Source organism: Coregonus lavaretus (genome assembly GCF_964263955.1).
Source record: "Coregonus lavaretus genome assembly, chromosome: 8".
Classification (NCBI taxonomy): Eukaryota; Metazoa; Chordata; class Actinopteri; order Salmoniformes; family Salmonidae; genus Coregonus; species Coregonus lavaretus.
Genome location: NC_139995.1, coordinates 11,936,456 through 12,080,634, shown reverse-complemented (window position 1 = coordinate 12,080,634; position 144,179 = coordinate 11,936,456). Strand labels below are relative to the sequence as shown.

At 43.4% G+C, this 144,179-nt stretch overlaps 2 protein-coding genes across 3 annotated transcripts; both read right to left on the bottom strand.

Moving 5' to 3' along the window:
* Positions 1-32,729: 32,729 nt before the first annotated feature.
* Positions 32,730-50,551, bottom strand: LOC311133826 (uncharacterized protein). 2 transcript variants are annotated; one of them, XM_084167419.1, is made up of 21 exons: positions 50,510-50,551; positions 49,627-49,702; positions 47,028-48,693; positions 46,774-46,863; positions 46,574-46,643; positions 45,316-45,389; positions 40,975-41,049; positions 40,407-40,722; positions 40,091-40,248; positions 39,836-39,936; positions 39,666-39,735; positions 39,508-39,574; positions 39,238-39,320; positions 38,661-38,781; positions 38,431-38,528; positions 37,956-38,330; positions 37,691-37,846; positions 35,848-35,910; positions 35,377-35,676; positions 34,022-34,162; positions 32,730-33,726 (listed from the first exon to the last, which is right to left on the bottom strand). In XM_084167419.1, exons 2-21 carry the CDS (start codon positions 49,671-49,673, stop codon positions 33,634-33,636), a joined length of 4,164 nt encoding a protein of 1,387 aa, XP_084023545.1. In that variant the 5' UTR covers positions 49,674-49,702; positions 50,510-50,551; the 3' UTR covers positions 32,730-33,633. The 2 variants fall into 2 exon arrangements, with proteins under 2 accessions (XP_084023545.1, XP_084023546.1); XM_084167420.1 differs by having other exon boundaries at positions 35,377-35,673.
* A 20,946-nt stretch (positions 50,552-71,497) lies between these two features.
* LOC311133829 (caM kinase-like vesicle-associated protein) lies at positions 71,498-119,465 on the bottom strand. The gene is made up of 11 exons (XM_084167423.1): positions 119,279-119,465; positions 84,261-84,396; positions 83,977-84,108; positions 76,824-76,898; positions 76,355-76,493; positions 75,992-76,112; positions 75,748-75,823; positions 73,898-74,034; positions 73,647-73,725; positions 73,456-73,543; positions 71,498-73,109 (listed from the first exon to the last, which is right to left on the bottom strand). The coding sequence occupies exons 2-11, from the start codon at positions 84,353-84,355 to the stop codon at positions 72,762-72,764; spliced, it is 1,290 nt and encodes a 429-aa protein (XP_084023549.1). The 5' UTR covers positions 84,356-84,396; positions 119,279-119,465; the 3' UTR covers positions 71,498-72,761.
* Positions 119,466-144,179: the final 24,714 nt, after the last annotated feature.

The window sequence follows — 144,179 nt, the reverse complement described above, 5'->3', positions numbered from 1 at the left end:
CAGCTAGAACGTTTTGACTACGCAACTATCAAGGCACATCTAATAATGAAAGTTTTCATTTCATTTAGCAAAGATGTGTCATGATTACAAGTGATTCATATGGCACAAAGTCACTAAAATGTAGTATGATATCGAACTGACGGTTTCCCAGACCCAGATCAAACCTATCCCTGAACTAAAAAACACGTTCATTGAAGAATCTCCATTGAGCATGCTTTTTGGTCCAAGAGTATACTCCTATAGGCTTTTCTGGGTCTGGGAAACTGTCCCCCAGACCATCAACATATGGTGGATGAACTACCAAAGCATACTTTTACATATATTCTGACTATTATTAATGCGAAACAATGACTGAAGAGCGGATGGATCATGAAAATAGACCAGCAACTTTATGGGAACCAGAAGACAAATCACAAGATTGAATCATCACATGTAAGCTTGCCACAATTATGTTTTAAGCATGATGGTAGAGGCTGTCGGTGAACAGAGACTGCTCTGGATCCATGTTTCCATCCAGTCTCTGAACTGCATGACCTTCACCGGACTATGGGGTGACACACACAGCCCTCCTCAGCCCAGCAGGTGGGTTACTGTTGGACCAGCGCTCTGCGTCGTAGCCAATCTGTCAGCAAGAGGTCTGATGAACATCCCAGTCACCCCCCACTCCCGACCGCCCTCACACCTGGGACTAACAACCCTGTAAACGAGAAAGCAATTACAGCGCTGAGAGAGCTGTCCCTCCCCCCGTGCCCGGCATCGCTGCCAGGTCAGTCTGTCTGTTCACAGCCCCAAATCGTTTTTTGGGCCAGCTAGGGAAGATTAATTAATCTGAAGTGTCCCATGCTCTGTAATAGGATTCTGTTATCTGTTGGTATGGGTAGAAAGTTACCATGCTCCCACAGCACAGACCTTAAGCCTAATCAAGAGTACAGGTATTGTACTGTATCTGCAATGGTTTTCCCACAAGGTGCTATCTAGAACCTAAAATGGTTATTTTGCTGTCCCCATAGGAGAACCCTTTTAAGAACCCTTTTTGGTTCCAGGTAGAACTCTTTAAGGTTCCACGAAGAACCCTTTCCACAGAGGGCTCTACATGGAGCCCAAAAGGGTTCTACCTGCAACCAAAAAGTGTTATCCTATGGGGACTGCCGAAGAACCCTTTTTTAACCCTTTTTTGTTAGAGTGTACAGTATCAACTCTCCAGTGATGTTTAATTCTTGACATCTCTGTTATGGTAACATGAGTCAGCTTTCTAAACTGCTATTGCTCCAGGCGGGGGCCAGATAGACAGACTGATAGATGATAGACAGACGGCGAAGAGAGGAGATGGGGAAGGGGGGTGAAGAAGGAGAGTTGCTCAGACAAAGAATTTGTTTTTCTTATCATTATCTCAATTAATGGAGAATTTCCCTCCAGTGAGCGGGATGAGAGAGAAGTGAGAAGAGAGGTGTTTTCAGATGGAGGAGTCTCCATAGGGATGTTTTCTTTGGAGAGCTCTACTATGAATGTGTCTGTCATTCCTGTGTGCCATCAGCAACTTTCTGTTTCAGGCGTTGGCTTGTTCCAACTCATTTTAGATTCCATCTGCCGTCTGTCTGGTACATCTCACTGTAAAGATAAAGAGGCCAGAAAACCGCTTTTCTAATGATCCTCCAGGGGGAGCAAACAGGCATTGTAGAGATTGAGATGCACTGTAGTTGCAAAGAACGGCTAACCAACAGACTGTTTTTTTTAACAGAGATTATTTCACATGATATTAGTTTACGGTAGTGTATGTGACATGTTAAAGAACTCCATTCAGTTGTTGATGCATGTGTGAGTATGGACTGTGCGTGCCTCCTGTATCCACAGCCTAACATCAACTTAGTTGTAATTGTATGGGTTGGGCCAATGTGGTGTCTCTAGGTTGGCTCAACTTTGTTGTGGTTGGCACCGACTCCACAGTTCAACTGAAACATAGTCCTGAGCTATTCTTTTATTTGGCTTGAGGAACAGAAAATTACCTATTCCCTTCAGGGCGAAACTCCTTGGAAACAGGTCTACACCATTGTATTAACAGCCTGTAGGAGATCCATTTGAGGCAGTAATTCATTCAACAACGGCCACAACTACATCCATATGCCTTGTTAACGGTACCTCAAAGAGGGTCAAATGTCTCTGCATCTTTCACAGATTTTCAATGAGCCCCTTTCAATTCACATATCAGTGTACACTGTACATGTACCAGTCTCTACTGACATATCTGTCAGTATCTATATGAAGGACAAAATCTTTATTTGTGACAACGTTTGTTCATAAACTGAACTGGAAGAAAGTCCAGACAGGAGTTCTAAGCTAGGAGGATGGGGGAAAAAAGAGGCAACTCATGATAATGATAATAAATACCTGTCACGGGACACGGGGCGGCAGCAGGACGATGACAGTTGATACATGAATTGCTGTGAAGTGCATGCAGTGTAATTTCAGACAGTTGGCGGCAACCTCACATGCAAGAGCAGGTCCCCTCTTGTAGAGCCTGACAGATGAGATTCACATAGGAGCTGGGGCCAGGGAGATTAGACTTCCATTGTTGAACCCATCTTTATATGTCAAGGACAGAGAGCCTGGCTCAGAGCCTGTTGGTTGATTCTCCTCAGGATAGCCTGTAACCTCATGTAGCTGTCTCATTTCTGTGTCGGGGAGCCAGTGCAGAAAACGGATGGATGTGTTATTTAGTGACAGTGTCTCAACAGAAAGCTGTGAATCACAGAATAAAGCTTGCATCAGGTGGCTAAATGATTGTACTCCAGAAAGGCGACTGACTGTCTAATCTCAGACAGACTTAGGCCCATATAAATACTTTTGGACATGTCAAACAATAGCCATTGATGTTTTGACAGGAAGAGTATACGAGTGAAGACACTTTTAGTGAGAGAGGTTCCCCCCCCCCCCCCCCCCCCTCCCAAACCCAGGTAACATTTGATTGATAAGTGAATCTGTGTGTAACAAACTGTTTGTGTCAGACAAAGACTCCAAATTCATTACTGAGGGCATTCATGGGCACCAGGAGTAGAGTATGTGCACCATGCTCGCCTGATCGAGTTTCTGAGTGTGATTTATACTGGAGCAGCTGCAGTGGTAGTGTGCCCACCACAAACCGGAATGCATACACCACAAAGGTGGGCGAGCTGGGCTCTAACTGTGTAACACAATCCTGCCCTCCTGGACGACCCCAGTTATGATTCATGGAGGTGATTGAGCTCATATCAAGAGGAAGACATGCTGGGTCCTCACTGGAGATGGATCAAACCCAAGGATACTGTCTACGTGGCCTATTTGTTCACATTGTTGGCCAATAGCACAGCATGACTGATGGAATGTGCACTACCAGTCAAAAGTTTTAGAACATCTACTTTTTCAAGGGTTTTTCTTTATTTGTACTATTTTCTACATTGTAGAATAATAGTGAAGACATCAAAACTATGAAATAACACATATGGAATCATGTAGTAATCAAAAAAGTGTTCAACAAATCAGAATATATTTTATATTTGAGATTCTTAAAATAGCCACCCTTTGCCTTGATGACAGCTTTGCACGCTCTTGGCATTCTCTCAACCACCTTCACCTGGAAGGAGGTCCCACATATGCTGAGCACTTATTGGCTGCTTTTCCTCCACTCTGCGGTCCGACTCATCCCAAACCATCTCAATTTGGTTTAGGTTGGGGGATAGTGGAGGCCAGGTCATCTGATGCAGCACTCCATCACTCTCCTTCTTGGTAAAATAGTCCTTACACAGCCTGTAGGTGTGTTGGGTCATTGTCCTGTTGAAAAACAAATGATAGTCCCACTAAGCCCAAACCAGATTGGATGGCGTATCGCTGCAGAATGCTATGGTAGACATGCTGGTTAAGTGAATTCTAAATAAATCACAGACAGTGTCACCAGTAAAGCACCCCCACACCATCACACCTCCTCCTCCATGTTTTACGGTGGGAAATACACATGCGGAGATCATCCATTCACCCACACGCGTCTCACAAAGACACTGCGGTTGGAACCAAAAATCTCACATTTGGACTCCAGACCAAAGGACAGATTTCCACCGGTCTAATGTTGATTGCTCGTGTTTCTTTGCCCAAGCAAGTCTCTTCTTATTATTGGTGTCCTTTAGTAGTGGTTTCTTTGCAGCAATTCGACCATGAAGGCCTGATTCACACAGTCCCCTCTGAACAGTTGATGTTGAGATGTGTCTGTTACTTGAACTCTGTGAAGCATTTATTTGGGCTGCAATTTCTGAGGCTGGTAACCCAGAGTTATCCTCTGCAGCAGAGATAACTCTGGGTCTTCCATTCCTGTGGCGGTCCTCATGAGAGCAAGTTTCATCATAGCACTAGAAGAAACGTTCAAAGTTCTTGAAATGTTCCGTATTGACTGACCTTCAGGTCTTAAAGTAATGATGTACTGTCATTTCTCTTTTCTTATTTGAGCTGTTCTTGCCATAACATGGACTTGGTCTTTTACGAAATAGGGCTATCTTCTGTATACTACCTTGTCACAACACAACTGATTGGCTCAAACGCATTAAGAAGGAAAGAAATTCCACAAATTAACTTTTAAGAAGACACACCTGTTAATTGAAATGCATTCCAGGTGACTACCTCATGAATCTGGTTGAGAGAATGCCAAGAGTGTGCAAAGCTGTCATCAAGGCAAAGGGTGGCTATTTGAAGAATCTCAAATATAAAATATATTTGTTTAACACTTTTTTGGTTACTACATGATTCCATATGTGTTATTTCATAGTTTTGATGTCTTCACTATTATTTTACAATGTAGAAAATAGTAAAAATAAAGAAAAACCCTTGAATCAGTAGGTGTTCTAAAACTTTTGATCGGTAGTGTACATCAATGGCTTGATGGAAGTTTCATTTCCTTTCCATTTCCTATAAGCCATTTCTAGAGATTTCAAATTGAAAGCTTACCTAAAAACTCAGTCAGATATCCATTGCAGTGCAATACTAATCCATAAATCTCATCATGTGACTGGCACGTTCTCGGACACATAGTAATCACATATCACATATCTGGGGCCCACACTCAAACATGCATTCTTATCACGCATAAAACAATGTGATATGCCATGTAGGTCTATAAAGAGGTGGTCGATTAGCGGGAAATACTTGGGTCACAGCCACACGCACGGTCACTTTGAACCAAAACACAAGAGTTAAGACCATGACATGCCTGGTGCAAAGGGCACCATCTATCTATCCATTCGCCCCCTCTCCAGGTCTCCCTAGCCCCAAACACAGGGCAGCTTTCCTGCGCCTGGAAAACAAACAACTGCCAGACAACCAGAGACTGGTGACCCCCAACCCCAAGGGTCCACTTACTCTCACTGTTATCCCACAAAGCCCAGGTCTGGTTACACCACCCTGGGAGACCTCGGCCATGGCCAGGAAAAGTGGTGCCATTACTGTCCTCATTACCAACCCGACCCCGCCTGCCTCCATCACTCAGACCCTGCTGACAGCTCCCATTCACCAAGTAGGACCAGGGACCATGGATAGCAGCCATGCCTGCCCAGGCCCAGTGGACAGGAGAGGGTGGGTGTTGGCCCTGACAGGACCCCCCCATTGTGACCTCCATCAGCTCTGTGTGATTTACTGTTGCCTCGGTTGTGGGGAAACAGACACGTGGCCTCTGTTGTTTGTCTAGTAGATGTACTTTAGACAAGCCCTAGGGGATCACCCACACTGTGTGTTGAAGCTAGATGTATAGATATTTCGGAAAATACTCTCCTTTTGTGTTATTTCAAAGTAAAAAGAGTTACCTCTTTTTGACAGGGAGAGGAACAGAGAAAGAAGGTAAGAGAGGAAGACTTACTGTGTTGACACTAATTGCCAGGAGAAAACTGGAGCTGAAATAGACAGGATTGAAACAGTCTGGCATTTCAAAGGTAAACTTCACACTTCTGCCTTTAGAAATGGTGAAAAAAAGGTATTCACTGATGGACAGGAAGGGGAAACTTCAGTGACAGCACCCTTGAAAAAGGTTCTTATCTCAGCAGATTCCTCTTTGGTTTATTCTTTCTGCTTTTAAACATAAGAAGTGAAGGATCGCTTAATAACTTAAAAACAAGGGGAAAGCAGTTAGCACAGAGCTAACCAGAGCCTTTCAGTAACCAGGGAAAAACCACAATAAGGAAATCGATTTATTTGAACCAATATAAAGTATTGCAAAGATACGCAAGGACATACAGTACATCTATCACATTGAAGAGTTAATCAATCCAGTGAGTAGAAACCCAGAGCCCAACTTGAGCGGTAAACCTCAACACTCTCTAATAATATAGCATTCATTAAGGTTCTAATTACAGTAGAAGTCGGAAGTTTACATACACCTTAGCCAAATACATTTAAACTCAGTTTTTCACAATTCCTGACATTTAATACTAGTAAAAATTCCCTGTCTTAGGTCAGTTAGGATCATCACTTTATTTTAAGAATGTGAAATGTCAGAATAATAGTAGAGAGAATTATTGATTTCAGCTTTTATTTATTTCATCACATTCCCAGTGGGTCAGAAGTTTACATACACTCAATTAGTATTTGGTAGCATTGCCTTTCAATTGTTTAACTTGGGTCAAACGTTTCAGGTAGCCTGCCACAAGCTTCCCACAATAAGTTGGGTGAATTTTGGCCCATTCCTCCTGACAGAGCTGGTGTAACTGAGTCAGGTTTGTAGGCCTCCTTGCTCCCACACGCTCCTGCAGCAAAGCACCCCCACAGCATGATAATGCCACCCCCGTTCTTCACGGTTGGGATGGTGTTCTTCGGCTTGCGAGCATTCCCCTTTTTCCTACAAACATAACGATGGTCATTATGGCCAAACAGTTCTATTTTTGTTTCATCAGACCAGAGGACATTTCTCCAAATAGTAAGATCTTTGTCCCCATGTGCAGTTGCAAACCGTAGTCTGGCTTTTTTATGGTGGTTTTGGAGCAGTGGCTTCTTCTTGCTGAGCGGCCTTTCAGGTTATGTCGATATAGGACTCGTTTTACTGTGGGTATAGATACTTTTGTACCTGTTTCCTCCAGAATCTTCACAAGGTCCTTTGCTGTTGTTCTGGGATTGATTTGCACTTTTCGCACCAAAGTACGTCCATCTCTTGGAGACAGAACGCGTCTCCTTCCTGAGCGGTATGACGGCTGCGTGGTCCCATGGTGTTTATACTTGCATACTATTGTTTGCACAGATGAACGTGGTACCTTCAGGCGTTTGGAAATTGCTCCCAAGGATGAACCAGACTTGTGGAGGTCTACCATTTCTTTGGCTGATTTCTTTAGATTTTCGCATGATGTCAAGCAAAGAGGCACTGAGTTTGAAGGTAGGCCTTGAAATACATCCACAGGTACACCTCCAATTGACTCAAATGATGTCAATCAGCCTATCAGAAGCTTCTAAATCCATGACATCATTTTCTGGAATTGTCCAAGCTGTTTAAAGGCATGCCTTTGTGCAGGGGTCAGCTTGGGCAGCTACTGCAAGCCTCTGTAGTTCTTTACACCCCCCATGTTTATAGGACATATCTCTCTACACAAAATAAGACTCTCCCTGTCAGCACCATGGAAAAGTCTGGAATTTTCCCACACCAGTTTTCGACTTGGCCACAACTTACAGTTCAACTAAGTCCTGTAATGTTTTTTGTGGCGGATTTCTATCATCCTCGTGAGGTTCTTTTGGTGGGTAGGTCCTGACAGACATGATTGGGGTTACCACAGTGGTCGGTGCTGCTCAGGGAAGAGTGCGCTGGGAAAGAAGCAGCCACTGTAGAATATGGGACAGGTGTCGGAGCCAAGCCTCCAGCAGTTGGGGGATGATAACATATTTACAGCTCCCAGTGCTACTCACATGTAGTCAGTAAGACCAGTGGAGACATGGCTTGATGGACAGACATGCGCTGTGGGTGGCAGACTGGAAAATACAGTAGGATGGGTATGTGAGGGGGTCGTGTGAGGAAACCCTTGCTATACTTCCTCAATGATGAAAGTATCACTCAATTAAATTTGCTATATGTTTATGAAACTATTTGAGATCTTCGAGTATTAGAAAATGGAGCATACTGTCAATGCAGGATCTTATAAATGATCAACTTAAGGATTTATTTTCAGTATGTTGGACCTGTTCCAATGTTTTAATAAATCATGAAGTGAGATTATAGGCATGTCTGTCTGATGTATCCAACAGAAAACTAGGATTTGCCACACAGGAATGCTTTCACAGTTTGAAGTTCTTTTTGTGTGAGCAGGCAACAAAAGTGCCTAAATTCTTGTCCTGACAGTTTTGCTTTAGAACTAGTTCAAAATGTCAAACGTTATAAGACTAACTCTTAAGGGTGTTTGAACAACCAACCAACCATTCACAGCTGTCCAATAACAGTGGATATCTACGGTGTGAATGTTTTCTTTTTCAATTCAAAGTCTGGTATTAGATAAACATTTATTTGGATGTGTTGCAAATTTGGCCTGTATTACAAAAGAATCCCAGAAATCAGCTCAGCACAAAGGCTTTATTTGACAAGGCTTCATTTTATGGCTCTTTAATACAAGGGACTCTGCTTCATTTAGCGCAGAGAATAGGCTGATTGATTGACCTGACGTCATTTGTTTTGTTTCAGCACAGTTGATTTCACAATGATGATGTGTTTCGATTGCTGCATTTTTTCATTTTGGTTTGATTACAGACTTATAGGCCTAACATTTGCCCTAAATTCTCAATGTGTTTAGTGCCTTATCAAAACCCCAGTTGTGAGATATTCTTCAGTTTGTGTTTTAAAGAGTCATCTGCTAACTCACTTAAAATAAAACTATTTAGAAACCCATCAACCTGTATCCTGTTGCCTGTTGTGGGCGGGAAAGGACAATCGTTTCGACATATTGACCAATAGGTCAGGTCAGGCGTGACATGGTTTAGGAAGTGGTCAGTGTGAAGACCAGGGTGTATACGGGTCAATGAGTCTCCATCATCGCTGATGACCAGAGGAACCCATTGACCTAGGAGAGAGGAGTGCCACATTACTGGCCAGTCTGCCCTACCCCATAGGTTAGGGGCACATTCCCTAAGAGGACACACACACACACACGATGCAAGCGCAAGCACACATACCTCTCTTCATACCTCGGTGGATGCTAGATCCTTCAATTCCCTCAAATACTGTGATGGAAAACACGACTCCTACCACCTTGCACAGACCTGGGCTAACCTATTTCTATGACTGACAGCCATAATGCAGGTCAAATGTGCATCAGTTCTCCTCCACCTCCTAGTCTAGACATAAGTCCTATTAGCCCTGACAGAGCACAGGGCAGGTTAGGGCAGCCAGGTTTAAAAGTAATCATCCACTCTGATGAGCCGAGCAGACAGTGTTATTGAAACACTGAGCATAATATAGAGGTGATGAGACCATCATGTCAATGTCATCAGGTTCATCTGGCTTAATATTGACTCTGCTTTGAAAGGCATGAGAGCAAGTTGCCAGTATTATAATGTAATACTAATGCAAAAGTACTGTATGTTTCAAAAACAAAATTGGAAAATATTTGCCAAGAGTACCAGGATATAAAAACAGAGGTAACACCTATGGACATGCCTCTTAGCATTAGAATAGTTAACAGCCTAAGGCTCCCAAACAGTGTTATTCCTTTGTTGAAAGACAAGCTGAATATTTAAAGTGATACGATAGTTAATCTTGTCCTGGGGTGAAGGTGGGCCTAAAACACCTTTCAACTAGGTAATGGAAACCCAAGAATATGTCAGAGAAGATTTTCTCTGTGTATGAAAGATGGAGAGCTGAAAGAATAATGCATGCACGTACGCACGCACGCACATCACCATGTGCACACACAAATACAGACACAGGAACACATGGGCTGAAGAACACACATGTATTATGCCTCTGCCCTTCTCACACACACCGAGCACTCAAGGAGTGACTGTTCTTCTGATGACGGGCTGTCACCAACACTCTTATCCCCAGAGAGAGGAGTCTATCTCTGGTTAAGGATTACTCAGTAACATGAGTGTGGCATTGCTGTCTTTACAACGTTACAATTGTAAACCCGCTCAATCACTCAAACTTACGAGCTGACATCATTTGAAGCTCTGTGCTGCCGTGTGTAAACGTCTTCAATTGCTGTCTTTCTGCTGGTTTCCTATCTGTGTTTAGGTCTCTTTTAAGACAACCGATTTGAGTGATTTATGACCTCCATGTGTCACCCGTGGGGCATCTAGCCCTTCAACTGAAGACAAATGACACTAACTAGACACAGAGACCCCACTGTCTGGATCCCAAAGGCCAACATACAGCTATGGTTGTGGAAGACAAGGTGTTTTTATTGCAGGCGCTCCTATCTCCATCTAAGATGGCAATTGTGCCATTTTGCAACTGTCAAGTTAAGTTGCAAGCAATGGTTTTTCTTTACTAATGGAAGAGCAAAGGTGTAGCACTGAGGATATTATATTTGTCTCCTTCCACACACACAAAAAAAATCATTAAATCTGCCCTGGTTTTCCAACCCCATTACATAGATTATCATCGGTAGAAAAAAACTAAAAAACAATGCAATCTGTCATGACAGTCACTGACAATTAAGGAGAGTGGATGGGAATTGTAGTGTACAAGACAATAAGATGGCAACATTTGCATGTTTCATCCTGTTAGCATCCATTTTCATATGTGTAAATCAATCTACATAAAACATTGCTGTAATACTTCAGAGGGAATGACAAATGAAAGATGAAAGGGAAGTCTACATAAGATTTCCTACATTCAATGTTGAATGTTCATCATTCAAGAAGAGGAAACGGTTAATATCTCGATAATAATTATTTTTGTTCAACTGAGGAAGATTCGCTCAATGATTCTCAATCAGAGCTAATAGAACTTCCACTGTTGAAGACACAGCCCCCCAGACTCTGATCATCCAACCGTCTGTTTTGACCGATAACTTAACAGTTGTTTACAGCCTGTAAACATGGATGACACCCCTGGCAGGGAGAGAGACTACAGAGACAACTGGATGAGATATGGTTTGTTTGCCACGTGTAGGCCTACCATAATATAGATCAAATTCATACATTAACACTCCCATGCTATCTGTTTAACATAAGTCCTTCTCTACTTTCCCTCCCCACAACTTGTGGTCCTCTGTAGCTCAGCTGGTAGAGCACAGCGCTTGTAACGCCAAGGTAGTGGGTTCGATCCCCGGGACCACCCATACACAAAAATGTATGCACGCATGACTGTAAGTCGCTTTGGATAAAAGCGTCTGCTAAATGGCATATTATTATTATCTTCAGTGATACAATTACAGGGCATTCAGAAAGTATTCGGACCCCTTGACTTTTTCAACATTTTGTTACGTTACAGCCCTATTCTAAAATGGATTAAATAAATAAATGTCCTCATCAATCTACACACAATACCCCATAATGACAAAGCGAAAACAGGCTGTAGAAATGTTTCAAATGTTAAAAATATAAAATAAGTATTCAGACCCTTTGCTCTGAGACTCAAATCAAATCAAATTGTATTTGTCACATGCGCCAAGTCAATGTGCAGGGGCACTGGTTGGTCGAGGTAATTGAGGTAATATGTACATGTAGGTAGAGTTATTAAAGTGACTATGCATAGATAATAAACATTTACATTTTACATTTTAGTCATTTAGCAGATGCTCTTATCCAGAGCGACTTACAGTTAGTGAGTGCAGCTATTTAAAAGGTGTGTGGGGGGGGGGTAGACGCTGTTTAGAAGTCTTATGGCTTGGGGGTGGACGCTGTTTAGAAGCCTCTTGGACCTAGACTTGGCGCTCCGGTACCGCTTGCGTGCGGTAGCAGAGGGAACAGTCTATGACTAGGGTGGCTGGAGTCTTTGACAATTTTTAGGGCCTTCCTCTGACACTGCCTGGTATAGAGGTCCTGGATGAGAGGAAGCTTGGCCCCAGTGATGTACTGGGCCGTACGCACTACCCTCTGTAGTGCCTTGCGGTCGGAGGCCGAGCAGTTGCCATACCAGGCAGTGATGCAACCAGTCAGGATGCTCTCGATGGTGCAGCTGTAGAACCTTTTGAGGATCTGAGGACCAATGCCAAATCTTTTCAGTCTCCTTAGGGGAATAGGTTTTGTTGTGCCCTTTTCACGACTGTCTTGGTGTGCTTGGGCCATGTTAGTTTGTTGGTGATGTCGACACCAAGGAACTTGAAGCTCAACCTGCTCCACTACAGCCCTGTCGATGAGAATGGGGGCGTGCTCGGTCCTCTTCTTTTTCCTGTAGTCCACAATCATCTCCTTTGTCTTGATCACGTTGAGGGAGAGGTTGTTGTCCTGGCACCACACAGCCAGGCTGTCTCGTCGTTGTCGGTGATCAGGCCTACCACTGTTGTGTTATTGGCAAACTTAATCAATCAAATTGTATTTATAAAGCCCTTTACATCAGCAGATGTCACAAAGTGCAATACAGAAACCCAGCCTAAAACCCCAAACAGCAAGCAATGCAGATGTAGAAGCACGGTGGCCACGAACAACTCCCTAGAAAGGCAGAAATCTAGGAAGAAACATAGAGAGGAACTAGGCTGTGCTGGGTGGAGATTATAACAGTACATGGCCATTAAGGCCAGATTTTTCTCCAAGATGTTTAAATGTTCATAGATGACCAGCAGGGTCAAATAATAATCACAGTGGTTGTAGAGGTTGCAACAGGTCAGTACATCAGGAGTAAATGTGACTTGGCTATTCATAGCTGGGCATTTAGAGGTTGAAATAGCAGGTGCGGTAGAGAGAGAGAGTTGAAAGCAGCAGGTCTGGGACAAGGTAGCACGTCCGGTGAACAGGTCAGGATTCCATAGCCGCAGGCAGAAGAGTGGAAACTGGAGCAGCAGCACGACCAGGTGGACTGGGGACAGCAAGGAGTCATCAGGCCAGGTAGTCCTGAGGCATGGTCCTAGGGCTCAGGTCCTCTGGGATGGGAGAGAGAGAGGGAATTAGAATTAGGGAGAGAATACTTAAATTCACACAGGACACTATTGTAGCATAGATACTGGAGGCTGAGATGGAAAAAAACTGTCCTTGAAATATTATTGATATGTTCGTCAATGAGAGATCAGGGTCCAGAGTAAAGCTGAGGTCCCTCACAGCTGTTTATTTTTATTTTGGTGTTGGGGTCATGCCTGGCCATGCAGTCATGAGTGAACAGGAAGTACAGGAGGGGACTGAGCACGCACCCCTGAGGGGTCCCCGTGTTGAGGATAAGCGTGGCGGATGTGTTGTTACCTACCCTTACCACCTGGGGGCGGCCCGTCAGGAAGTCCAGGATCCAATTGCAGAGGGAGGTGTATAGTCCTTAGCTTAGTGATGAAATTGAGCTCAATTGAGCACAGGTGCATCCTGTTCCCATTGATCATCCTTGAGATGTTTCTACAACTTGGAGTCCACCTGTGGTAAATTCAATTGATTGGACATGATTTGGAAAGGCACACACCTGTCTACTTAAGGTCCCACAGTTGACAGTGCATGTCAGAGCAAAAACCAAGCCATGAGGTCGAAGGAATTGTCCGTAGAGCTCCGAGACAGGATTGTGTCGAGGCACAGATCTGGGGAAGGGTACCCAAAAATGTATGCAGCATTGAAGGTCCCCAAGAACACAGTGGCCTCCATCATTCTTAAATGGAAGAAGTTTGGAACCACCAAGACTCTTCATAGAGCTGGCCGCCCGGCCAAACTGAGCAATCAGGGGGAGAAGGGCCTTGGTCAGGGAGGTGACCAAGAACCCGATGGTCACTCTGACAGAGCTCCAGAGTTCCTCTGTGGAGATGGGAGAAACTTCCAGAAGGACAACCATCTCTGTAGTATCCACCAATCAGGCCTTTATGGTAGAGTGGCCAGACGGAAGCCACTCCTCAGTAAAAGGCACATGACAGTCTGCTTGGAGTTTGCCAAAGGGTACCTAAAGGACTTTCAGACCATGAGAAACAAGATTCTCTGGTCTGATGAAACCAAGATTAAACTCTTTGGCCTGAATACCAAGAGTCACGCCTGGAGGAAACCTGGCACCATCCCAATGGTGAAGCATGGTGGTGGCAGCAACATGCAGTGGGCATGTTTTTCAGTGGCAGAGACTGGGAGACTAGTCAGGATCGAGGGAAAGATGAACGGAGCAAAGTACAGAGAGATCCTTGATGATGTCGTAGAAATATTTGACTCAAAAGTAGTCAACTCAAAAATATCTCTCAAGAGACTGGAGCTTGTGAATCCAAAAATTAGACTTTATTATTTGCATAACAAAGCTGAGCTTGCTCCATGGAGCAACTGCTTGCCCTGAACCGGAGCTCTCCTTTTATATAGACACAAATGCATAGTCAACATACATAGTTACTCCTCTTTATGTGAATGAATAACATCTTTCAGTATCACATGTTGGCTAATCACAGGAGCTACTTGCGCTTCTCTAAATGGGGATTCTGTATCTTATTAGTGGCGTGACTCAAAAAATTATGTACATACAGTGGGGAGAACAAGTATTTGATACACTGCCGATTTTGCAGGTTTTCCTACTTACAAAGCATGTAGAGGTCTGTAATTTTTATCATATGTACACTTCAACTGTGAGAGACGGAATTTAAAACAAAAATCCAGAAAATCACATTGTATGATTTTTTAAGTAATTAATTTGCATTTTATTGCATGCAGAATCAGAAAAGCAGAACTTAATATTTGGTACAGAAACCTTTGTTTGCAATTACAGAGATCATATGTTTCCTGTAGGTCTTGACCAGGTTTGCACACACTGCAGCAGGGATTTTTGCCCACTCCTCCATACAGACCTTCTACAGATCCTTCAGGTTTCGGGGCTGTCGCTGGGCAATACGGACTTTCAGCTCCCTCCAAAGATTTTCTATTGGGTTCAGGTCTGGAGACTGGCTAGGCCACTCCAGGACCTTGAGATGCTTCTTACGGAGCCACTCCTTAGTTGCCCTGGCTGTGTGTTTCGGGTCGTTCTCATGCTGGAAGACCCAGACACGACCCATCTTCAATGCTCATACTGAGGGAAGGAGGTTGTTGGCCAAGATCTCGCGATACATGGCCCCATCCATCCTCCCCTCAATATGGTGCAGTCGTCCTGTCCCCTTTGCAGAAAAGCATAGCCAAAGAATGACGTTTCCACCTCCATGCTTCATGGTTGGGATGGTGTTCTTGGGGTTGTACTCATCCTTCTTCTTCCTCCAAACACGTCGAGTGGAGTTTAGACCAAAAAGCTATATTTTTGTCTCATCAGACCACATTACCTTCTCCCATTCCTCCTCTGGATCATCCAGATGGTCATTGGCAAACTTCAGATGGGCCTGGACATGCACTGGCTTGAGCAGGGGGGCCTTGTGTAGTGTGTTACTAATGGTTTTCTTTGAGACTGTGGTCCCAACTCTCTTCAGGTCATTGACCAGGTCCTGCCGTGTAGTTCTGGGCTGATCCATCACCTTCCTCATGATCATTGATGCCTCACGAGGTGAGATCTTGCATGGAGCCCCAGACCGAGAGTGATTGACCGTCATCTTGAACTTCTTCCATTTTCAAATAATTGCGCCAACAGTTGTTGCCTTCTCACCAAGCTGCTTGTCTATTGTCATGTAGCCCATCCCAGCCTTGTGCAGGTCTACAATTTTATCCCTGATGTCCTTACACAGCTCTCTGGTCTTGGCCATTGTGGACAGGTTGGAGTCTGTTTGATTGAGTGTGTGGACAGGTGTCTTTTATACAGGTAACGAGTTCAAACAGGTGCAGTTAATACAGGTAATGACTGGAGAACAGGAGGGCTTCTTAAAGAAAAACTAACAGGTCTGTGAGAGCCGGAATTCTTACTGGTTGGTAGGTGATCAAATACTTATGTCATGCAATAAAATGCTAATTAATTACTTAAAAATCATACAATGTGATTTTCTGGATTTTGGAAAACTCAGCAGTGTATCAAATACTTGTTCTCCCCACTGTACGTACGTTAAAGAACAATTACACTCTGTATTGACTATATTCACTATCCAGACATATCTGGAGTACAACGTATCAATCATGTTCATTCTGTTTTACCTTTATCATTTCATAGCACATTATAAAACATATCATTTAATACTTAAAGATGGTTTAAACATGTCATCCGTAACCCATTCTCAACCACATACATTTAAGCATTTATCATTTACCATCCTCCCTGGCCCTTGAGATTATGTGCATGTGGCTATGTGTCAGGTCATAAGCACAAACAAATGATAACACTAGTTCCATTGTTACTCCAATCTCCACACAGCCACCATGAGGAGTTGTATCTCCATCACGTCATTGACATACCCAGACCAGCTGCATGGAGTTTATGAAAAGCACAGAAATGTCTCTGCTCTGTCTCAACCCTTCAACTGGTTCTCAATCCATAAGCATTTAAGGTATATAGGTGTTTCATTCTACCATAATGAAAACCTGCTCCAGAGCGCTCAGGACCTCAGACTGGGGCAAAGGTTCACCTTCCAACAGGACAACGACCCTAAGCACACGGCCAAGACAACGCAGGAGTGGCTTCGGGACAAGTCTCTGAATGTCCTTGAGTGGCCAAGCCAGAGCCCGGACTTGAACGCGATCGAACATCTCTGGAGAGACCTGAAAATAGCTGTGCAGCGACGCTCCCCATCCAACCTGACAGAGCTTGAGAGGATCTGCAGAGAAGAATGGGAGAAACTCCCCAAAAACAGGTGTGCCAAGCTTGTAGCGTCATACCCAAGAAGACTCGAGGCTGTAATCGCTGCTAAATGTGCTTCAACAAAGTACTGAGTAAAGGGTCTGAATACTTATGTAAATTTGATATCAGTTTTTTATTATTATACATTTGCAAAACAATATATAAACCTGTTTTTGCTTTGTCATTATGGGGTATTGTGTGTATATTGATGATGGAAAAAAACGATTTAATCAATTTTAGAATAAGGCTGTAAAGTAACAAAATGTGGAAAAAGTCAAGGGGTCTGAATACTTTCCGAATGCACTGTAGGTGTCTATGCTGGTCATATATTTCTTTTCAAACGAGAGGTTAATCCTGCTGGCTGATTCAGGCCTTTGTTTTCAAGACTGGACACCTTTTACTATATATGCGATGGAAACAATCCATGCAGTGCTACAAAGCAGAGAGAATTTACATTTCTTAACCAAGGAAGATGACCAACAGAAAATGTTGTTTTCTTTTACATTTATGGAATGGCCCATTGAAGTCCCATAAAATATTATGAAGTTGCATGAAATGCTGACCTAATTGTGGTTAGTTTTATTGATTAGATGAGTCACATTCAAATGCCACTCCCAAATCATGAGGCTGGCTGTGTATGCTGTCACTTCTCCATGACAATGAATTCATAGCTTTTATGTGCTTATTTTCACACTCAGAGAAAATGCTGTAATTATGTGTAGTTAGGAACAACTGGCAGGACAATCCTAGGCCTGATATAGCTTCAAATAGACCTTACAAACACAGGAAGAAAAACATGGAATATCTGACTCTTTGCACATCAACCACTTGCTCGGTTTTACTGAATCCAGTGCCCCTGCTTGGTTCCATGACATATTTGCAGTCAGCAAATACTATTTATCACACTGTGTTAATTGTAAAGATAACAAGTAATATAAATAATTACAAAACCTATAGAAATATATACTGCTATGTTTCGGATGGAAACATTGTCAATAAAGAGGTGAATTGGGACCTTTAACAGTGTGCGGGCCTTCTTGTCCTACACTCATACTGCAACAGTACCAACTTTGCACAATCATTTCACAAAGCATGAGGTAGGGGACTGACATTGTCCCTAATAGGTCAACTAACAGATAATCAGTTCTCTTTAAATGGAAGGAGGGTAGGAGAGGGAAAATACAGTAAAAAAAAAAGCAACATCTCAACATCATCTGTTTCACAATGCTGTGTGATGATAGGTTTATCTGCTGAGGAAAACATGTACTGTAAACGGCTGATTGTGAAACCAACCATGTGTTCTATGGTGTCAGAGGCACGGAGGAGAGGCCTAGGAGCAGAGAGCAGAGCAGGACTGGGAGAAATAGCTAGTGTTGTAAGCACCTTTCAACACCCCCCTGATTCAGTGCACATTTAGAGGGCTCGCTACACAGGTACTGCCCTATGAGCAGCATGAGACGGGCCAAAGGCATAGCCATTATTCTATCATCACAGGTTTATAATGCGGTTTACCAGCTGTTACTGTACTGTAGAAAACGCTTTATCAAGATCTACCCTCCCGGGTTTGACCTCCCAAACTTTCTAACACACCAGACACTTAACATGGACTCCACTCAACACCAATGGCTATAAGTGCTTCTCAGGCAATGAGAAAATGATGTGTATGGATCCCAAGACCACAGATCCACTACATGGCCAAAATGTTGTGTTAGATATTACTGCACAGTTGGAGCTAGGAACACAAGCATTTCTCTATATGCACAATAACATTTGCTAAATATGTGTATGCAACCAATACAATTTGATTTGATCTGTCCGTCGAACATCGCATTCCAAAATCATGGGCATTGATTTTGTTTGTCGGGAGCGTCATGAAATGGGTTTCCATGGCCGAGCAGCCGCACACCAGCATAAGATCACCATGTGCAATGCCAAGCATGGCTGGAGTGGTCTAAAGCTTGCCACCATTGGACTCTGGAGCAGTGGAAACGCATTCTCTGGAGTGATGAATCACGCTTCACCATCTGACAGTCCGACAGACGAATCTGGGTTTGGCGGATGCCAGGAGAACGCTACCTGCCCCAATGCATAGTGCCAACTGTAAAGTTTGGTGGAGGAGGAATAATGTTCTGGGGCTGTATTTCATGGTTCAGACTAGGCCAATTAGTTCGAGTGAAGGGAAATCTTAATGCTACAGCATACAATGACATTCTAGACAATTCTGTGCTTCCAACATTATGGCAACAGTTTGGGGAAGGCCCTTTCCTGTTTCAGCCTGACAATGCCCCCGTGCACAAAGTGAGGTTAATACAGAAATGGTTTGTCGAAATCGGTGTGGAAGAACTTGACTGGCCTGCACAGAGCCCTGACCTCAACCCCATCGAACACCTTTGGGATGAATTGGAACGCCGACGATGAGCCAGGCCTAATTGCCCAACATCAGTGCCGTAGCTCACTAATGCTCGTGGCTGATTGGAAGCAAGTCCCTGCAGCAATGTTCCAACATCTAGTGGAAAGCCTTCCCAGAAGAGTGGAGACTGTTATAGCAGCAAAGGTGGGGACGAACTCCATATTAATGCCCATGATTTTGGAATGAGATGTTCGATGAGCAGGTGTCTACATACCTTTGAATGTAGTGTAGTGTATGTAAAATAAAGAGCATGAGTGGAGAGAGAGTACAACAGGCTGTATAACATTATTCCGGCATTGCTCTCTGTGCCCTCTTATCCACTCCCAAGGTGCATATGTTCCCACACAGAAACCTGGCAGCTGGACAAAACCAGGAAAGACCAGATACTACAGAGAAGGATCTGCCTCTGGGCCTGCCAGGCATAGATCATCCTTCCCTGAACATAGACTCATCCTCCACCCTACCTACCTGCTGCTGCCCCAGGGTCCGAGAGAGGGCTGACATAAATCTCCTGTGGTGAGAGATTACAGTATATTAGGAGAAGTCAAGTCAGGTTAACCAGAGGCCTGAACCTCAGGAGGATTTAGATGCTGCTGAGATAGAGTCTTCGGTCTTTGTGGACGCATGCAGCTTTATCTTCCAGGGTAGATCCTACATCTGACACATTGAACAGGCCTGGTGATGACCACAGATTGATATTCAATCCCCATCCTTTTTAACCTTCCACAGATTCTTAGACAAACACATAATTTCATCAGGTAATTTAGGAAAATATATTTTTATTTCTATAAATGTCCATCAAAGCATAATGCCATGGAAAATCCAGAATAGAGTATTACACCCAATAAATTAAGAGCTAAGAATGCAAGGCACGTTTAGGATCAACTAGTTCTAACGGGAGTCGGGCACCACCTTACAGACTGGGGATGGATAGAGAGCACACGGTAGGGGTTGGGTATTTCCTGATCTAATGGGGAGTCTGTGCACTGTGCTCAATAACGGCAAACCCTCACTAAGAATTAAAACACTCATGTGGAATTTGCCTATACAGTGAGGGAAAAAAGTATTTGATCCCCTGCGGATTTTGCACGTTTGCCCACTGACAAAGAAATTATCAGTCTATAATTTTAATGGTAGGTTTATTTGAACAGTGAGAGACAGAATAACAACAAAAATATCCAGAAAAATGCATGTCAAAAATGTTACCAAAGAGCTCTCCAAGGATGTCAGGGACAAGATTGTAGACCTACACAAGGCTGGAATGGGCTACAAGACCATCGCCAAGCAGCTTGGTGAGAAGGTGACAACAGTTGGTGCGATTATTCGCAGATGGAAGAAACACAAAATAAATGTCAATCTCCCTCGGCCTGGGTCTCCATGCAAGATCTCACCTTGTGGAGTTGCAATGATCATGAGAATGGTGAGGAATCAGCCCAGAACTACACGGGAGGATCTTGTCAATGATCTCAAGGCAGCTGGGACCATAGTCACCAAGAAAACAATTGGTAACACACTACGCCGTGAAGGACTGAAATCCTGCAGCGCCCGCAAGGTCCCCCTGCTCAAGAAAGCACATATACAGGCCCGTCTGAAGTTTGCCAATGAACATCTGAATGATTCAGAGGAGAACTGGGTGAAAGTGTTGTGGTCAGATGAGACCAAAATGGAGCTCTTTGGCATCAACTCACTCTCGCCGTGTTTGGAGGAGGAGGAATGCTGCCTATGACCCCAAGAACACCATCCCCACCATCAAACATGGAGGTGGAAACATTATGGTTTGGGGGTGTTTTTCTGCTAAGGGGACAGGACAACTTCACTGCATCAAAGGGACGATGGACGGGGCCATGTACCATCAAATCTTGGGTGAGAACCTCCTTCCCTCAGCCAGGGCATTGAAAATGGGTCGTGGATGGGTATTCCAGCACGACAATGACCAAAAACACACGGCCAAGGCAACAAAGGAGTGGCTCAAGAAGAAGCACATTAAGGTCCTGGAGTGGCCTAGCCAGTCTCCATACCTTAATCCCATAGAAAATCTGTGGAGGGAGCTGAAGGTTCGAGTTGCCAAACGTCAGCCTCGAAACCTTAATGACTTGGAGAAGATCTGCAAAGAGGAGTGGGACAAAATCCCTCCTGAGATGTGTGCAAACCTGGTAGCCAACTACAAGAAACATCTGACCTCTGTGATTGCCAACAAGGGTTTTGCTACCAAGTACTAAGTCATGTTTTGCAGAGGGGTCAAATACTTATTTTTTTTTCATTAAAATGCAAATCAATTCATAACATTCTTGACATGCGTTTTTCTGGATTTTTTTGTCGTTATTCTGTCTCTCACTGTTAAAAATAAACCTACCATTAAAATTATAGACTGATCATTTCTTTGTCAGTGGGCAAACGTACAAAATCAGCAGGGGATCAAATAATTTTTTCCCTCACTGTATGAAAAGAAAAGTGTGCAACAAAATCAGAGAAAAGGAGAGAGAGAAGTGAGGCTGTGGGTGATAGAGCGCACTATTATTTATTTTTTGAAAGAAATAAAAAGAGTGGAAGAATGGGAGGGAGGAAGACTGAAAGATATACAAATAACTAAGGACAAACTGGGATGGTTAGAATAAGAGAGAGGTGGAATAGTGGTCAGGTAGCCTAGCGGTTAAGCACGTTGGGCCAGTAACCGAAAGGTCGCTGGTTCGAATCCCAGAGCCGACTAAGTGAAAAATATGTTGTTGTGCCCTTAAGCAAGGCGCTTAATCGTAACTGCTCCTGCATGTCGCTCTGGATAAGAGCGTCAACTAAAATGTAAAAATGCCAGACCATGACTGAGGTGGAATCTATTCACTCACATGACCTGGTCATAACTCAGTATCAGTCAAGGCCAAATACAATTAGAGAGTGGAAACAAACATAAGAGTAATTATCTTATTACCTCAAGCTAATAGGTATGCTAATACAACATAGAAGCGCCCTGGTACACACGAACACAACAACCCTGTTGCATTCATCCCATCAAACCATAATTGCTGTGGTCTCTCTTCACAGTTGCCATGGAGGCACTTTGTTGTTGTCATGCTTCTCCCTCCCTTGATGATGGAGGGGAGCTGGTAAATAACACCATCAGATAAATAGTGGCTGTACAGTAGCCTAGCCTAGGTAGTCTAAACGCAGTGGCTATCCCATAGTTCCTGGCCTTTGTGAAACCTGCTCTCATGGCTAATATGTAAATTGTTCAGAAGATAATGATTTATGGAGCGTTAAAAAATGTCTAGCTTCATGACAGCTGACATTAATATTATAAATTACAAAAATATGAACTTTCTGGCGTCTGGATGCAGTATATGATAGGATCTGTAATGAAGCATAGGTTCAGGTGACGTTTCGTAAATCACCGATATGGAGCTTGAGGAGCCGTTTTGTACAGTATGTTTAGAGAGGCGTTGTGAAATGAGTGATGAATGTGAATGAGATCAGTGAACGGTCACTCATAACCTCCTCCCAGTGTCAGACACTCACCTCTGTGACGCTAAGAAAACACAGACAGAAGAGGCCAAGGCCAACACTTCACAGAACCACACTTCACCTCTCCTTGAGCTACAACCCCAACGTTCAGAGAACGGAGTGGTGGCTTGACAGCAAAATTATGATCCAAGCGACTTGCTTCAAAATAACTTTTAGAGAAGTTAAAATCCTTTTTTTGTCTCTCTATTTCTTTCTTGAAAGTTCTCTTCATCAACTATTTGAGAGTGTGCGCTGGAGAGCTCAATCAGCAAAGGAAATGGTTCCAAACTCCTGTTTTACATATTTGTTCAAGGCTGTCACTCCTGTCTTTTCTCATGTCTGAGCTGAGGCGAAGACCCATGACATCACCATCTCCAAGCATCCCCATCGTTTATAATGTTCTCAGTGACAGTCCAGACAACGGATCCAGTCCTGCTATACCAGCCACTGGCACTGTCTCTGGAATCAAAGCTGCCCTTTGAAGCCCGGTCCCTTTGACAACCAGGACATTTTTAAGATGTCATATGGATAAGATCAATGGTACACTCAATCATTTTTTTTACTTACACTTGAAAGGAAAAACACCAGGGAGATTATGTAGAGACAAGCATGGTCAGGCTTTTCTCTTTGTCCGGTTGCTAGACATTCAGTACTCTGTTTGCACGGACAGACTACAAAAAACACATGCTACTATTTAAGGGGAATCGTTTACATGAGGCGTACATGTGACCATCAGTCATAAAACAAAATAGATTGACATTTGTGGTTTAGTTACATACTTGAATTCCTGAAGTAAATCCAGTATGTCCTCTGGAATACTGTATAAATGGATTTTCGCTTGCATCAATTTTGCAGTGAGGAAATCTGAAACTCTGAAAGTGGACATGAAAAGTAGAATTTACCCTAGGCCGTTTGAGGCAAACTACTCTATACACTAATATTCCAATAATTATTTGGGAGTACTGAAGGGCAGAAAATGGCTAATGAAGACCACATTTACAGTGACTTCAGGCCTACTAAAAAACATATACTGTAGTTACACCCAGCACTATTCACAAGGAGCCACATAGCTGTTTGTCACATTAATAAAAACATGGAGTGCTCACATCATTTATACTTCTCATTGGACATTTTAATTTGTTTTGCACATAATGTGCTGCATGGTTGCCTATCTGGAACTGCTGCAGTTTCAAAACCTGAATTCATGGTGATCAAAAGAGTCTCTTCCCGCCTCTCGCTGCTTTGCAGACTGACAAAACATCTAAATATCCGAGGGTCCTGCTCCCTCTCCTCCCGCTCCACCCATCTGCTGTCCGACTGGGATAATTGGGCCCCCTGAGCAACATCCCTGCCACCCCTGATGCCTAAAAGCTCCCACAGCACGTGAATGGATTACAAAATGGTGACTCGCCACCCTTGGACCCCACCACCTCTATGTTTGGTCCCTCATCAAGTCGCTCTCGCATTCATTTTATATCAAATCAACTGTGACACTATGGCACTGGCCGTCGGTCAGTAATGATGACATCTGTCACACCGGGGGCTTGTGACAGACGGGAGATAAAGAGGAATGGAAATCAGACCATGAATCACAAAGGAAACCGTGAGATGCCCCTTTTCAAAGCCATCTAATGCAAGATAGTAAATTAATGGATTCTGACTGGGTTTAATTGAGAGATATCTGCATAATACAAACCCCTTAGACGAACAACAAGTTGATAAATAATATATGTCATGTTGTCAAATTGCAAACAATTATGACCTCTCATTGCAAGCCACAGCTCCAAATAACTATTTCCTTGGTATTATGCTTTTTTAATCTGTAAATGAAATAAGAGCTCATAAACTAAGGGCTCACAATCTAATGCCCCCTAGAAGGAGTCATACATAATATGCTATTATTTATTCATCAGCATAAGATGTCCCAAGAGCAGTGGCGGTCAGTGCCATTTAAGATGAGGGAGGATTATTCCTTTTTTTTATGAGCATGGCCTTATTTCTATCACAGAATATTGGATGACTGTCATTCATATTCCATTCACCCAGCTCAATCTAACATCGATAGGTTTAGGCTACTACATGATACTCAAAATGTCCCTGTACCCATCATGAGGTTTCTACAACCTAGCCTATGAATGAAAGTTTACAATGTAGAGAATTTTGAGTAATCAAGGTGACAGACAGTGACACAGTCAATACCGCATTGCACACTCTAGCCTGCATCTAGCTGATCTAGGGTGTAGTCATTCGTCCAACAGTCGCAAATGAGAGTTCTATTGGACAAATTCAGGTATATTTATCCCCTTTTCATTTTGTTTTCTTCTGTTTAAGAAACGTTTTAACAGAATCAGCAGAATTAATACACCCCTGATCACGCGCAAACACTTTCACTTTCATAGCAGCCACATAAAAACAGCATGATCACTTTGCTCGTTGTATATGTAATTCCTTCTTGCCGCTATCTACGCACTCTCCTCCTCTCACCTTATCCCTTCACTTGTGGACTTCAGTGCACATCACATCAGCTGTATGTGACCAAGCAAAAGAAAACGTTCCAAGCAAACCTTCATATCATGACCGCTAACTGCTACACACAGCCTACATCGTTGTCAACTCATAGTCAACATAGCTACTAGAACTAACGCGTTAGTAAACCCGCTACAATCATGCAGTACAGTGTACAGTCAGAAAGCAGTTCAGCAGTTACACCGGCGGGCCCCGGTGGCAATAAATTAATAAAACCAAAAATGTACCTTGACTTGGAAGAGTTCCAGTGTTGGATAGCCATAGCCAGCTAGCTAACATAGCATCCCTGCTCTGTTTGAGCCGGGTGTTTGAGTAGGCTAAACTAGCCAGCTGCATTTGCTAGCTATTTTTTTTTTTTAAATACAACGAAATTTAGCTAGCTCTTTCGCTCTCGCTTCTCCTTAATTTTGGAAGAAATTGATTTGTTCAAAACTGTTAAAACTATTGTCTTTCTTTGAGTCAACTACTCACATTTTATGCACTGCAGTGCTAGCTAGCTGTAGCTTATGCTTTCAGTACTAGATTCATTCTCTGATCCTTTGATTGGGTGGACAACATGTCAGTTAATGCTGCAAGAGCTCTGATAGGTTGGAAGACGTCCCCCAGAAGTTTCTGTAAAAGTCTATGGAAGGGGGTGAGAACCATGAGCCTCTTAGGTTTTGTATTGAAGTCAATGTACCCAGAACATGACAGAAGCTAGCTGTTCTCCCAGTACACCATGGTGCTAGGCTACTGTAGACCAACACTGCAAAACAGTGTGTTTTAATCAATTACTTGGTGATGTGAATATATTTATTATAGTTCTAAGGATAACTTTAATGTTTCACCATTTTTATGAAATTCACTGAGGATGGTCCTCCCCTTCCTCCTCTGAGGAGCTTCCACTGCCCAAGATGCATTTTCAACAGCAATGTATTTTAAAGGACAGTCTATTAGTATGCGCACCTTCTCGTCTTATAGCACTAACAACATTTGTGCTTTAGCTTAAAGCTTGCTGTATTGCCATTGTCCAACTATAACACCATTCATACACAGATCTTCCAGACAATTACACTTTCGTTCTAGACGTCTCTTTATTGATCCTTCAGTTCAGAGTCCAAGTCATACCTTATTCAAGAAAATGATCAATTCTCAATCTACATGCAAATAGAGATGAAAATAAATGAATACAAGTGTGGCATTGACAATATTCATTTGATCAGTGCCACTGGTTACATACATTTCTCAATGGAAATATGCCTATGTGCAGATTGATTCATGGGGGAATCTACAGGGATGAACAACATGGGTGAATCAAAGAACCTGCCCTTGAGAAGATCAAACCTTTGCAATAGAGAAATAACATCAGGACACCTCAGTATAATCCTTTCAATGTCCATCTGGAAACAAAGCTCGTATTAAAAGGAGGATGGGATCTACCCAAATAATTTGGGTTCCTGGACCCTTTCACAGCATTATAAGGCTGCGTTGAGACAATGACTTATCAATGACCCAAGCCCAGCTCATTTAATCCCTACCATTGTGTCGCTGAGATGTCATAATGCTTCAGCAAATGTACATTATCCCAGGGGCGTTGGAAGACACAATGTAAGTAACCTAATTTTCTAGTAACAGATGACATTCATATTCTGACTATCTCTGACTCACTTAGATGATACAGTGGTTGCAATACATGGTTATAACATAGACCTGAAAATAGCTGTGCAGCGACGCGCCCCATCCAACCTGACAGAGCTTGAGAGGATCTGCAGAGAAGAATGGGAGAAACTCCACAAATACAGGTGTGCCAAGCTTGTAGCGTCATACCCAAGAAGACTCAAGGCTGTAATCGCTGCCGAAGGTGCTTCAAGAAACTACTGAGTAAAAGGTATGAATACTTATGTAAATGTGATATCCGTTATTTGTAATACATTTGCAAAAAAATCTAAAAACCCGTTTTTGCTTTGTCATTATGGGGTATTGTGTGTAGATTGATGAGGAAAAAAACAATTTAATCAATTTTAGAATAAGGCTGTAACGTAACAAAATGTGGAAAAAGTCAAGGGGTCTGAATTCTTTCCGAATGCACTATATGTAGCCTAAGAAACAAGGTTCATGAAGTCAATAACTTGCTTGTAACAGATTACATTAATATTCTGACTATCTCTGAAACTCACCTTTGATGATACAGTGGTAGCAATACATGGTTATAACATCTCCCGAAAAGACATAAATGCCAACGGGGTGGTGTTGCGGTCTATATTCAGAACCATATTCCTGTAAAGCTTAGAGAGGATCTCATGTTAAATACCGTTGAAGTAATATGGCCTCAGGTTCATCTGCCTCACCTAAAGCCCATTTTGGTGGGAAGTTGCTATAGACCAAGTGCTAACAGTCAGTATCTGGATTACATGTGTGAAATGCTTGATAATGTATGTGATCAACAGAGGTATATTTTCTGGGTGATTTAAATATTGACTGGCTTTCATCAGGCAGCCCACTCAAGAAAAAGCTTCAAACTGTAACTAGTGCCTGCAACCTGGTTGAGGTTGGTCAACCTACCAGGGTAATTACAAACAGCAGAGGAATTAAATCATCAACATGTATTGATCACATCTTTATTAATGCTGCAGAAATTTGCTTTAAAGCAGTATCCAAATCCAGCGGATGTAGTGATCACAATATAGTAGCCATATCTAGGAAAACCAAAGTTCCAAAGGCTGGGCCGAATATAGTGTATAAGCGGTCATACAATACGTTTTGTAGTGATTCCTATGTTGTTGATGTAAAGAATATTTGTTGGTGTAATATTTGTGGTGTATAATTAAAAGCAACCAGATGCTGCACTTGACACATTTATGAAGTTGCTTATCCCAGTCACTAATAAGCATGGACCAATTAAGAAAATGACTGTAAAAACTGTTAAATCCCCGTGGATTGATGAGGAATTGAAAAATAGTATAGTTGAGAGGGATGAGGCTAAACAAATGGAAAATAAGTCTGGCTGCACAACCGATTGGCAAACGTACTGCAAATTGAGAAATCATGTGACTAAACTGAATAAAAAGGAAGAAACTACACAATGAAACAAAGATAAATGACAAAGAATGATTGTAAAATTCTTTAGAGCGCCTTAAATGAAATTTTCGGCAAAAAGGCAAACACAGCTCCATCATTCATCACAAAAATCCACTGATTCTACCAATTACTTTAATTATTTTTTCATTGGCAAGATTAGCAAACTTAGGCATGACATGCCAGCAACAAACGCTGGCACTACACATCCAAGTATATCTGACCAAATTATGAAAGACAAGCATTGTAATTTTGAATTCCGTAAAGTGAGTGTGGAAGAGGTGAAAAAATGGTTGTCTATCAACAATGACAAGCCACTGGGGTCTGACAACTTGGATGGAAAATTATTGAGGATAATAGCGGACGATATTGCCACTCCTATTTGCCATATCTTCAATTTAAGCCTACTAGAATGTGTGTGCTCTCAGGCCTGGAGGGAAGCAAAAGTCATTCCGCTACCTTAGAATAGTAAAGCCCCCTTTACTGGCTCACATAGCCGACCAATCAGCCTGTTACCAACCCTTAGTAAACTATTGAAAAAAAAATGGTGTTTGACCAGATACAATGCTATTTCACAGTAAACTAATTGACAACAAACTTTCAGCATGCTTATAGGAAAGGACATTCAACAAGCACAGCACTTACACAAATGACTGATGATTGGCTGAGAGAAATTGATGATCAAAAAATTGTGGGGGCTGTTTTGTTAGACTTCAGCGTGGCTTTGAGTAAAGCCAGTGTGTCTATGTATACGGATGCCTCAACAGTATACACGTCAGCTACTACAGCGATTGAAATGACTGCAACACTTAAAGAGCTACAGTTAGTTTCAGAATGGGTGGCAAGGAATAAGTTAGTCCTAAATATTTTTTTTTACTAAAAGCATTGTATTTGGGACAAATCATTCACTAAACCTCAACTAAATCTTGTAATGAATAATGTGGAATTTGAGCAAGTTGAGGTGACTAAACTGCTTGGAGTAACCCTGGATTGTAAACTGTCATGGTCAAAACATATTGATTCAACAGTAGCTAAGATGGGGAGAAGTCTGTCCATAATAAAGCGCCGCTCTGCCTTCTTAACAGCACTATCAACAAGGCAGGTCCTACAGGCCCTAGTTTTGTTGCACCTGGACTACTGTTCAGTCGTGGGGTCAGGTGCCACAAAGAGGGCCTTAGAAAATTGCACACAAAGAGGGACTTCGGAAAATTGCAATTGGCTCAGAACAGGGCAGCACAGCTGGTCCTATGATGTACACAGAGAGCTAACAATAATAATATGCATGTCAATCTCTCCTGGCTCAAAGTGGAGGAGAAATTGACTTCATCACTACTTGTATTTGTGAGAGGTATTGACATGTTGAATGCACCGAGCTGTCTGTTTGAACTACTGGCACATAGCTCGGAAACCCATGAGGAACCAGAGGTCTCTTCACAGTCCCCAAGTCCAGAACAGACTATGGGAGGCGCACAGGTGGAGCCATGACTACATGGAACTCTATTCCACAACAAGAAAATTATGGAAGCAGTAAAATAAGATTTTAAAAAGATAAAAATACACCTTATGGAACAGAGGGGACTGTGAAGCAACACAAACATAGGCACAGACACATGCATACACACGATAACTTACGCACTATACACACACGTACACATGGATATTGTGTTGTAGATATGTGGTAGTAGAGTAGGGGCTTGAGGACACACAATGTGTTGTGGAATCTGTTATGACTGTATTGTGATGTTTTTAAAATTGTATAACTGCCTTAATTTTGCTGGACCCCAGGAAGAGTAGCTGTTGCCTTGGCAGCAACTAATGGGGATCCATAATAAATACAAATACAAATGTGTTGAGTCAGTGGAGCTTTGGTGAGGGGATAAGCAGGAACATTAGTTAATTTACACTAAGGATACAAGCAGAGACATGCGCCATAGCGGTGTGCATGCATACTTTGATGAAGGAGCACACTAATGAATTGACTTTAATGAATTGACATAAAAATACATTGTGATTTGTTGTACTGTATAACTTACACCCCAAGGACTCAAAATCGCAACATAGCTTTTTAGATTTTACACTTAATTAAAAGTGTAGTGTAATGTGTCGACATCAGAGGGGAAATGTAAACGTTTGATGCTTTTCCCTTCCTCTGTACTGCTGCAAAGAGCTATACTTGACATAGCACAAATCTCGCTATTAGATCTACAGATAGACCAGACAGAAAAACTGCTGAAACGCTCGTCTCACATCGAATTAAAATGAGTTTCCACAACTCTTTTCAAGAGTCAGGGACGAAATAGTCAGCTCCAAAAAAATGAGACTTCATATTTATAGACAAGTTTGTCATGTAAGAAAGGTTGACTTGTTTGATTCTACAAAGTGTGAATGTTGAACTGCACTTGGTGTGTATGTGAGACAGTACTTGGAATAGCAGAGGTCAGTCTTGCAGACAAAGGGGGATGAGAGAGCCATGGCAGGCCAGAGGACAGTGATTTATGACCAGCCTATGGTGGGGCAATGCTGGGATCACTCTGCAGCTGTCAGCCTCCTGACAATGCCTACCATGGTGGGTTACCCATGGAGTGTCTGTTGATCCAGCTTGGCATGACCAATCATACCTTACCACCTCTACTTCTATCCGACCACACAGGAGCGATGAGGATGCTGTTCTGCCATCAGCTCTGACATAATCAAACACTTGGCTACGTCACCATGAACAAAATGATAGAGGGATAAGAGTTGCAATTGAAAATATGTAAATTACTCAACCATAGCACTTTCCAAAAACAAATGTTGGACAGCAAGTCGCGTGATTTCAAGTTCCATGGCTTTTTTTCCTTGCCATTATTGGTGGGGTTGTTTTGTTGTGTTTGTGGTCATGCACTCGCCTTGTTTCCCTGCCAAGCCACAGAGCAGGGTTTCTAGTGAGTTGTGCTGCCTCCCTGCCTGCCCTGTATGTCTGTCTCCAGACTTATAGACTCCTCACTGTCAATGCCTCTGGTTAGAAACTGCATTAACCACTCCTTGTTGGAGCAACCTAAGAGAAAAGGAGCAGGTTGGATGGCAGACAGTAAAGTTGAGTCAAAGGTAACCTGCTGAAATCACAAAACAATGGGTTTTCCCCTGAGTGGGGAGTCATGTAATGTACAGACTCAGATACAGTAAGATGGGGTTTGCACAGTATTAAACACAAATTAAATCTTCATGGCTTTTTTTAAACCTGGAAATTCCCTTAAAATGTCATCTTTCTAGTCACAAATTTGACCATACCCAGCAAAAATATTGTTGCAGCAATATTGTGTCTGATTTTGTTTATGCCACTGGACAGATGAGTCATTTTTTGCCATTCTCGGTGCTCATATAATGATTCAGTTTCTACTGTTTAAAAGGAAAAACCAAAAACCCGTAGACACTCGGCCCTCCATGGAACGAGTTTGATATCGCTGGTTTAAACCAAGAGGGAAAAAATCCAATGACAGAAAACTACGAAGTCGGACTACCATCAGTGGGATTAAGCAGCCCCTACGTTCAGTTGTGATCCTGCTGTTCTGCTCTGCATTGACTTCCTGTGGCCCCTGGGGCTCCACCATGGTCTGGTTCCTCTTGTGAGTACACTAAATCCAGGTCATCTCCAATTATGGCGCCAAACCCACATGGGGTGGAGCCCATATTCTGACAGCTGTAGAGCAGGAATGGGGCAAACAGGGAATTATAGAAAACATACCAAATATTAGCTTAATCACCCGATTCTACACTGACCCTCTGGACTCAAGACAGGACGGTTTAGTCATCCTAACCTAAACAAAACAGAAACAAATTAGACATCATTCAGGGAGGCTAAGAGAGTTTTTGTTCCTACCTTGTAGCACCATTGCTACCGGATGATATAGGTAATACCGATGTTTAACAAAATGAACATCCTCATGATGTTCTACCTCAGCCAAACGACATCCTTTTCACATTACCTTCAACAAATCACCTAGACCAATAAACATAGAGATCATTGCACCAATTCCCTAACAATCATGTTTTATTCAAACAATGAAACACATTCCAGTTCATTGTATTATCTTAAGGGTTAACCATATAACATCATGGGAAGGTACAACACTATTCAGGTTTAGTGACAGTACACATTTCTAAAGAACACTGCTACCACCCAATGGAGAGTTGCTGAATATCATTTCTGTCTGACAGATACTAGTCTCGTAAACCCGACCCTAGGCAACAGCAGTGACTGAATAGGGTCTGGTTTCAATGACGGACTCTTTTCGCTACTTCGATAAGGGGAAACAATTTGTTCCGGGGTGGGAGTGACGTAGTTCCTCTATGCCTAACTGACGTTTGATTACGTACAGATGTGTTAAGATCGAACATTTGAAAATTGTGGGGGGCAACCCGGATGTCTAGAGAGACAGAAAGTAAATCACTGCACACATTCCTAATCTAACAGTACACACATCCTTTCACATAAATAAACCAGGCTCAAATTCTAGTTGATTTATTTTTTACTTAAAAATGTGTACACATAATACAGAGTATAAACCAAACAGGGCAAGGAATAAGTCCATATAAAAACATCTGTTAAAATAAATGACAGTGTGTAGCTGGAACCAGCTGGTGGCATACAGGGATTCTACAATGGCAGATATGGCTGCTGAGTACACATCACAATAATACTACACATCAGCCATCCACAACACATTGCAAGACAAAAAGCTACATCCCTAAAAGGATTGATTAGGAGCCAGTCAAAGCCAGCTTGATGTTTGGGGTGAGTCTGTGAAGCAGCTTAGCCTCAACACCACTGGTTCTGCCTCGCTCCTGCAGTCAGTACAGCGGAGGGATAGGGATGGGTGAACGTCTGCAGAAATACTGCAGAAACGTGGAGGCCCTAGCGGTCTCCCTACAGCTCCATGGCCTCAACAGTTGAGCTTAGCGGGCGGGCTACGGCCTGATTTCATTGCTGGTGAGTCAAAGTCCTTGTTGTACAGTGAAGTGGGGCCACAGGTACAGTAAGAGGTGAGCTCAGTCCAAAAGCTCTCCTGAGGCATTGCAGGTCCATTATGTTGACCAACACTCCCCACAGACAAACACAGGGACACGGGCAGGAGTGTGTGATCTGGGGTGCGTTAAGTAGAACAGAGCGTGGTGCAACGTTTGATTCCACGGAAACGGTGCAGTTCTGAACGACCAGTTTGTTGTGTTATGGTGACACAGGAAGATTGTGTACGGTGTGTGCTGCATTAGTTTTGGGATTTTTCGAACGGTCACATCCATATTGATCAGGCCACAACCACCACCAGGAAACATACCTCAAAGACTGTTGAAGAACGGTGAGCACAAAACGTACTGAACTGAATGCACCCCTGGAGTTCACAGGAAGAGGTCAGTCTAGCTCTTTGAAGCGTGCGAACATGGACTTGCGCACAGCTTGTTTGTAGGTGGCATGGTTCCAGACAACAGACTCCTCCTTCTTCCTCTGTGAGACAAGAGGAGGAGAGAGGAAACAACACAAAGGGTTAGAATCACCAAGAAACCCATCTGGTGGACTAGACAGAAACATTAAAATGTTATAGTCCATGCCTCTCCAACTCTGTTCCTGGAGAGCTACCCTCCTGTAGGTTTACGCTCCAACCCCAGTTGTAACTAACCTGATTCAGCGTATCAACCAGCTAATTATTAGAATCAGGTGTGCTACATTAAGGGTTGGAGTGTGAACCTACAGGACGGTAGTTCTCCAGGAACAGGGTTGGAGAGCTGAGTTAGAGACGTACCTCAACAGGTTCGGAGCCTAAGCCAGGTCTCTCGCTGCCTTTATGTATGTCCCTGGAGCCACCAGCCCAGCTATTCTGGTATTGATGTTGGTGTTTCCTTCTCTTCTGTTCTGGGGAGCCGTTGGACTCTCCGGTACTCAGCTGTGGGACAGATTACAGACATGACTACATCACTCATAATGTAAAGATGGCGCCGGAGGGGATGGCTGCCGTTTTATGGACTCTTAACCAACCGTGCGTGCTATTTTGTTAGTTTTTTCGCATCGTGTGTAACTTATTTTGTACATAATGTTGCTGCTACTGTCTCTTATGACCGAAAAGAGCTTCTGGACCTCAGAACAGCGATGACTTCATACTATTTATATTGTTGTTTTTTTTGTATTCTTTCTTAAAACTGCATTATTGGTTAAGGGCTTGTAAGTAAGCATTTCACTGTAAGGTCTACACTTGCTGTATTCGGCGCATGTGACAAATAAAATTTGATTTGATTTAAAGAACACTTATTGAACATACTTGCATTTACTTTTTAGGATCCCCATAGTCTTCCTGGGGTCCGACACGTAACGAAAAAGACATTACAGACAAAGACTACAATTTACATACATTAAAAAAACATTAACAAGTAGATATTACAGACATTTAAAATACCTGAAAGTTAACATTTAACAAGCATATTCAGGGATCAGTATCTGTCCAGTCATATCTCATTAGATGTCTTTAATGTTTTCTTGAATGTGAATGTACTTTTCGCTTGGGAAATATGAGTTGGTAATAGAGCTGGGTTATTTGGACAAAAATCCATATCGCGATAAATTGACTGAATTATCACGATGAACCATAAATTGAACGATAAATTCATAACATTAATGTGCACCAGTTACTTTTTTTTTATATAACCCTTAAAACTACTACTACTTTGAACGTTGTAGCCATCATTTGTCCAGTTAGTAATAGCCCATTCAACTTAATTTCAAACTTCACATTCCTTTAGTAAAGGCTACTTATCGTTATTATCGATATCAGTGAAATTATTATCAATATCAATTAAATGTTCTTGATAAATGGTCGGTTTCACTCATTTTGGTTTGTCGTCACCAGCTCTAGTAGGTAAGGCGTTCCATTCAATGATGGGTCTGTATTTAACTGTTGATTTGTGGCGATTTCTCCTAAGTCTGGGGGGTATCAGATGACCCAAACTCCCGTCTGGTTTGGTGATTATGTCTAAGTGCCAGTATACACTAATTGGCAACTATAATTTAGCTATTCACGACTATTGAACTGCTTTACGACTACATATCAAATGTGTATGTACATCAGATGTGCAAAAGGTGATGAAAAATCAAGCCTCCACTGACCTCTTTCTCCTGGTTCTCCAAAGCCTCCAACTCCTTCTTTGACCTCTTGATCTTCATGTGGATCTCCATGTTTTGCTTGTGAAGGTCAGAGAGCTGCTGGTGGCGCACCAGGCCATCCTTATTGGGGAACTGTCTCCTACACAGCAGGCAGGCCATCTTCTTCCAGTCTGTTAGTTTGTCCTCCTCGTCCTGGGACTGGCTCCTAGAAGCCTGAGGAGCCTCGTGCTGCACCTCCTCCTCCTCGTCACTGCCTGTAGCTGCGTAGTCTGAAGCCAGCAGGCCCAGAGAGCCAATGGACTGCTGGGTAGGGTGGAGAGAGCAGGAAGTTCGGGAACAAGGTCACCAGGGAGTGAGGAAAACAGCCCAGACATCATGGATTGGAATCAAATTCATGCGTTCTTTCCCCAGCTCACACACCACAGAACATTGTAGGCATTTGGCGGTGACCTCTCACCAATTAACCAACCTCACCTTTGAGCCCTTCCCCTCTTTCTTGGGAGGAGCCATAGGCTTCTTGAAGAGGTCGTCTCCGCCCTGTATGGGGAAACAGCAGAATCAATCAAATCATTGTAAATAAATACATACATCTAGAAGTGACTTATCAGATGTATGCAATAATTTCCTGTGTTCTTAGGAATTCAGCCTTCTCTGTGTTGATCTTCCCAACCCCCATTGTTACACCTTTGAGACGCAGTTCTGTTGTGTAGGTCTGACATCTGATTGGAGGTTAACGGTACAGTAACACTATTGGTCAACTCAGATTTTGAATCCAAACAACGCAGATGCTTGTAAAAAGGGCCTTCGAGAGCTCTCCCTCTCTCCTAGAATGCCTGTTATTGCTTTGTAACTTAAGCTTTATGCCTTGTATGCGAATCCAATCATTTTACAAAGTAAGATTGTATTTAGAATTCCATTCAGACATTTCTTCATTGCCTATTACTGTAACTCAACTATGGTGTTCTTGCATATTGCTAAATAATCTTTATGGAGTCAGACAATTCATTAAAATGGGCTAAATGCATATTCTTATTACGAGGCGCATGTGAGGTATACTACATGACCAAGAGTATACGGCCATCTCATTCCAAAATACTGGGCATTAATATGGAGTTGTTCCCCCCTTTTGCTGCTATAACAGCCGCCACTCTTCTAGGAAGGCTTTCCACTAGATGTTGGAACATTGCTGCAGGGACTTGCTTCCATTCAGCCACAAGAGCATTAGTGAGGTCGGGCACTGATGTTGGGCAATTAGGCCTGGCTCGCAGTCTGCGTTCCAATTCATCCCAAAGGTGTTCGATGGGGTTGAGGTCAGGGCTCTGCGCAGGCCAGTCAAGTTCTTCCACATCGATCTCGACAAACCATTTCTGTATGGATCTCGCTTTGTGTACGGGGGCATTGTCATGCTGAAACAGAAAAGGGCCTTCCCCAAACTGTTGCCACAAAGTTGGAAGCACAGAATTGTCTAAAATGTCATTGCACGCTGTAGCGTTAAGATTTCCCTTCAGTGGAACTAAGGGGCCCAGTCTGAACCATGAAAACAGCCCCAAATCATTACTCTCCTGGCATCCGCCAAATCCCGATTCGTCCATCAGACCACCAGATGTTGAAGCATGATTCATCACTCCAGAGAACGCATTTCCACTGCTCCAGAGTCCAATGGCGGTGAGCTTTACACCACTCCAGCCGATGCTTGGCATTGCGCATGGTGATCTTAGGCTTGTGTGTGGCTGCTCGGCCATGGAAACCCATTTCATGAAGCTCCCGACAAACAGTTATTGTTCTGACGTTGCTTCCAGAGGCAGTTTGGAACTCGGTAGTGAGTGTTGCAACCGAGGACAGACGATTTTTACGTGCTGCACGCTTCAGCACTCGGTGGTTCCGTTCTGTGAGCTTGTGTGGCCTACCACTTCGCGGATGAGCCGTTGTTGCTCCTAGACGTTTCCACTTCACATTACAGCACTTGCCCAGTTGACCGGGGCAGCTCTAGCAGGGCAGAAATTTGACGAACTGACTTGTGGAAAGGTGACATCCTATGATGGTTCCACGTTGAAAGTCACTGAGCTCTTCAGTAAGGCCATTCTACTGCCAATGTTTGTCTATGGAGATTGCATGGCTGTGTGCTCGATTTTATACACCTGTCAGCAACGGGTATGACTGAAATAGCCGAATCCACTAATTTGAAGGGGTGTCCACACACTTTTGTATATATAGTGTATATATAAAATGCTGTATATACATGCCAAATATTACTGCCCACTACACATGTAGAGTGAAAATAAACAAAGCAAATGCATTTGCAAGTCTCTCCACCCACCTTCCTCTCGAAGATGGCAAAGGCTGCATCAGCTGCTTTGGAGGTCTTCCTGTCATCCAGCCCGCCCCCGGAGGTCTTCAGTACGGGGGACGGGGAACGGACGCTGTCCTTCTGACGGTTCTGGATCTTAGCCCAGCGCTCCATATCCTTCATGACCTGAGACAGACACATATGTATTAACCATCTATGAAGTGGTGTATTTGGGCAAGAGGGTTGTTCCTATAGCTTCATTGTACATGAGTGTAATGTGGTAATGTGGGTTTACCTTGGAGGCAGCTAGGCTCCTGGGTTTCTCCTCTTTCTCTCCTGGTTTGTCTTTGTCTTTCTTGTCAAGGCTGTGAGGGGCAGTGTCCTCCTCCTCTCTCTTCTCAGGGGAAGGGTTGGGCATGGGGTTCAAGGCAGGAGTAGGGTTTAGGACCCGGGGAGGGTCGACGTGAGGGGTTGGCTCTGGTTTCTTCATGTCCAGTGGAGCGTCTGCTACTGGATTGGCCAGAATGGCCTGTACGTCAGGTGCCATGGCAACACTAGACTGGGCCATGGGGGGCTGGGTGTCTGCAGAGTGTCCTCCGGGCACGGGGATGTACGTCTTAGACACACCGTCCCAGTAAAGGTACTGCTGGGACTGGGCATTGTAGAAATACTGCACAAACAGACACAGGACATGAAGCACAGATACACAAAGATAATGATTTCAAGAGCATGTATCAGATCATATATGAGCTGCTGTGTAGCACACTTACCCTAGAGGCAGGGTCATAGTACAAGGTAGTTTGGGGATCGTAGTAGAACCCAGAAGTGGCATCATACAGGTAGTTAGTCATGTCAGGAGATTCAGTAGCTAGAGAAATGAGAAGGTCAGTTATTGCAAGAGTATGACAAGATGAGACTGATAAAATGCCTGTCTATTCGCATTCTTTCCACTGCTGCATTTCCCCTGATGTCTGAGAGGGGCATTATTGCTTGGCCTTACCATAGCTGTAGCCATCAGTGGCATGGTCTCCTGTAGCTGCCATTACTCCTGCAGAGGAGACCTGGGGGTCCAGAGCCTGTTGGTAGGGATCAACTAGTGGAGGTTCACCATAGCCACCTCCCTGGGATGTGGGAGAGGGAAGCATTGGTTACCTGGGCATTTCACACTGACACTCACTCACGCATTTCCTCTGTTTAAACTGTCAATCATTATCAATGCTTCAAGTATGTACAGGATACACATGGTATACATCGTCCAACGAAATGCTTACTTGCAGGTTCCTTCTTGACAATGCAACAACAATAAGAAATAATACAAGATAAGAATACGAACATGAAGTAAATGGCTCAGTATAATAGAATAAACATATTAGCATAAGTATAATACAGGAAGGCAACAATTTATAGTCAAATATTGACACGTGTTTTCGGGAGTTATTATTGCTAAATACTGCACAATTTAAAGACGAAGAGTCTGGTAGCAGCAGTTGTGATGTGTGTGTAGCATGAATGGATGTGTGTGAGTGTCTTTCCTTTTGAATAAAGTGGTTTATAATAGTCTGATGGTGGTATCTCACCTGAGCCATGCTGGAATTCAAGTGAGAGACAGATGAATGGGAGTGAGGGATGTCTGAGCTCATCGATCCACCCATATGGTCTCCTAGGTAAAAAATGATAAAATGTATTCTTCCTCGTCATTTTTACCCAACATTACCTGATGATTGAAGCATGTTGAGCTGAAAGATACACAAAACCAGACCACGACAAAATGTGTCGTCTCTTCATGTACAAATCCTCAGGCAGAATAGTGTTTGAATGTGGATACTGACTGAGGAGAGAGGACTCACCTTGCATGTTAGGTGGGGGGGCTCCTGGTGGCTGCTTGTGGGGTTGGGATGAATAGTACTGCTGCGGCTGGAATTAAAGCACAAAACAACACGTTACGTTTTCTAACCAACACACTAACTAACTCAAAACCCAAAATGAGACCAAACCCCTAACTTACCTCCATCATACTGGCCTCAGGTGGGTAACCCAGGAGAGAAGTGTTGGATTTATCAAACTCTCTTCTGTAGCTAGCAGCAGAAAAGACCATCAAATCCTCAGTAGTGCAAAACATCACACGTTTCAGCGTAAGAACAGTGGTTACATGATATAACATGCTATAAGACTCACTTTTGATTCTTCAGAGGCTTGGCGACCTCAGCGTAAACCCGGACCCCGTCGATAGAGAGAGGCCTGGGCTTGGTGAGCAGGTCAACTAGACGGGTCACTTGCTAGGATGGAAAAAGGCCACGTCATGACATCCATTAAGCAGGGTACAACTCTCAGACATTCATCCATTTCAAATCCACATATCAGGTGGAAATGGGAGTGTGATAAACCATGAAAAAACAGCTTAATTGACATGTTATGGCAGCTATGTGATACCTCATGAGAGTCCATGTCAATGAAGCAGAAGCATTTGGTACCCGGGGGTTTGCCTCTAACCAAACGGACGTTCCTCTCGTCCAGGTAGGCAAAGGGGTCTAAGGCTTTTAGGATGGTCTCCACTGTCGTGGTGGGCTTCACATTCTTTATGATCATGGCTGTAGGGCAACAGAGGGGAGAACAAGCATACTGATCTATAAACTTGGAGCTATAATACCACATCAAAGTTTTAACAGTTATCCATAGAGACAAACACATGTATTATTATCCAGTCACACCTCAAACCAACTACTACAATATTGCCCAGCTCACTCACTCTTGCTCTCCTTAAAGATGGGGTCCATCTGATGAGGGCCGGGGCCTTGGCGAGGGGGGTTGCGGCTGGCCCAGGACTCTGCCTGCTGCTCAGCCTCTTGCCGTCTGAGCTGCTGGTCCACCTGCTGCTGCCAGGCCTCTGGGGTGAGGTCTGAGCTTCGCTGCCACGAACCCTGCTGGGACAGGGGGTCCACTGGGGACTTGGCCTGGGAGCCATTCTGGTCTTGGTGGTCGCTCTTGGCCTTGTTGACCAGGAGCTGGCCTGGGCTTGGCAGCAGGGGTTCCTGGGCCGGAGGGCCTGCCTTGTGGCCTGGTTCCTAACGCAGCGAGAGAAGGCACATCAATTACTTAGTGGTGGTTGTCTCAACAACCTATGGCTTTAAAAAAAATAAAGAATACAGGCAAAACATATCTCCCACGCATACAAATCTTGGGGTAAATAATACCAAGCATAAAAATACCTATGCTACTAGCATTCTAAAAACAAGACAAGGTCTATGGACCAAGGTAAAGGGAATAAATCACTACCATCCACAACAGGCCCTTCCTGTGTGACATACAACACTTACTTGAGCTTCCTTGACACTTCTGTCCGGCTGGACGTATCTCATTAGAGCCGTTTTAGTGCCAACCTTCAGCGATCCCTGAAAAACAGGAAGAGAGTGCACTAGATCCAAACTGAGGAATCTGCTTCCCTGCCAACCAAGTGACTCACAATTCTAAATGTTCCAAGAGAACAGACTCCCATCATGCACTGTGGCAGGTTTAGTCCTCCTCAGTGGAGAGGGTAATAGGACAAACATTATAGTTCTGACAGAAATACGGAAGCCATATCGACCAATATCTTCCAAAGAATTTCCTCCATGCAATTGCATTACTGTTTGCCAGGAGGAAACGCAACCTTTTCTTATGTGCAGTACTACCAAAAGCACTTTGGGGAGGAGATTATGAATTTCATATTACTGGTCTTCCTAGATACATTTACAAATCTATTATTCTTTGATTGTGTAGGAGTCAAATTTGTACATTTAAAATCTGTACTTCAAAAATGTGAAATTCAATAGACCATTGTGTTGGCAGTGCACTGTAAATGTGTGACACTTATTTGCCTCAAGGCATGACTGTGCTGGATCAGACATGCAAGCTGTTGGTTTATAGACAAAAAAATCTCAGGTTTAACTAGTCATGGTCAAAAGTTTTGAGAATGACACAGTATTGGTCTTCACAAAGTTTGCTGCTTCAGTGTTTTTAGATATTTTTGTCAGATGTTACTATGGTATACTGAAGTATAATTACAAGCATTCCATAAGTGTCAAAGGCTTTTATTGACAATTACATTAAGTTTATGCAAAGAGCCAATATTTGCAGTGTTGACCCTTCTTTTTCAAGACCTCTGCAATCCGCCATGGCATGCTGTCAATTAACTTCTGGGCCACATCCTGAGTGATGGCAGCCCATTCTTGCATAATCAATGCTTGGAGTTTGTCAGAATTTGTGGGTTTTTGTTTGTCCACCAGCCTCTTTATGATTGACCACAAGTACTCAATGGGATTAAGGTCTGGGGAGTTTCCTGGCCATGGACCCAAAATGTCGATGTTTTGTTCCCCGAGCCACTTAGTTATCACTTCTGCCTTATGGCAAGGTGCTCCATCATGCTGGAAAAGGCATTGTTCGTCACCAAACTGTTCTTGGATGATTGGGAGAAGTTGCTCTCGGAGGACGTGTTGGTACCATTCTTTATTCATGGCTGTGTTCTTAGGCAAAATTGTGAGTGAGCGCACTCCCTTTGCTGAGAAGCAACCCCACACATGAATGGTCTCAGGATGCTTTACTGTTGGCATGACACAGGACTGATGGTAGCGCTCACCTTGTCTTCTCCAGACAAGCTTTTTTCCGGATGCCCCAAACAAATCGGAAAGGGGATTCATCAGAGAAAATGACTTTACCACAGTCCTCGCTGCCCTTCTTGACAGCAGGCCATCCTCCAAAAGTCTTTGCCTCACTATGCGTGCAGATGCACTCACACCTGCCTGCTGCCATTCCTGAGCAAGCACTGCACTGGTGGTGCCCCGATCCCACAGCTGAATCAACTTTAGGAGACGGTCCTGGCGCTTGCTGGACTTTCTTGGGCGCCCTGAAGCCTTCTTCACAACAATTGAATCTCTTTCCTTGAAGTTCTTGATGATCCGATAAATGGTTGATTTAGGTGCAATCTTACTAGCAGCAATATCTTTGCCTGTGAAGCCCTTTTTGTGCAAAGCAATGATGACGGCACGTTTCCTTGCAGGTAACCATGGTTAACAGAGATTTAACAATGATTTCAAGCACCACCCTCCTTTTAGAGCTTCCAGTCTGTTATTCTAACTCAATCAGCATGACAGAGTGATCTCCAGCCTTGTCAACACTCTCACCTGTGTTAACGAGAGAATCACTGACATGATGTCAGCTGGTCCTTTTGTGGCAGGGCTGAAATGCAGTGGAAATGTTTTTGGGGGATCAAGTTCATTTTCATGGCAAAGAGGGACTTTGCAATTAATCTGATCACTCTTCATAACATTCTGGAATATATGCAAATTGCCATCATAAAAACTGAGGCAGCAGACTTTGTGAAAATGAATGTGTCATTCTCAACTTTTGACCACGACATTCGGAAAGTATTCAGACCCCTTGACTTTTTCCACATTGTTATGTTACAGCCTTATTCTAAAATTGATTACATTTACACACAACACCCCATAATGACAAAGCAAAAACAGGTTTTTAGAAACTGAAATTTCACATTTACATAAGTAAATCAGACCCTTTACTTAGTACTTTTTTGAAGCACCTTTGGCAGCGATTACAGCCTCAAGTCTTCGTGGATATGACGCTACAAGCTAGGCACACCTGTATTTGGGGAGTTTCTCCCATTCTTCTCTGCAGATCCTCTCAAGCTCTGTTTTCGCTTTGTCATTATGGGGTATTGTGTGTAGATTGATGTGGGAAAACATATTTAATCCATTTTAGAATAAGTCTGTAACATAACAAAATGTGGAAAAAGTCAAGGGGTCTGAATACTTTCCGAATGCACTGCAAGTACATCTAAAATGGTGAGTGGCAGTTATATCTACAATAACCCCCACTTGCCGAGACAAGTATACTTTAAACGTTTTCTGTTGTTGATGGGTAAAAAGATAAAGCCGAATGGATTACATTTTTTTATAGAGGGAACGCATGCCTTTAAAATCTCATGTAACCAAATGATTTTTACAAAATCCAAAACCATTCTACCAACCAGCTACCCAATTAGTAAATTAACATAGAGGACAGATCAAAGGAACATGTAACACCTGTTACTGATTCTGCATCGTTCCAGCCTTTATCAGAGCCAGATATAGCTCTGGCCTTGATGATCATCTGTTGCTTAACATTGTAGTGAGTCACAAATTCTTCAATATGGTGCGCCATGACTCCTTCAATATGGGTACCAGATTCGGCCAACATGGTTGGAAGAATATCAGTTATACTATACTGGTGGCGTGCACCACTGACATTGACCTGTGCTACCATGGCTAAAAACCAACCACTGCAGGCTTCTGATACTCTAAATGAACCTATACCAATGTGACCAAAAGGAAGGCCTCACAGCCACCAAAAGGAAAAAGTGAGCAAAGAACTGTGGTCAAGAGAAAAGACTCCTCAAGTGTCAAGTGAATGGGTGTCGAGCAGATTTATACTTGTATTTCGCAGGCAAGAGTGGATGTGATGTGGAGGACGCATTTAGGCATGGAGTCTATCCATTCAGCACTGCGAAATAATACCATGGTTGCTGCACAGCTCTCTATGTGTAGAGAAAGATGAATGGAATAGAACATTACTGTCCACTTGTTGAGAACAAGGAATGAGCAAAACCCCCAACAAACAGTCAGAGTATTCTAGAATGTAGTACCCCAGAGTAATTGGGGTAAAGTTGGGCTTGTAGATAGCCAAAGGTTAAGGCAAGATATTGCCAAAAAGGCATAAGTCAACGGGACACAGCAATCAGAAGCATAAAGAGATCAACTTTCCAATATTGCCACCAAAGGACTGATAAAAGGAAAATGGCTTTCACCAAAATTAAAAGCAACTCTCGTATGTTAAAGTTCTGTGCAAAGATGAGAAAGAACGGAACAAACCCTAAGATGGACTTGAATGCTATCTCAGAAATGGCTGCCTTACTCACCTTGACATTGCCATCTAACAATGAACAGAGATATCACTAAAGAAAACCAATCCAACTAAGGACTTCGATGGACAGAGGATCAAGAATGCAGGAACCAGACACATTATGTACTATGCCCATGGGCTTAGACATACACTGAGTGCGCAAAACATTAAGAACACCTTCCTAATATTGAGCGGCACCCTCCACCTTTGCCCTCAGAACAGCCTTATTTGTCTTGCCCATTCACCCTCAATGGCACACATACACAATCCATGTCTCAAGGCTTAAAAATCCTTCTTTAACCTGTCTCCTCCCCTTCATCTACACTGATTGAAGTGGATTTAAAAAGTGACATCAATAACGGTTCATAACTTTCACCTGGATTCACCTGGTCAGTCTGTCATGGAAAGAGCAGGTGTTCTTAATGTTTTGTACCCTCAGTGTACAATGCACCAGATGCACGCCTCCTCGACCTAGTATTATTAAAATATTATGCAAAGTCTAATTTTTGCCCAAAAGCTATTCTCAGCATCCCTGAACCTACACCAACAGGGTAAATTCACACACACCCACACGTAGGGAGTAACTACGACAAATTACCCAAACAATAACCAACCCTGCTCCCACCTCTCCCTCCCCTAAACCCCTTATAAAATGCCAGCCCCCCAGCCCAAGCCTTCTTCCTGCCCGAAGGCACAGTCGACGTAGAGAGACGAGGATGGGCCACCTGGTTGGATTCCATGAAGTGGACTGCATCCTCGAGGTTTAAAAACTCCACATAGGCCGTATCGTAGCTGTAACCTGGGGACAGCATTTGAAATACAGATGGGTTTGAGTTAGTCAATGCCAGTAAGGACAGCAGTTCAAGAGCACATCACGAAAGGAGATCACATTCAGCATATTTGTGGTGATGTTGTTGCATTTCGATGACTACATTGGGGGGGGAGAACATTGTCCTAATTATTCATGTTTTGACATGCATGTCAATGTCTCCACTGCCACTAATACAGCACCTTTGCAGAATATGCATTTTTGTAATTTATCTTGTATTTGAGTTGGCAATGTTGTCCTTATTTAATGCTAGTACCAACATATTTTCCTGATCCAACTATGGACTGAATGTTGTCTCTAAACAAGTATGCCAACTACAGCTTAATTTCCCTAAAAAAGGTAAGTTCCTACAAGCATAGCATAAAGGTATGACCTATGTGCTACTAAGGCATAGGCGTACGGTGTATGAAAGAAACTATTTCACATGAAATATAGGCTATGCCATTGATGGATTGTCTTGCTGACATATCAAAACTTTGTCACTGAGAAACATGGTATTGTAGCGTCTCAGGGATCTGAAATGTAACACTTTACATTGCATGAGCACAGCCCTTTTCAACTGAACACAGTTTAAACTAATCTTGCAGCATTTATGAATGTGATGTTCTTTGGTATGCATATGAATAAACAGTTGGGAGTAGATGGCTGAAGCTGTCTTACAATCAAACTGTCGGTCTAAGCTGAATGACGAGAAACGCAACACCAAGAACCTGAAGCCTCAGCAAAGCACTTAGAGTTGTCTGTAATACAGGCTTGCTGCCTATATTCGTATGTAATCAATGAGTTATTTGTTTAAAAAAAAAATAGGAACTTGTGTATAATGAAATAAATGGTGTGAACGCAAGAAATGCTTGTCACATGAACTGTGGTGACAGATAGTCACTGTCAAAGGCTGCTTCGTTGAGGATGAAAGCTTCTACAAAAATGTTTTGAAAGTGTTCCTACATCGTCAGGAATGAAAAACGCTAATGGATAAATACTAAGAAAACTTGGCTGTTGAACTGATGAGCGATTGCATCAAGATCGAGAACATCGGAGGCAACAAAGACACTTTGAAAATAATATGAGCGTATGATTCGAATAGCGAAACAATTCGTAGGAGATTCGAGATATAGTTCGATTTGAGAATGTCCACACAGGGACTTTTGTCTCACCTGGCACAACATTCTTTATCTTCATGCCCTGCATTGGGACACCATCACGGACTGCAAAGGCACCAAGAATCTGCAAGAGTGAAATATTGTTAGGGTTTAACCTTTAAAAAACACACCTATAGGTCTATAAACTGCCATCTTACTAGATGATTTTACGCAATCAGAAAAGTCAACAGCAAAATGTCTGTTTTGATTCCTACCTGCTCCATTGTGGCCGTCTTAGGAATTCCAGTGATGCAAATTGTATGAGTAACCTTGTCCTTCACAGTCGCACTCCTGTAATCCTGATCCTTTGGTTGACAGTTCAGATTTAAATAACAGGTTAAAGCAATTGAAAAATCACAAATGAAAAAGGGGAACACTCAACCAACAGATGTACAAGACAATTAGTATGGAATTTGATTTAGATTAATCAACAACAACAAAAAATGGTCTATACATTTGCTTAACTAACCTGGGAACCAGAGTCATTGAATTTGGGAGTCTGGACTGGTTTGGATTCCTTTGGAACTTCATCAGGTCCTTGCAGCGCCTCAGGTTTGTAGTGAAAGACTCTCCCTGGGCCTGTTCTGTAATCAATGTCCCTGTAGTCCTGGTCTTTGCCTTGGAAGTCTGGCCCTGGAACCAGCTTAACCCTCTCTGGGCCTTGTTCAAGCAATGCATCCTTCGGCCCTTTGAAACTAGTGTTATTGTTTGGCCCCTGGCCAAGTGGAGTTGGTAGAGTCTTCTCTAGGAGATATGGGGGCATGTCCATCTCTAATAGGTATGGGGGTCTGTCACCTCGATTTGGTGCATTTTGATTCTGCTTGGGATCTCTGTCTCCAGGCCAGCGCTGGCAGTTATTCTCTCTGTTCGGGGTGTTCGGCAGGAGCCCAGGACCCATGGGTGGAAAGGGAGGATACTGGGGACCTCTAAGGCCAAAGGGTGGCAAATCGTTGACAGGAAAATCTGTGGGGGGCTTTTTATCCCAGTTCTGGAAACCTGGAGCTTCTCTGTCGTTGCGAGGGAAGCCAAAGGGAGGCCCATCCTTTTTCCCTGGGAATTCTGTGGATGATCTGTCTCTTTCTTTAAAGATTGGCGGCTCTCCAAGAAGACCGCCCCCTCTGGACATTGGAGGGAATCGCTGTCCCTGCACATCTAAGGTGAAAGGAGGAAGACCTCTGATCATTGGAGAAGGAAGAGTGTCCTTCATTTTTCGGTTCTTCCACTCCTCTGCAAGTGACACCTCTTCCATTTCTGGGAATTCACTATCTCTAAGGGTGCCTTCTGAATCTTTACCCATAAACTTGGGTCTGTTTGGGCCACCAAGATCTGGAGGGCAACCAGGACTTCCCCTGACATCCATTGGTGCACCTTCACTGTCGCCAAATCTTACAGGAGATCTGTCCCTTCCTCTGAATTCAGCCGGGGGTCCAACACGGTTTCTGAAGTCCATTTCAGACTCAAATCTTCCCCTTGGATTCAACGGCGAAGCACCCCTCCTGTCGAAGTCCTTCATTCCCCTGTCCCGGTCCCGTGGAGGCATGTCCATATTAAACCCATCAATGTCATCCATGCCCATCGGGGGCCTGTCCATTGGAGGCCTGTCTCTATCACGCATGTCTCGGAACCCCTCATTTCTACCCATAGGCTCATTGGAAAATCCTCCTCGCCTTCCATCCATTTTGGGATTGTTGAAACCTGGCATATCCTTGCGGAACATCTCCCCGTCTCTCATATCCATAAATCTGTCATTTGGCTCTCGTAGATCTCGTGGTGGCATGCCTCTCCCTCCCATGCCTGGGCCTGGCCCCTTGAAACCACCACTAGCTGCTGCATTTAGCAGCTTGTCTCTGATTACCATTTCATACTGCCTTCGGAGGCCGAAGTCTGATTCCTCTCCAGGTCTCCCCAGGAAATCCCTGGGTGATTCTCCTCTCCCTCGTATGTCAAGTGGTTCCATATCATGGCCCCTCATATCAGACGGCCCCCTCATATCAGGTGGACAATCCATCCTCCTCATGTCCATAGGAGACCCCCGATCCTGTGGGCCCCTGGGACCCATGTTCATCCCATTTCTACCCCTGAAATCGGGCATAGCTCCACCTCGGTCCCCAAACATCTTTCCACGATTGCCAGCACTGGAATAAAAATCTGAATTAATTCATTGGTCTTTAACCACTAACCACGTGTCCATCCACAGTTTTTATGCGAGAAAAGTAATACCATATAAAAAATATCCCCACAGCTGTGATGGAAACAGAGAGTTTTGGTACAATTGTATAAATGCCGACAGATAATTTGCTTGCTTGGTAAAATGAATTATGCGAGAAATGGCCGTGATATAATAAGCATCATATCGAAGTAAACTTGGAGTCACGTGATGATATGGTGTGTGGTCCTCCCACTACGACTCAGGAAAACATGCAGTTTATTAGGCTACAGATGAAATAAGTTTTATGAACTTCACAGGGCGGTTAAAGTGCACGGTGATGAGCTTGATGCTCCATTCCATTAAATATAGAGGGTCTTATTCTGGTGACATGATGATCCATGCTTGACAAATAAATATTCTCACTGTTATCCATATTAATCTCGTGTAGACTAGCCTACCCGCACTGTATCTGGGAGCTGTTGGCTAGAGCGCACATGCCAAGACCAGAGTAGGCACATTTGTCGTTTTTTTGAGAAACTATCGGTAGAGTTGAAAATGAGATTAAAACACATTGAACTTTCGATTTTTATTCGGTACTTGAAAACTAAAAAAAAAACTAAAAAAAGTACATTGTGTGCACTAAATCCTCAAGCACTGATTTTTATCCGCAAGAAGTCAGTTTGGTGGAAACACACCACTGGTGGGAAAATACACATTTTCTTTATGCGGATTTTAGAATATTTGCATGAAAATCTGTCGCCAATTGGATGGAAACCTAGCTACTGACAAACATTTTGAATTGAGCACCTCTTTCAAATCAAGTAACCAATGAAAATAACTTTCAACTTTAGTGTTTATCATCTTGTATCAATATAAGAACATAGCTCTGTGGATACTGCCATTGCCACTGTCTGCTTACCGAAAGGGTGGTCCCCCTTGTGGTCCTCTCCTGGGTCCGTCCCACATATTTTTCCAAAATCCAATCACCAATTTATCTGACAGAGTAAAAAGTTGTCATGTTAAATTCCAAACAATAGCTTGAATCCAATGCAGTGTTTCCTTCAGTATACAAATAAACTACAGGGGCTTGATAAACATCTATAATTAGCTAATTTAAGGAAACAAATAACTACCAGTTTACCTTTTACAAAGGAAGATGGTATTGACACCATAGTCGGTATCAACAATGTTTAGCATCGCATGTTGTGCCAATGAATGGGTTAGCTAGCTAGCAATAGTTAGGACTAACAATTGTGAGTTAGCTAGCTAAATTAAGCTAGCTAGCTAGCTAGATAACGTTAGTTACTTACACTCAATATTTCATCCACAATGTGGTTCAGTAGAAGATAGCTAACTATCTAGCTGTCAGGTATTTTGATAAACAATCAAGGTACGCTCTGGCGTGCGTTGCAACGCCAGATAAGCTAATGACGACGTTTCAGTTAGCTAGCCGTGCTGGCGACCTTTTCTAACTAGCTAAAGTCAGAGATACTGTGTATAATGACCAGATAGTCTTGTCCCATAGGCGGGAATACAGGCCAGGCGGTCTGCTCAACGTGGACAGATTTTCACGGGAGTAAACCCTCTCCCTTCGCCTCTTCCTCTCTGCTAACGTTAGCTAGCTAGCTGCCTCCGGATTTGTTTTCAAGCCACTAACCTTAGCGAGCTAATATCCTGGCAGGTAAGCGTCTGTTTTCAAAGTGTACGCGAGATAATATTTTTATTTGATGCTAGAGGTTGATATGAATGGTACATAACCATATTTAATCAATTTCTAAGTATTTATAATAGGGGAGACTCACCTTAAATCTCTTCTTAGATCTTCAATAAATCGGGAAGAAAATTGAGACCGGAAGTTTTAAAGAACAGTGATATCCGGGGAGGGGTAAAGTTTTGGTGGGAATTGTAGTCCTCTGGCAATGTCAACTACAATCTCCACTGAGACAATAGGCTTGTTTGACATTGCAGCCTGACTGATCTAAAAATCAGCTTGCATCATAAATAAAGACTCATTATTATTTGTAGGTCAGTCAGTCACAATTTACCCATGATACAACACGGTTCTATATCGTGGAGCTCTGCTCCTATTGGTTTACCCACTGCCCTAAGGTAGCATCAGCCTGAGACAAAATTATGCACACACCTGCAGCCAATAGGAGTACAGGTGTCCCTATAAGAGGGGATGCCTCCCCTCAATCAGCCTCCCTTTATCTTCAGCGACTGGACTAGACTGAAGAAGCCAAGAAGAGACGAAGAGAAGACTCAGGACGAAGAAAACGCAGTCGATTTTCCAGATCATCGACGTCGTCCTACAATGAGCACACCAAGCTTATCCACAGGGTAAGTATTTAACAAAGCTATTTTCAGAGCTCAATGTCGCTGTTCCCCTTGGTGGCTGTCGACCCCCCCCACCCCCGACTTATGTTTTGTTGGTTGAGGGACACAGCACGCCAGGGACGGCCTCATTAATCCCCCACTATGCGCCAGCTGCGTCCTCCTTTTTTGAAGGAGAGGAAGCACCGTTGGGCATTTTTAGGGAGGATATTCCTCTTGAGGATGTGCTATCAGTGTTAGCCTCAGCTTCTGAGGCATCATCTGAAGGCGCTGACTCAGGAGATGACAGGGCTATTGTGGAAGAAATGAATATTCTATTGGAACAATTCATTACACTGACCCAGATTTTTAACACCCCTTTTCCCTCAGGAAAGTGTGAGGTCATTTACATCCCTGGATGATGACGCCACAACCTCTCTGTGCTCTGAATTTTCAGGTCTCATTGAGTGGGCTGCTAAACAGCGGGAGATTAAGCTGCCCTCCAACCCGGAAGTGGACATGATGGAGGGCGGCCGTTACTCTCGCTACAGCTTGGCGTCAGACGGCGGCCTCCAGCAGCAAGGGAGTGGGCCTCGCCCCCCCTCCTGCAGCGCCAGAGGTGCTGACCATTCCGCCGGCGAGAGAGGTCATTAAAGCGTCATCCTGGCATCACCCGAAGGGCGGCCAGAAGAGACGCCGTTTATGACATGGTGAGGGGGAGAGAACGGAAGACGGCGTAGCGCCTGGTGTGACTGAGCCCACTGTTCCCCCCCCACCCTACCGTTGAGTGTATGGAGGAGAATGTTTTTTGTTGATGTGTGTAATAAAGAGTTGGCTCTACCTGACTTTGTCAAAATAAGAGCCCCTTTTCCATAATACATCCGAGAGCGTTCGACCTTCCTCACTCTCGCTCTCTCTCTTACCACTCGAGTGCAGCTCAGCCCACCACGGTGCGTTGCTGAGCGCACACATAAGGTAGGTATAAAAAGGATATTAATTTTAAGAGTTACCTTATGAAGACCTCACTTTACAGACTCCTAGGAGTGCTGTAGTGAGTGTCTCACATAGCAGGCTGCAGTCTCAGCCGGATAATGGCATGATGACGCGACCACTATTCGGGACGGCGCTCTGTCTCAGACTAAGGTCTCAGTCAGTGCAGTTCAGACCCGTGCTGCGTTCACGGAGGGCCGGAATACTGTGGTTACGAGTTTAACCAACATATCGGCGGCCCCGTTTCTCTCAGAATGTGCTGATGCTCACCACACTGAGTGTAGCTCAGCCCACCAGGGGTGCAGAGCTGAGCACACACAGGAGGTGAATATAAATAAGGTATCAAGGCGCCGCCTTGTGTTACCTCATAGAAACCTCACATTACAGACTCCTAGGAGTGCTGTAGTGAGTGTCTCACATAGCAGGCTGCAGTCTCGGTCAGACACTGACATGATGACACAGCCGCTATTTGGGGATGGCGCACTATCGCAGACTAAGGTCTCTGTTAGTGCGATTCAGACCCATGCTGCGTTCACAGAGGGCCCAATTACCACGGTCACGAAAGTAACCAACGTATCGGCGCCCCCACCTCTCTTAGAACGTGCCAATGCTCACCACACTGAGTGTAATTCAGCCCACCAAAGGTGCAGAGCTGAGCACACACAGGAGGTGAAAGGGAAAAAGATACCAAGGCACCGTCTTAGGTTATCTCAAAGAGACCTCACATTACAGACTCCAAGGAGTACTGTAGTGAGTGCCTCTCATAGCAGACTGCAGTCTCAGTCAGGAGACATGATGACGCAGCCGCTATTTGGGGATGGCGCACTATCGCAGACTAAGGTCTCGGTTAGTGCGATTCAGACCCATGCTGCGTTCACGGAGGGCCCGATTACTAAGGTTATGGGAATAACCAACGTATCGGCGCCCCCACCTCTCACAGAACGCGCTAATACTCACCACACTGAGCGTGACTCAACCCACCAGAGGTGCAGAGTTGAACACACACAGAAGGTGAAGGTTAAGAAGGTATCAAGGCGCCGCCTTGTGTTACCTCATAGAGACCTCATATTACAGACTCCTAGGAGTATTGTAGTGAGGGGCTCTAATAGCGAATTGCAGTCATCTACGATGACGCAATCGCTTGCTGGGGATGGTGCCCTGTTGTAGGCTGTGGCCTCGGTCAGTGCAATTCAGACCCGCGCTGCGTTCACGGAGGGCAGGAATACGACGGTTATGGGTTTAACTGACGTCTCTGCCCCTCCTCCTGGTTCAGAACGCACTAATGTTTCCTCTCCCTTTCATGGGAGGCCCGCCTTGGGCTGTTCCACCACCTCAGTGTTGGGGAACAGCGGCGGCAAGGGCCATAGAGGAATACAGGTCCTTCCTACTGAATGTACCACAGCTTCGCGCTCGGCCGCTTTCTCTGTATTGCTGGCAGTGGCAGCGAAGCTGCACCCTCTCACGCTGGCTAGAACAGACGTTGCAGAAGGGTTATGCTCTCCAATTCCATCGGACCCCACCCCCATTCAGGGGAGTGGCAGTGACAGTGGTTCCCCAGGAGCAAAGGAACAAGGGGCTATATTCACCCTACTTCCTGGTGCCCAAAAAGACGGGGGGAATGAGGCCAATATTGGATTTACGCATTCTCAACGAGAGCGTAACCAAACGGCCCTTTCGAATGCTAACGACAAAACGTCTGCTGGAATGTGTCCAGAAAGGAGACTTTTGTACGAGCATAGACCTAAAGGACGCATGCTTTCATGTGCCGGTACAGCCGTGTCACAGGAAGTTTCTGCAATTCACCTTTCAAGGGGTGGCGTACGAATACACGAGGATGCCATTTGGGTATGCCCTGGCACCTCGCACATTTTCCAAGTGTGTGGAGGCGGCATTGGAACCGTTGCGTCGTCAGGGAATACGGCTGCTAGCCTACCTAGACGACCTACTGGTTCTCGCCCCGTCAGCAGAGCTGGCGATCACTCACACAACACAGACAGTGATTCATCTCACACGTCTGGGGTTCGCTGTGAATTGGAAAAAGAGCGCGCCCTGGCCCAGTCATCAGATTGTCTACCTGGGGATACAGCTAGACACTGTAATGATGAGGGCTCGAATTTCGGACCCCCGAAGGGTAGCCTTGTTGCTAGCCCTGAGGAAGTGTCGTCCGAATCACACAGTGACGGCGTTGTCGATCATGTCACTCTTGGGTCTCATGTCGTCAGCCCACTCTGTGGTTCCGCTGGGACTCCTGCACATGCGAGTCAGATGTTGATTGCGCCACCTTGGCCAATTCCACATCGACGGGACGCGTTGTCTCAGGCGGGGGGCACGATAGGGCAGTTGCCCATAATCGGCCAACCACTGAAGGCCTGGCTGCTGAGAGGGACAGGCTAGAGCGCCGTGGGTTATCTGATGCAGTAATCAGGACCATACAGGGTTCACGTGCCAGTTCCACTTCTAAGATGCCAGTAGATGGAACGTGTTTTCACATTGGTGTGTCACACAAGGTGTAGACCCCATGAGCTGTCAGGTTGAGAGTATTCTCTCTTTCCTACAGCTTATGTTTGACAAGCAGAGATCACCGATTTCAGCTTGTCACGAGGGGTTTGGCAGAGACAAATGTCTTTAGCCACCCTCTAGTGAAACGTTTCCTATTAGGAACGCGGCGGCTTAGGCCAACACCTAGAGCCACGCTTCCTCAGTGGGATTTGGTTTGGTACTCGAAGCGCTATGTAAGTCGCCGTTCGAGCCATTGAATCAAATACCCCTCAAGATGCTGTCTTTGAAGACAGCACTGTTGCTCGCTTTGACTACGGCAAAGCGTGTTAGTGATTTGTGTGCTCTTTCGACGAGACCCGACTGCCTGGCCATTAATGGCGATCTGAGCAGAGCGGTGTTACGTCCTAACCCGGCATTTGTGCCGAAGGTTATTAGGAGTTCATATAGATCACAGACCGTGGAGCTGTGGGCTTTTTCTCCTCCTCCTCATAGAGAGAGGAGTGAGGAAAGGCTCCATCGCCTGTGCCCACTACGCGCCTTGGCGTGTTACGTCGAGCGCACAGCAGCGATTAGGTCATCGCCTCAGCTGTTTGTGTGTCATGGTGCTGCTGCACTAGGTAGACCACTTTCGAAACAGCGTCTGTCTCATTGGCTCTGTGAGGGCATTGAGACAGCTTATGAGGCAGCGGGGCGACAATTGCCTCAGGGTATCAGAGCTCACTCCACTCGTGGAGTAGCAGCTTCTACTGCCCTTTTCAGAGGAACAGGGGTAGAGGATATATGTAGAGCGGCATCATGGTCAACACCGTCTCCATTTATCCGTTTCTATCTCTTGGATATGTCTTCTAACTCTTTGGCTCAGTCTGTACTCAGCGTGGCTGAAGGGAGACTTTGAGCTAGGAGGAGAGGAATGCAGGACTGTGGAGACAGGGTCTCTATCAGGTCCGCTTCTGATAGAAGGACATATTTTTTGCATGACTCCTGACTGACAGGTTCAGTACAGTAGAGGGCATGTATTGATCTGCCCACCAGTGATTCACTGGAGTGAGGCGGAATGATGGGGGATAATAGTAGTAACTTGGTTACGATACTATTAGACCGGTCATGACAATTTGACGGAATGTGACGTCATCTATCTGCTTGTTCAGATTAGTATGGGATCTGCCCACTAATCTCTGGGGTTCCATTGATTGAGTGAGGCGGCCTACCGTGTACACAATGTAGAGTGACACTTTGTGTCATTCCATTAGTGGTCGGTAGTATTGTAACAGGATATTGAGGTACCATCTATCTGCTAGTACAGATTAGTATGGCCGGTATTCTGGTGATCTGCCCACTAGTCATTGGTGTTGCCATTGGACTAGGTGGGGCGGGTTTTTAACCGATGACGCAGTATATTGTGACACTTGTAGGGTGACAGTGGTTACAGTACTGCGGGAATTGGTTGCAGCCATTGCTAGGCCTGACCTTTTCATTTTGATGGGAAGTGTTGGGCTCGGCAGGGAGTACATTTTGGAGCGCTACGCTCCGCCCTAAACCAATAGGAGCAGAGCTCCCTTATGGGGCGGAGCTCCACGATATAGAACGATTAGTTACCGGAGTGTAACTCCAGTTCTATGAGTGGAGCGGAGCCCCATAGGACTTAAGGCCCTGCCGACCCTCTCTAGTCTCGCTGAAGATAAATATATCGGGAGGCTGATTGAGGGGAGGCATCCCCTCTTATAGGGACACCTGTACTCCTATTGGCTGCAGGTGTGTGCATAATTTTGTCTCAGGCTGATGCTGCCTTAGGGCAGTGGGTAAACCAATAGGAGCAGAGCTCCCCTATGGGGCTCCGCTCCACTCATAGAACTGGAGTTACACTCCGGTAACTAATTGTTTTGATGGTCTGGAACACCGGCAGTGGGTGAGTTCCAGACCGACTAAGTAAGGCGCATGTGGCCTACACAGTTGGCCCTCCATCGCATGCTGCCTGCCTCTGCCTCTGCCTCCCCTGCACAACTTTAGAGATCCCTGTTTTTCTACAGTCAAAAGACTACAATAACCACAAGGCTGTTGACAACCATAGCAAACATAAGAGTATTTGCTAAATTACTAAACTGTAAATGTAGATCTGCGTGTGAACAACAGGCCATAGAGACTTATAAGAGGACTCGTCTTTGTATCTGTGACAGCATGGGTAGCGCCATTGAGGCAATCGCCATTTTAAAGTAGTCAGTTTTCTTCTTCTTCATTGGCTGATTGCTCCCAACTCATAGGAATCTAGTTTTAATGTCACATACACAAGTACAGTGAAATGCCTTTCTTGCAAACTCAAAACCCAACAATGCAATAATCAATAACAATGTATTACTAGAAAATAACACACAAGAAATAAGAATAGGAAAATAAAGTAAGTTAGTAAGCATAATATATACAGGAAATATTTAAAAAGTCAGTTCCAATACTATATATATAGACATACACTACCAGTGAAAAGTTTGGACACACCTACTCATTCAAAATAAAATATATTTTATATTTGAGATTCTTCAAATAGCCACCCTTTTCCTTGATGACAGCTTTGCACGCTATTGGCATTCTCTCAACCAGATTCATGAGGTAGTCACCTGGAATGCATTTCAATTAACAGGTGTGCCTTCTTAAAAGTTAATTGTGGAATTTATTTCCTTCTTAATGCGTTTGAGCCAATCAGTTGTGTTGTGACAAGTTAAGGGGGTATACAGAAGATAGCCCTATTTGGTTAAAGACCAAGTCCATATTATGGCAAGAACAGCTCAAATAAGCAAAGACAAACGACAGTCCATCATTACTTTAAGACGTGAAGGTCAGTCAATCGGGAAAATGTCAAGAACATTGAACGTTTCTTCAAGTGCAGTCGCAAAAAACATTAAGCCCTATGATGAAACGGGCTCTCATGAGGACCGCCACAGGAATGGAAGGCCCTGATTTACCTCTGCTGCAGAGAACAAGTTCATTAGAGTTACCAGCCTCAGAAATTGCAGCACAAATAAATGCTTCACAGAGTTCAAGTCAAAGACACATCTCAACATAAACTGTTCAGAGGGGACTGTGTGAATCAGGCCTTCATGGTCGAATTGTTGCAAATAAACCACTACTAAAGGACACCAATAAGAAGAAGTGACTTGCTTGGGCCAAGAAACACGAGCAATGGACATTAGACCGGTGGAAATCTGTCCTTTGGTCTGGAGTCCAAATTTGAGATTTTTGGTTCCAACCGCCATGTCTTTGTGAGACGCAGAGTAGGTGAATGGATGATCTCCGCATGTGTGGTTCCCACTGTGAAGCATGGAGGAGGAGGTGTGATGGTGTGGGGGTTCTTTGCTGGTGACACTGTCTGTGATTTATTTAGAATTCAAGGCACACTTAACCAGCATGGCTACCACAGCATTCTGCAGCGATACGCCATCCCATTTGGTTTGCGATAGTGGGACTATCATTTGTTTTTCAACAGGACAATGACCCAACACACCTCCAGAGTGCTGGAGTGCTGCATCAGATGACCTGGCCTCTACAATCACCCGACCTCAACCCAATTGAGATGGTTTGGACCGCAGAGTGAAGGAAAAGCAGCCAACAAGTGCTCAGCATATGTGGGAACTCCTTCAAGACTGTTGGAAAAGCATTCCAGGTGAAGCTGGTTGAGAGAATGCCAAGAGTGTGCAAAGCTGTCATCAAGGCAAAGGTTGGCTACTTTGAAGAATCTAAAATCTAAAATCTTTTGATTTGTTTGACACTTTTTGGGTTACTACATGATTCCATATGTGTTATTTCATAGTTTTGATGTCTTAACTATTATTCTACAATGTTGAAAATAGTCAAAATAAAGAAAAACCCTTGAATGAGTAGGTTTGTCCAAACTTTTGACTGTTACTGTATATACAGTGGGGAGAACAAGTATTTGATACACTGCCGATTTTGCAGGTTTTCCTTCTTACAAAGCATGTAGAGGTCTGTAATTTTTTATCATAGGTACACTTCAACTGTGAGAGACGGAATCTAAAACAAAAATCCAGAAAATCACATTGTATGATTTTTAAGTAATTCATTTGCATTTTATTGCATGACATAAGTATTTGATCACCTACCAACCAGTAAGAATTCCGTCTCTCACAGGCCTGTTAGTTTTTCTTTAGGAAGCCCTCCTGTTCTCCACTCATTACCTGTATTAACTGCACCTGTTTGAACTAGTTACCTGTATAAAAGACACCTGTCCACACACTCAATCAAACAGACTCCAACCTCTCCACAATGGCCAAGACCAGAGAGCTGTGTAAGGACATCAGGGATAAAATTGTAGACCTGCACAAGGCTGGGATGGGCTACAGGACAATAGGCAAGCAGCTTGGTGAGAAGGCAACAACTGTTGGCGCAATTATTAGAAAATAGAAGAAGTTCAAGATGACGGTCAATCACCCTCGGTCTGGGGCTCCATGCAAGATCTCACCTCGTGGGGCATCAATGATCATGAGGAAGGTGAGGGATCAGCCCAGAACTACACAGCAGGACCTGGTCAATGACCTGAAGAGAGCTGGGACCACAGTCTCAAAGAAAACCATTAGTAACACACTACGCCGTCATGGATTAAAATCCTGCAGCGCACGTAAGGTCCCCCTGCTCAAGCCAGCACATGTCCAGGCCCGTCTGAAGTTTGCCAATTACTATCTGGATGATCCAGAGGAGGAATGGGAGAAGGTCATGTGGTCTGATGAGACAAAAATAGAGCCTTTTGGTCTAAACTCCACTCGCCGAGTTTGGAGGAAGAAGAAGGATGAGTACAACCCCAAGAACACCATCCCAACCGTGAAGGATGGATGTGGAAACATCATTCTTTGGGGATGCTTTTCTGCAAAGGGGACAGGACGACTGCACCGTATAGAGGGGAGGATGGATGGGGCCATGTATCGCGAGATCTTGGCCAACAACCACCTTCCCTCAGTAAGAGCATTGAAGATGGGTCGTGGCTGGGTCTTCCAGCATGACAACGACCTGAAACACACAGCCAGGGCAACTAAGGAGTGGCTCCGTAAGAAGCATCTCAAGGTCCTGGAGTGGCCTAGCCAGTCTCCAGACCTGAACCCAATAGAACATCTTTGGAGGGAGTTGAAAGTCCGTATTGCCCAGCGACAGCCCCGAAACCTGAAGGATCTGGAGAAGGTCTGTATGGAGGAGTGGGCCAAAATCCCTGCTGCAGTGTGTGCAAACCTGGTCAAGACCTACAGGAAACTTATTATCTCTGTAATTGCAAACCAAGGTTTCTGTACCAAATATTAAGTTCTGCTTTTCTGATGTATCAAATACTTATGTCATGCAATAAAATGCAAATTAATTACTTAAATATCATACAATGTGATTTTCTGGATTTTTGTTTTAGATTCCGTCTCTCACAGTTGAAGTGTACCTATGATAAAAAGTACAGACCTCTACATGCTTTGTAAGTAGGAAAACCTGCAAAATCGGCAATGTATCAAATACTTGTTCTCCCCACTGTATATAAAGAATCCTGCGTATCTTAATTTCCATAATTAACAAATAATATTCTTAATAATCTAGGCAGTTAATGCAAATAATTGTTACCTCTAACCAGGATTGCCATTACAAAAATAAATGTTTTGGCAAGCAATTATTATTTTAGCAAACAATTATTGTGATTCATCCTATATTGTCCCTAACATCATTACTCCCTAGCAACAGATGTGGGATACACACACACACACTCACTCACTCACTCACTCACTCACTCACTCACTCACTCACTCACTCACTCACTCACTCACTCACTCACTCACTCACTCACTCACTCACTCACTCACTCACTCACTCACTCACTCACTCACTCACTCACTCACTCACTCACTCACTCACTCACTCACTCACTCACTCAATCACTCACTCACACACACACTCAACCCCTTTCCCCTACAAACAACCATTAATGCAGATGCTCAACAGTTGTTCCATCCCTGAGCTCAACTCAAGAAAGGACTTGATTTACGAATGCATATACAGTTGCAGCTGTTTGAGGAGGCATGCAGAATTGAGCAAAAACAGGCAAAAATTGGGAGATTTGATTAACCATTGTCAAGTCCTATGTGATGGAGATCAAATACACCCCCTTCCCCTTCAAATACCATATTTACATTTGCAGGGATATTGGAGTGATGGAGGTAGATATGTATATGGGTAAGGGGACTAGGCAACAGGATATATGATAAACAGAGTAGCAGCAGTTTGTATGTGAGTGGGTGTGCGGGTGTGTAGAGTCAGTATAAATCTATGTGTATATTATGTGTGAGCGGGCAAATTATGGAGTAAGTGTTTGTTTGTGTGTTGGAGTGACATTGTGTGTGAGTGTGTAGGGCCCTGTGAGTGTGCATAGAGACAGTGCAAGGATGGAAATAAAAGGTAAATAAAGAGGTAACTCAGGTAGTCCGTGTAGCTATTTTGTTAGCTATTTATCAGTCGTATTGCTTCGGGATAGAAGCTGTTCAAGAGCCTGTTGGTGTCAGACTTGATGCACCGGTACCTCTTGCCATGCGGAGGCAGAGAAAATAGTCTATGGGTGGTTGGAGTCTTTGATGATTTTCCGGGCCTTCTTTTCAGACCGCCTGATATAGAGGTCCTGGATGGCATGGAGCTCGGCCCAGTGATGTACTGGGCTGTCCACACAACCCTCTGTAGCACCATTCGATCGAAGGCGGTGCTATTGCCATACCAAGCAGTGATGCTGCCAGTCAATATGCTCTCAATGGTACAGCTGTAGAACCTTTTGAGGATTTGACATCTAGTAAGTGCATGTGATACCAAAAAGTCTACTAGACAGTCACCATTACATTGGTGTCAGAACTGGGATAGCTATACACCCAAGCCTGTGAAGCATCTGGTGAAGAAGACCGGGCAAGAAGAGGAAGAAATGAGCACTCTGCTACAGGAGCTGAGCCTCGGCGGGAAGTGGTCCAAGGAATGAGGTGCCCAGCCGGTCAGTGAAGGTTGCCTGCTATGGGGGAGTGGAGCCCTAGAAACCCTACCTAGCCCAGTTTCAGCTAGCCGCGTGGCAAAATGGATGGGCTGAAGAGGAAATGGCTGTGCAGCTTGCCTCTGGAGGGGACCTACTAGACCTCAGCTCTGACCAGTGGAGGGACTACACCTCCTAACTACCACCTTGAGGCAGAGGTTTGGCAGTAGAGACTCCAGCGAGAGCATGCGGGAGAAGCTAGCAAGTTACAAGATAAAGGGAGGTTAGAGCCTTGGCGCCCTGGCTGCAGATATGCGTTACTACGCCAGATGAGGGTACCCCCAGTTTGCCACAGCTGATAAAGATGAACTGGCCCTACATGCCTTCCTCCGGGCCCTGACAACAGAGAGGATCCAACAACATTTGTTGGTCGTTTGGGCCAGATGCAGGACCTCTACCTTCCATGCGGCAACAGCGGGGAGGCCTGGCAGGCGTTGATTGATAGATTCCACGATATCCCTTATTCAGCCTGGTGTTTTTCCAGACACCAGGCCTTCTGGGTTGGACCTCTACCTCGGTATGTCTTCGCACAGTGACAGGAGCTTGCGGACATGAAGGCCGGAGGTCCTTATCGGTGAGAGTCAGCAATGTCTCGTTAGAGCATGAGTTCTGGTTGGCCGATATCCAAGATGACTACATCCTAGGGTTGGATTTCCTCAGTCAAGCAGGGGCATGCCTAGATGTTGGAATGCGGAAACTCCAGATGAAAGACTCTGTGATGGAACTTCGAAGCAGTGGAATAATGCAACCACAACCGCAGGAATTGTGAACAGACAGCCCCACAAAGATCCTTCCTCCAGATGAGAAGGAGCAGCTGAAGCCCCCCGAACAGGTGAGTGTGCCCCAGCAGGCGATACATGGCCCCATCCATCCTCCCCTCAATACGGTGCAGTCGTCCTGTCCCCTTTGCAGAAAAGCATCCCCAAAGAATTATGTTTCCACCTCCATGCTTCACGGTTGGGATGGTGTTCTTGGGGTTGTACTCATCCTTCTTCTTCCTCCAAACACGGCGAGTGGAGTTTAGACCAAAAAGCTATATTTTTGTCTCATCAGACCACATGGCCTTCTCCCATTCCTCCTCTGGATCATCCAGATGGTCATTGGCAAACTTCAGACGGGCCTGGACATGCGCTGGCTTGAGCAGGGGGACCTTGCGTGCGCTACAGGATTTTAATCCATGACGGTGTAGTGTGTTACTAATGGTTTTCTTTGAGACTGTGGTCCGAACTATCTTCAGGTCATTGACCAGGTCCTGCCGTGTAGTTCTGGGCTGATCCCTCACCTTCCTCATGATCATTGATGCCTCACGAGGTGAGATCTTGCATGGAGCCCCAGACTGAGGGTGATTGACCGTCATCTTGAACTTCTTCCATTTTCTAATAATTGCGCCAACAGTTGTTGCCTTCTCACCAAGCTGCTTGCCTATTGTCCTGTAGCCCATCCCAGCCTTGTGCAGGTCTACCATTTTATCCCTGATGTCCTTACACAGCTCTCTGGTCTTGGCCATTGTGGAGAGGTTGGAGTCTGTTTGATTGAGTGTGTGGACAGGTGTCTTTTATACAGGTAATGAGTTCAAACAGGTGCAGTTAATACAGGTAATGAGTGGAGAACAGGAGGGCTTCTTAAAGAAAAACGAACAGGTCTGTGAGAGCCGGAATTCTTACTGGTTGGTAGGTGATCAAATACTTATGTCATGCAATAAAATGCAAATTAATTACTTATAAATCATACAATGTGATTTTCTGGATTTTTGTTTTAGATTCCATCTCTCACAGTTGAAGTGTACCTTTGATAAAAATTACAGACCTCTACATCCTTTGTAAGTAGGAAAACCTGCAAAATCGGCAGTGTATCAAATACTTGTTCTCCCCACTGTATATATATATGGGGAGTACAACCATCCCAGCTCTTCAGATTTTGCTGCGAAGAGACAGAATCATTAAATCATTTGTTTTGGTACTGTCCATATGTAGCTTGTTTTTGATCACAGGTTCAGGAATGGCTGAAGAATTGCAACATTTACATGGAGCTAACTCTGCAAATAGCACTGCTGGGTGATTTAAAAAGTCAAAATTGTTATCTTTAATTTACAATATGTAGAATCTATGAGAATAGAAAGATAACTTTTGTGAAACATTACAGCACAGTTGAAAAAGATATGGCAAATAGAAATCAAAACTGGATGGTGTTCAGAGATAGATGGGAGGGGTTGAGTGGAGCTGAAGGATGGGATTAAAAACAAACAAAAGATAACTATTGTAAAATATCCTGGGTCCATAAAATGTATATAGTATGTATAAGCTGGAAGTAGAAGCCTAAGTGTTGTTGTCCATTAGTTTACTCCAATTAGGGGAGGAGTGGTAGGGTTAGGGGAAAATAATCAAGGAAAATATTTATATTTGATATATTTACAAAAAAAATATATGGGGGATTGGAAATGATGCAGACAATTACATTGATGGAACAATCTGCAATATTAAAGCTGATCTACCTCCCCCATCCAAAAAAAAAGACTGCAAGCACTGCCCACATTTGGGGAAAAAAGGAGGGTCTCCTGCCCACAGTGGCAGCAATTCAGGCAGCAGACAGGAGCTCAGCACCCTTGGAAACCTGAAATGGCCAAGACCTGAAGAGGGATCAGGAAGGCGACCCAGTGTTGGCAACAGTTCGGGGCTGGTTCAGAGTCACACCCCTGTGCCCTGAAGCCAAGACCTACTACTACCGGTGGGACAAACTGGCCACTGCCAACAAGCTGGTTGAGGAGCTGTTCTGCCGGTTTGGAGCACCGGAAGAACTCCACAGAGATCAGGGAGAAATTTTGTAGAAACAGCAGTACCCCCATCCCCTTAAGCAGCACTTGGACACAGCCCATGACTTTGCATGATGTCGCTTGACAGAAGCAGGGGTCAAGCAGAAGAGGACATACAACACCCGCTGCCGAGGACAGCCTTTCCAACCTGGCCAAGAAGTGTGGGTGTACAGCCCCTGTCGCAAGTGTGGTCTGAGCCCAAAACTCATCAGTCACTGGGAAGGCCCATGCATGGTTCTGGAACTACTTTTTGACGTGGTGTACCGCATCCAGCTTCAGACTCGCGGACAAGTTGTGGTCCTACATCAAGATCGGCTGGTGCCTTACCAGCCTCTTACACCTTGTGAAGACAGAGAGGACAACGAGGTGGTTACTCCTCCACCCAGCCCTGGGCCATCGGACAAAGCAGTGGCTTCCTCACCTGAGGAGCAAGGTCATGATGGGACCCCCACGGCCACCCGGATGCTGTTGCCACAGGCCCTCGTCTCGAGATCAGGTTGGCACCCCCCCATGGCAACCAGGACGCCGCCGCCGAAGATCCCCATCTAGGACATTGTGTTGGATTTCAGGGAGGCAATGTAGTGGCGGTAGTGGGGGCAATGTAGTGGCGGCAGCCTATTAGAAGACTTGGAGGTGTGTCATTGTGGCCATGAGACTGATTGTCATGCCAGTTAATGTGTTATGTTTTGTTCAGTGATGAAAGGTTAAGCTTGTACACACTGCCAGATAGGTATACTACAAAACAGGATCACGGAGTTAGCCAGGAGTTTCCAAAGGCACCGTCCAACCCACCTCCCAAGATGTCCCAGAAACAATCCCCACCCCACAAGACGTCCCAGAAACGGCCTCCACCACCACCCAACATGCCCCAGAAACGACCCCCACCTCTGCCGGCCTCTCCACCAGCGCCCCCTTCCTGGCCACCTCCAATCCTCAAACCCCGGGCCAGAGGGGAGCCGGTCCCCAACCCCACCCCCCTAAACAAAGCCCCCCTCCACCTCTCACAATTCCTTTACACCTCTGACAGTCAAGAAGAAGAACCACAATGGCCAGAACACACAAAATCCAAATGAAAAACTAAGACAAAACAACACACCAGCAAGAGACCAGACAACAAAACAACCCCAGAACCAAAACCACAACCCCCAAGTCAGCACGCAGGCCCCCCGAAGTCCCCTACCCCCTCAGAAGAACAGTCTCCCCCTCCAAGACCTTTCCCCATACCACTCCCTACCCCCCACTCTTTTCCACCCCTGGTCCCTCCATCCTAGCCCCTACCCCTTGAACTTATTGACCTTACAGGCCCAGATCCCTCCTCCCTGTTCCTTACTGGCCCTGACACCAGAAGAGGTACAGAGGAGGGACCCAAGGTCTTACCTTCACCCGGAGCGAGCAGACCAAAGCGGAGATCCACCATTGACCTCCGGGTCTAGGGCTTCCTTGTGTGTCTACTTGCTCCTGAAGGTGTCCTTCCTGCCATCTACAGACCTAGACCCCAACCCAGCACCTGCACCAGCCCTGGTTCCCGGTTCCTGTTTCCCGGTCCCCAGTCCAGCACCAACTCATGGTTTACAGTCCTGGCCCCAGCACGGTATGAACCCAGGCTTTCCAGGTTCCAGCCCCAATCCCTCCTTCAACCCTGGACATCGCAGCGGCCACCACAACTGCCACCTCCACCCAGCCACTGCCAGCTCAGACCTTACCCCTTCCCCAACACAAGGACGCTACCCACCGTCAACCACTCCAACAGACCAAACAGGCAAGCAGAAACTACCAACTCAAACAATCAAGACCTACACCTCAATAGACACTGTGAAACGAAACATACAAACAAAAAACAGCAAAATCTTCCCGTTTTGTTTACTTTTGTTGCCTTCTTTTTTGCCTATTTTTGGTTTAATAACTGTTTGAGTAATTGCTTATTATTTATTGACTTAACATTTATTGATTTGATTGATTACCCCGCATTTGTACTTTTAACTTGATCAGAATTTGAATTATGTATTGACTTCAGTAAAAAACAAATAAATGACCTAACACACCCTAAATATTATGCTTAAAAAATATATATAAGCTTTAAATGGGCATGGTCTAATTGACTCAACAACCAAAAACACATATCAAAGTTAAGCTTTCTTAAAGGGGAATTTCACCCTGGTGGAATCTGGGCTTGTTTTCATCATGTCCAAGGCATTTCTAGGTCAGTGAGATGTGTTTCATACATAATTGCCCAGGAGGAAGGTAGGTCTGGGCATTGTGCGCTGAATGATACACCCTATGTTGGCTAACTTAGGTAGCTAGCTAGCTAAGTTAGCTAAACAACTACAGGTAGCCATATCTATGACTAAAAATAGAAGAGGTTTTACAATCAGAGATCTATTGTATCTTGAAAATAAATGTAGTCCTGCTTTGTGGCATTTCGCTAAAGCTCTATGTTATACTGATCACACTACACGTTTTTGTGCATGTAGATATGGTTGTCTTTGTTCGATAGATCCATTGGACGTTTATTGGCGGATTCATGGCTAAATATGCAAGCTAAATATACAAGCTGACACTGACCAGACCGCAATGGCTTCAAGTGATTCCTCTCATCAACACAAATTCGACAATGCAGCATTTTAAAAATGTTATATTAGCTACATGGTTATGTCGTGTATTGGGATTATGCCTTTGTTAAATGTTTTAAGTGGAACTGAAAGAATGTTGATTTTAGTATCAAGAGGGAATGTTTTAGTGTAACGCCACATACAACAGACAGGAAGTGTGTTGTAGACAGGGGAGACTGGTGATTGGCCAGAAGAGGGAGCATCTTTTTGCATTGTTTATAAGTAGGGGCTAAACGAAGAAGAAAGGCAGAGCGGCCATTCTGAGGCGTCGCTCTCCGGATGTCATGACATCTGTCACTTATGCTGTAACCGTGTGATATTAATAAAAGCCTCTAAAACACGGTGCAGCCTAAGCGGACTCTTTGTTGACAGCAATAATTGCCACCATTCACCCGATACGACAGTTACATTCAACCATACATGTTTCAACCAGAATATAGCGAAGAGGATTCGAAACAAAGAGTTGGATTTAGCTAGAAGCTAAGCTATAGCTCATGCCAGCACCAAGAGGGCAGATGACAAATACGGTGGGTAGATAAGTAAGCTATTGCAAGTCACCTAGCTAGCTAGCTAACTTTACTTTATCTACTGAAACCCATATTGTGTATTGTTAGCTAACATACTACTGTGTTAAAGTGAGTGGGAACATTCTAGCCAATGAGAGGGCAGATATGCATGGGAACAACAGACACAACTCTGATATACAATCGTTTTTCTCAAAGTTGCCAAGATGCCATGTGCGTCCACTTATATCAGTACATTTGTAGCAACCTAAACATGACGAAACTTCAATTTGATCAAATAAGCCTCACTTAGCAAGTTAGCAATCAAATGTTTTGTTGACCAAATCCGACACTCTCTCATAGACCTCCATACAAACAAGGCAACAGTAAATATGTCGTTCCCCACGAATGATGCAGAGAAATGACAGTCCATCATTACTTAAAGACATGAAGGTCAGTCAATCCGGAAAATGAGAAGAACTTTGAAAGTTTCTTCAAGTGCGGTCGCAAAAACCATCAAGCACTTTGATGAAACTGGCTCTCATGAGGACCGCCACAGGAAAGGAAGACCCAGAGTTACCTCTGCTGCAGAGGATAAGTTTATTGGAGTTACCAGCCTCAGAAATTGCAGCCCAAATAAGTGCTTCACAGAGTTCAAGTAACAGACACATCTCAACATCAACTGTTCAGAGGAGACTGTGTGAATCAGGCCTTTCATTGTCGAATTGCTGCAAAGAAACCACTACTAAAGAACACCAATAAGAAGAAGAGACTTGCTTGGGCCAAGAAACACGAGCAATGGACATTATAATAGTAAAAATAATAATATGCCATTTAGCAGACGCTTTTATCCAAAGCGACTTACAGTCATGTGTGCATACATTATTACGTATGGGTGGTCCCGGGGATCGAACCCACTACCCTGGCGTTACAAGCGCCATGCTCTACCAATTGAGCTACAGAGGACCACACTGGTGGAAATCTGTCCTTTGGTCTGGAGTCCAAATTTGAGATTTTTGGTTCCAACTGCTGTGTCTTTGTGAGACGCAGTGTAGGTGAACTGATGATCTGCGTATGTGTAGTTCCCACCGTGAAGCATGGAGGAGGAGGTGTGATGGTGTGGGGGTGCTTTGCTGGTTACAATGTCTGTGATTTATTTAGATTTCAAGGCACACTTAACCAGCATGGCTACCACAGCATTCTGCAGCTATATGCCATCCCATCTGGTTTGGGCTTAGTGGGACAATCATTTGTTTTTCAACAGGACAATGTTATTTTATTTTTTTTCAGTCATTTAGCAGACGCTCTTATCCAGAGCGACTTACAGTTAGTGCATACATTAATTATTATTATTTTTCATACCCCCCGTGGGAATTGAACCCACAACCCTGGCGTTACAAACGCCATGCTCTACGAACTGAGCTACATCCCCTGCCGGCCTTTCCCTCCCCTACCCTAGACGACGCTGGGCCAATTGTGCGCCGCCCCATGGGTCTCCAAGGCGCGGCCGGCTACGACAGAGCCTGGATTCGAACCAGGATCTCTAGTGGCACAGCTAGCACTGCGATGCAGTGCCTTAGACCACTGCACCACTCGGGAGACAATGACCCAACACACCTCCAGGCAGTGTAAGGGCTATTTTACCAAGAAGGAGAGTGATGGAGTGCTGCATCAGATGATCTGGCCTCCACAATCCCCCAACCTCAACCCAATTGAGATGGTTTGGGAAGAGTTGGACCGGAGTGTGAAGGAAAAGCAGCCAACAAGTGCTCAGCATATGTGGGGACTCCTTCAAGACTGTTGGAAAAGCATTCCAGGTGAAGCTGGTTGAGAGAATGCCAAGAGTGTGCAAAGCTGTCATCAAGTCAAAGGGTGGCTACTTTGAAGAATCTCAAATATAACATATCTTTTGATTTGTTTAACACTTTTTTGGTTACTACATGATTCCATATATGTTATTTCATAGTTCTGATATCTTCACTATTATTCTACAATGTAGAAAAAAAACTCAAATTTGCAGAAGATCTAATGGCCGGTTTGCTTACAAACTATTATGACTCCTCTATGGAAAGATGAGACTCACGAACACGTACAGTGCATTCGGAAAGTATTCAGACCCTTGACGTTTTCAACATTACAGCCTTATTCTAAAATGGATTAAATACAGAAATACCTTATTTATATAAGTAATTCAGACCCTTTGCTATGCGACTAAAAATTGAGCTCAGGTGCATCCTGTTTCCATTGATCATCCTTGAGATGTTTCTACAACTTGATTGGAGTCCACCTGTGGTAAATTCAATTGATTGGACATGATTTGGAAAAGCACACACCTGTCTATATAAGGTCCCACAGTTGACAGTGCATGTCAGAGCAAAAACCAAGCCATGAGGTTGAAGAAATTGTCCGTAGAGCTCAGAGACAGGATTGTGTCAAGGCACAGATCTGGGGAAGGGTACCAAAAAATGTCTGCAACATTGAAGGTCCCCAAGGACACAGTGGCCTCCATCATTCTTAAATGGGAGAAGTTTGGAACCACCAAGACTCATCCTAGAGCTGGCCGCCCGGTCAAACTGAGCAATCGGGGGAGAAGGGCCTTTGTCAGGGTGATGGCCAAGAAACCGATTGTCACTCTGACAGAACTCCAGAGTTCCTCTGTGGAGATGGGAGAACCTTCCAGAAGTACAACCATCTCTGCAGCCCTCCACCAATCAGGCCTTTTTGGAAGAGTGGCCTGGCGGAAGCCACTCGTCAGTAAAAGGCACGCTTGGAGTTTGCTGAAAGACACCTAAAGGACTCTCAGACCATGAGAAATAAGATTCTCTGGTCCGATGAAACCAAGATTGAACTCTTTGGCCTGAATGCCAAGCATCACGTCTGGAGGAAACCTGGCACCATCCCTACGGTGAAGCATGGTGGTGGCAGCATCATGCTGTGGGGATGTTTTTCAGCGGCAGGGACTGGGAGACTAGTCAGGATTGAGGGAAAGATGAACGGAGCAAAGTACAGAGAGATCCTTGATGAAAACCTGCTTCAGAGCACTCAGGACCTCAGACTGGGGCAAAGGTTCACCTTCCAACAGGACAACGACCATAAGCACACAGCCAAAACAACGCAGGGGATGCTTCGGGACAAGTCTCTGAATATCCTTGAGTGACCCAGCCAGAGCCCGGACTTCAACCTGATCTAACATCTCTGGAGACCTGAAAATAGCTGTGCTTCGACGCTCCCCATTCAACCTGACAGAGCTTGAGAGGATCTGCAGAGTAGAATGGGAGAAACTCCCCAAATACAGGTGTGCCAAGCTTGTAGCGTCATACCCAAGAAGACTCGAGGCTGTAAGGTGCTTCAACAAAGTACTTAGTAAAGGGTCTGAATACTTATGTAAATGTGATATTTTTATTTTTTTGCCAACATTTCTAAAAACCTGTTTTTGCTTTGTCATCACGGGATATTGTGTGTAGATTGATGAGGGAAAAAAACTATTTAATACATTTTAGAATAAGGCTGTAACGTAACAAAATGTGGAAAAAGTCAAGGGGTCTGAATACTTTCCGAATGCACTGTACATGTTGGTTGTTTTGACGCCCACAGGCCTCACAAGACTCTTCTGAAGGTCCCCAGGTACCAGTTAAAATAATTAATTGAACTATATATGGAGACTGTTCAGTGCCAAAAATAAGGGGTTAAATACATATTTCTTATGTTTCTCAGATATAGGACACACTTCAGAACAAATTTCCTTTAGATTTTTTTGTGGGGACTATCTGTTGTTCCATTTAGTGAATCTGTAATGCAATGTGTTTGTATGGGATAATATCAGTAAGGCCTAATAAAAATGTTCATGAAATAATTGTTTTATATATATTTTTTGTTACTTCAAGGGGTCTTAAAATTCAAAATCAAATAGCAAAATGATGAGGGTGTAATGGGTTAACATGCTAACTGCTCTGGACCATAAACCTACACAGTCTTGCAACTCACCTTTTGGGCATCGATGCAGCACCTATACATTGTGCATCAAAATGATAACTTGTGAATCCCAATACATTTTATTTTAGATTACAGTCAAGAAATACAGACTACATATGGGACATGACTCAAAATACAAGAAAATGTACAAGTAGATTAGCTAAATAAATACATAATAAAAGCATACTGTTAAATAATTAATTCATACATTAACCATATAGCATTCTTTTAAATGTGTGAGGATTGATTCAATCATTGCTTTGATTTGTCACACTTTGTTTTGTGGTGGCTCCCATGATATGAATCAGACAAAGTGAATTAAGAAAATATTTTTCAGCTTTACAGGTATTCATGGGCAAAAATGAAATGGCAAAAACAATAATGTGAAAAGGGTATGATCTGTTTAAAATATTTTCTACCGTCCCATACCTACATAGGAACACATTTTAGGATCAATGACGAATGTGTCATTTGAAAAGCAATCAGGTGGAATTGGCTGGTCATGGCATATGAACATGTAAATCATACTGATCAGTCACAATTAAAAACAATTCTGAAAAGTGTCACAGTTTTATACAGCAATACAAATATTGCTCAGTTCATAGATTTACATAATACTTTGGCAGCACTTCAGCTCAGCTAAAAGATGCTTAAAACATAAATAACACACTCTTTAACTGGCTTGACACTATCTTAAACTTACATACAACATGAGCTACTATTTGCAAAATGTTCATAAAGGCCTATACACTATTTTATTTGGACCAATAATCAAGCATACAGCTTTTCTCACCAGATTTCCTTCTTCTTTCCAAAAAAGAGTATACAGAGAGAATATAAGCAGTTATCAGACCATTTCTCACTAACATTGGGTACGGTACAGTAGAAAACAGATTTTGAGATTGCTCTCTAAGTTGCCCTCTAACCAAGGTGGCAGGCCATTACAAACATGTAGATTCAAATAGATAAATTGATAGAATTTAGATTTCTATCAAATGAAAAGTAATTCAGTGAAGAGAAAGTGTGAGACCTGCTCAAAACAAATATTAGATGTATGTCTTCCTTGCACTTCATGAAACATTTTCAAAAGGATGAGTATCAACACAACTAGAGGGGAAAAGAGTGAGCGATAACAATGCAAAAGATAGACAGACCATTCAAACAATCACAGGGTGCAGAGCAAAGGCAAAAAAAAAAAAAACTGACTGAGATTATGCTGCACTAATGCTGCAAGAGGGTGGGTGGGGCTAGGCATAAAGCAGATTATGGATCATCATGCCAGCGCCTTATTTACAGGGTAGGGTGACACTGGTCCTGCTCTGTCTAGCCATTCTGATCCTCCTGTGTTTGTGGGGGTGTTTGGAGTGGTGCTGCTGAGTCCCCGTTACACCGTTCCAGGGGCTCTGCCTCTGGCTCCTCAGGAGCTGGGCTGGGCTGGGGCTGGGAATCAGGAGTGATGATGGTGGGTGCATTCTGTGAATCAGGAACCTGAAGGTTGACTGAGGCCTCTGTGCTGGCAGGGGTGCCCTCAGAAGCATCAGCTGGGGGTACTGGAGTGTTGCTAGGGGTGACAGGGCCAGCGGAGGCCCCTGGAACTGGGCTGGAGGCACCGGAGTCACTCTGTTCTGGAGCTCGAAGCCTCTTCATCAGGGTTGTGACCCTTACAGCTTTCTGTGGAAGACCAAGACCATAGAAGGATATTTTTAGAAGACATTTACATTTTTAGTCATTTAGCAGACACTCTTATCCAGAGCGACTTACAGTTAGTGAGTGAATACATGTTTTTTTTGTTTTCTTCATACTGGCCCCCGTGGGAATCGAACCCACAACCCTGGCGTTGCAAGCGCCATGCTCTACCAACTGAGTTGCGCGGGGCTAATCTAACTGAACAAACTGTCCAGTAAATGAATAGAACTTCACATGCACAACATTCATGCAATATGCATACTACGGTGTAGCCCAGTTCAGATATGGTTGTAAACATTTTGTTTAAAAGTTTGACAGAAAGGAAGCGTACCTTCCACTTGGCTTTGGCAAAGTTCTTTTCAATTTGCCCACACACTCCATCCCTGATGTTCTTATTGGAGGCTGCATTCCCAGAAATCCTGAAACAAGGGCCAGGTAAACAGAAAACCCACCAAAACACATACACATACTGTACACTTGAGAAGACAGAAATTGGTATGTATTTCAATCTTGGATCCATACCATTCATGGTTGATGGCCTCCTGTGCAGTCAGTCTTTGATCCTGCTCCACTTCCATCAGACATGACACCAGGCTTTTTGCTGTGGAAGAAATCAACAAGAACAATACAGTACACATCTGCTCTTTCTCTCTTCTGGTGCAACAAAAGTGGACATCCCTAAAAACCTTACTTTTCCCATCTACCTGTTTACTGGTTCCTAAATGTGATACGTAGTACTTTTTTAAAATTTGATATTACATTATGCTTTATACCTGAGTCAGAGATATCATCCCAGTACGGTGAGTCAAACTCATAGTCTCCTGACAGAATCTTGCGGAAAAGGTTTTTGTCATGATTATCATAGTCTTCATCTTCCGTTTCGTCGTAGAAAGGGGGGTTTCCTGACAGGCTAGAGAAAGGGAAAACAAGACTGTTGATAGTCACCTGAGAAGGACGATGACATTAGTACTGTATGTGCAAGACACTGTAAACTTAAGTGAACTTACCGTTGAAGTCAGAAGTTTACATACACTTAGGATGGAGTCATTAAAACTCGTTTTTCAACCACTCCACAAATGTCTTGTTAACAAATATAGTTTTGGCAAGTCGGTTAGGACATCTACTTTGTGCATGACACAAGTAATTTTTCCAACAATTGTTTATAGACAGATTATTTCACTTATAATTCACTGTATCACAATTCCAGTGGGTCAGAAGTTTACATACACTAAGTTGACTGTGCCTTTTAACAGCTTGGAAAATTCCAGAAAATGATGTCATGGCTTTAGAAGCTTCTGATAGGCTAATTGACATCATTTGAGTCAATTGGAGGTGTACCTGTGGATGTATTTCAAGGCCTACCTTCAAACTCAGTGCCTCTTTGCTTGACATCATGGGAAAATCAAAAGAAATCAGCCAAGACCTCAGAAAAGAAATTGTAGACCTCCACAAGTCTGGTTCATCCTTTGGAGCAATTTCCAAACGCCTGAAGGTACCACGTTCATCTGTACAAACAATAGTACGCAAGTATAAACACCATGGGACCAGGCAGCCGTCATACCGCTTAGGAAGGAGACGCGTTCTATCTCCTAGAGATGAACGTACTTTGGTGCAAAAAGCGCAAATAAATCCCAGAACAACAGCAAAGGACCTTGTGAAGATGCTGGAGGAAACAGGTACAAAAGTATCTATATCCACAGTAAAACGAGTCCTAAATCGACATAACCTGAAAGACCGCTCAGCAAGGAAGAAGCCACTACTCCAAAACCGCCATAAAAAAACCAGACTACGGTTTGCAACTGCACATGGGGACAAAGATCGTACTTTTTGGAGAAATGTCCTCTGGTCTGATGAAACAAAAATAGAACTGTTTGGCCATAATGACCATCGTTATGTTTGGAGGAATAAGGGGGTTGCTTGCAAGCAGAAGAAAACCATCCAAACCGTGAAGCACGGGGGTGGCAGCATCATGCTGTGGGGGTGCTTTGCTGCAGGAGGGTCTGGTGCACTTCACAAAATAGATGGCATCATGAGGAAGGGAAATTATGTGGATATATTGAAGCAACATCTCAAGACATCAGTCAGGAAGTTAAAGCTTGGTCGCAAATGGGTCTTCCTAATGGACAATGACCCCAAGCATACTTCCAAAGTTGTGGCAAAATGGTTTAAGGACAACAAAGTCAAGGTACTGGAGTGGCCATCACAAAGCCCTGACCTCAATCCTATAGAATATTTGTGGGCAGAACTGAAAAAGCATGTGCGAGCAAGGAGGCCAACAAACCTTACCCAACTTATTGTGGGAAGCTTGTGGAAGACTACCCGAAACGTTTGACCCAAGTTAAACAATTTAAAGGCAATGCTACCAAATACTAATTGAGTGTATATAAACTTCTGACCCACTGGGAATGTGGTGAAAGAAATAAAAGCTGAAATAAATCATTCTCTCTACTATTATTCTGACATTTCACATTCTTAAAATAAAGTGGTGATCCTAACTGACCTAAGACAAGGAATTTTTTACCATGATTAAATGTCAGGAATTGTGAAAAACTGAGTTTAAATGTATTTGGCTAAGGTGTATGTAAACTTCCGACTTCAACTGTAGGTGATAAAGAACACTCACAGAATATACACGATGACCCCGATGGCCCAGCAGTCCACTGGCCTTCCATACCTCTGACGTCCCACCACCTCAGGAGCTGCAGGAAGACACACAGTATCCAATATTTTATGAATAGAAAAATGGAATGCCCAGAGGTAGCAAGATGGTGTACAGCTCTAAAGTTGGCCAAAGACTTGTACCACTCTCATGCCAAATCCATATGCCCCCATAAGTCTATGATCTGCCCTCTTCCCTACCCACTCACCAAGGTACTCTGGGGTTCCACAGGGGTCCTTGATGAGTCCGTTCTCCAGCTTGGCCAGGTGGAAGTCACTGATCACTATTTTAGAGTGCTTCAGGCGGTTGAAGTACACCAAGTTCTCCAGCTGTGTGAGACAAAACAAAGTGTACATTTGAATACATCATAATTAATTTTTGTAGAAAGCATTACAAAAATATACATAATTGTCAGGTTAAACAATTACTCAGGGTGCCATTGAATTGAATAAAAATCAAGGCAGAGGGCAAAGTAGCTTCATTTCTAATGCTGGCACCCAACTGAATGGCCTGTGGTGTAATAGCCTCTATACAACACCAGATGGGAGCAGTGTCCTGTGTGTAAGTATACCTTGAGGTTCCTGTGGACAATTCTCTGGGAGTGCAGATAGGCCACGGCTTCCAACACCTGTCTGACAACGTTGCTGGTGTCCTTCTCTGAGTAGTAGCCTTGGTCTAAGATCCAGTCAAAGACCTCTCTGCCTGTAGCTCTGCAGAGAAGAACATCCAGAGAAAACCACTGTCATATGTCGTATCATTCAAATGTACTGTAGCTCTCTTGCAACACTCAAGAAATCAAATCAACTCTCAGATGAGATGACTAAAATGAGATTCTCCTGCAGAATATGGAAAATAGACATTTCACACAGGGGTTCAGAAAGGGAAGCATGCATTGGAAAGTCTGCAGGACGTAGGCTATCTTTTTGTACTCTCCGTAAAATGGTGTAATCATTGGGACGGCACCACAATGACTTCAAGGGAATGAGTACAACAAAACAACAACTAACCAACGTCATTCAATAATTTCCAATAACACTCACAGCTCCAGGAAGAGGAAGTACTCCTTTCTAGTTTCAAAGACATCAACCAGCTGGAGGATGTTATGATGTTTTACCCTGTTAAAAAGGAAAACAGAGAAAGACATAAACAATATTATTTATCAAGCAATTATAAGCCAAGATTAACTAGCAATCATCAAAATACATTACATTTGATCATTTGTATGTGGTTTAATGATTTACTAATAATTAGAGAATTGGACCATTTCCAATTTAAGTGAAATTCAGATTATGAAATGCCTACTCATGCACAAAATAAAATCAGTAGGGGAGAGTGGGGTAAGTTGAGCCAAAGGGGTAAGTTTCTAGGAAACCATACTTAAAATTTATAATTTGACCAAATATTTAAGAAGAGGTCATCATTTCATGGAGTCTGCGAAGGAAGAAACCACATGGAAGAAGTGGTAAGCAAGTTAGGTCCAAAAAATGAATAACTAACTAGACCCGTTTTGTATAGACCTGGTCGGATCCAGACCCGATCCGAGTGAGAGAAGCAGCAGAAAAGTCACGTTTTTAAGCTACTTTATTAACCGGAGCTGATAAAGCGCGAGGTAGAGGAGGGCGAGAGAGATGCTGCTCTAGCAGGCGGGGAAGGGGGCGTGCTACTGTGAGCGAGTGACATGGGGAGCAGGGAGAAGGGAGGGAGAGATGAGAGACAGCAACCAACCAAGCCGACTCTATGGTAGACTAATACCTGCCATAGTTAGGTTATTTATCATCCAATATGATTACGTAGTACCAGTCTTGAATACATCAAACCAAGAAGATACACTGAACAAAAATATAAACGCAACATGTAACAATTTCAAAGATTTTACAGTTCATATAAGGAAATGTGTCAAAGAAAATTAATTTGTTAGGCCCTAATCTATGGATTTCACATTACTGGGAATACAGATATGCATCTGTTGGTCACAGATACTTTTAATAAAAAGGTATGGGCGTGGATCAGAAAATTAGTCAGTATCTGGTGTGACCACCATTTGCCTCATGCAGCGCGACACATCTCCTTCGCATAGAGTTGATCAGGCTGTTGATTGTGGCCTGTGGAATGTTGTCCCACTCCTCTTCAAATGGCTGTGCGATGTTGTTTGATATTGGCGGGAACTGGAACACGCTGTCGTACAAGTCGATCCCGAGCATCCCAAATATGTTCAATGGGTGACATGTCTGGTGAGTATGCAGGCCATGGAAGAACTCAGACATTTGTAGCTTCCAGGAATTGTGTACAGATCCTTGTGACATTGGGCCGTGCATTTTCATGCTCAAACATGAGGTGATGGTGATGAGTAAACAAATGTGTGCAAAACATTTGAGAGAAATAAGCTTTTTGTGCTTATGGAAAATGTCTGGTATCTTTTATTTCAGCTCATGAAACATGGGACCAACACTTTACATGTTGCTTTTATATTTTTGTTCACTGTAGATAAACTAGCTAGCGAGCTAGGCTAATTGAGGCTGCAGTGCATGCACTTTCTCTTCCTACAGTTACAAATAACAACAACTCAATTCAGAATATTAAGTAGCTGTTGGCTCTTGGTCGTTGTAGCCTATCCTTCTCCTTTAACTTTTAATTCCGTAATTTTAATTCCATCTTCCATTGATTAGATACATTATATATACAAAAGTATGTGGACACCCCTTTAAATTACTGGATTCTGCTATTTCAGCCACACCTGTTGCTGACAGATGTATAAAATCGAGCACACAGCCATGCAATCTCCATAGACAAACATTGGCAGTAGAATGGTCTTACTGAAGAGCTCAGTGACTTTCAACGTCGCACCGTCATAGGATGGCACTTTTTTAAAATTTCTGCCCCGCTAGAGTTGCCCTGGTCAACTGTAAGTGCTGTTAATGTGAAGTGGAAACCTATAGGAGCAACAACGGCTCAGCCACGAAGTGGTAGGCCACAAAAGGTCACAAAACGGGACCGCCGAGTGCTGAAGTGCGTAGTGCGTAAAAATCGTCTGTCCTCATTTGCAACACTCACTACCAAGTTCCAAACTGCCTCTGGAAGCAACATCAGCACAAGAACTGTTCTTCGGGAGCTTCATGAAATGGGTTTCCATGGTCGACCAGCCGCACACAAGCCTAAGATCACCATGCGCAATGCCAAGCGTCGGCTGGAGTGGTGTAAACCTCTCCGCCATTAGACATTAGACGGAGCAGTGGAAACACGTTCTCTGGAGTGATGAATCACGCTTCACCATCTGGCAGTCCGACGGACGAATCTGGGTTTGGCGGATGCTACCTGCCCAAATGCATAGTGCCAACTGTAAAGTTTGGTGGAGGAGGAATAATGGTCTGGGGCTGTTTTTTATGGTTTGAGCTAGCCCCCTTAGTTCCATTGAAGGCAAATCTTTACGCTACAAGCATACAATAACATTCTAGACGATTCTGTGCTTCCAACTTTGTGGCAACAGTTTGGGGTAGGCCCTTTCCTGTTTCAGAATGCGAGGTCCATACAGAAATGGTTTGTCGAGATCGGTGTGGATCGGCCAGGCCTAATTGCCCAACATCAGTGCCCATCCTCACTAATGCTCTTGTGGCTGAATGGAAGGAAGTCCCTGAAGCAATGTTCTAACATCTAGTGTAAAGCCTTCTCAGAGTGGAGGCTTTTATAGCAGCAAAGGGGGGACCAACCACATACAGTTGAAGTCGGAAGTTTATATACACCTTAGCCAAATACATTTAAACTCAGTTTTTCACAATTCCTGACATTTAATCCTAGTAAAAATTCACTGTCTTAGGTCAGTTAGGATCACCACTTTATTTTAAGAATGTGAAATGTCAGAATAATAGTAGAGAGAATAATTTCTTTCAGCTTTTATTTCTTTCATCACATTCCTAGTGGGTCAGACGTTTACATACACTCAATTAGTATTTGGTAGCCTTGCCTTTAAAATGTTTAACTTGGGTCAAATATTTCGGGTAGCCTTCCACAAGCTTCCCACAATAAGTTGGGTGAATTTTGGCCCATTCCTCCTGACAGAGCTGGTGTAACTGAGTCAGGTTTGTAGGCCTCCTTCCTCGCACACGCTTTTTCAGTTCTGCCCACACATTTTCTAAAGGATTGAGGTCAGGGGTTTGTGATGGCCACTCCAGTACCTTGACTTTGTTGTCCTTAAGCCATTTTGCCACAACTTTGGAAGTATGCTTGGGGTCATTGTCCATTAGGAAGACCCATTTGCGACCAAGCTTTAACTTCCTGACTGATGTCTTGAGATGTTGCTTCAATATATCCACATAATTTCCCTTCCTCATGATGCCATCTATTTTGTGAAGTGCACCAGACCCTCCTGCAGCAAAGCACCCCCACAGCATGATGCTGCCACCCCCGTGTTTCACGGTTGGGATTGTGTTCTTCGGCTTGCAAGCCACCCCCTTTTTCCTCCAAACATAAAGATGGTCATTATGGCCAAACAGTTCTATTTTTGTTTCATCAGAAAGAGGACATTTCTCCAAAAAGTAAGATCTTTGTCCCCATGTGCAGTTGCAAACCGTAGTCTGGCTTTTTTTATGGCGGTTTTGGAGCAGTGGCTTCTTCCTTGCTGTGGATATAGATACTTTTGTACCTGTTTCCTCCAGCATCTTCACAAGGTCCTTTGCTGTTGTTCTGGGATTGATTTGCACTTTTCGCACCAAAGTACGTTCATCTCTAGGAGACAGAACGCGTCTCCTTCCTGAGTGGTATAACGGCTGCGTGTCCCATGGTGTTTATACTTGCGTACTATTGTTTGTACAGATGAACGTGGTACCTTCAGGCATTTGGAAATTGCTCCAAAGGATGAACCAGACTTGTGGAGGTCTACAATTTTCTTTCTGAGGTCTTGGCTGATTTCTTTTCATTTTCCCATGATGTCAAGCAAAGAGGCACTGAGTTTGAAGGTAGGCCTTGAAATACATCCACAGGTACACCTCCAATTGACTCAAATGATGTCAATTAGCCTACTAGAAGCTTCTAAAGCCACAACATAATTTTCTGGAATTGTCCAAGCTGTTTAAAGGCACAGCCATCTTAGTGTATGTAAACTTCTGGCCCACTGGAATTGTGATACAGTGAATTATAAGTGAAATAATCTGTCTGTAAACAATTGTTGGAAAAATAACTTGTGTCATGCCCAAAGTAGATGTCCTAACAGACTTTGTTAACAATACATTTGTGGAGTGGTTGAAAAACTATTTTTAATGACTCCAACCTAAGTGTATGTAAACTTCCGACTTCAACTGTATTAATGCCCATGATTTGGAATGAGATGTTTGACGAGGAGGTGTCAAAATAATTTTGGTCATGTAATCTATCTCCTAACTTTTGCTACATAAGGAGGCTATATGACACTTTGATGACTTATGATTGGCCAACAACAAGCTACATGTGCTACTCTCGTGAAAATGTCAGCAGAATAAATTATACCATTTCTCTCTCTCTCTCTCTCTCTCTCTACTGCAGCATTCGGGTTCAGATATGTAAAATTACACATACCTGAGACCTGTGACAATTATATCAGATCTGACCCAGACCTGTGACATTATTTAGAATTCTGGATCTGGACCTGCTCGAGTCCCGGATCGGATATGAAATAGCATATGGAATTATGTAGTACCCAAAAAAGTGTTAAACAAATCAAAATATATTTTATATTTGAGATTCTTCAAATAGCCACCTTTGCCTTGATGACAGCTTTGCACACTCTTGGCATTCTCTCAACCTGCTTCACCTGGAATGCTTTTCCAACAGTCTTGAAGGAGTTCCCACATATGCTGAGCACTTGTTGGCTGCTTTTCCTTCACTCTGCGGTCCGACTCATCCCAAACCATCTCAATTGGGTTGAGGTTGGGGGATTGAGGAGGCCAGGTCATCTGATGCAGCACTCCATCACTCTCCTTCTTGGCTCTTACACAGCCTGGAGGTGTGTTGGGTCATTGTCTTGTTGAAAAACAAATGATAGTGCCACTAAGCGCAAACCAAATGGGATGGCGTATCGCTGCAGAATGCTGTGTTAGCCATGCTGGTTAAGTGTGCCCTGAATTCTAAATAAATCACAAACAGTCTCACCAGCAACGCGCCCCCACACCATAACACCTCCTCCTCCATGCTTTACGGGTGGAAATACGCATGCGGAGATCATCCGTTCACCCACACCGCGTCTCACAAAGCCACAGCGGTTGGAACCAAAAATCTCAAATTTGGACTCCAGACCAAAGGACAAAGTTCCACTGGTCTAATGTCCATTGCTCGTGTTTCTTGGCCCAAGCAAGTCTCTTCTTCTTATTGGTGTCCTTTAGTAGTGGTTTCTTTGCAGCAATTAGACCATGAAGGCCTGATTCACACAGTCTCCTCTGAACAGTTGATGTTTCTGTTTCTTGAACTCTGTGAAGCATTTATTTGGGCTGCAATTTCTGAGGTTGGTAACTCTAATGAACTTATCCTCTGCAGCAGAGTTAACTCTGGGTCTTCCATTCCTGTGGCGGTCCTCATGAGAGTCAGTTTCATCATAGCGCTTGATGGTTTTTGCGACTGCACTTGAAGAAACTTTCAAAGTTCTTGACATTTTCCGTATTGACTGACCTTCATGTCTTAAAGTAATGATGGACAGTCGTTTCTCTTTGCTTATTTGAGCTGTTCTTGCCATAATATGGACTTTTACCAAATAGGGCTATCTTCTGTATACCCCCTACCATGTCACAAAACAACTGATTGGCTCAAACGCATTAAGAAGGAAAACAAATTCACAAATTAACTTTTAAGAAGGCACACCTGTTAATTGAAATGCATTCCAGGTGACTACCTCATGAAGCTGGTTGAGAGAATGCCAAGAGTATAATATATAAATATAAAATATATTCTGATTTGTTGAACACTTTTTTGGTTACTAAATGATTCCATATGGGTTATTTCATAGTTTTGATGTCTTCACTATTATTCCACAATGTAAAAAAAATTAAAAAATTAAGAAAAACCCTTAAATGAGTAGTAGGTGTTTCCAAACTTTTTACTGGTAGGGTAAGTGTTTTCTTCCAAGGCATAATGAAAGGCATTACCACTGGGAAATGAGGTAACAACAGGGCCTGGCCTATGTCAAAAGTGTTTCAAAAAAGTACAAACTGTTAGGTGTTAAGCCTGTGTTAAAAGATGCTTAAAATGATTTAAAGACAAAAAAGCAATTGTTATTGGGGAATAAAGATAGACATGGTTTTAAAAAGATAGTGGTAATATTTCATTCAGTACATACATTTGAAGGCGGCTTAACTTACACCATAGCCGGGGTAAATTGTGTCAGAGACCACTTTTTTGGGACAAGCTATGTTTTCAAAACTGTGATGTTTATATGAATTCTGGGGGAATACACAACATCCTGAAATATACTGTATGTACATATCTTTGTTAGAAATAATACAATATTTCCCTTGACTGAGTGCTGCTGAATGTAAAAAATGGCTCAACTTACCCCACTCTCCCCATAGACAAACATTTACAAATAGGCATTAAAAACGGACATTACTTGTGATATTGTAGGAGTGGCTTAATGATTATATTTCAATATGTATGGAGAGTGGACCATTTCCAATTCCAGTGAAATTCTGATTAATGAATTCAAAATAGAGATTGGTCTCACTACAGAAGTAATCCACTGACATCCTAATAATACATTTAATTAGGCCTTTCAAGGAATCTTGATTGGCATATTTTATTCACAGTTTTAAGTTAATTATTGTTTTAATTAATGTAATCCCAATTGTTTTAATTACATTTTAATATCATTTTTTTTCAATAACTGATGGCTCTGTGGCTCTTTCATTACAGATCCTACTTCAAATTCAATACTGGACTGCTCAAGAGATATTGCGTTATTGTAACTATTTGTTAAAGGCTAATGGATAATTCAAGCTGAACAGGAGTGGTGTTATGGGAATGTTATGGTGATGTTATGGAAACATTATGGGGATGTTATAGAAACAATAATGTCAGTAATTAGTAACCATTATTAACTCATTTCTGTTAACTATCTCTATGGTGTTGTAAAACGATAGATCATTATAACACACAATGATTCATGATTTCCTGTGGCATTTCAGATGCCAAGGATAAAGCTCTGCATTAATGCATAAGCTAAAACTGAATTTCACTCACATATTCAAGATCAGGATCTCATTCTTGGCAGCTTTCCTCACTTTCCTCCCATCCTTTTTCAGAAACTTTTTACAGGTGAACATTTTGAGTGTGTTCTTGTCCTTAGCTCTGAAGATCTCACAGAACTCCTCCCTTAATAAGGACCACACACAATAACAAACTAAATAAACATTTTAAAACTGTAAAATCTATACTGAATGGAAAAAGCATATGTTTTACTATTTAGTCACAGTCCCAGAATACAGAATGTAACAGTCGTTTAAGCATTGTGAAGGAATACTCACGATTTGACAATTTGTCCAAGGTCATATTTATCGGTCACCTCTGAGGGATTGTTATAATCCTTATTCTCCCCGAGTGTCAAACAGCCAAATGGCATGGCAGCTCCTGCCCTTCACAGGGATATCACACCAACACCACCTGTTAACAAGACAGAGCATATTGTTGCTACAATACACATTAAAGCAATTGTAAATGAGAGGGCATGCTAAACAACTTTTTTTTTTTTTGCATGGCTGTGCTGCGGTCATAGGTATGAGTTCCATCTCACTACTAAACAACTGAAAAAGAGCACCATGACATACGCTGCTGCTACTGTTTATTATCTATCCCGTTGCCTAGTCACTTTATCCCTACCTACAGTGGGGAAAAAAAGTATTTAGTCAGCCACCAATTGTGCAAGTTCTCCCACTTAAAAAGATGAGAGAGGCCTGTAATTTTCATCATAGGTACACGTCAACTATGACAGACAAAATGAGGAAAAGAAATCCAGAAAATCACATTGTAGGATTTTTAATGAATTTATTTGCAAATTATGGTGGAAAATAAGTATTTGGTCAATAACAAAAGTTTCTCAATACTTTGTTATATACCCTTTGTTGGCAATGACACAGGTCAAACGTTTTCTGTAAGTCTTCACAAGGTTTTCACACACTGTTGCTGGTATTTTGGCCCATTCCTCCATGCAGATCTCCTCTAGAACAGTGATGTTTTGGGGCTGTCGCTGAGCAACACAGACTTTCAACTCCCTCCAAAGATTTTCTATGGGGTTGAGATCTGGAGACTGGCTAGGCCACTCCAGGACCTTGAAATGCTTCTTACGAAGCCACTCCTTCGTTGCCCGGGCGGTGTGTTTGGGATCATTGTCATGCTGAAAGACCCAGCCACGTTTCATCTTCAATGCCCTTGCTGATGGAAGGAGGTTTTCACTCAAAATCTCACGATACATGGCCCCATTCATTCTTTCCTTTACACGGATCAGTCGTCCTGGTCCCTTTGCAGAAAAACTGCCCCAAAACATGATGTTTCCACCCCCATGCTTCACAGTAGGTATGGTGATCTTTGGATGCAACTCAGCATTCTTTGTCCTCCAAACACGACGAGTTGAGTTTTTACCAAAAAGTTATATTTTGGTTTCATCTGACCATATGACATTCTCCCAATCCTCTTCTGGTTCATCCAAATGCACTCTAGCAAACTTCAGACGGGCCTGGACATGTACTGGCTTAAGCAAGGGGACACGTCTGGCACTGCAGGATTTAAGTCCCTGGCGGCGTAGTGTGTTACTGATGGTAGGCTTTGTTACTTTGGTCCCAGCTCTCTACAGGTCATTCACTAGGTTCCCCCTTGTGGTTCTGGGATTTTTGGTCACCGTTCTTGTGATAATTTTGACCCCACGGGATGAGATCTTGCGTGGAGCCCCAGATCGAGGGAGATTATCAGTGGTCTTGTATGTCTTCCATTTCCTAATAATTGCTCCCACAGTTGATTTCTTCAAACCAAGCTGCTTACCTATTGCAGATTCAGTCTTTCCAGCCTGGTGCAGGTCTACAATTTTGTTTCTGGTGTCCTTTGACAGCTCTTTGGTCTTGGCCATAGTGGAGTTTGGAGTGTGACTGTTTGAGGTTGTGGACAGGTGTCTTTTTTACTGATAACAAGTTCAAACAGGTGCCATTAATACAGGTAACGAGTGGAGGACAGAGGAGCCTCTTAAAGAAGAAGTTACAGGTCTGTGAGAGCCAGAAATCTTGCTTGTTTGTAGGTGACCAAATACTTATTTTCCACCATAATTTGCAAATAAATTCATAAAAAATCCTACAATGTGATTTTCTGGATTTTTTTTCCTCATTTTGTCTGTCATAGTTGATGTGTACCTATGATGAAAATTACAGGCTTCTCTCATCTTCTTAAGTGGGAGAACTTGCACAATTGGTGGCTGACTAAATACTTTTTTCCCCCACTGTATATATACACGTCTACCTCAATTACCTCATACACCTGCACATCGACTCGGTACTTACCCCGTATATATAGCCAAGTTATCGTTACTCATTGTGTATTTATTCCTCGTGCTATTATTTTTCTATTATTTCTAAATTTTCCTCTCTGCATTGTTGTGAAGGGCACTTAAGTAAGCATTTCACTGTTAGCTCTAAATGGCACAATTGTAATAGGCTCCTGCTGGATGTTAAAGCCCTCACCTACCTACTGTAGCAGTCCACTTGCTGAACATAAGTGTAACAATACTCTGAGTGAGGTTACATAAGACCAGGCCTGACATTGTGTTAGAGGTATCTAGTCTAGAAGTAGCCTGTCATTGCTAACAATTAAGGTGCAGACCAAAAAATATATTGTTTCAATCAATGCACACATTAGGCAGCATGCACTTATCATTTTCAAAATGTGTTTCGAGTATGCCGGTCATTGTCTTCATAATGCACTTTGGACTCAATATTATAATGACTTTGATTAAAAGCTTTAGAGAACATTGTATTCCATGGGACCTTGAAAATAACCGGATTAATTCATATTCACCCATCACATAACTCTACTGTACAAAGACTTAAGGCGTGTTTCTTTTTTACTCAACAGTGAGTCAGCCAGCCCTGTACTGGCATTGCGGCTGCAACCTTTGTCTGCTCTCTGTATCTCTGTGAGAATACTATGACAGGATGTACAGCAGTGGGGAATGCAGGGGGGAATAGATGCATGTAACAAAAGACAAGCTGGCAAATGTTTTCTTTTTTAGTCATTTAGCAGACGCTCTTATCCAGAGCGACTTACAGGAGCAATTAGGGTTAAGTGCCTTGCTCAAGGGCACATCAACAGATTTTTCACCTAGTCGGCTCAGGGATCAGAACCAGCGACCTTTCGGTTACTGGCACAACGCTCTTAACCACTAAGCTACCTGCCGCCCCATCTATGTAATACATAGATGTAATCTCCGGCACATCGCTCATATTTTCATGAATTCAGGATAGCATTCTTTGTTCTGTTCTAACTAATTTACTTATTAGCCAGTGTGATCCTCAGATGCAAAGTGAATTGATTGTCTTTGATTGAGAAACAAAGCGAAATCACCATTTACAAAGTGACTTTATAGAACTGAATAGGTTTCCATAAATCTGGTCCACAGCAGCTACACATACTCAGTATTCAGCCTTAGGACTATTAATACCACCAGGAGCAGCAGTAGCTATTGTTCTTTCTGAACAGAGCACACAGTTCCCTGAATACATGCAATACGAATATGATCCTCTCTGGATGGGTTTCTGGCTGCTGAACAATCCCGTTGATTTGGCAGCAGGAAGCAGAGTGAAATATAGTGGGAGGAGGAGGAGGAGAGTGAATTTGACTGAGGTGCCATCTCAGTGGAGCCATCAATCATGTCCCTATTATGAGAAGAAAAATGGATTGCTCATCTTTGGTGGAAAATCAATGCGAGGTTTCACTCTGTGGTAGAGGAAAATAACACGGCCTTATGAAAGGATCATGAATATATGAGGAAACAATGGAAAAATAAATGATACAGGGAATAAGGCACTTGGCCTTTGTAAATGAGCCATTACCAGGGCTGCAGTAATAGCCATTGTAGATGCACATGATTTCAAAACAGTTCTAATCTTGTAGTAGTATTAGGAGTAACAAATAGTTAGGTACAACTACAGTTTATGTAAGAAATGCAAAGCTCTAGGTGAGTACATTTATTGGTAAACAATTTTGTTGTACACTACAGTTCACAAATAAACACCTGAAACTAACTGTCCCATATGACGAGAAACTGTCGGGGTCGGTTCTCTTCTGCACTGTTCAACCAATCCAGCAAATGTGGAGGAGGGGTTAAGACAGAGTGTCGCCTTGTTAATATTCCTGACAGAAACAACTTCAGAGCGCAAGCTAGCAAATGTGCCGTTGCTAGCTGCTAGCCAGATACTAGCTTGCGTTATCTAGCAATAATGGAATCTCTGACAAACTTGACACCAAAAAATTGGTATGTGGTGTCTGTCGACTTTGTGGCAAGAAGCTATCCTGTGAATATTGGAAGTTTTAGTTAGTGCTTCCTCAAATACTTGCTCAGAAAGCTACATGTTTTCCAGTCGTACGCTCATCTGCTACGCTTCACCGACAGGGTTCAATACTTCGACCAAAACAGTCGCATTTGCGACTGTTTCACTTCGCAGTGAGACACATTCTTAACTGGTCGCAAGGGTGCCAGTGAAAAAAATGGACCTGGTCACGTTAGTTTTTGGTTCAAAATGAGCATTTTCTTATCCTCATGATCTTTTCAAACAGTAATGTGCAATTGACCAAAAATAAACCAACTTTCTGAAGAGGCAACAACGACACAGGAATGCCCCTGTCTGTGTGTGTCAGGGCTCCACATACAGGGAAGGTTTTGGAAACCCTCCGGGCCAGTCGATCATCCCGGTCAGTGGCCCGCTTGGGCCGGTTATTTTTGTTGTTGTAATAATGCAATTTTTTATCTAGGGGAAAGTATTCATACCACTTGACTTATTCTACATTTTGTTGTGTTACAGCCTGAATTCCAAATTGATTAAATAGATTATTTTTTTCATACCCATCTACACAAAATACTTAATAATTACAAAGTGAAAACATGTTTTTACAAATTTTTGCATATGTATTTAAAATGAAAAACAGAAATATCTCATTTACATAAGTATTCACACCCCTGACTTAATACTGTGTAAAAGCACCTTTGGCAGAGATTACAGCTGTGAGTCTTTCTAGGTAAGTCGCTAAGAGTTTTCCATACATGGATTGTGCAACATTTGCCCATTATTCTTTTCAAAATTCTTCAAGCTCTGTCAAATTGGTTGTTGATCATTGCTAGACAACCATTTCCGGTCTTCCCATGTTGTTATGATGAGTTTCTGGTATTGAGAAGTTCAAGATGCAAGAATTTACTTAGACATTCTGTGGAGATTTTACCAAGTATTTATTTGATCACGAGCCTGTGGGTTCATCTAACAAACGGATATAGCTCTGCCCTTTGTCAATTGAACTGCCAACACACACAAATCTCACCTCCTTTATACTCTTGGTTATCCTTCCTTTCACATACATCTGGCAACCATCATAGGCACTCCCCTCCTCTGTTGTTATTACCCTTTGCCCCAGGTCATTATATCCTGTCCATCAATCATACTGCCATAAACATCAGTAATCTCCTTTGACATAAGGAATGTAGACTCAGTGGAACCAAACCAATTATCTCATAACTCTACCTCGGTCCTCACAATACTATGACATGACATCATTACACATATATACCGAACAAAAATATAAACGTAAAATGTAAAGTGTTGGTCCCATGTTTCATGAGCTAAAATAAAAGATCCCATAAATGTTCCATACGCACTAAAATGTTATTGCTCTAAAATGTTGTGCACAAATTAGTTTACATCCCTTTTGTGAGCATTTCTCCTTTGCCAAGATAATCCATCCACCTGACAAGTGTGGCATACAAAGAAGCTGATTAAACAGCATGATCCTTACACAGGTGCACCTTGTGCTGGGGACAATAAAAGGCCACTCTAAAATGTTACAGATGCCACAGATGTCTCAACACAATGCCACAGATGTCTCAAGTTTTGACGGAGCATGCAATTGGCATGCTGAATGCAGGAATGTCCACCAGAGCTGTTGCCAGAGAATTGACTGTTAATTTCTCTACCATAAGCCACCTCTAACGTTGTTTTAGAGAATTTGGCAGTACGTCCAACCAGCCTCAAAACTGCAGATCATGTGTAACCACGACAACCCAGGACCTCCACATCCGGCTTCTTCACCTGCGGGATCGTCTGAGACCAGCCACTCGGACAGCTGATAAAACTCTGGGTTTGCACAACCGAAGAATTTCTGCACAAACTGTCAGAAACCGTCTCAGGGAAGCTCATCTGCGTGCTCGTCGTCCTCACCAGGGTCTTGACCTGACTGCAGTTCGGCATCGTAACCGACTTCAGTGGGCAAATGGTAACTTTCTATGGCCACTAGCATGCTGGAGAAGTGTGCTCTTTACGGATGAATCCCAGTTTGAACTGTACTGGGCAGGGCGAGCGGTTTGCTGATGTCAACGTTTTAAACAGAGTGACCCATGGTGGCGGTGGGGTTATGCTGTGGGCAGTTATAAGCTACAGACAAGGAACACAATTGCATTTTATCAATGGCAATTTGATTGCACAGAGATACATGATGAGATCCTGAGGCCCATTGTCGTGCCATTCATCCGCCGCCATCACCTCATGTTTTAGCATGATAATGCATGGCCCCATGTCACAAGGATCTGTATACAATTCCTGGAAGCTGATAATGTCCCAGTTCTTCCATGGCCTGCATACTCACCAGACATGTCACCCATTGAGCATGTTTGGGATGCTCTGGATTGACGTGTACAACAGCATCTTCTAGTTCCCGCCAATATCCAGCAACTTTGCACAGCCATTGAAGAGGAGTGGGACAACATTCCACAGGCCACATTCAACAGCCTGATCAACTCTATGTGAAGGAGATGTGTCGCGCTGCATGAGGCAAATGGTGGTCACACCAGATACTGACTGGTTTTCTGATCAACGCCACTACCTTTTTTTTTTTTAAAGGTATCTGTGACCAACAGATGCATATCTGTATTTCCAGTCATGTGAAATCCACAGATTAGGGCCTGATGAATTTATTTCAATTGACAGATTTCCTTATATGAACTGTAACTCAGTAAAATCTATTACATTTTTGCAATTTTGCGTTTATATTTTTGTTCAGTATAAACTAATCCAATCATTTAATTTTTGCACCCGTTACTGAAATGGTTGTTCCAGTTTAAATGTCTTAGGTAGTTTCCTCCCACTGTTCTTAACCCTGGCAGTCATTATGAATGCAGGTTATGGGTGAATACACATTTCAACTGTTGGATAGCCTAACACTGGCTAGATTCCAATAGGAATTACACATTACTTTACAAGCCAGAATAATGTGATTTACAGTTAGGGTTGCAAAATTCTGGTACATTTCCCAGGTTTTCCAGAAATCCTATTTGGAAGATTACTGGACAATATTTGGGGAATGTTTGTGGAATTTTGCACTCCTGCTTGCAGGCCTGGTGTAGCCTGTACACTGAGTTCCAGGTCACTGTATAAGGCCTCATGATATATTTAATGGTTTAATTACAATGATAATATTTGCATAGGAACTCACTCGGTGAAGGCCACAGGACTGAAACTGAATGAATTCAACAATGATGTCTCTGTCACTAACAAATACAGTCATGGGTGGTAACTCTACAATTCAATCGAAAAGGCAAGGCACACTGGGAAATGATTGGAGGCGTGGCTTAGTGTGTGCGTTAAATGTAAGAATACCTTACAAAAAAAACAGTATTTGTTTTACTCATATTAAGGTAGTAATGCTCACTTCAGCTCTTTAAGTTTCTTAAAAAAATTGTTTTGAGGTAATCGGTTTCCTCAAAATGTTTGAGTAGCCAGAACTTATTTGAGTGCTCAGGAACATTCACTTTCTTCTTGGTAAGCAACACCAGTGTAGATTTGGCCTTGTGTTTTAGGTTATTGTCCTGATGAAAGGTGAATTAATCTCCCAGTGTCTGATGGAAAGCAGACTGAACCAGGTTTTCCTCTAGGATTTTGCATGTGGATTTCTCCAGTCCTTAACAATTACAAGCATACCCATAACATGATGCAGCCACCATTATGCTTGAAAATGTGGCGAGTGGTACTCAGTAATGTGTAGTATTGGATTTGCCCCAAACATAACACTTTGTATTCAGGACAAAAAAGTATTGTTTGAATATTTGCAGTTCAGTCATCATGGAATAGCCTACCTTAAAAATCAGACATTTCCTCTTGGCTATTTGGTCCTTGAAAGTCATTGATGTTATGGTAGCCGATTTAGAAGTTCTACTGCTCCAATATAATTATTCCATGATTTCATTTCTGATCAGTTTGAGAGATGTAGGTGCTTTCGTTTGTTTCCCGCCATTTCAATTGAAGAGTGTTGCGCTATTATGCTTGTTGCTATAAAACCATGTGTGGTTATTATGAGCAAGACAGCATCGAATGTTGGCTTGAATTTGGTTTTCCATTCAAAGTGTTCCATTTCAAAGGTTTTTGGTCGCTTTCTCCTTTTAAAACATGATAAAGTAACCCCTCAATAACTTCAACATCTCAAATGGCAAGACTGACTAGCTAGCTACCACATGGACAGACTTCATAAAAGAAAATGCACTGGATAGATGCAGGTTTATAGGGTCAGCCGTAGTAATACAGCACTGTAGGCGCAAATTAGGTTTAAGTGCTTTGCTGAAGGGAACATCAACAGATTTTTTACCATGTCGGCTCAAATATTTACATTTTAGTCATTTAGCAGACACTCTTATCCAGAACGACTTTACAGTTAGTGAGTGCATACATTTTCATACTGGCCCCCCGTGGGAAATGAACCCACAACCCTGGCGTTGCAAGCGCCATGCTCTACCAACTGAGCTACAGAGGAACTATTCATACTCAAACCAACAACCTTTCGGTTAGTTGTCCAACAGTCTAACAGCTAGGCTACCTGCCGCCAAGTAGTGTGTTTGTGTCGGAGCATGCCGTCTATTTAGTCAGGCAATGCCCACATTATTCTGACATATTTTAGAATGTAAAAATAATGTGAATGTCAATGCATAATGCCATTGGGTAGGCCTATTAAAAAATGCATTATTCTTCAAGTGGTAATTCATAGGCCTACTTTTTTGCATACATTTTGGGGAAAGTTTTATTTCTATAGTCTATTACAAAAAAAATATGTCCTTGAAAAATACAATGAAGTGCTTGAAAAAGTCCTTGCAAGTCTTTTAATTGCCAATGTACCCTGCACATAGGCTACTTGCTCAGACTGCAAATCAAAAACCAAATCACCTGCTATTGAAATTATGCCCGTATCATTTGGTTTCCTGACAGTATTTTCTTCATTCGGGCCTGTAGCTTTCAGTTGCTGTGTGGGGTGCCTGTAGGTCCTATATGTCTACAACTTTGTGCAACGGTTAGTGATGCTAATGATAGCCTAACCGTTTTCAGGTTGGTGCGGGCGCTGCAGGATTTCAGTCTTTCACGGCGTAGTGTGTTACCAATTGTTTTCTTGGTGACTATGGTCCCAGCTGCCTTGAGATCATTGACAAGATCCTCCCGTGTAGTTCTGGGCTGATTCCTCACCGTTCTCATGATCATTGCAACTCCACGAGGTGAGAACTTGTATGGAGCCCCAGGCCGAGGGAGATTGACAGTTATTTTGTGTTTCTTCCATTTGCGAATAATCGCACCAACTGTTGTCACCTTCTCACCAAGCTGCTTGGCGATGGTCTTGTAGCCCATTCCAGCCTTGTGTAGGTCTACAATCTTGTCCCTGACATCCTAGTTGAGCTCTTTGGTCTTGGCCATGGTGGAGAGTTAGGAATCTGATTGATTGATTGCTTCTGTGGACAGGTGTCTTTTATACAGGTAACAAGCTGAGATTAGGAGCACTCCCTTTAAGAGTGTGCTCCTAATCTCAGCTCGATACCTGTATAAAAGACACCTGGGAGCCAGAAATCTTTCTGATTGAGAGGGGGTCAAATACTTATTTCCCTCATTAAAATGCAAATCAATGTCTACATTTTTTTTAGATGCGTTTTTCTGGATTTTGTTGTTGTTATTCTGTCTCTCACTGTTCAAATAAACCTACCATTACAATTATAGACTGATAATTTCTTTGTCAGTGGGCAAACGTACAAAATCAGCAGGGGGTCAAATACTTATTTCCCTAATTAAAATGCAAATCAATTTATAATTTTTTGGGACATGCGTTTTTCTGGATTTTGTTGTTGTTATTCTGTCTCTCACTGTTGAAATAAACCTACCATTACAATTATAGACTGATCATTTCTTTGTCAGTGGGCAAACGTACAAAATCAGCAGGGGATCAAATACTTTTTTCCCTCACTGTATATATTTTTTTAATGAAACAATTGGTGCGACCAAATCATGTGCTGGTGCCACCAACTGAAAAAGTTTGTAGCACCAGTGCCACCAATGGAACAATTTTGTGTAGAACCCTGTTCACTGGGGACTGTAAACAGCGAGGTGCATGTCCAAAAGAGGAAGTCGCATCACAGGCTCTCATCCTTTCCCCTGAAAACCTGATGTCTCCGATGGCGCTGAGGGTGCAGCAGGACTGACAACAGGCAGACAAAGTCACTTGATTACGGTTCAAATCAGAAAGGTGAGGACATCTCTGGTGTTTGTGACCTATAATCTATTGTTAGCAGTCAAAAAAATGTTTTTTAACATCCTGCAGAGATTTGATGGACATTGGGCAAATTTTTTACTGGCTTTAAAGCTCTAAACCATGGGCCCTGAAGGAATACCTCTCTCTCTTAGTGGTAAAATGGAAGACCCCTAGCCATTTCAGATAGACATACACATTAAGAAAGTGCTTTATTAACACATTAACTTCTCATGGCTGAGCTAAAGCCTGCTTTTCCACTGACTAGACCATGAAAAGAACACACTCCTTTTTCCAGAGCCTATCTCCCAGAATAGCTCTTTGGGCCAGGAGAGCAGACTGAAGTATAATTTCAGAGCCAGAATGATTGCATACAGAAAATATATTTTTCTAATAAACACACAAAAGCCAGAGCCATTAGCTATCTACTCAGTCTACACTCTGGCAGAGGAGGGTGTTTAATTTTTATTAATTTTTTCCACAAGAACTTTCAAAGCGTTGATTAAATTCTGTGTCTAGTGTTTCAACAGTTTACAGCAGCAGCAGTCCTGCCTGCATTCGTTCGGAGCGGAGTGGGCAATATCTCCAGCCGACATGAGCCAGGAGAGGAAAATAATGAACCCTGTGCAGCGAGAGAGGAGAAGAAGCGCGAATAGTTCTGTTTCAGGTTGTGAATCAATCATCAGCGCAGGAAGGAGAGAGTCCCTGGGATGAAGACACAGAGGAGAGGAGAAGAGGAGGATGAGTGTAGTGTGGGCCACAGCGGGACTCATTACTATATAACTCCAGGATCAGGTCTCCAGAGATACACATTGCCTGACTCGCTGGCTGAACAGCACAGTGGCGCTAATATAATCAGCCTCCCCTCATGCAACGCTATTACTGCAACTGATAAACATACATCAAATAAAATAAAATGTTATTCGTCACGTGCTTCATTAACAGTGAAATGCTTAGTTACAGGCCCTTCCCAACAATGCAGAGAAATAAAATTGAGAAATAATAGAAAAGTAATAATAATGAGTAATGATATCTTGGTTATATACACGGGGTACTAGTACAAGGGTACGAGCTAATTGAGGTAGTTATGTTTAGTACCAGTCAAAAGTTTGGACACACCTACTCATTCAAGAGTTTTACTTTATTTGTACTTTTTTTTTACATTGTATAATAATAGTGAAGACATCAACAATATGAAATAACATATGGAATCATGTAGTAATCAGAAAAGTGTTAAACAAATCAAAATATATTTGAGATTTGAGATTCTTAACATAGCCACCATTTGCCATGATGACAGCTTTGCACACTCTTGGCATTCTCTCAACCTGCTTCATGAGGTAGTCACCTGGAATGCATTTTAATTAACAGGTGTGTCTTCTTAAAAGTTAATTTGTGGAATTTCTTTCCTTCTTAAAGCGTTTGAGACAATCAGTTCTGTTGTGACAAGGTAGGGGTGGTATACAGAAGATAGCCCTATTTGGTAAAAGACCAAGTCCATATTATGGCAAGAACAGCTCAAATAAGCAAAGGGAAACGTCAGTCCATCATTACTTTAAGACATGAAGGTCAGTCAATATGGAACATTTCAACAACGTTGAACTGTTCAGAGGGGACTGTGTGAATCAGGCCTTCATGGTCGAATTGCTACAAAGAAACCACTACTAAAGGACACCAATAAGAAGAAGAGACCTGCTTGGGCCAAGAAACACGAGCAATGGACATTAGACCGGTGGAAATTTGTTCTTTGGTCTGGAGTCCAAATTGGAGATTTTTGGTTCCAACTGCCGTGTCTTTGTGAGACGTGGCGTGGGTAAACGGATGATCTCCGCATGTGTAGTTCCCACTGTAAAGCATGGAGTAGGAGGTGTTATGGTGTGGGGGTGCTTTGCTGGTGACAATGTCTGGAATCTATTTAGAATTCAAGGCACACTTAACCAGCATGGCTACCACACCATTCTGCAGCGATATGCCATCCCATCTGGTTTGGGCTTAGTGGGACTATCATTTGTTTTTCAACAGGATAATGACCCAACACACCTCCAGGCTGTGAAGGGCTACTTTACAGTGGCTTGCGAAAGTATTCACCTCCCTTGGCATTTTTCCTATTTTGTTGCCTTAAAACCTGTAATTAATTAATTAATTAACATGGATTTTTGGGGTGTTTGTATCATTTTATTTACACAACATGCCTACCACTTTCAAATAACAGAAAACTTGAGCGTGCATAACTATTCACCCCCCAAAGTCAATACTTTGTAGAGCCACATTTTGCAGCAATTACAGCTGCAAGTCTCTTGGGGTATGTCTCTATAAGCTTGGCACGTCTAGCCACTGGGATTTTTGCCCATTCTTCAAGGCAAAACTGCTCCAGCTCCTTCAAGTTGGAAGGGTTCCGCTGGTGTACAGCAATCTTTAAGTCATACTACAGATTCTCAATTGGATTGAGATCTGGGCTTTGACTAGGCCATTCCAAGACATTTAAATGTTTCCCCTTAAACCACTCGAGTGTTGCTTTAACAGTATGCTTAGGGTCATTGTCCTGCTGGAAGGTGAACCTCCGTCCCAGTCTCAAATCTCTGGAAGACTGAAACAGGTTTCCCTCAAGAATTTCCCTGTATTTAGCGTCGTCCATCATTCCTTCAATCTCACCAGTTTCCCAGTCCCTGCTGATGAAAAACATCCCCACAGCATGATGCTGCCACCACCATGCTTCACTGTGGGGATGGTGTTCTTGGGGTGATGAGAGGTGTTGGGTTTGCGCCAGACATAGCATTTTCCTTGATGGCCAAAAAGCTCAATTATAGTCTCATCTGACCAGAGTACCTTCTTCCATATGTTTGGGGAGTCTCCCACATGCCTTTTGGTGAACACCAAATGTGTTTGCTTATTTTTTTCTTTAAGCAATGGCTTTTTTCTGGCCACTCTTCTTTAAAGCCCAGCTCTATGGAGTATACGGCTTAAAGTGGTCCTATGGACAGATACTCCAATCTCCGCTGTGGAGCTTTGCAGCTCCTTCAGGGTTATCTTTGGTCTCTTTGTTGCCTCTCTGATAAATGCCCTCCTTGCCTGGTCCGTGAGTTTTGGTGGTCGGCCCTCTCTTGGCAAGATTATTGTGGTGCCATATTCTTTCAATTTTTTAATAATGGATTTAATGGTGCTCCGTGGGATGTTCAAAGTTTCTGATATTTTTTTATAACCCAACCCTGATCTGTACTTCTCCACAACTTTGTCCCTGACCTGTTTGGAGAGCTTATTGGTCTTCATGGTGCTGCTTGCTTGGTGGTGCCCATTGCTCAGTGGTGTTGTAGACTCTGGGGCCTTTCAGAACAGGTGTATATATACGGAGATCATGTGACAGATCATGTGACACTTAGATTGCACACAGGTGGACTTTATTTAACTAATTATGTGATTTCTGAAGGTAATTGGTTGCACCAGGTCTTATTTAGGGGCTTCATAGCAAAGGGGGTGAATACATATGCACGCACCACTTTTCCGTTATTTATTTTTGAGAATTTCTTTAAATAAGTTACTTTTTTTCATTTCACTTTACCAATTTTGACTATTTTGTGTGTGTCCAGTACATGAAATCCAAATAAAAATCTATTTAAATTACATTTTGTAATGCAACTGTCAAGGCCGGGCGTAGGTGTGGTGTGGAATCAATTGCAGGATGCAGATGCAAGTCCAAAAACACTTTAATAAAGTCCACAGAAACAACGGCTATAAACAGAGCCGGTGAACAAGGGAAAAATAAACGCACTCAGCGTAAAAGTACAACAAACGCACAACGTGCGGACTCTCTAATAACATAGAGCACAAACTGACTGGCAACACCTGCTGACATAGAACAACTACACACAACCACAAGACAGAAACAACGAGAACTTAAAGGACACATAATCAAGACGAAATGAGCAACAGGTGTAACAAATCAGACCAAACCAAACACACACAGACACAACGAACGGTGGCAGCTAGTACTCCGGGGATGACGACCGCCGAAGCCTGCCCGAACAAGGAGAAGGAGCAGCCTCGGCCGAAACCGTGACAGTACCCCCCCCTTGACGCGCGGCTCCAGCCGTGCGCCGACCCCAGCCTCGGGGACGACCAGGAGGACGCGGAGCAGGGCGCGTGGGATGACCACGATGGAACTCAGTCAGAAGAGACGGGTCTAAGATATCTCTCCTCGGCACCCAGCACCGTTCCTCCGGACCGTACCCCTCCCACTCCACGAGATATTGGAGACCCCCCATCCGGCGTCTCGAATCCAGGATGGACCGAACTGTGTACGCCGGAGCCCCCTCGATGTCCAGCGGGGGCGGAGGAGTCTCTGCTATCTCACACTCCTGGAGTTGACCAGCTACCACCTGCCTGAGGAGAGACACATGGAACGAGGGGTTAATATTCTTATACTCAATAGGAAGTTGTAATCTGTAACACACCTCGTTCAACCTCCTCAGGACTTTAAAAGGCCCCACAAACCGCCGACCCAGCTTCCGGCAGGGTAGGCGGAGGGGCAGGTTTCTGGTCGAGAGCCAGACTCGATCTCCCGGTGCGTACACCGGTCCCTCACTGCGGTGGAGATCGGCGCTCGCCTTGTGTCGACGGATGGCCCGCTGCAGATGTACGTGAGCAGCGTTCCACGTCTCCTCCGAGTGCCGCACCCACTCATCCACCGCAGGGGCCTCGATCTGGCTCTCATGCCAAGGTGCCAGAACCGGCTGGTACCCTAACCCACACTGGAAAGGGGTTAGTTTAGTGGAGGAGTGGCGGAGAGAGTTCTGTGCCATCTCGGCCCAGGGAACATATCTCGCCCACTCCTCCGGCCGGCCCTGGCAATACGACCTCAGAAACCTACCCACATCCTGGTTTACTCGTTCAACCTGCCCATTGCTCTCCGGGTGATACCCCGAGGTAAGGCTCACCGAGACCCCCAAGCGCTCCATGAACGCTCTCCAGACTCGAGAGGTAAACTGGGGGCCTCGATCAGACACTATATCCTCGGGTACCCCGTAATGCCGGAAGACGTGAGTGAATAGTGCCTCAGCGGTCTGTAGGGCAGTGGGAAGACCCGGCATGGGAAGGAGACGACAGGCCTTCGAGAACCGATCCACAACGACCAGGATGGTGGTATTTCCCTGGGAGAGGGGAAGATCAGTAACGAAATCCACCGAGAGGTGAGACCAGGGTCGTTGTGGAACGGGCAGGGGTTGTAACTTACCCCTGGGCAAATGTCTGGGTGCCTTACACTGGGCACATACCGAACAGGAGGAAACATAAACCCTCACATCCCTGGCTAACGTTGGCCACCAGTACTTAGTGCTAAGGCAGTGCACCGTCCGGCCAATCCCTGGATGTCCAGAGGAGGGTGACGTGTGAGCCCAATATATAAGTCGATCCCGAACCTCGAACGGCACGTACGTCCGACCCACAGGACACTGTGGAGGGCTAGGATCGGTACGCAACGCCCGCTCGATTTCGGATCAACCTCCCACACCACCGGTGCCACCAGGCAAGACGGCGGGAGTATGGGCGTGGGCTCAACGGACCTCTCCTCCGTGTCATACCGCCGGGACAGAGCATTTGCCTTACCATTCTGGGACCCAGGGATGTACGTGATCTTAAAAACGAACCGGGCCAGAAACATATTCCACCTAGCCTGGCGAGGGTTCAGTCTCCTAGCTGCCCGGATGTACTCCAGGTTTCGGTGGTCTGTCAAAATGAGGAAAGGGTGTTGAGCCCCCTCTAGCCAATGCCTCCACACCTTTAGGGCCTGGACCACGGCTAGCAGCTCCCTGTCCCCCACGTCATAATTTCGCTCCGCCGGACTGAGCTTTTTAGAGTAAAAAGCACAGGGGCGGAGTTTCAGGGGCGTGCCAGATCGTTGCGAGAGCACGGCCCCTATACCGGCTTCAGACGCGTCTACCTCGACCTGGAATGGGGGTGCGGGATCCGGATGTGCCAACACCGGCGCCGAGGTAAACAGGTCCTTCAGTCTCCCAAAAGCCCTATCCGCCTCAGCAGACCACTGCAAGCGCACCGGACCTCCCTTTAGTAGAGACGTTATGGGAGCTGCCACCTGTCCAAAACCCCGGATAAACCTCCTGTAGTAATTCGCAAAACCCAAGAACCGCTGCACCTCTTTAACAGTAGTTGGAGTTTGCCAATTACGCACGGCCGACACACGGTCAACCTCCATCTTAACCCCTGACGCAGACAACTGATAACCCAAAAAGGAGACAGACTCCTGGAAAAACAGACATTTCTCTGCCTTGACATACAGATCATGCTCCAACAATCTCCTCAATACTCGGCGCACCAGGGCTACATGCTCGGCTCGGGTAGAAGAATACACTAGAATGTCGTCAATGTACACGACCACTCCCTGCCCCTGCATATCCCGGAAGATCTCATCAACGAAGGATTGGAAGACTGAAGGAGCATTCATTAACCCGTATGGCATGACGAGATACTCGTAATGACCCGAGGTGGTACTAAATGCTGTCTTCCATTCGTCTCCCTCCCTAATACGCACCAAGTTGTATGCGCTCCTGAGATCCAATTTTGTGAAGAAACGCGCCCCGTGTAAAGACTCCGTCATAGTCGCAATCAGAGGGAGTGGATAACTGTATTTCACAGTAATCTGATTGAGACTGCGGTAATCAATACACGGGCGCAAACCTCCATCCTTTTTCTTCACAAAAAAGAAACTCGAGGACGCAGGGGAAGTGGAGGGCCGTATGTATCCCTGTCTCAGAGACTCGGCTATGTAAGTCTCCATAGCTCTCTTCTCCTCTTGAGACAGAGGATACACATGGCTCCGCGGAAGCGCAGCTCCTACCTGGAGGTCTATCGCACAATCCCCCTGTCTATGTGGTGGCAATTGCGTCGCCTTCGCTTTACTAAACACAATTGCTAAATCATCATACTCGGGGGGAATGTGCAATGCCGGCAGTTGGTTTGGACTTTCCACCGAGGTCGCCCCTACGGAAACGCCCAGACATCGCCCTACACACTGGACAGACCACTCCTTGAGAGCCCTCTGTTGCCACGAAATAGAGGGATTATGAGTAATCAACCAGGGAAGCCCCAGCACCACCGGATACGCAGGAGAGTCTATAAGATATAGCTGAATAGTCTCCTCATGACCCTCCTGCGTCCCCATCCTAAGTGGAGCTGTGACCTCCCTAATCAACCCCGATCCCAACGGACGGCTATCTAAAGCATGTACAGGGAAGGGACTACTGACTGGAAAGAGGGGAATCCCTAACTCAGCACAAAATCGCCGATCTATAAAATTCCCAGCTGCGCCTGAATCTACTAGCGCCTTATGCTGGGAATGAGGCGCAACCTGTGGGAAGCAAACAGGTATGGTTAGGTGATCAACAGAGAGCTCTGGGTAAGTGGGGCGCCTACTCACCTGGAGGGACTCCCCAGAGCGTGGCCTGCCGTCTCTCCCCCTAGGAGACCCCCCCCAGCACCTGGCCGCAGTGTGTCCTCCACGGCCACAGTAGGTACAGGGGTTGGTTCCCCTGGGGCTCCTTCTCCTCTCCTCTCTAGCGCCAGCACCCCCGAGCTCCATAGGACTAGGCTCGGAGGTGCTGGAGGGTGGAATGGACGACCCCCACTCAGGACGTCCGCGGGTGGCCAACAGGGTGTCGAGGCGAATGGCCATGTCAACTAACTGGTCAAACGTGAGGGTGGTGTCCCTGCAGGCCAACTCACGACGGACGTCCTCCCGTAGGCTGCAGCGGAAGTGGTCTATGAGGGCCCGCTCATTCCACCCTGCGTCTGCCGCTAGAGTCCGGAACTCCAGTGCAAAATCCTGTGCGCTCCTCTTCCCCTGTCGGAGGTAGAATAGACGTTCTCCCGCCGCCTTCCCCTCAGGTGGATGGTCGAATACAGCCCTGAAGCGACGGGAGAACTCCGCATAGGTGATCGTCGCGGGGTCTATTCTCCTCCATTCGGCGTTGGCCCACTCCAACGCCTTGCCGGTGAGACAGGAGATGAGGGCGGAAATGCTCTCGTGTCCCGAGGGCACCGGGTGTACGGTGGCGAGGTAGAGTTCTACTTGTAGGAGGAAACCTTGACACCCGGCAGCGGTACCATCATACGCCCTCGGGAGCGAGAGCCGAATCCCACTGGGTTCCGGAGCGTGGACTAAGGGACTGACCGGTGCTGGTGGTACTGTGGGAGGAGGCGTGGGTGCCCAACTGGTCTCCAGGCGATGCAGGGTATTCATTACTCCTTGTAATGCGTTGGTGATCTGGGCTATCCTGTCATCCTGTCCGCGGACGCGCTCCTCCCATGACTCGGTCGCTGCTGCTGCTCCTGCTGATTCCATGAATGGTGTGTAGTTCTGTCAAGGCCGGGCGTAGGTGTGGTGTGGAATCAATTGCAGGATGCAGATGCAAGTCCAAAAACACTTTAATAAAGTCCACAGAAACAACGGCTATAAACAGAGCCGGTGAACAAGGGAAAAATAAACGCACTCAGCGTAAAAGTACAACAAACGCACAACGTGCGGACTCTCTAATAACATAGAGCACAAACTGACTGGCAACACCTGCTGACATAGAACAACTACACACAACCACAAGACAGAAACAACGAGAACTTAAAGGACACATAATCAAGACGAAATGAGCAACAGGTGTAACAAATCAGACCAAACCAAACACACACAGACACAACGAACGGTGGCAGCTAGTACTCCGGGGACGACGACCGCCGAAGCCTGCCCGAACAAGGAGAAGGAGCAGCCTCGGCCGAAACCGTGACAGCAACAAAATAGGAAAAATGCCAAGGGGGATGAATACTTTTGCAAGGCACTGTACCAAGAAGGAGAGTGATGGAGTGCTGCATCAGATGACCTGGCCTCCACAATCCCCCGACCTCAACCCAATTGAGATGGTTTGGGATGAGTCGGACCTCAGAGTGAAGGAAAAGAAGCCATCAAGTGCTAAGCATATGTGGGAACTACTTCAAGACTGTTGGAAAAGCCTTCCAGGTGAAGCTGGTTGAGAGAATGCCAAGAGTGTGCAAAGCTGTCATCAAGGCAAAGGGTGGCTATTCGAAGAATCTCAAATATAAAATATATTTTGATTTGTTTAACACTTTTTTGTTGACTAGATGATTCCATATGTGTTATTTCATAGTTTTGATGTTTTCACTATTATTCTACAATGTATTAAATAGTAAAAATAAAGAAAAACCCTTGAATGAGTAGGTAGTGTCCAAACCTTTGACTGGGACTGTATATATAGATACATATAACTTGGAATAAAGTGACTAGTCAACAGGGCAGATAATAAACAGTAGCAGCAGAGTATGTGATGAGTCAAAAGAGTTAATGCAAAAAGGGTCAATGCAGATTGTCCGGGTAGCTATTTGGTTAAATATTCTTATGGCTGAGGGTAGAAGCTGTTCAGGGTCCTGTTGGTTCCAGACTTGATGCATCGTTGCCGCTTGTCGTGCGGTAGCGGAGAAAACAGTCTGAGACTTGGGTGGCTGGAGTCTTTGCCAATTTTTAGGGCCTTCCTCTGACACCGACTGGTATAGATGTCCTGGATGGAGGGAGCTCAGCCCCAGTGATGTACTGGGCCATATTCACTACCCTCTGTAGCTCCTTGCGGTCAGATGCCAAGCAGTTGCCATACCAAGCGGTGATGCAGCCAGTCAACTTTTTGAGGATCTGAGGGCCCATGCCAAATCTTTTCAGCCTCCTGAGGTGGAAGAGGCGCTGTCGTGCCTTCTTCACAACTGTGTTGGTGTGTGTGGACCATGATAGATCCTTAGTTATGTGGACACGAGGAACTTGAAGCTCTCAACCCTCTCCCCTACAGCCCCGTCGATGTGAATGGGGGCGTGTTCGGCCCTCTGTTTCCTGTAGTCCACAATCAGCTAATTATTCTTGCTGACGTTGAAGGAGAGGTTGTTGGCAGTGTGGTGCCAGGTCTCTGACCTCCTCCCTCTAGGCGGTCTCATCGTCATCGGTGATCAGGGCTACCACTGTTGTGTCGTCAGCTAACTTAATGATGGTGTTGGAGTCGTGCCCGTCACAGAGTCGTGGGTGAACAGGGAGTACAGGCGGGGACTAAGCACGCATCCCTGAGGGGCCCCCGTGTTGAGGGTCAGCGTGGCGGTTGTGTTGTTCCCTACCCTCACCACCGGGGAGGCCCATCAAGAAGTCCAAGATCCAGTTGCAGAGGGAGGTGTTCAGTCCCAGTGTCCTTAGTTTAGTGATGAGCTTGGAGGGCACTATGGTGTTGAATGCTGAACTGTGGTCAATGAACAGCATTCTCACATAGGTCTCTTCTCACACAGTATTCTTCCTCTTGTCCAGTTGGGAGAGGACAGTATGGAGTGCAATAGAGATTGCGTCACCTGTGGATCTATTGGGGCGGTATGCGAATTGGATTGGATCCAGGGTGTCTGGGATGATGGTGTTGATGTGAACCATGACCAGCCTTTCAAAGCATTTCATGGGTAAAGATTTGAGGGACTATGGTGGTCTGCTTGAAACATGTAGGTATTACAGACTGGATCAGGGAGAGGTTGAAAATGTCAGTGAAGACACTTGCCAGCTGGTCAGCACATGCTCCTAGTACGCGTCCTGGTAATTCGTCTGTGTTCTGGTAGTCCATCCTTGTGAATGTGAACCTGTTTAAAGGTCTTACTCACATCAGCTGTCCGGAACAGCTTGTGCTCTCATGCATGGTTCAGTGTTGCTTGCATAGTATTGCGAGCATAGAAGGCATTTAGCTAATCTGGTAGGTTTGCGTCACTGGGCAGCTCGCGGCAGGGTTTCCCTTTTTAATCTGTGATAGTTTGCAAGCCCTGCCACATCTGATGAGCTTCAGAGCCAGCGTAGTACAATTCGATCTTAATACTTAGTACATGGGCCATTTGTTCTGTGTTGTCATATGTCCTGAAACATTACTAATATAATTTATATTTTGATATACTGTAACTATTTTCCATTCATAAATATAGTGGTACTAGTCCATTGTGTATTCTAATCCAGACCTACTCCACAAGAGACACAAACCCATTCCACGACAGAAGAATGGACACACTACATTGGCCTGTCCCTTTGTTCAGTTTTTTCAGGCTCCGTCAAGCTAATAGACCGTTAGGGGTTGGGAAGCCTCATCTAGGCTTTACATTAAATATAGGCTGTCACATGTTGCTGTGACATTTGACAGCTTTCCTCACAGGGAATACCGCCTGTTGTATTTTCTCCCCTCAGGATTAGCAGTCTCAGTGATGTGTAGTAATATCCATACAGGCTATTGCCCTTACCTTAGCTCACCTTCCTGACAACCTCACACACATCAGTCTAACTGTACCTAATGTTTAATTTCCATCACAGTTGCCACAGACTTCTACATAACACTGCTTCTACAGTACCTGGAGTAAATGTAGCCTACTGTAAAATCGACAACAAAAGAGTTCAGAAGTCAAAAACAAAGGGGATGATGACATACTGTATGAGGGTTGTCATATCTGTCTTGATTTTAGCTGTACATTTGACAGCGAGTCAGTTCTGACATGGGGGACACTCTAGATCTTTAAGTTAGTCAAAACCTTTCTCCGTAGGTCTGAGATTAGATCGACCACATCACTCCCCAAATGTTTGTTTTAGAGGTATTAGCTTTGTGAACTTTTTACTCTCTGGCAATAACACATGCAGAGGTACGTTTGTACCCGTTAAACATTTTTTACGTTTGACATCTTAGTCATTTAGCAGACACTTTTATCCAGAGCAATTTACAGTAGTGAGTGCATACTTTTTCGTACTGGTCCCCCGTGGGAATCGAACCCACATCCCTGGCATTGCACACACGGGACCTGTAATCCTCTGTCACCTAGCATCACATTGATCCTAGCATTCATATTCCATATTCTATGTGGTTGTATAGAGATAATGAAAGAGCGGTGCCAGCAGGTTTGCCAGCACATTTTCATAAGCTGCTTGTGTGTGAATACATTCATTTCTGTTTTGACCTTTTACACCTTCCATACATACCCCCAAATAAGCCTCTGCAAATGTGTTTCTGTTTGCTCTGTAGTATGAATGATGAGGGCATGAGGCTAGCATTGCCAACTGTAGGCTACATTGGCTGTCTTGGCACAGGCAGTTGGAGAATACAGATGTAGTCTAGCCTTGAACAGTAGCCTATGTAGTATGTATCAGTAGCTAGGTTTCCATCCAATAGGCAACAGATTTTCATGTGACTATTCCAATATGCACATTTTCCCACCATGGATGTGTTTCCATTATTGCGAATAAAAGGCTGTGCGTGATGACGTAGTGCACATAAAAATAACTTTTGCGGTTAAATTCTCATATACCTAATAAAACATTTGTTAAATGGGTTTTGTCACTAAAAATGTTGCGTTATATAGCGAATGTGCCCACTCTGATCTTGACATGTGCATTCTAGCCAACAGCTTGCAGATACAGTGTGGGTATAGTTTACATGATGAGATTATTATGAACAAAAAGAGCCAAGCATCAATCATCATATCACCAGAATAAGACCCTCGATATTTATTGGAAAGGAGCATCAAGCTTATCACCGTGCACTTTAACCACCCTGTGAAGTTCATCATAACTTACTTCATCTGTAGCCTAATAAACTGCGTGCTTTCCCGAGTCGTAGTGACTCCAAGTTTACTTCAATATGATGGTTATTGTATCAATATTTGCGCATAAAGGTGTTTCCACTGCCATTGCTCGCATAATTAATTTTACAGACACAAAGATCCTACCTTTTGATTTGTCGACGTTTGGAAAGTTTACCGACAAATTAGCTGTATCCATCAGGCCTGTGATTAAATTTTTTATCCGACACATACTTTACTCGTATAAAAAGGTTGAATGGAAACCTGGTTTATGTTACTGCAGCAAAGACCCTGTTTTTCAACCTGAAGCAGTGCCCAGCTACATTCTGATATTGTACAGGGATAGCAGACATATCTGCTGGCACACATGCTCCTCTCTCACACCAAATCTCCTCTCCTTTATCAGCTACTATTGAACCTGGAGGCAAGAGTCCAGTGCCAACCAAGTCCTGCTGGGACGACACATGCTGTTCTTCCATAATGAGTTTTGAACACCTAGCTAATTATCTCTAAACCCCACTTCCACATAATCAACACATCATCATCACAGGGAATAATGCATGGCCAGGAGACAGGGAAACCAGGAGGACCAGGCTGGTTGTGGGGAGTGCCTGGTTAACTGGGAACAGTGGAGGTTGGAGCCGATAGGGGTGTAGGGAGTCCCACAGGGGTCTGTAGTAACACCATTCTGACTGGCAGGCAAGAGGGATCGTTTACACCGTTTGAATCACTCCCCTTCCAGTGGAGTGATTCAGCACTATATAGGACACTATAGGGGGAACATAAGGGGGAAAGGAGAATGTTCATGTTCACAATCCACTATCTGAGGAGTAATTTTTGCAGACAGTCTTCTAGAAATCAAGGGAAGAGACAGGTAGGTGTAAGAGCATATAGCCAAAGACACATGCTCACTGAACAACATGGAATAATGCAGATATACGTTTGAAACATATGTATTTCGTAGCTAAACATGTTCTGTGTACATTTGGGTGTATACAGCCTACAGAATTCATCCTGTATACAGTATGCACACCTCCTTTCTCTTCCATCTGAAAGCTGCAGAGCTCAGCATCACTCCCTGGTACTGTATGTTAAAACACAGATTTGTTAGTAGTTTGAAGTCCAAAGTACAGCCTGCCACTCTCCACATGCTGAGACCTCTTCTCAAGCATGGATCCTGGGGGAACGGCCCCCACAACGGCTGCCTGCCTGGCTGTCTCTAACCCAGTGGTTCCCAAACTGTGGGGAGAGCCGGCAGGGGGGGGCGCAGGGGGTGTAACACAAGCATACTCTGATAGACACATACACACACACGCGCACACACACACACACCAAATGAGCTTATATAACTGCTTCATAAAGACATTCCACCTGGTGACACTTTGTTCTACAATCACATTATGGTTTTGCTATCCAGCTCTTGTTCAAATAGTGAAGTGTTGGCTCAGGGGTCACTTTTAAAAATGGTTTAATGTCTGAATAAGAGGACATTTGTTTGCTTTTTATTCAATTATTTTGTTTTCTAAGCAAAGCAATAATCCAATTCAGTTTCAGCAAACAAAACAATTGCGAGACACAGCATCAATCAGTGGTGATACTAGCTAATACAAATACTGCTTAGCATAATGCATAAACATTCATCATTCTTCGCTGTATTGTCTGAGCCTCTGTGCTAACCCTAAACCATGAATATGCAAAAAGTCTCGTCACAACACTGCTGAGACAAACAAGTTACACACTAACCAGGTTTTCATCCAATATATTTATGCAAGTAAAGTACATGTTGGATAAAAAAATGTCATGACAGGCCTGATGGATACAGTTAATTTGTCGGTAAACTTTCCAAACGTCGACAAATCAAAAGGTGGGATCTTTGTGTCTGTAAATGTAATTATGCGAGCAATGGCAGTGGAAACATCTTTACGCAAATATTGATACAATAACCATCATATCGAAGTTAACTTGGAGTCACGCGATTATATGTTGTTTGGCCCTCCCACTACAACTCGGGAAAGCACACCGTTTATTAGGCTACAGATGAAATAAGTTACGATGAACTTCACAGGGTGGCGAAAGTGCACTGTGATGAGTCTGATGCTCCTTTCCAATAAATATAGAGGGTCTTATTCTGGTGACATGATGATCGATACTTGGCTGCCATTTGACAAATACAATTGGACCTTGGCATTGTTGAATACTCGTTTCTGATTGGCTTGAAGGGCATTCTAGCGTGTGCATCATTTCCCTATAACGCACAGTATATCTGCACGGTAGAATTCAATGGCTATAGTTCTATGTTTGAGCTGCTTTTGAAAGCAAAAGTCGAATTTAAAACATTATTGGCATTGTTGAATTCGATTTTCATAATTTCAACTAGGACTGATGGTTTGGTTAGCTAAACTAGCAAATCTGTTTGTTTGTTTACCAAGGTAACTACTGTAGCTATCTAGTAAAGTTGCTAGCTACTTCAGTGGATGTTGAACACATTTCTACCAGCAAATGTGTTAAAATATAGCCATGGTATAAAAGGGATAATCAACTCGGGGTTCTATGCAAGTTATTTTTATGTGCACTACAAGTTATTTTATGTGCACTTATGTCATCACACACAGCTTTTTATCTGCAACAAGTCAATTTGATGCAAACACATCTCTGGTGGGAAAATGCGCATGTTGTTTTTATGAAGATTTTAGAATATTCGCCAATTGGATGGAAACCTATAGTCCTTCAAAGAATCTGCCTTACGGTATTATCAACTGTCTGGACCATAGTCTGTTTAGGACTATAATTCAGGGTGCAAAAATCACCAAACTACAACATAAACAAATGTATATACACCAGATTTATCATCAAATAATCAACATAAGTTGCAATACACATGCTGTATAGTAGTCCATTGGTTGTTTTAGCATGAGTTTACATGCAATCTCCTTACTCGGATTAAAATTCCTTCGGGTATACTTTAAATGCCCGGATGTCATACTAATTTTGGCTTTGACAACAACTGATTCATTAGATTTGGGGATGCGCTACCGAAATCAACGAATAGCAGGAAACAACGCAATAGCCCATGACGCATTTTCAGTATACGAAAATATGTTTTATAGTATGCACATTTTCAAAAAAATTGAGTATGGTTTAAATGCCAGGATGTTATACTCATTTTGGCTCTTCATCTAGTAGATTGGAAGGGGTGGGCTGTGAGTGACAGGACCTAGTTCTCTTCAAGTAGCCAAACAACAAAACTAGGCTACTTAATTGGGAAGATGCAGAATAGCAAAGCTTCTGCGGTGGTGTTCAAATGTAGGCTAAATAGATTTTGTTCTACTTAAAAATATCACGAATATTGCATCTTTGAAAAGTATTTTTGAAAAAGTGGATTTCTGTTTTCTCATTGAAAAGTATTTAATGTTCTCTTGGCCTTCGTCAGAGCTTTTAAACTAAATACTAAACAAATTGTTTTTTTTCTGAATGTGTCGGTACCGGGGACTCGAGATGTGGCTGCATTATTGATGTCATGTTAATCAGGCCTTTTGACATGAACACATGGATTGTTTTAGTTTTGTAGGCTAGGATAATTGAATTTATGGATCAAGCCTTAGCAGTCATTCTGATCTCGTTCCCAATTATCAGTGCTTTAGTTTATTATGTTGCTGTCCAGCAGTTCTGAATTTGTAATGCACCCGACTGTCCACGTTTTTCTGTGTAATAGCCTTTTGATTTGAACATTTGAACACTTATGGCTATTTGATTTAATTTATATACACTAACAGTCAAAAGTCTGGACACACCTACTCATTCAAGGGTTTTCTTTTACTTTTCATCCGCCTTGGCGTTTTTGTTGCATTACAACCTGTAATTTAAATGGATTTTTATTTGGATTTCATGTAATGGACATACACAAAGTAGTCCAAAATGGTGAAGTGAAATGAAAAAAATAACTTGTTTCAAAAGATTCTAAAAAATAAATAACGGAAAAGGGGGGTGTGCATATGTATTCACCCCCTTTGCTATGAAGCCCCTAAATAAGCTCTGGTGCAACAAATTACCTTCAGAAGTCACATAATTAGTTAAATAAAGTCCACCTGTGTGCAATCTAAGTGTCGCATGATCTGTCACATGATCTCAGTATATCTACACCTGTTCTGAAAGGCCCCAGAGTCTGCAACACCACCAAGGAGCTCTCCAAACAGGTCAGGGACAAAGTTGTGGAGAAGTACAGTGTCACGCCCTGGCTCTGGGGACTATGTTATGTTGAGCCAGGGTGTGTAAGTCTATGTTTATTTTTCTATGTTGGTCTGAGTGACTCCCAATCAGAGGCAACGAGTGTCAGCTGGGTGTCTCTGATTGGGAGCCATATTTAACTGTCTGTCTTGCACTTTGTGTTTGTGGTTTCTTGTTCATTTCGGTTTGTGTTTAAACCGTAGACGTCACGTTATCGTTTATTGTTTTGATCGTGTGATCAGTAAAAATAAAAGGATATGTTCACCTTCAACGCTGCGCCTTGGTCCTCTCTCACCGACGATCGTGACAGAAGAAACCACCATAACAGGACCAAGCAGCGTGAAGAAGAGAGAGGATGGACTTGGGAGCAGTGGAGTAGGAGTCTCGACTGGGCCAAGCCAAGAGAAGAGGAGAGAGGTTGGACTTTGGAGCAGTGGGGTGAGAGTCTGGCGAGAATGATGGAGGCCTGGCCCACGGGGAGGAGAGACCCCCAGAAAATTTTTAGGGGGGGGCTCACGACGTCGGGCCAGCAGGAGACCGAGGCAGAGCGGCCCAGCGGATTGGCAGAGGAGGACGCCAGGTTACGGGAGTCACTGGTCACCAGGGGGAAGGAGGTTGTAGAGGCACGGCGAGAGGTACTGGCATGTGTTGCCAGTCCGGTCCGGCCTGTTCCTGATCCCCACGTAGGGCCAGTGGTGTGTGTTCCCAGTACGGGCCGGCCTGTTCCTGCCACTCCCACCAAGTCTGTGGTGCGCGTCGCCAGCCCAGTCCGGCTCATCCAAGCTCCCCGCACCAAGTCAGTGGTGCGCGTCGTCAGCCCGGTCCGGCTCATTCCTGCTCCCCGTACCAAGTCTGTGGTGCGCGTCACCAGCCCTGTCCGGCCCGTTCCTGCTCTCCGCACCAAGTCTGTGGTGCGCGTCGCCAGCCCAGTCCGGCCCATTCCTGCTCCCCGCACCAAGTCTGTGGTGCGTTTCGTCAGCCCTGTCCGGCCCGTTCCTGCTCTCCGCACCAAGTTGGTGGTGCGCGTCGCCAGCCCAGTCCGGCCCATCCAAGCTCCCCGCACCAAGTCAGTGGTGCGCGTCGTCAGCCCGGTCCGGCTCATTCCTGCTCCCCGCACCAAGTCAGGGGTGTGCTTCGTCAGCCCAGTCCGGTCTGTCCCTGCTCCACGCACCAAGCCTACGGTGTGCGTCGTCAGCCTGGTAAGGCCCGTTCCTCCTCCACGCACCAAGCCAGGGGTGCGCGTCATCAGTCCAGCACAACCCGTGCCTGGGTCATGTCCGGAGCCGGATCCGCCGCCGAGGCGGAGTGCCCACCCGGTCCCTCCCCTGTTGTGGTTGTTTGGCGCGGTCGGAGTCCGCGCCTTTGGGGGGGGGTACTGTCACGCCCTGGCTCTGGGGACTATGTTATGTTGAGCCAGGGTGTGTAAGTCTATGTTTATTTTTCTATGTTGGTCTGAGTGACTCCCAATCAGAGGCAACGAGTGTCAGCTGGGTGTCTCTGATTGGGAGCCATATTTAACTGTCTGTCTTGCACTTTGTGTTTGTGGTTTCTTGTTCATTTCGGTTTGTGTTTAAACCGTAGACGTCACGTTATCGTTTATTGTTTTGATCGTGTGATCAGTAAAAATAAAAGGATATGTTCACCTTCAACGCTGCGCCTTGGTCCTCTCTCACCGACGATCGTGACATACAGATCAGGGTTGGGTTATAAAACTTTGAAGATCCCACGGAGCACCATTAAATCCAAATAAAAAAATTGAAAAAATATGGCACCACAACAAACCTGCCAAGAGAGGGCCGCCCACCAAAACTCACGGACCAGGCAAGGAGGGCATTAATCAGAGAGGCAACAAAGAGACCAAAGATAACCCTGAAGGAGCTGCAAAGCTCCACAGCAGAGATTGGAGTATCTGTCCATAGGACCACTTTAAGCTGTACACTCCACAGAGCTGGGCTTTATGGAAGAGTGGCCAGAAAAAAGCCATTGCTTAAAGAAAAAATAAGCAAACACGTTTGGTGTTCGCCAAAAGGCATGTGGGAGACTCCCCAAACATATGGAAGATGAGACAAAAATTTAGCTTTTTGGCCATCAAAGAAAACGCTATGTCTGGCGGAAACCCAACACCTCTCATCACCCCGAGAACCCCATCCCCACAGGAAGCATGGTGGTGGCAGCATCATGCTGTGGGGATGTTTTTCATCAGCAGGGACTGGGAAACTGGTCAGAATTGAAGGAATGATGGATGATGCTAAATGCAGGGAAATTCTTGAGGGAAACCTGTTTCATTCTTCCCGAAATGTGAGACTGGGACCGAGGTTCACCTTCCAGCAGAACAACGACCCTAAGCATACTGCCAAAGCAACACTTGAGTGGTTTAAGGGGAAACACTTAAATGTCTTGGAATGGCCTAGTAAAAGCCCAGACCTCAATCCAATTGAGAATCTGTGGTATGACTTAAAGATTGCTGTACACCAGCGGAACCCATCCAACTTGAAGGAGCTGGAGCAGTTTTGCCTTGAAGAATGGGCAAAAATCCCAGTGGCTAGATGTGCCAAGCTTATAGAGACATACCCCAAGAGACTTGCAGCTGTAATTGCTGCAAAAGGTGGCTCTACAAAGCATTCACTTTGGGGGGTGAATAGTTATGAACGCTCAAGTTTTCTGTTTTTTTGTCTTATTTATTGTATAATGCAAAAAAATATTTTGCATCTTCAAAGTGGTAAGCATGTTGTGTAAATGAAATGATAAACCCCCCCCCAAAATCCATTAACCAAAAACGTGTTAAACAAATCAAAATAAATGTTATATTTGAGATTCTTGAAATAGTCACCCTTTGCCTTGATGACAGCTTTGCACACTCTTGGCATTCTCTCAACCAGCTTCATGAGGTAGTCACCTGGAATGCATTTGATGTAAATTTCAATGAACAGGTCTGCCCTCTTAATGCGTTTGAGCCAATCAGTTGTGTTGTGACAAGTTAAGGGGGTATACAGAAGATAGGCCTATTTGGTAAAAGACCAAGTCCATATTATAGCAAGAACAACTCAAATAAGCAAAGAGAAACGACAGTCCATCATTACTTTAAGACATGAATTTCAAGAACATGAAGTTTCTTCAAGTGCATTCGCAAAAACCATCATGCACTATGAAACTGGCTTTCATGAGGACCGCCACAGGAATGGAAGACCCAGAGTTACCTCTGCTTCAGAGGATAAGTTCATTAGAGTTACCAGCCTCAGAAATTGCAGCCCAAATAAATGCTTCACATAGAAAGAAACAGAAACATCTCAACATCAACTGTTCAGAGGAGACTGTATGAATCAGGCCTTCATGGTCTAATTGCTGCAAAGAAACCACTACTAAAGGACACCAATAAGATGAAGAGACTTGTTTGGGCCAAGAAACACGAGTAATGAACATTAGACCGGTGGATCTTTGTCCTTTGGTCTGGAGTCCAAATGTGAGATTTTTGGTTCCAACCGCCGTGTCTTTGTGAGACGCGGCGTGGGTGAACGGATGATCTTGGCATGTGTAGTTCCCACTGTAAAGCATGGAGGAGGTGTTATGGTGTGGGGGTGCTTTGCTGGTGACACTGTCTGTGATTTATTTAGAAATCAAGACACACTTAACCAGCATGGCTACCACAGCATTATGCAGCGATACGCCATCGCATCTGGTTTGGGCTTAGAGGGACTATCATTTGTTTTTCAACAGGACAATGACCCAACACACCTCCAGGCTATGTAAGGGCTATTTTACCAAGAAGGAAAGTGATGGAGTGCTTCATCAGATGGCCTGGCCTCCACAATCCCCCGACCTCAACCCAATTGAGATGGTTTGGGATGAGTTGGAAGGCAGAGTGATGGAAAAGCAGCCAACAAGTGCTAAGCATATGTGGGAACTCCTTCAAGACTGTTGGAAAAGCATTCCAGCTGAAGCTGGTTAAGAGAATGCAAAGAGTGTGCAAAGCTGTCATCAAGGCAAAGGGTGGCTATTCGAAGAATCTCAAATATAAAATATATTTTGATTTGTTTAACACTTTTTTGGTTACCACATGATTCCATATGTGTTATTTCATAGTTTTGATGTCTTCACTATTATTCTACAATGTATAAAATAGTAAAAATAAAGAAAAACCCTTGAATGAGTAGGTGTGTCCAAACTTTTGACTGGTACTGTATGACACAGCACTTTGGTTTCACTAATACATTTGTTGAAATGGAACTGAATTATCTGTTTCTGACTTCAGTACTTTTTAAATAGGATAGATAGATGATATGGCCTACAGTATATATACAGTGGGGGAAAAAAGTATTTAGTCAGCCACCAATTGTGCAAGTTCTCCCACTTAAAAAGATGAGAGAGGCCTGTAATTTTCATCATAGGTACACGTCAACTATGACAGACAAAATGAGAAAAAAAATTCCAGAAAATCACATTGTAGGATTTTTAATGAATTTATTTGCAAATTATGGTGGAAAATAAGTATTTGGTCAATAACAAAAGTTTCTCAATACTTTGTTATATACCCTTTGTTGGCAATGACACAGGTCAAACGTTTTCTGTAAGTCTTCACAAGGTTTTCACACACTGTTGCTGGTATTTTGGCCCATTCCTCCCTGCAGATCTCCTCTAGAGCAGTGATGTTTTGTGGCTGTCACTGGGCAACACAGACTTTCAACTCCCTCCAAAGATTTTCTAATGGGTTGAGATCTGGAGACTGGCTAGGCCACTCCAGGACCTTGAAATGCTTCTTACGAAGCCACTCCTTCGTTGCCCGGGCGGTGTGTTTGGGATCATTGTCATGCTGAAAGACCCAGCCACGTTTCATCTTCAATGCCCTTGCTGATGGAAGGAGGTTTTCACTCAAAATCTCACGATACATGGCCCCATTCATTCTTTCCTTTACACGGATCAGTCGTCCTGGTCCCTTTGCAGAAAAACAGCCCCAAAGCATGATGTTTCCACCCCCATGCTTCACAGTAGGTATGGTGTTCTTTGGATGCAACTCAGCATTCTTTGTCCTCCAAACACGACGAGTTGAGTTTTTACCAAAAAGTTCTATTTTGGTTTCATCTGACCATATGACATTCTCCCAATTCTCTTCTGGATCAACCAAATGCACTCTAGCAAACTTCAGACGGGCCTGGACATGTACTGGCTTTAGCAGGGGGACACGTCTGGCACTGCAGGATTTGAGTCCCTGGCGGCGTAGTGTGTTACTGATGGTAGGCTTTGTTACTTTGGTCCCAGCTCTCTGCAGGTCATTCACTAGGTCCCCCCGTGTGGTTCTGGGATTTTTGCTCACCGTTCTTGTGATCATGTTGACCCCACGGGTTGAGATCTTGCATGGAACCCCAGATCGAGGGAGATTATCAGTGGTCTTGTATGTCTTCCATTTCCTAATAATTGCTCCCACAGTTGATTTCTTCAAACCAAGCTGCTTACCTATTGCAGATTCAGTCTTCCCAGCCTGGTGCAGGTCTACAATTTTGTTTCTGGTGTCCTTTGACAGCTCTTTGGTCTTGGCCATAGTGGAGTTTGGAGTGTGACTGTTTGAGGTTGTGGACAGGTGTCTTTTATACTGATAACAAGTTCAAACAGGTGCCATTAATACAGGTAACTAGTGGAGGACAGAGGAGCCTCTTAAAGAAGAAGTTACAGGTCTGTGAGAGCCAGAAATCTTGCTTGTTTGTAGGTGACCAAATACTTATTTTCCACCATAATTTGCAAATAAATTCATAAAAAATCCTACAATGTGATTTTCTGGATTTGTCTGTCATAGTTGACGTGTACCTATGATGAAAATTACAGGCCTCTCTCATCTTTTTAAGTGGGAGAACTTGCACAATTGGTGGCTGACTAAATACTTTTTTTCCCCACTGTAGGTATAATGTGGTAGTCTGCCTATAACCACCCTGAGTAGGCCTATAACTCAATTTCTATTCAATTCAGAGTTTAGAGAAATTCATTGAATTGAAAATGAGCTATTATCAGACTGGTTAATGCGATGCTTGTCTGTTTTGGAAAAATCCACCCGCACTCGACCCCGCCCCACCTACTCAGCCAGTCAGGAGCCACTACTGCGTTGTGGCCGTGGCATACTGCATCATTTTCACTAAACGGTACATGCTAAATAGTATGTGACGATGAGTACATAGTATGCAATTTAAATATGTAGTACGCTAGTATGGGTATTCGGACACGGCCAGTCTTTATCTGAGAGTAATGGCTTGGGAGCTACAGATACTTCAAATCTTTCACCGCAGATATTGTGATGGAGTATTAAGGCGTCATGAACTGTACAATTGGGTGATGTACTGTCAGTGTCCATCCTTGACTGGCCTTTTCAGTAGCTCATCTCATACTGTCTCATATATACTGTAAGTACCATACAATAACCAGATAAATCATTTTCCCCAGTCTCCCAGGTCTGACACAGGCATGACCCTGGCGCCTGATCCCTGGCTCAACCTGGGGCCCACAAAGGTTAAGGCTTATGAAGCGCTGGTTACAGAGGGGAGATGGTCATGCACAACCCCAAGCTAGGAACCAGACATTGCCTTTCAGAACGGTAAGACCATCGCTGTGTATTATCCCCGCTTAGAGGAATTTGATTAAATCAACCTCAATACACACTAGATTTAGTGTAAAACAGATAAAACACAAACATAGATTGTTACCAGGGGTGAAAGTTAGCCAGTACGGTCTAGTACGGCATCCCGGAAAAATAAATAGTGGGGTTACGCCGTACCGGTAAAAAATGAGCCTATCACAATAATTAAACACAAAATGCCAAGAAAACAGTTGGCTATTACACCATTATTTAACTTTACCGCCTGTCAGCCTTGCGAAATATGAGCGAATTGACTTGAAACTGGATGGTATACGTACTCTCCAAATTGCGGTGTGGTTCTATGAGAACACTGACATTTTGCCAAGGTGGAGATGAGTGGCCGATACCGAGACGCGTGCGGACAGCGGTGGACGCATAAATTCAGGCTACAAGTGTCATTACAATACATGTTTAGGTGTTTTGTAACAGATGTCTCCTTCCATTCATCAAATTGTTTGGATGCTGGAATTATTTGGTGAGTGGACGAACGTGCGCAGGTAGCCTACAGGAGCGCTTTTTTGAAATGATTGACAATCAGATGAAAACATCATGACTGGTTGTGTTTATGCCACATTAAAAGATAATACATGTTAAAAGTCATATGACACATTTTACTAGGTCTAATAGGCACACAGAGATCATATGTAATTAATAGGGATTCTAGATGTAATTCTATGATTACAACTATACGCTTTAATTGTTTTTATCTATGTGACACATAGGGAGTCCCATACCTGTAAGAAATCAAATCTACTTTCACCCCTGAATGTTAGTGATGAAAAATCGATACAGTTACATATCGGATATTCTTTTTGATGATATATATCATATCGTATCATCTTGACAATATCGCAATATTATTTTTGCGCTAGTTGGCTGTACCTGCACCAAAACTCCGGTATTTTTCCTTCATAGCTTGTTCTCCATCTTCTTTTTTAATAAGGAGCCAATTTGTTTTCAGCACTTTTATTTCCATGACTGATCAAAACTCGTGTTCTCATGGCTCTCTCTTGTCCCTCTGCAGCAGACATATGGTGAGTAATATGTTCGGAACATCGAATCGCAATAAAATCACAGTATTGAATCGCAATACATATTGTATCGGCACCTAAGTATCGTGATAATATCGTATCGTAAGGTCCTTGGCAATTCCCAGCCATACTGATCATTACCATCAGCACCTAGGACAACAGATTCCACAACAGAACTGCAAGGTAATTGGAAAACTACATTAAATCACTGGTGAGAACGGAGAGATAGCTCTTCTCCTCTTACCTGTTTGATCTGCTGTAGACAGGATGGAAGAGGAAAGACTTAGGTCCCTCTTCACCTTGTGTTCTAGCTTCTGACTTATTGGTTATGAGTCTGAGATCTTTTTCCCTCTTCTTCTTCACGCTTCACTGCCTAATCTGACCATTCTGTTCTGTTGTTTGTTGCCTTGGATACCAAGTCCTACATAAGCGTCATGGTACAGTGCTGTGCCTTTAGAACGCAACCAGCAGCATCACATGTGAGGGGGGAGGGCGGGGGGGGGGTGGGGGGGGGGGAGTATAGACGCATTGCCCATCCGCACTGTGTTGTACAGGAACAGAGCTAAATTTAGTGGCTGGCTAGTCTCATGTTCACCTCACTAGGTTTTTTGACGCAAAACAAACAATTGTTTTGTCTTGCAACAAAAGATCAATATAGGAGATCCTTCATGGAATGATTTTAGTACCTTCAAATAGACTGTGTTTGTAATAAGAAAAGTACCCATCAGCCTACAACCCAGTATAAAAGGGATTTTCATCTGCATGCACATGAAGCATGATGTGAATACTTTTTCTTCAGTCACTTTTTTCTTGTTGACTGTTATTCAAATTACTGTAAACACACAATAACCGTAAAATATATACAACAAGGACACTAATTAGTTAGTGTGGTTTAACTTTATCAGACTAGGTTCTATGGAAACTGATAGTTGTCTGTAATAGTCTTTCACATCTCTCTGTAGTCATCCAATCAATGACTAGTTGAAGATTGACATACAGTATGTAGCAAAATTACATAATGGATCAAGCGGGGGTGAAATATTAATTAATGCTATAATTTAAAGTTCTCCTTCAACTTTAGCTTTTTGTAGATGAGGTAATCTACTTGGATCTACTCGGATCTCTGCAACACTTTCAGTAGGGTGTGAGGATCTTCTTTGACAGCAGTGTCTACTCACATGTTATTGCTTGTAAAATGGGCTTTACGCTTGTGTCTCAAAATGGTATTGGAGGGCTCTCCTGCCTCTTCGCTGTGTGAATGGGACTTCTATAAGCTATTATATCCACTCCAATTGCCTTACGTGGATCCCTTGTTTTTCCGGATTTTCCCTCAGGTAAAGCAATGTACTGACATATGAATGTGCTCCTCTAAGTAAATATTCCTTACACACACACACACACACACACACACACACACACACACACACACACACACACACACACACACACACACACACACACACACACACACAAACACACACACACACACACACACACACACACACTAATAACCCAAAAGATGCTTCCCAGAAGAAGCTGTTATTACAGGCGTTTGGCTACTTTACTTGAATAATACATTATGATTTCCATGGCATTATTAATTGTCACCCATGGGAATATGGTTCTTACTGACCTTGGCAGTGGTTACATTGTACTCAGTGGGGAGATGTGAATTTCCCTTACAGCCATTCAGTAAAGGGATTGCTTCCTTCCGTTTTCTCTGCTTGAGTCTGTACAGCTGTATGTAGATGCTTCATTAGTAGACTGACTGAACCCTAATGAAACCATACTTTCCCTCCCTCTCTTGGTTATCCTCAGAGGACTGTCTATTTGATAAGCCATATTCCCACTATGGTGGGCTTGCACAACCAAATAATTTCCGCACAAACTGTCAGAAACTGTCTCAGGGAAGCTCATCTGCGTGCTCATTGTCCTCACCAGGGTCTTGACCTGACTGCAGTTTGGCGTCGTAACCGACTTCAGTGGGCCAATGCTCACCTTCAATGGACACTGGCATGCTGGAGAAGTGTGCTATTCATGGATGAATCCCGGTTTCAACTGTACCAGGCTGATGGCAGACAGTGTGTATGGCGTCGTGGGGGCGAGCGGTTTGTTGATGTCAACATTGTGTCAACAGAGTGCCCCATGGTGGCGGTGGGGTTATGGTATGGGCAGGAATAAGCTAAGGACAACAAACACATATCGATGGCAATTTGAATGCACAGAGATAGCGTGACGAGATCCTGAGGCCCATTGTCGTGCCATTCATCCGCCGCCATCACCTCATATTTCAGCATGATAATGCATGGCCCCATGTCGCAAGGATCTGTACACAATTCCTGGAAGCTGAAAATGTCCCAGTTCTTCCATGGCCTGCATACTCATCAGACATGTCACCCATTGAGCATGTTTGGGATGCTCTGGATCGACGTGTGTGACAGTGTGTTCGAGTTCCCTCCAATATCCAGCAACTTTGCACAGCCATTGAAGAGGAGTGGGACACCATTCCAGAGGCCACAATCAACAGCCTGAACAACTCTATTGCGATGGAGATGTGTCGCGCTGCATGAGGGAAATGGTGGTCACACCAGATACTGACTGTTTTTTTTATCCACGCCCCTAGCTTTTTTTTCAAAGGTAACTATTGACCAACAGATGCATATCTGTATTCCCAGTCATGTGAAGTCCATAGATTAGGGCCTAATTTATTTATTTCAATTGACTGATGTCCTATATGAACTGTAGCTCAGTAAAATCTTTGAAATTGTTGCATGTTGCATTTATATTTTTGTTCAGTGTAACAATTTAACTTTTCTTCTAAAACATATTACAATGTTGAATAATGCAACCAAACCATATTACACGCTTGAATACTGCAACAATCCACAAGCATGTGTAGACAATTAAATGGTTTATTTCCTCGTCCGTACACATTAACTTAGCTGACAATACACAGCTAACTCCTGCTAGCTAGCTAACTAACAACATGCTTCATGATTAAGTAACGTTAGCATATCAATAATGAACGTTTACCCCTCCCATATAAATATAAAAGCACAGTAACGTTATCATACAGTGTCACTCATATTACAATATAGGTTACACAGCTAGGTAATGTTAGCTATCAAGCTAGCTAGCTAGCTAGCTAAACAAAATAATTTCTGCATCCTCACATAAACATGCTGGCTGAATGCTGACGTTTAGCTGAACCATAGTTAGACATGAGCTCGTCTTAGGCTTACACTAGCTACCGTATTAAAGTTGCCTTAGAATAAACCAGGCTTCGTTTGATCAATATCTTCGAAGTCATTATACTGTATGAGGTAACAGCAAATTGCGACTGAAAACATTGATAATTCCCTGGGGAGTTGCTTCTTGTCTGGACCTCGTGGCTCTGTGCAGAACAAGGACTGTTGCCCATCATATGTCCCAAAGAAGGACATGCTAACCCACATCCAGTCATTCTAAATGGTCAATTTGAATGTAAGCCAACACAAAGGCCATTTGTCCAGTCGGTGTCCTCTGTTTCAGACAGTATTTACACCCTTTGACAGCCACCACCCTTTTGGGCCAATTAGAGAGGCAGGCGTCCTTGCAGGACCACCAACTGCATCCTAAATGACTTCTCTCCTTATTCCTAATTTAGGAATATCCCAAGATGATTTACAAACACAAGGCTCCACTCAATTGGGCAGACAGAGATTGTGTCATGTAAAATTCAGAAGTTTTGGAGTTGAAAATATAGCTGACAAATGTAAAGAGAGTGAACAGCTGATGCGAGAGTCCATCTTTGGAACTTGCAAAGCTGAGGCGAGTGCCTAACTACCCGTGCCAAAAAACAACAACGCATACACTGCTTTCAATTGGGTAGTTGTGAAGGTGGGGTTTCGACATCATTAAAAAGAGCGGTGGTAATTCACAGGAGGTGCATCTGTGACAGCCGAAAGTCGGATACTAATGTGGTTTTCCAACAGCAAGGCTCAGATCAACTTGGCAGTGTTGCCATTGTTTATAAATGTTTTTCTTTATAATGTCTCCAACCTCAATATCACACACTCACAAACTGAAATCATATCTGTGTACATTGTATAATCAATTAGTGAGAGAGAGCCTTAAATATCACATTAATTTGAATCCACTGTAGGAATCGTGGCAAAGTTGGTTCCTGTTTCAAGTCATGTCTTTGGTCGTGTTCGTGTGGGTCAAACAAAAACACCCCAATGATTGGTTGACAATGGAGCCTCCCACAATGCAGGCGATGGCTGCAGGATGAAGTTGGTGAGCAGCAACTGCAGAAACTTGTAGTTGACTGAAGTCAAAACTTCATGACCTTTGATCACATGAATTTTGCAAAGTTAATGCAGTCGACATGTTGGCGCAAGTCAGACCATTTTTATCCCTATAATGCAACACACCTTGAAAGGCGGTGACACTTGACAAAAGTGATCTGCTCGAAAGCGCCCATTTATCAAGGCTAATGGTAGCCTATGTTATGGAACCTCTGAAGGGACACATAGAAAAAAAAAAAAAACTAATTATTTTGCATTCCCTCGCAAAAAGTTAGCTAGCTGGTAACCTCGTCCCCAGGGGCACACAGTGCATTCGGATGGAAGTCTCTGCGAACAAGATTAGCTAGCTACCTTACCTTCACAACCAAGAGGTCATAGAGGAACAGCCTTAGGTAAGTGTCCTTTTGTCTTGTAATTTCACATTTGGAAGGTACATTGAAACAATTAGCTAGCATGATTAAATAATGTATAGCACAGCCAACTAGCTAGCTAGCAAGCGATATGAATGATGCACTGAAATTAGCTACTGTCGAGGGGATCACAATGGTTGCTAGCTATGGCTATACTCATATCAAGAACAAGCAAGCCCCTATCTGAGAAGCATGTCCGACTGATAAAGCATTCTACTCAATGCATTGTCAATGAGAGCTGAATTCATCAAAAGTGCATTTCAGTGGCATGGAAATACAATGACATTTCAAAAGGAGGCAAGCTGTTTTGATTAACTTTGCTAGCTAATGACAACATTGCTATCTGTCTAAAGTACATTTGACAACATGATAATGATGGAAAAGTTGTTTCCTAATAAACATTTGCCTACTTTAGCAATGCCATCGAATTTCCAGGCCACTGTAGAGTAATTTAGATTAAACAGTCTTTAGCCTCTGTCTATCACGACTTTTGGGGGCCGCTATGGCACCAGCGGCAGAGTGTGGCTTGAGAACGTTACGTTCTTTACATTGGCATGGCGCGACCAAGTGATGGAGGTGAAAACTATTAATGGCAACATTTGTTTTGCATTTGTCTATATTGCCCAGCTCTCAGACTGTGTGTGACTGCCAGTAGCAGTGCGTGGGTAAAAACACTGGGGAAGCCAAGCCCCCCCACACACACACACACACAAAAAAAGCCATATTACGCTGTGATAATTCATATGCCTTGTGACCGTGATTTATAGTGCCTTGCAAAAGTGTTCATCCCCCTTGGCATTTTTCCTATTTTGTTGCATTACTACCTGTAATTTAAATTGATTTTTATTTGGATTTCATGTAATGGACATACACAAAATAGTCCAAAATGGTGAAGTGAAATGAAAAAAATAACTTGATTCAAAAAATTCTAAAAAGTAAATAACGGAAAAGGGGTGCGTACATATGTATTCACCCCCTTTGCTATAAAGCCCCTAAATAAGATCTGGTGCAACCAATTACCTTCAGAAGTCACATAATTAGTTAAATAAAGTCCACCTCTATGCAATCTAAGTGTCACATGATCTGTCACATGATCTCAGTATATATACACCTGTTCTGAAAGGCCCCAGAGTCTGCAACACCACTGAGCAATGGGCACCACCAAGCAAGCGGCACCATGAAGACCAACGAGCTCTCCAAACAGGTCAGGGACAAAGTTGTGGAGAAGTACAGATCAAGGTTGGGTTATAAAAAAATATCAGAAACTTTGAAAATCCCACAGAGCACCATTAAATCCAAATTAAATAATATGGCACCACAACAAACCTGCCAAGAGAGGGCTGCCCACCAACACTCACGGACCAGGCAAGGAGGGCATTAATCAGAGAGGCAACAAAGAGACCAAAGATAACCCTGAAGGAGCTGCAAAGCTCCACAGCAGAGATTGGAGTATCTGTCCATAGGACCACTTTAAGCTGTACACTCCACAGAGCTGGGCTTTACGGAAGAGTGGCCAGAAAAAAGCCATTGCTTAAAGAAAAAAATAAGCAAACACATTTGTTGTTCACCAAAAGGCATGTGGGAGACTCCCCAAACATATGGAAGAATGTACTCTGGTCAGATAAGACTAAAATTTAGCTTTTTGGCCATCAAGGAAAACGCTATGTCTGGCGCAAACCCATCACCTCTCATCACCCGAGAACACTATCCACTATGTTTTTCATCGGCAGGGACTGGGAAACTGGAATGATGGAACAATTCAAGTTTTTTTGTCAATGATGTATGCTCTCAACAGAATTTGATAGGAGGCGCCAAATCCAAGCTGGCTTCCCTTGACACTTTATTTTGGTGCACCAGGACCATTCACAGTTGAGCTCGTTGAGCTCGCTGATTGGCTAATTTTTTATACGTTTTTTTGTCAAGGGAGGCCAGATGCTCGCTGAATTCCCTTGCCTTCAATGCTACGGGCGGCAACAATGTCATACTCGTTTGGACCAGACAGCATCACGTAGAGAAACAGAGGGGCACTGTTTCTCTCGCTCGAATGCTTTCTCCTGTGAGAAACATTCAGCCTCTTGTGAATTGAAGGAAAATTATGAAACACAGAGAGACGAAAGATACGTTTTTTTGGGGGGATTTTTTGTTGGTCTATTTTTTTGGGAAGCCTGGCTTCCCTTGGACATCCATGAATACATGCCACTGGTGTCTGCCTACCTGTCTGCCAGCCTGTCTGTCTTTTTGTCTAGGAGTTCCAGATGTGGCTGGAGGAGTGGTGGTGGCCACTGGAGGGCAACTTAACCAGAGCACATGTATTTTCTTATTTGTTATTTATTTAACCTTTATTTAACCAGGTCCATTGAGACCAAGGTCTCATTTACAAGGGTGCATTGGGAACAATAAATCAACATGAAAAGTCTCAATACAACACTGTACGTTTACAATTACACATTACAACAAGTCAAATTCAAAAGCAACAGATAAAATTACACAATCAATCAAAACATCAATAGAAAAAAGTGCAGTTCTCCTTCACCGCATTACTTATCAAAGTCCGGAAGTGACCCTTTGACACCATAGAGCCTCAAAGTGGCCTGCAGGTCATTCCATGTGCTAGTAATCTTCCCGGACTCTGTGGAGACTCATGGAACCAGCCAGTCTTGAGAGCGAGTCTGATGGTGGCTGGATTTCCAAATAAGAAGTGAGGTGAGGTACTATGGGAGTTTCTGGAGAAGTGCTTTATATACAAATAACAGCCAATGTTAGGCTCTTCTGGTTGTCAGAGACTCCTAGCCAACAGAATTTTTGCAAAACATTTTTTTTGACCTTTTTGGGCCCTCACAAGCTTGCATCCCTGGAATGACCACCTGGTCTATGATTAGTAGATGTGGGTGATTGGACATACAGATTTGTGACTAGCCTAGCAACAGCAGCTCTTCTCAACTATTGGCAAGGATTTATTTGACATCCAATCATCATGAGAGATGCTTTATTCTGCATGCAACACTTCTACTGCAGGAGAGTTGAGCAGCTATCAGATCCCCCTGCTGTCCTTCACCCCTCGGTACAGTCTGCTGACCATCGCTGAGGCCAGGAAGAAGTCTGCCAGCTGAAGTAGGAGCCAAGTTCATCGCCATGCAACACTCTACTTACCGAGGTAGACTATGCTTTGAGTAGCAACTGACTGACAGGCAGTCAGGCAGGCAGAGACACACACACTCACACTTGACTAGTCCTTACTGTATATTGACGGGACCCTACTCACAGATAACCCCCTCAGGGCCGTAGCCAGGATCTGAGTTTTACTGAGGTCCCAATAAATTTTAAGAAAGTTGAGCTCATTTACTGCATTTCTATGGAATTAAAAAACTCTAAAATACTATTTGGAGAACAGCAAAAATGACCCCATCCATTAAAACATTAGAAAGAGAGCGACACGGATCTACATATTTGCTGACCTGTGACCCACTGACACCACCCCAGTTTAGAGGGGACTAAGGCAGCCCAAGAGTTAACACACACAGGGAACTTTATTCACACACATGAGAAGATTAACATGGGGATGTACAGTACCAGTCAAAAGTTTGGACACACCTACTACTCATTCAAGGGTTTTTCTTATTTTTTTAAACTATTTTCTACATTGTATGATAATAGTGAAGACATCAAAACCATGAAATAACACATATGGAATCATGTAGTAACCAAAAAAGTGTTAAACAAGTCAAAATATATTTTATATTTGAGATTCTTCAAATAGCCACCCTTTGCCTTGATGACAGCATTGCACACTCTTGACATTCTTTCAACCAGATTCATGAGGTAGCCACCTGGAATGCAAATGTATTAAAGATAAAAAACTGAAATACCTTATTTACATAAGTATTCAGACCCTTTGCTATGAGACTCGAAATTGAGCTCAGGTGCATCCTCTTTCCATTGATCATCCTTGAGATGTTTCTACAACTTGATTGGAGTCCACCTGTGGTAAATTCAATTGATTGGACATGTTTTGTAAAGGCATACACCTGTCTACTTAAGGTCCCACAGTTGACAGTGCATGTCAGAGCAAAAACCAAGCCATGAGGTCAAAGGAATTATCCGTAGAGCTCCGAGACAGGATTGTGTCGAGGCACAGATCTGGGGGACGGTACCAAAAAATGTCTGCAGCATTGAAGGTCCCCAAGAACACAGTGGCCTCCATCATTCTGAAATGGAAGAAGTTTGGAACCCCCAAGACTCTTCCAAGAGCTTCCCGGCCAAACTGAGCAATCGGGGAAGAAGGGCCTTGGTCAGGGAGTTGACGAAGAACCTGATGGTCACTCTGACAGAGGTCCAGAGTTCCTCTGTGGAGATGGGAGAACCTTCCAGAAGGACAACCATCTCTGCAGCACTGCACCAATCAGGCCTTTATGGTAGAGTAGTCCCCTGTAGCTCAGTTAGTAGAGCATGGCGCTTGCAACGCCAGGGTTGTGGGTTCGTTTCCCACGGGGGGCCAGTATGAATATAAAAAAATAAAAATAAAATGTATGCACTCACTAATGTAAGTCGCTCTGGATAAGAGCGTCTGCTAAATGACTAAAATGTAAAATGTAGATTGGCCAGACGAAAGCCACTCCTCAGTAAAAGGCACATGACAGACCACTTGGAGTTTGCCAAAAGGCACCTAAAGACTCTCAGACCATGAGAAACAAGATTCCCTGGTCTGATGAAACCAAGATTGAACTCTTTGGCCTGAATGCCAAATGTCAAGTCTGGAGGAAACCTGGCACCATCCCTACGGTGAAGCATGGTGGTGGTAGCATCATGCTGTGGGGATGTTTTTCAGCAGCAGGGACTGGGAGACTAGTCAGGATCGAGGTAAAGATGAACGGAGCAAAGCACAGAGAGATCCTTGATGAAAACCTGCTCCAGAGCGCTCAGGACCTCAGACTGGGGCGAAGGATCACCTTCCAACAGGACAACAACCCTAAGCACACAGCCAAGACAATGCAGGAGTGGCTTCGGGACGAGTCTCTGAATGTCCTTGAATGGCCCAGCTAGAGCCCGAACTTGAACCCGATTGAACATCTCTGGAGAGACCTGAAAATAACTGTGCAGCGACTTTCCCCATTCAACCTGACAGAGCTTGAGAGGATCTGCAGAGAAGAATTGGAAAAACTCCCCAAATACAGGTGTGCCAAGCTTGTAGCGTCATACCCAAGAAGACTCGAGGATGTAATCGTTGCCAAAGGTGCTTCAAAAAAGTACTGAGTAAAGGGTCTGAATGCTTATGTAAATGTGATATTTCAGTTTTTATTTTTTTTATACATTTGCAAAAATGTCTAAAAACGTATTTTTTCTTTGTCATTATGGGGCATTGTGTGTAGATTGATGAGGAAAAAATCAATTTAATCAATTTTAGAAAAGGCTGTCACGTAAAAAAATGTCGAAAAAGTCAAGTGGTCTGAATACTTACACAGAGTATGATAGAATAGGATATGGGATGGAACCACAAGGACTGCATCTAATAATGACCTAATAAACATGTAGTAACAGCAGATTAATGACCAGCATGGCAATAGTACAGTAAGAATAATGTCAAGGACTGTATATTATACAAATAGTCAGCTATTGCACAGCAACACACAAGAGCAATAACTGTATTTAAATAATATATATTATAGACTGAGTGTACAAAACATTAGGAACACCTTCCTAATATTGAGTTGCACCCCCTTTTGCCTTCAGAACAGCCTCAATTCGTCAGGGCATGGCCAATGTTGACTCCAATGCTTCCCACAGTTGTGTCAAGTTGGCTGGGTGTCCTTTGGGTGGTGGACCATTTTTGATACACACGGGAAACTGTTGAGCTTGAAAAACCCAGTAGCGTTGCAGTTCTTGACACACTCAAACTGCTGAGACTGGCACCTACTACCATGCCCCGTTCAAAGGCACTTACATATTTTGTCTTGCCCATTCTCCCTCTGAATGGCACACATACACAATCCATGTCTCAATGGTCTCAAGGCTTAAAAATCCTTCTTTAACCTGTCTCCTCCCGTTCACCTATACTGATTGAAGTATATTTAACAAGTGTCATCAATAAGGGATCATAGCTTTCACCTGGATTCACCTGGTCAGTCTCTGTCATGTTTTGTACAATCAGTGTATATAGGAAATAGGAAGTCGTAAACAGTGAATAATCATTGCAGACAATATCATTAGTAACATAATAATAACAGCAATGAGAACTAAATAGAATACTGCTAATCTAGCACATACTGCAATGATAACAACAGCGACAACTAACTTTGTAATGACGCATCCCATGCACGTATGTCCACCCACGCTCTGACACTGGAAGAAAAACAGTTTATGAATCATTAGACAAAGAATGTTAGCAGCACTTTTCTCTTTTCCATAGGTCTTATCTAATAAATTATTCCTGATATCTGTAACAGTTGAGTTTGTGTAGCAAATATTACTGTACAACTTTCGCTGCTATATACACTACCGTTCAAAAGTTTGGGGTCACTTAGAAATGTCCTTGTTTTCCATGAAAACATACATGAAATGAGTTTGAATAGGAAATATAGCAAAATGCATAGGAAATGTAGTCATTGACAAGGTTAGAAATAATGATTTTTAATAGAAATAATAATTGTGTCCGTCAAACTTTGCTTTCGTCAAATAATCCTCCATTTGCAGCAATTACAGACTTGCAGACCTTTGGCATTCTAGTTGTCAATTTGTTGAGGTAATCTGAAGAGATTTCACCCCATGCTTCCTGAAGCACCTCCCATAAATTGGATTGGCTTGATGGGCACTTCATACGTACATTACGGTCAAACTGCTCCCACAACAGCTCAATAGGGTTGAGATCCGTTGACTGTGCTGGCCACTCCATTATAGACAGAATACCAGCTGATGGCTTCTTCCCTTAATAGTTATTGCATAGTTTGGAGCTGTGCTTTTGGTCATTGTCCTGTTGTAGGAGGAAACTGGCTCCAATCAAGTGCAGGCCACAGGGTATGGCATGGCGTTGCAAAATGGAGTGATAGCCTTCCTCCTTCAAGATCCCTTTTACCCTGTACAAATCTCCCACTTTACCACCACCAAAGCACCCCCAGACCATCACATTGCTTCCACCATGCTTGACAGATTGATTCAAGCACTCCTCCAGCATCTTTTCATTTGGTCTGCGTCTCACAAATGTTCTTCTTTGTGATCCGAACACCTCAAACTTCGATTTGTCTGTCCATAACACTTTTTTCCAATCTTCCTCTGTCCAGTGTCTGTGTTCTTTTGCCCATCTTAATCTTTTCTTTTTATTGGCCAGTCTGAGATATGTTTTTTTCTTTGCAACTCTGCCTAGAAGGTCAGCATCCCGGAGTCTCCTCTTCACCGTTGACGTTGAGACTGGTGTTTTGCGGGTACTGTTTAATGAAGCTGCCAGTTGAGGCCCTGTGAGGCGTCTGTTTCTCAAACTAGACACTCTAATATATTTGTCCTCTTGCTCAGTTGTGCACCGGGGCCTCCGTCTCCTCTTTCTATTCTGGTTAGATCCAGGTTGTGCTGTTCTGTGAAGGGAGTAGTACACAGCGTTGTACGAGATCTTCAGTTTCTTGGCAATTTCTCACATGGAATAGCCTTAATTTCTCAGAACAATAATAGACTTACGAGTTTCAGAAGAAGGTTATTTGTTTCGGGCCATTTTGAACCTGTAATCGAACCCACAATTACTGATGCTCCAGATACTCAACTAGTCTCAAGAAGGCCAATTTTATTGCTTCTTTAATCAGCACAACAGTTTTCAGCTGTGCTAACATAATTGCAAAATGGTTTTCTAATGATCAATTAGCCTTTTAAAATGATAAACTTGGATTAGCAAACACAACGTGCCATTGGAACACAGGACTGATGGTTGCTTATAATGGGCCTCTGTACGCCCTAGTAGATATTCCATAAAAAATCAGCCGTTTCCAGCTACAATAGCCATTTAAAACATTAACAATGTCTACACTGCATTTCTGATCAATTTGATGTTATTGTAATGGACAAAAAAAAATGCTTTTCTTTCGAAAACAAGGACATTTCTAAGTGACCCCAAAGTTTTGAACGGTAGTGTGTATATATATACACTCAGTGGTATGAAGGGACCTAAAGTGTGCCAGAAAAACATTCCCCACACCATTATACCACCGCCACCAGCCTGTACCGTTGACACCAGGCAGGATGGGGCCATGGACTCATGCTGCTTATGCCAAATCCTGACTCTGCTATCAGCATGACGCAACAGGAACCGAGATTCATCAGTCCAGGCAATGTTTTTCCACTCCTCAATTATACAGTGTTGGTGATCGCGTGCCCACTGGAGCCGCTTCTTCTTGTGTTTAGCTGATTGGAGTGGAACCCGGTGTGGTCGTCTGATGCAATAGCCCATCCGTGTGAAGGACGCTTTGTGCGTTCTGAGATGCCGATCTGCACACCACTGTCGTACTGCACTGTTATTTGCCTATTTGTGGCCCACCTGTTAGCTTGCACGATTCATGCCATTCTCCTTCAACCTCTCATCAACGAGCTATTTTCGCCCACAGGACTGCCACTGACTGGATATTTTTTGTTCGTCGCACCATTCTCGGTAAACCCTAGACACTGTCGTGCGTGAAAAGCCTAGGAGGCCAGCCGTTTCTGAGATACTGGAACCGGAGCGCCTGGCACCGACAATCATACCACGCTCAAAGTCACTTAGGTCACTCGTTTTGCCCATTCTAACGTTCAATCGAACAGTAAGTGAATGCCTCAATGCCTGTCTGCCTGCTTTATATAGCAAGCCATGGCCACGTGACTCGCTGTCTGTAGGAGCGAACCATTTTCGTGAATGGGGGGGTGTACCTAATAAACGATGTGGGGATTAAAAGCTTCCATTAACGTAACCTTTTTCTCAAGGATTCTATTTTTAAAATTATTTGTGACTTCCCTGAGTTTATCTAAAGAAACTCACACTTATCAATTCTCTTTGCAAAGTAAATGAATGAATAATGCTGAATGATATAGTGCAAATTGTACGTCATCAGAGGCCAGTAAGACTGGGGCCTTTAGGGAACTTGCATTATTCATTTGAATAGGGTACAGAGAGTCCATTTCAGATCAAGCTCCCAAGCAGTGGTTGGACGACAAATCCATGTTATCAACAGTGCATTTAATTGTACTTTAATAACTCTGAGGCAAGAGAGATTCATACCCCTTCCTCCATCATTCCATGAAAGAATGAAACCACACACCCGGTTCCATTTTAAAACCTTTGATATTGATGCAGTGCTGAGTTCCAGACTGTTCCAGTTCCATGGAGGTGAAATGAACGGTATATGTTTGATTAGGTTCTACAGTGATGGGTGGGCTTGTTGCACTGGGGGCCTGACTAAGACTTAGCTGAGAGCTACTTTATCCTTTTACTATGTGGGCTAAATCAGGGTCGCACAGTGTTTCTTGGTAGTCTTAAATCTACTTTGAAACAAAAGTATACACCTCACACACATAGTTATGGTCTTAAAAAAAGAAGACACCTGTACCATGTCAGATATAGAGTTGAAATGTATTACATTTTGAGTTTGCATCCCAATATTACACTTTATATACATCACAGAAGACTGAAATATAACAAAACCATTTTACATAGAAACACCAGATTTTCTCAGGTAGAAAATAAGAAAAGTTTATTAATTATGAAATAATGAAAAAAATTAATAACACTCCACCGATGAGGCCACTAGAGGGTGAGTTGGTCATTTGACTGCAGGAAAGGGTTTTATTTGGGCCACTCCTGGAGGCAGAGTAGAGGAGTTTAGTTAAAGGACAGAAACAAGACACGGTGACACAGTAGACAGAGGCAGTGAAGTAGAGGTGTGACAGGACACCTTGTGAATAAGAGATACAGCACCACACTTTAGCCCTACAACACATTCTGCCGTTTCTTCGCCTCGGGTAATATGGTACCTTGCCACCTTTTTACAGTATGAAAGCAGAGACAATTCCCACAGTGACTAACTGCCGCCCTACAGCACAGTATCTTCCTGCGGTTACAGTCCCCTTTATACAGTAAGTGTGCTAATGAGTGAGAGTCAGCAAAAAAATCTTAATTAAGGAAATCAATTCTGCTCTTTAAAGTAGGCTGTGCAGGTGGAATCGGGTGTGTTTTTATTGATATTGCTGTGCTTGGCTGTCAATGCAAATCATCGCAAATAAGAATGTGTTCTTAATTGATTTACCTGTAAAGGGTATAAATGGTCAATAAAAAAAATCTGAATTAGAACTGATTCAGATGCATCATCAACAGTGATGATGTCACAAGCCCTCAAAATGTAAACAAAACAAGCACTGGAGACAACCATCACTGGAGACAACCATCACTGGAGACAACCATCACTTTCTAACGGTATTTAGGCTACTCAATGAAATGTGCTGCAGCGTACCTAGTTCCACAGAAATGTCACCATGTATGGCCATATGCATGTCAGATTGGGACACTGTCCCATGTTCTGTCGAGCTAGAACGTTGTCACGGATTCTGCCGAGGCTGCTCCTCCTCCTTGCTCGGGCAGGCTTCGGCGTTCGCCATCCCCGGAGTACTAGCTGCCACCGTTAGATGTTTCGTTGGTTGATTGCTTTTGTCTGTCTATTACACCTGTGTCCGTTTGTGTCTGATTATGTGTCCTATAAGTTGCCTGTCTTGTGTTGGTTAGTTTGTGTGTTGTTATTTCGCCTGTCTGTTAGTGCTGCGTGTTTGCTCTGTTTGTTGTTTTCATGTTTACGCACGTTTTGCGTAATCGCTCGCCTCTGTGGTTTTTGAGGCCGTGTACTGTATTTTCGCCTTGTGTTGAACAAGTAAACTTTGTTGGACTAAGCTTCGGTGTCCTGCGCCTGACTCCCACACCACACTTACCTCAGCCCTTGACAAACGTCTACTCCATGCAGCCTCAGAACAACCATAGAAACCCAAACATGGTCCTCTCCATCGGGGCCTGGCTCTAAAGAACAGACCAAAATAACAGAAACACACATACACATTATGCTCCAGGGAAGATACCAACAATAGATAAAAACAAATCCCACTATGATGTGATACATGGAGAAGCTTTGACCTATGAGAAGGGGAAAATCTCACCTCTTGAGAAATTGCTTTAGACAGTGGGCAGCTAGGGAATATCATGTTCAAGGTGTTCAATTCACACCCCTTGACTGTTTCCACATTTTGTTGTATTACAAAGTGGGATTAAAATGGATTTAATTGTAATTTTTTGACAACTATCTACATAAAATACTCTGTAATTATTTTAAATAATGGAAAATAAAACACAAATACTGTATATTTTGATTAGATAAGTATTCAACCCCGTGAGTCAATACATGTTTGAATCACCTTTGGCAGCGATTACAGCTGTGAGTTTTTCTGGGTAAGTTTCTAAGTGCGTTGCAAACCTGGGTTGTACAATATTTGCCCATTATTCTTTTAAAATTCTTCAAGCGCTGTCAAGTTGCTTGTTAATCATTGATAGACAGCCATTTTCAAGTCTTGCCATAGATTTTCAAGCTGATTTAAGTCAAAACGGTAACTAGGCCACTCGGGAACATTCAATGTCATCTTGGTAAGTAACTCCAGTGTATATTTGGCCTTGTGGTTTAGGTTATTGTCCTGCTGAAAGGTGGATTTGTCTCCCAGTGTCTGTTGGAAAGCAGACTGAACCAGGTTTTCCTCTAAGACTTTGCCTGTGCTTAGCTCTATTCCATTTATTTTTATCCTAAAACACTCCATAATATGATGCAGCCACCACCATGCTTGAAAATATGAAGAGTGGTACTCAGTGATGTGTTGAGTTGGATTTGCCCCAAACATAATGCTTTGAATTCAGGACAAAAAGTTAATTTCTTTGCCACATTCTTTGCAGTATTACTTTAGTGCCGTTATTGCAAACAGGATGCATGTTTTGGAATATTTTTTATTCTGTACAAGCTTCCTTCTTTTCACTCTCAGTTAGGTCAATATTGTGGAGTAACTACAATGTTGTTGATCCATCCTCAGTTTTCTCCTATAACAGCCATTTAACTCTGTAACTGGTTTAAAATCACCTTTGGCCTCATGATGAAATCCCTGAGCGGTTTCCTTCCTCTCCGTCAACTATGTTTGTAGTGACTGAGAGTATTGATACACCATCCAAAGTGTAATTAATAACTTCACCATGCTCAAAAGGATATTCACTGTCTGCTTTTTTTTCACCCATCTACCAATAGGTGCCCTTCTTTGCGAGGCATTGGAAAACCTCCCTGCTCTTTGTCGTTGAATCTGTGCTTGAAATTCACTGCTCGACTGAGGGACCTTACAGATAATTGTATGTATGGGGTACAGAGATGAGGTAGTCATTAAACAATCATATTAAACACCATTATTGCACACAGAGTTAGTCCATGCAACTTATCTGACCTGTTAAGCAAATTGTTACTCCTTAAGTTATTTAGGCTTACCATAACAAAGGGGTTGAATAATTATTGACTCAAGACATTTTAGCTTTTTTTGTTAATTTGTAAAACTTTCTAAAACCATAATTACACTTTGATGTTATGGGGTATTGTGTGTAGATCATTGACACAAAATCCAAATTCAATCCATTTTAAATTGAGGCTGTAATGTGGGGAAAACAAGGGGTGCGAATACTGTCTGAAGGCGCTGTATGTAAATATCTGTTTGTGTCTTTATTTTTCATCTATTGTATTTTGTTTTTTAAGGCTTGTTTAGCCTTTTATCTTATCCTGAGCCATAAATACATTCAGTTTATTCAGGAGAGGATAACCCTTCACAATTGCAGTTCCATTTAGACTAATATGTTAATTCCCAGCTTCAGTGAAGCCCACTGTGTGAACTATAGCAGGTTCGCATTCACTCCTTACTATATTTCCAACAACTGAATAGAAGTTAAAAGTTATTTGGGTGGAAAACATTGTGCAGTACTCATACTACTGTACGGTACTGTGCAACACAACACAAGCTAACATACTGTTCTATGAAATTACAGAGCCACCGTATCAAAATAACACTAACTAACAAAAAGCTATCAATTTACTGCGTAATTTCATCCTGGAATCCGGTGGACCTATGTTGAGGTCCATTTTTACAGAGACCCCTCTGCATGAAAGTGGCTGATTCGTCAGTGGGGGTCAACACAGGCACCATATTTGACAGGAAAATGTATGCGACCATTCACAGCACACAGCAATTATGTGGAGGTAGATGGAGAGAGTGGGCCAGCGGGGCTTTTAGGCTGATGGCAGGCAGGCAGCCTCTCTCTGAAGCATTGGCTTATATAACAACAAGTGTCTCTCTCCCAAAATGAGTCATCCCGCTGAAGGACTGGTAAGGTGACAGGAGAGAGTGGCGGAACACCGTTGACCTGCTCCCCACCCACCAACAGATGCCTCCTACTCTCTCCGCCCTCTGACTCTCAGCCTCGCCTCACCCCCTCTGACTGTTGTGGTTACCACAGCAATGTCCCGGGAGTGGTATTGTTTTGTTGCACAGGTGATTTTTTTTTCCTCCGCTCGTCATCCTAGCTTACACCCCCCTCTTTGTCCCACTACCACAGTGCCCACTCAATATGTTCTGGGACAAGATGAGTGGACTTGTGGGCTACAAGTTACCATATTTGTGTTACTTAAATGATAAAGCACAGCAATATTTAGAATTCGCTGAATGTTCCTCTGCAGATACAACAACAACCCACTTCTCCTTCTTAAAGTCCGACACCTACTGAATGAAAATACTGACACCAATTCCCTTATGTCACCTATGGTCCATAGATGGGCACAGGTTGTAGTAGAGGATGTCCTTTTAATTTGAACAACAAAACATAGCTAACATACAGGATTGTAGGCTTTCTCTTTTCCCAACGTGTTGTGGAGTCTGTTTTATTTTTAAGTGAGACACCTCTCTGTTGTTACGCAATCATAACTTACTCCAGGTATGATCTGTTCTTACACCTTATAATCAGGAAGGAACTATCCTAAATCTCTTTATTTACAAAATGCAATCCCAAAGATGCAGTAGTTATCTATGACAGTTCATAGTCAAAATGCATTTATAGAGATCATCATCCCTTAGCAATTTAAACATATGTACCACAATACACTGAGTGCACAAAACATTAGGAACACCTGCCCTTTCCATGACAGACTGACCAGGTGAATCTAGGTGAAAGCTATAATTCCTTATTGATGTCACCTGTTAAATCCAACTTCAATCAGTGTAGATGAAGGGGAGGAGACAGGTTAAAGAAGGATTTTTAAGCCTTGAGACAATTGAGACATGGATTGTGTATGTGTGCCATTCAGAGGGAACACCTTCCTAATATTGAGTTGCACGCCCTTTTGCCCTCAGAACAGCCTCAATTCGTCGAGGATGAAAAACTTGATAATAAAATGTTGATATTTTACAAAGAATATATATTTTGCAAACCTGGCTAAATTGGTTGTGTTATCTGAATAACTATAATAATGTTTTAATTATCATTAGGCATATTCCACCCATTATTGAAAGAGTTGTGACAATGTCAGACCAATCCAATTAAAACCAATGGAGCTGGTTGGCGGCCATATTGGAAAATGTGTGGTTAAATCAGCAACAGCTAGGCATAATTGCTTTAACTTTTCCTAGCTTTATGTCAAGTTTGGTCCACTCATTATGAAGACATTTTGTGAAAATGGGTTACCTGTACCTCTTTGCTGGACGCAATGCATTCCTATTGGATTTCATACAGGGTGCAATGTAGGGGGCAGGTTTCACATCACATTTCTTGATAACACAATTTATAGAATCATATTGCATATCATGTTAATTAATAGACATCAGTGAATGCTTCTAGAACATGTTTAAGTGTTTTAATGTAATATATTAAAACAGCTACAAAACTTATGAATTCAGACAGCTTTTTTGTCAAATGTTTCCACTATTCTGGTCATATTTTGCTAAATACATATAACTGACATATTTGGGCCATCATTTTGTGTTGTCCTCATTGTAACACACATTTTAAGCGATTATTGGTTTAGTTATTTATTCAGTTAATGTCATGCAAAATTAATGCAGTTTCTCCCCATTTCAATAAATGGTGGCCATCTTGAAAATAGGCTGCTGGGACTGATTATAGACTAAATCTATGATGATGGGTCTCCTTGTTCTGTGTGAAATTTGATGTAGTTATCATCTAGGGTACCATGTGATATTTGAGCACATCCCAATACTCTTCTGTCTCGATGTACCCCAAAATGTGACCAACCGGCTCAAATCGGTCTTTTGTGGCAAAATTTGAAATTGTGTTTTTTACATTGGATAAAAGTAGAGACTCAGAGCTACAAAAATGTATATCATACACTACAGTTGAGGAACAATGGGAAAGTAATTTTGCTTTGAAAGTTGATAAACTTGTAAACTCACTTTTGAGAAAATGGTACTACAACTGGAGAGCCCGTCTTTGTCTACACCCGTTCAGCATCGTTCACACCCTCTTAAGCTTTAGCCCCACCCATCTCTTTAAGGGTTGATCCGAACGTTCTGTACTAACAACAGAGTCAAGCCCCCAAGCTAACTTGCTAGCTACTTCCAGACACAAATGACAGAACAGCTCACTGAACATTACTCGCCCTAGCAGAGCTGGTTAGGCTGTTATGTTATCCAGAGCAACTGTGCTGTCAGATTGTCCGTTCGTAAATTCAAAACGTGTTGCTCTCGGAGCGTTCAGAGCGCACACCGGCCGATGAGTAGGGTTGATCCGAACGTTCTGACCTCACAACAACAGTCAAGCACCCAAGCTAACTGGCTAACATTGGATAGCTTGCTAGCTACTTCCAGACACACAATGAGAGAACACCCCACTCTGACCATTGTACTGGCCCTAGCAGAGCTGGTTAGGCTGTTTTCATGTTATCCAGAGCGTTGGTGACTGTAACTGTGCTGCTGGTAACAATTTAATTACGCTTTTTTGCAGATGTTTACTGACACCGGCCATATTCAACAGGTGTTGAACGTTCGTAAATTCATCAGTTATTCTGCGCTCTGGAACACTCAGACGAGAGTGCTCTGAAATCGGAGTAGATGGCCAGACTGAATTTACGAATGCACCCGAAATGGTTACTTGTATAGTGGAGTCTTTTGTTAAGACATGTAGCTAGCTAGCTAGGTAAACAATTAACCATAATCACAACTCGTGATGTTACTACCCTGTATGAATCTGCAGGTAGCTAACCAACCAGGTACAATGTTAGCTAGCTAACATTAGACTATAGTTAGCCAAGCAAATGTCTCTTTCTGTCAAAATTAGAAACATGTAATATCTGAAAATGTAGCTAGCTAGACTATCTTACCCGTATACATCATTCATGGATAGACGCGTCTCCTGTCGGATGCCATGGTTGCCCTTAGTTTGAAGATGTAATCCGGAAACAGGTATTTACTCGATCTCCTTAGCTATCATACTCGAATTCCACTGATTTCAAAACGCAGTCCTCCAGAAAGAGGAGAGGAACACTTATGCAGTTTTGATACACAATAAAAAAAAAAATGAAAGCCGCGTTAGACGAGATTACCTAGACATACTGACCAGCTCAAATAGACAGAAGCGTGCTATATGGCAGACCAATCCAAACTAATCTCTCAGCATGTCCAGCCCACTCATTATCTCAGCCAATCATGGCTAGCGGGGAGGTTGCTGTCTTTGTCTTTGACTAAACCAACTAGGCTCGTAATTTAACAATTTTATTCGTATTTACAGATGGCATACAAGTTTGTTATTAAGGCACATGAAAGTTCACATGTTCGAGAAGGCATTTCTGCCAAAAAATTTTTTTTTTTTGATAAAAATTAAAAAGTTGACGTTCAAACGGGTCTTCTGTGAAGTAAATGCTTACATGTATGACCTTTGAGCTTCCAAGGTGGGCCCATAGAGATTCACTACCATTCCAATTGTTTCATACCTTAATTGGTGTTGGATTATAAAGTTAATAACATATCAATTGCCTTATTTTGAGAAGAATGTTGATTACTTTTGATACCCTCAATCCTGTTGGTCCAAATAACGCATAGAGGTCATAAAATATAATACAGTGAAAACCACATTTAGCGACCTCCGAAACGTGGGTATCATAACAAAATATAACCCACAGACATGGACCTTAATGAAAATCATCATTAGACTTTGCCACCCCAAAGTGGACAAATATGTGAAATTTGGCCTGCTGGCCCATGGACCCACCTACACCTCATTCTGACAAGCATGGTCAGGAAACATCAATAGTAAAAATTACATTGTTCAAACACCTTTGCATTTTTCATCAGGGCACCTAAATCCTTTGCGCTGGATATCAAACAACTGTTTTTGTAGCTGAGTGTGTGATACTGAGTGTGTGAACAAATGACATACTAACTCAATTTCCTGAGCACTTTGAGGCTCCACTGCTCACGGAAACATCCTGGCACTTTTGGTAGCTTTGGAAGCATGCTGATGTGATGTGATCCAGCCAAGCTCCAACCAAACACAAACTACTGATACATTTTTCATAAGGGAAAATAAAGTGGATATTACAAACTTCAGAATACTTTTTAAACCTCAAGTACACAAGTTTGAAATGTCCTGCATTGCTGGAAAGATCTCCTGCAACAGGGTGATCAAATGACATCTGTAATATTTATACTTGTTGCTTGTTTGTATAATTCATGACGACTTGCAGAGAGTGATGGTAAATTAACCAGCTGGTTCGCAAAGCCTGCTGGGAGTGAGATGGAGGGTTGGATGGTCTGCTAGCGCAGGCCACCTGTGCAGTGTGTAAACATTGTGGGCGAACCAACATTGAGGCACATTTAATTCTGCTCTCAAGTGACGCAATCCTCACAGATGGTATGCCTGACGATGTGCGATGGAATTTTATTTCAGGCCATACTCATTTATAAACAGTATAACCTACATTTGTTGGCCAAAGAAAATAAAGAAACGTTTGAATTTATTTCAAATTGATCGATCGTAGCAGGTAGAATGTATTTGTATTATTATTTATATCTCAACAGTAACTATAATACTGTTGACAGTATTTGTGTTGTATTTGCAACACTGCCATTGATGTTTCAATGTGTAGGGTGACAACACCTTTTGGGGTCCTCTCTAATATAATTGAAATGTTGTCCCCTTCCCTTTTCCTCTTAGTTTCCTCACCTTGAGGAAAGCAGCAGTACTTTGGGGCTCTCTCTCTGTGTCTCTGACCTTTGTTAAAACAGACATAATTTAATTACAATGCCTGTCTCCCAATGTTGGCAGCTATGCTCGATAGATGGGGATTCAGCTGGAATAAATACACATTCCATCATTGTCATCCTTACTCTACTCATCTTTAATTTAATCGCTTGTCACATGATGTGTTTTTCCCAGGGATGAAAGTAAGGGTCCCGGCAAAATAAATAGTGGGGGTACGCCATACTGGTAAATAATAATTAAAACAAAAGAAAACTGTAGCCTATTACACCACTTTCTATCATTGCTGCATGTCAGAGGCATCGATTGATTGATGGGACAGCCCTTTGAGCTACGATACGATATGCATCTTGTTTCCCTGCGGTTCCTTACACATCATTCAAGTGATGTTTTCCCAGCATTTATCCCATGGGTTTCCATGGAGATAAAAAAAATTATCTAATTAAGATGAAGAAGACCCTTTGCTCAATTGCCCCCATTGGGAATAGTGTCTCCATCAATATCCCATGCAGTGTATTCCTTTAATGTGATCTAAATCCGTTTTAATTAGCCATGAGCTGGCCGTCTGTGCTGCTGGAACAGCGGACATAAAAGTGGGATCTATCTGCGTCACACAGCCGCTGTGATGACTAAACTAAACAGCTCTGCTATCTCTACAGTACTGTATGTTACCATGGCTGCATACATCCAGTCAATGCAGGCTTTTTTTTTTTACTACATGCGAGTCCATTAATAGTACTGTAAGTTCTTAATTTATTTAATTCATCGCAAGATTTGAATGAAATCTGCTCAAATTCAAAATGATCAAAAACGTATGACAATTACAGACATACAACTGTAATGCAGCTGTCACGTTCGTTTAAGGACGGGTCAGACCAAGGCGCAGCGTGAAATGCGTCCATGTTTATTTCAACGATAAACACACTAACAAAACAACGAACGGTGACGTCCTAAGGCTAACCACAGAACAAGCCTACTCACGGAACAAGATCCCACAACTAACGAGTGCCAATAGGCTGCCTAAGTATGATCCCCAATCAGAGACAACGAGCGACAGCTGCCTCTGATTGGGTACCACACCGGCCAACATAGATCTACACATACAAGATCATACACATAGATATACACAACATAGAATATTCACACCCTGACTCAACATATAAGAGTCCCCTGAGTCAGGGCGTGACAGCAGCGCAATGTGCAATAGTTCTCTTTTTGCCCTCTCTCACTCTCTCACACACAATGTATTCAATTGAGCAGAGCTTCAGTCTGTTATATTATTATGAGTGTTTTTCTTCTCTGGGCTTTTATGATGCTCACAGAAGATGTGTCAACTTTGTTGTCATAGAAACCAATAGTATTTCACAGTAGATGTAACTTGTGTGTGTGTGACGAATAAACGTTGATTTGATTATATTTGTAATGGAAATCTTTGATTGGTTGTAAAGACAAGCGTCAATGGTGGCCATCAATGCCATCAAAGCCGTTTCTGAAGAGGTATTAAAAAATACTTTTAGATAAGCCCTGTTTAAAGATCATTACGACTGTAAATCCATAAAACACATAAAACAGACAGTGAATCTTGACATTTGATTTGTGAACAGGGAGATATGTGGGTCAGTTCTGTCTGGGAGAGAGAGCTTAATTAATGTATCTTAATTAATGTATCAGACATCCTCATTAAAAACGGCATCTCTAAATACTGAACAAAAATATAAATGCAACATGAAAGTTCTGGTCCCATGTTTCATGAGCTGAAATAAAATATCCCAGAAATGTTTCATAAGCACAAAAAGCTTATTTCTCTCAAATTCTGTGCACAAATTTGTTTACATCACTGTTAGAGAGCATTTCTCCTTTGCCAAGATAATCCATCCACCTGACAGGCGTGGCATATCAAGAAGCTGATTAAACAGTATGTTCATTACACAGGTGCAATAAAAGGCCACTCTAAAATGCGCAGTTTTGTCACACAACACAATGCCACAGATGTCTCAAGTTTGCTGAGGCGTATTTCTGTCTGTATTAAAGCCCTTTTGTGGGGAAAAACTCATTCTGATTGGCTGGACCTGGCACTCAAGTGGGTGGGCCTATGCCCTCCCAGGCCCACCCATGGCTGCGCCCCTGCCCAGTCATGTAAAATCCATAGGTTAGGGCCTAATTTAATTTAAATTGATTTCCTTC

What these genes read in the sequence shown, in the direction of transcription:
- LOC311133826 (XM_084167419.1), bottom strand. Translation starts at nt 49,673, where the DNA reads ATGTGGGACGGACCCAGGAGAGGACCACAAGGGGGACCACCCTTTCG. An exon ending in AGACGGCCACAATGGAGCAG is followed by an intron (nt 46,644 to 46,773) that starts GTAGGAATCAAA and finishes TCACTCTTGCAG; the next exon opens with ATTCTTGGTGCCTTTGCAGT. An exon ending in TTGACATGGACTCTCATGAG is followed by an intron (nt 39,937 to 40,090) that starts GTATCACATAGC and finishes TTTCCATCCTAG; the next exon opens with CAAGTGACCCGTCTAGTTGA.
- LOC311133829 (XM_084167423.1), bottom strand. Translation starts at nt 84,355, where the DNA reads ATGCCATTTGGCTGTTTGACACTCGGGGAGAATAAGGATTATAACAAT. An exon ending in TTGTCCACAGGAACCTCAAG is followed by an intron (nt 76,113 to 76,354) that starts GTATACTTACAC and finishes TGTCTCACACAG; the next exon opens with CTGGAGAACTTGGTGTACTT. An exon ending in TGGAACCCCAGAGTACCTTG is followed by an intron (nt 75,824 to 75,991) that starts GTGAGTGGGTAG and finishes GTCTTCCTGCAG; the next exon opens with CTCCTGAGGTGGTGGGACGT.